The 143,302-nt window shown below is 42.7% G+C and overlaps 3 protein-coding genes, 3 long non-coding RNA genes and 1 pseudogene across 25 annotated transcripts; 4 read left to right on the plus strand and 3 right to left on the minus strand.

The window, feature by feature from the left end:
• The first annotated feature begins 10,050 nt into the window (after positions 1–10,050).
• Positions 10,051–11,270, plus strand: LOC140522785 (fatty acid-binding protein, heart-like; annotated as a pseudogene).
• A 9,097-nt stretch (positions 11,271–20,367) lies between these two features.
• Positions 20,368–23,588, minus strand: LOC140500244 (uncharacterized). 2 transcript variants are annotated; one of them, XR_011965668.1, is made up of 3 exons: positions 23,503–23,588; positions 21,898–22,796; positions 20,368–21,357 (listed from the first exon to the last, which is right to left on the minus strand). It is a non-coding gene; the product is annotated as an uncharacterized lncRNA (long non-coding RNA). The 2 variants fall into 2 exon arrangements; XR_011965667.1 differs by having other exon boundaries at positions 20,368–22,796.
• LOC140500220 (uncharacterized) lies at positions 20,374–89,212 on the plus strand. Of its 14 annotated transcripts, XR_011965663.1 has the most exons (6): positions 21,344–21,426; positions 29,981–30,375; positions 36,047–36,166; positions 71,946–72,053; positions 72,181–72,504; positions 73,856–89,212. It is a non-coding gene; the product is annotated as an uncharacterized lncRNA (long non-coding RNA). The 14 variants fall into 14 exon arrangements; XR_011965662.1 differs by having other exon boundaries at positions 71,946–72,504; XR_011965664.1 differs by lacking the exons at positions 71,946–72,053; positions 72,181–72,504 and having other exon boundaries at positions 21,308–21,426.
• Positions 48,289–65,332, minus strand: LOC140500249 (uncharacterized). The gene is made up of 3 exons (XR_011965671.1): positions 64,826–65,332; positions 64,575–64,695; positions 48,289–49,591 (listed from the first exon to the last, which is right to left on the minus strand). It is a non-coding gene; the product is annotated as an uncharacterized lncRNA (long non-coding RNA).
• Positions 89,213–98,965: 9,753 nt separating the features above from the next.
• Positions 98,966–103,707, plus strand: KREMEN2 (kringle containing transmembrane protein 2). Of its 2 annotated transcripts, XM_072602640.1 has the most exons (9): positions 98,966–99,634; positions 100,307–100,481; positions 100,640–100,731; positions 101,077–101,201; positions 101,328–101,481; positions 101,849–102,181; positions 102,320–102,439; positions 102,579–102,657; positions 102,944–103,707. In XM_072602640.1, exons 1-9 carry the CDS (start codon positions 99,544–99,546, stop codon positions 103,164–103,166), a joined length of 1,392 nt encoding a protein of 463 aa, XP_072458741.1. In that variant the 5' UTR covers positions 98,966–99,543; the 3' UTR covers positions 103,167–103,707. The 2 variants fall into 2 exon arrangements, with proteins under 2 accessions (XP_072458741.1, XP_072458730.1); XM_072602629.1 differs by lacking the exon at positions 98,966–99,634 and having other exon boundaries at positions 99,988–100,481.
• A 22,734-nt stretch (positions 103,708–126,441) lies between these two features.
• Positions 126,442–131,110, plus strand: PAQR4 (progestin and adipoQ receptor family member 4). 2 transcript variants are annotated; one of them, XM_072602692.1, is made up of 3 exons: positions 126,635–126,898; positions 128,976–129,197; positions 129,405–131,110. In XM_072602692.1, the coding sequence occupies exons 1-3, from the start codon at positions 126,733–126,735 to the stop codon at positions 129,836–129,838; spliced, it is 822 nt and encodes a 273-aa protein (XP_072458793.1). In that variant the 5' UTR covers positions 126,635–126,732; the 3' UTR covers positions 129,839–131,110. The 2 variants fall into 2 exon arrangements, with proteins under 2 accessions (XP_072458801.1, XP_072458793.1); XM_072602700.1 differs by lacking the exon at positions 128,976–129,197 and having other exon boundaries at positions 126,442–126,898.
• A 109-nt stretch (positions 131,111–131,219) lies between these two features.
• On the minus strand, positions 131,220–140,269 carry PKMYT1 (protein kinase, membrane associated tyrosine/threonine 1). 4 transcript variants are annotated; one of them, XM_072602662.1, is made up of 8 exons: positions 140,045–140,269; positions 138,036–138,403; positions 134,541–135,034; positions 133,641–133,747; positions 133,124–133,296; positions 132,871–133,028; positions 131,730–131,828; positions 131,220–131,535 (listed from the first exon to the last, which is right to left on the minus strand). In XM_072602662.1, exons 2-8 carry the CDS (start codon positions 138,384–138,386, stop codon positions 131,430–131,432), a joined length of 1,488 nt encoding a protein of 495 aa, XP_072458763.1. In that variant the 5' UTR covers positions 138,387–138,403; positions 140,045–140,269; the 3' UTR covers positions 131,220–131,429. The 4 variants fall into 4 exon arrangements, with proteins under 4 accessions (XP_072458763.1, XP_072458770.1, XP_072458756.1 ...); XM_072602669.1 differs by having other exon boundaries at positions 140,002–140,267; XM_072602655.1 differs by having other exon boundaries at positions 139,968–140,095.
• Positions 140,270–143,302: the final 3,033 nt, after the last annotated feature.

The raw sequence follows: 143,302 nt of genomic DNA on the forward strand, positions 1-143,302 counted from the left end.
GTTCAGGCCTTGCACAATTCAATAAGGCAAACTCAGGGAATAAGGCAAAAGTAGTTTATAAACACACCAAGTTAGCAAGCAACTGGGGCGCAGCGGGCCCCAGTTACAAACAGTGCAGGGCTTTTACAGACAGGAACAAACATCATCCACATAAGGGCAAAAAAAAAATGCTGATTGGTACTCATAAGGAAATGGGTTTTAAGCCACCTCAGCTTTTCCCCCTAAATACACAGGCACAAGTATACTTGTAGACCTACGCTTCCTACAGGCTGTTTAAGCAAGTACCCAAAGGTCCAGGAAGGTTTAACCAGGAAGCCCCTTACGCTAACTTTGCACACCTAGAACTTAGTTTTCTCCTGAAAAATCTCTTGTTTCCTTCCCAAAAGCTGGCTTCTCTTCTCATCTACCGTGAGGTTCAGACCAGGAGGAGGGATAAGCACTCATTGCTCCTTTCAGAATCTCTCTCTGCAACCACTTCTCTTTCTTGAAAATTCCCTCCAATGGTGAAACAAATTGCAGTTCATGACTTTTTTTTAATCTAATATTTCAGTTCATAATAAACTTAACAAACATTAACAAACACGAACATTTCAATATACAATATACGTCCAATATACAAAGAACAGAAAAAGACACATTTGAAGCTGTGAATTTCTATTAAGTAGAATTTGCTTTATTTTTAAAAGTATTAAATTTATGCTTGCCTTCTCAAGGAGGGGGAGAGGGAAAGAGAGAATTTGGAACTAAAATTTTTTAAAATGATTGTTAAATGTTTTTTCATTGGAATTGGGAAATATTTAATGACATAATAAAATACATTTTTTAAAACTCATTGAGTTAACACGGTAGTAACAATACTCCTCTTCTTGTCTGTGTCCCCTTGCGAACTTCCTTCTGTATATTTTTAATGAGTCACTTTGATGCTCTTTTGTTTTCTCTTTTCCATCATTATCAATTCTCCCAAAAATTACAGTCTTCTTCATCTCAATCCTGAACCTTCTGAACTCTTTGGCCTCCCAGGTTCCTCACACGCCTTAATTTCCTTGACTTTGGTCTCTCAAGCATTCACAAGTTTGATCACCACCTGCCCTCCTCTCCTCCTCCTACTACTGAAGTTACTACTAGCTGCTCAACTTGTATTTGGCTTAGATTCTGAAATTGTTTATTGCTCAGACCACATTCCTTTCTCATAGTCTCAAGTCAGTGAAGGTAAATTTCTAGCAGGATCATGAAGTTCTGTAAATAGAATTTGCTTTCTCTTTCCTCCAAACTTCAGCCTTTATCCTTGAATCTTAGTCCTTGACATTTATTCACAAACAAAGAGAGAGAGAAAGGTTCTAAGTCTGACAGAAGGCACTCAGTAAAAGAAGCAACAGGTTGTTTGTGAAAGCAGAGGAGAAAAAGAAGAGGGGAGACTGAACTCAGTGGAAGGAGGAAAGGGACATAGAACCAGTAAAAGCAATTTAAAGTGAAGGTACAGTTGGGCTGATACTACCTTTTGGTAGGGGAAAGAAGTCAAGATATTAGATAGGGAAGAGAGTTGGGGAGTAAAAAGTCAGCATTCCTGAGATCAAGGAAACAACAGGAACATCTGGACAGAGAGCCCTGGTCAGTGAGTTAGTGAGATGAATGCATTCTATAAGCAAAGTAAGCTAGTAGAGAGATGAATTAATGTATTTAGCCTTACAGGGTACTTGCCTACTCAGAAACAAGAGACAAGAATAGGGAACATGTTTAAAGCAAGTCGAATTTTTGGATTTACTTTTGTGAGTATGATGACCTCAGTCCCCACAGGTTAGAGGGCCACCTCTGCCTGATTTATGTTCTATCCAAGTTCTATCCTCTAATAAGAAGGGAATGCACAGCAGGGCTCCTGGGCTCAGTTCAGTTAGGATGTTGTTTGTTGACCCTCATTCTTGAAAAGGACAGTGACATCAGGGAGGGGATGCCATGATTTGCAAATGAATTGGATTTAAGTGAGGGAGGGCTGTACAAGGTTACCAGCCTCACTTTCTCCTCTGGGTCCTGTGGCAAGATATAAATCAGGATGACTGGAGATGGCACTGGGTACAATGGGAGACCTTGGCCTTTTTAATTTAAAGTCTTTCCCAGGTCTCAGTTTGACTGAGGTAACCAAAGTTAGGATAGTATAATAAGGGTTTCCCAATCTTTATGTGAGGTTTACTTATTTTCTTTCTTTTTTTGGAAGGCTTGGAAGTCAGCAGAAGAGAATCATGGAAAGGCCTCTAATGTAGCTAGGAAAAGACTAGAAGTTGTGTTCCTCCTTTCTCCTAGGAATCTTGAAGAAGGCTGTGCCAATAGCATTAATTTCTAATCACTAATAGGTTCAAATTTTCAGGTTGGGACCCCAGCTATAGAAACATCTGTCTGGAAGATAGGATACCTGGATGCTAGCTCCAGGTCTCTATTTTATTAACTGTGTAACAGTAAGCAGGTTTCTTCCTATGCTTGATTTCCTCCTTTGCAAAATGAACTAGGTCAGGAGTTAACCTTTTTGTGTCACGAACCCCTTTAGTAGATGAGAAAGCTCATGGAGCCCTTTTCAGAATAACATTTTTAATTAATTGAAGGAAATGCTAAATTTCAGTTAAGGGTTAGCGAATATAAAGATGTCATGACTTTTTGCATCCAAGTGCATAGACCCTTCGCCACTATGTGGAAGTCTATCTATAGACCTCAAGTTAAGAGCCACTTATCTAGGTGATTTCTAAGGTCTCAGAACTTCTAGTTCTAACACAGTCTAACATAGAATGTTAGATTCTATGATTTTTATCCTTATTCTGACCTCAAGACTCTGGGCCATGGATTTCCTCCATAGAGGAGATAGAGAGGAGATAATGGGGTTTGTGTGTACCAGTACATAGTTTTCCTATCTTTTCTCCAGGATAACAGAGAAACAAAATGGGGTCTTGGGGCAATTGGATATGGAGCAACCATAGCACAACAGTGGGATTTCTATTTCTGACTGCTTTTCTTATGATACAAAAGTGAAAAAAAGATTGCTATTGACTATAAGTGTATCCCCTTTAGTACTTAGTTGTTGTTGTTCATTCACTTGTGTCCAACTCTTTGTGACCCCATGGACCATAGCACACCTGGCCCTTCTGTCTTCCACTATCTCTCAAAGTCTGTGCAAATTCATGTTCCTTGTTTCCATGACACTATCTATTCATCTCATCCTCTTCCATCCCCTTTTCCTTTTGCCTTCAATCTTTCCTAACATCAGGGTCTTCTCCCATGAATTCTCATTATATAGCCAAAGTATTGAAACTTTAGGGTCAGTATTTGACCTCCCAGTTAAAAGCCTGAATGAATTTCTTTAAGTATTGACTGATTTGATCTTCTTACTGTCCAAGGGACTTTCCAAAGTCTTCTCTAGCAGTCCTTGCAGAAGGAAGGGGTTAAAAGGAGAGATTCTTGGGGGATACCTAGTGAGAGTGTTTTTCAGTGAGGATTACTTTTGTACATTTGGGTTTGGAAGCACAGAATTAAAACTTTAGATTCTGATGTTCTGACTTGTCATAAGGTTTGTCCCCAATTCTACCATTCTCATTTGGCTATCCTAGATCTACTCCCAATCTGGTGCATCTGTTCTCCCTGTGCTCAGTATAGTGACTGGTCTCTCATTTCTCAGCAACACGTTCCATCTACTGACCTTACACATTTTCACTGTCTCCCGCTTCTGGAATTCGCTGCCTCCTTATTTTGGCCTTCTGCCTTCCTTCAAGTCCCAGCTAAAACCCTACCTTCTACAAGAAGCTTTTCCCCGACCCTCTTAATACTAGTGACTTCCTTCTGCTAATTATTTCCAATTTTCCTGTATCATTCGTACACAGTTGTTTTCCTGTTGTCTCCCCCTTAGATTGTGAGCTGCTTGAGACTATTCTTTGCCTTTCTTTGTATCTCAGCACATGGTAGGTGCCTAATAAAAAATTGTTGATGGGTCTTCCCCTCTTCTGCAGTCCTCTCACCTCAATATTCCACAACGATCTGACCATCTCCTATCCTCTCATTTGATCTCACATATTTTTTTCTTCCAGAAAAAAGGACATCAACATTAGGACCAACACAGTAAGTGCAGCAGCAAAGGAAAAGCCCTTGAAAAATGTGTGTAGTATTACAGTGTAGTATTACCTCCTCTTTGTTGTGGGAATGTTTAATTCTGCTTATTAACTTACCCAATAAATTAAGGGAAACATTGAAATCTCCCCCGTGGCTCCTGGCTCTGTGAATGCACCACCTCCCCCAGGAAACTCTTCCTAACTTTCAGTTCAAAGGGATTTCTCCCATCTGAACTCCTTTATCAGTCAGGGTCTTTCTGATCCTTTGACAGTATACACAACGATCTCTTCATGTGTCTGTGTCCCCTGCCCAGGTGGATGATAAACTCTGAAGGTACCGGCGTCTTGTTCAAGCCTTACACCAGCCTGGCCCTTCCCCCTCCCCCTTCCCCCAGCTCTGTGCTTATTGAACAGGAAACTCCAAAAGGTCTCCTTCACGCCCGCTGCCAGAATGCTCCCTTGGGAGAAGTTGGGGTGTCTAACTGCGATCCCCTTAGATCCTGGCATCACCTCCCTGACGTCATGGTCCCCTTCGAGGACGAAGGACAAAAGACAACATCTTCCCGACCTGCCTCTTTCCAAACGCCCTCTGAGCCTGCATGGGACGGGTGATGGAGCAGCTAAAAAAGACTAGGGAGGAATCTGGACCCTGGGGCTCTGCGAGAGCTCACCACCGTACAGCACACGGGCGCTGGAGATGAAACTGATCTCAACAGAGCCCTGGCCAAGGCTGGGAAGTGGGGGCGGGGCGCCAGGGTCTCACGCGCCTGCGCTACCCCCCCCCCCCCCCCCCGCGGTTCGACCTCAGGCCAAGCCCCGCCCCCGCCAGATTGCTCGCACCCCTCCCCCTCCTGCGCTCCTTCCACGCAGGCGCACTAGGGAAGGCTCGCAATCCTAGCCCAGAGGCCGAGGCTCTGCAAGTCCCGGATGCTGGGGCTGCGAAGGGCGGCCTTCCGGGTCGTCTCCTGACGCTAGGGCTTCCTCAGACAGGGAAAAGTCCCTTGTTAAATATTAACTCCCAGAAAAACTACCCAGTTTCCCCCAAAAAACGTTCTTAAATTGTTCATTTTCTTGTTGTTTTATAATCCTGGATTTACCGAATATCGGACTCAGTTAGTACCATGGGCCCCCTTAACCTCTGAAGAATTATTTCTGTCTTTTTACAAGGCTGCCTTAGTCTGAATGAATCCCATAATCTCCAACATTTCCGCCGGCGGCGAGGTTACTTGGGAGTGTGAGGAGCAGGGGCCCATCCGGGGCTCGGGGCTCGTGGGGGCCGGGGAAGCAGGGAGGCCCCGAGCCCTCGGCGGGGCCTGTTGGCCTGAGGGACCGGGAAGGCCTGGGAGGAGCCTCGGGCAGCCCCGGAAAAGTCCCCGGTCCGTTTGTGTCGCGCCCCGTGCCCTCCGCTGCCTCCCCAGGGGGTAAGCTTGGCGTGGGTCCTGGGCCCAGACCATCCGTGAGCCGGAGACGCAGACCAAAGGAGCGGTTGGGAGCTGTATCTGGGACGGAGAGGAGCTTTAAAAAGGAATTCTGCAGGAAAGGAGGAGGCTCTTTGATGTCATGTTTAAAGGAAGGCCTTGTGGCTTAACCATGGCCATCCGAGGGTTGGATCACCCAGGGGGTGGCGGGGGAACAAAGGCACGAGGTCGTGGCGGCATCCGCTGCCCGAGCGGGGGCGGGAGCTGACACCTCCAAAAGTAGGGCAGCCCAGCGGCCCCTCCCTCATCTCCCACAGCCACGCGCTTCCGTGGGAGAGAAGGCAAGGGGGTGGGGGATGGGGGGATGTGCCCAGAGCACGGTGGGCACGATCGTTGCCCGGACACGGCGATGGTGTTACAAGAGCCAGCTCCCGACTCCTAGGCATCTTGACACCCAGCGACCTTGGATTCCATCCATGGGGTTCCTAGACCATCTTCAGTCCACGCCTCAAGGCATCTCAAGGAAGCCGAAGACAGCCACGCATCCAGGAGCCCACGGAGGCCGTTCTGTTTGGTTCCCCCTCCCAGCTGGCCAGGAGTGAACGATTGTCTGGGAAGATGGAAGATTCTAGTTTATAAAACTTGGGCTACAGAAGATTCAAAAATACCCAGGAGAGTTTAGGAGGACCTCCCTGGAACAGCAGGACCAAACAAAGATCAGAGACTTTTGGTGGACCAAAGTATGGGCACGTCAACCCATGCCCACTGCCCAGATTTCTAGTTTTGAGAGAAATTTGTTCTAATTCCTGTGGCAGAGACTGAGAAGAAAGAGGAAGTGGCAGTGCCTAGGTGCCTACTTCACCTGAGTCAGCAAAGAGCTCACTGAGACCTTCTTCCTGACCTCACTGTTTTCCTGCGGTCTGCCCCATTAGACTGTGAGCTCCTTGAGATAGGGACTATCCTTTGCCTTTCTTTGTATCCCCAAGGCTTAGCACCTTGTCCAGCACATAGTAGGTGCTTAATAAAAAAATTGTTGACATGTCTTGTCCCCTCTTCTGCAGTCCTCTCATCTTAATATCCCACGATGATCTGGCCATTTCCCTTCCTCTCATTTGACCTCAAATATTTTTTTCTTCCAGAAAAAAAGAACATCAGCATGATGACCAACAAAGTAAGTGTCACAGCAGAGAAAAGTCTCTGGAAAAATGTGTCAAAGGAGAGAGAGGAGGGGTTTATCAAAAGAGATCTTGTAAAGGGAGAATTATTAGGATTTGGCAACGGATTAAATAACAAGGGGTAAGAAGAGAGAGTGAGGAGTTAAGGCTGACAAGTAAGTTGAAATCCTGAGTGACTGGAAGATAATAATATAACATATAATATGTTATGTTATTATAATATATTGCTATATTATTTTATAATATGTAATATACTAATATTTTATATAACATATTATGATAATGTAATAATTTTAAAAATAAACATAGCACAGGAAGAAGGGAGGATTTGGGCAAAAAGATTATGAGTTTAATTTTAAACATTGAATTTAAGATGTCTTTTAAGAAGACATCTAGTTCAAAATGTCCAATAAGTATTTAGAAATGTGAGACTGGAGGTCAGCAGAGAGTTAGGATTGATGGATAGGTTTGAGAATCATCGGTATAGAAATGATCATTGAATCCATGAGAACTAATGGGATCAAAAAGTGAAATGGTATCAAAGAAGGGAAGAAAGCCTAGGACAGAATCCTGTGAGACACCTAAGGTTAGCAAGTGTGACTGGGATGAATATCCATCAAAGGTCAAAAGAGATGGAGAAGGAGGTAACAGACAGGGAAGAGAACTAGAGTTGAGAGCAAAGTCACAAGAACCTAGAGGGAAGAGAATACAGTGTAGACTGTGTCAAAGGCTACAGAGAAGTCAAGAAGGATGAGGAATTAGAAAAGACCATTAGTTTGGGCAATTGAAAGATCATTGGTAGCTTTGGAGAGAATAGTTTCTATTGAATAATGAGGTTAGAAGTCAAACTGTTCAGAGTTAAGAAGAAGGTGAAAGGAAAGGGAGGGAGGCACTAATTGTAGACAGTTTCAAAGAATTCAGCCGTCAAAGAGAGAAATATGAGACAATAGCTATGGAGGATATTCAGATAAAGGGAGGGTTTTTTGACAACTAGGGAGCATATTTATAGGCAATGGGAAAGTAGCCAATAAATAGGGAAAGATTAAAGGTTAGTGAGAAAATGAGGGTGACTGAGGGGGCAATCTAGTAGAGAAGAAGAGATGGTATAGGATCATTTATGTATGTAAAGGTAAAGTTTGCCTTGACAAGAGGTGAAGGATGAAATATTGGGAGAAGGTATTTTCTTCCATTTAGGAAGAAGGCAGAAGAAGGAACTCTCAGCAAATGCTAGAATTCTTTAGGAAGATTTGTCCCATATAAATTGTCTAGCATACCATAAAGCTTCTTTGCTTTTACCCCTAAAAACCAGCAGAGAAATCTTCCCTTTTCCCCCAATTTATAACTGCAGCAACGATAGCAACTAATATCTTGCAAAGAATCCTTCATATTCCCTTTGTTTAAAAACTTTGAATCAATTTGAAAACATTTCAATTTCATACTTTTATTCCCCTCAACAGATTACTGAGCTTAAAAATTGCAAAGTGCAGATCTGGAAGCAAAGGTAGCAGATAATACCTTGCTCCCCACCAATTACCATCCTGTAACTCCTGAAAAGGAAGGTGCATCTCTAACACATGTAAGAGATGGGACTCTTCCAATAGAAAAGGAAGTTGGGAAGCCATCTTCAGAATTGCTATACCATAACATCATTCTAATTTGGATGCAGATTTGAAAATTGTAAGCATCCCATTCCCATCTCCATCTAGCCATTTGAAAAAATCCTTTAATAAATCTTTTTTGGATATGTTAAATATTGAGATTTTCTTTATCGCCCTTCAATATGGACACTTAGTTATCACATAATCATTCATCTGGAGATGCATTCTTTTGCCACTAAATAAAGAAGCAGAAATGGGTAAGAGAAATTATTCGTCTCTTTTCTTATTTTTAAATTTCTAAACACAAAGCTCTCATTCCAACTGCTGCACTGAGTGGTCTAATTTAATAATTAACATGCTAGTTGTTTTCCTAATGTTGAACCACACTTGAAGTCCTGGTATAGATCCAAATTGGTCATAATGAATACATTTTTGGACTATATTGCTGTAATCTATTTTTGTCAGTCTTTAATTTTTTTTCAGTGCTCATTAGTGATTTTGGTTCATAGTTCCCTTTTTCTTTATCACTAGTTTGGGAATCAGTACCAAGCTTGTATCATAGAAAGATGTTCTTCTTTCCATATTTTTGAAAACAATTTATTTAACATGCATTTTTTTGTTCATGAAACACTAAACATAGTTTACTTATATATTCATATGTACCTAGAATCTTTTTCCATGAGAGTTCATTTATGGCTTCCTCAGTTTCTCTTTCCAAGATCATATTATTTAGCTTACCTATTTCCTATTTTGTTTACTTTGGTATTGCATATTTTTGTAAACATTCATTTCATTAAGTTTTCAGTGTTTTACCAGACAATTCAATATAGTAGCTTTTGTAAATCTTATGATTTCTCAATTTGTTGTGAATTCTCTCTTTTTTATTTTTATTCTTATTTTTCTCTCTTTTTTGATCCACTTTGCTTTGGCTTATCTACTTTGTTCATCTTTTTTAAAAAAACAACTTTGTTTATTGGTGTAATTTTAATTTTTTCACCTTGCCTTTAATTTTAAAATGATCTGTTACATTTATTTTGGGATGGGGGGGAGAAATTCCATACTGAATTCATTACTCCTATTTTAGTCTTTTATTAATCTCATTATGCTATATTATGTCATTGTCATTAATATAAATTTTGTGTTAGTTCTAAGATCTGGTCCTATTTAGAATGTTATTTCTTAGTCTCCGTTGGCTTCATCCTTTGTACATATTTTATTTGTTGACCAGAATTCTTTACTGTGTTATGGTCTGTAATTTATATACTTCATCAGTTTTTGTGTAAGTCCCACAGGAACCTGAAGAAATATGCATACTCTCTTCTGTTCCCATTCAGAAACTTCCATCTCTATCAAATTCAGTTTTTAAAGCATTTTTAATCATGATTTCCTTCTTGTGTTTCTTTCTGGTGAGTTTGCCAAATTCACCAATAAGGTTAAAGTTCCTTATAACTACTGTCTTATTTTATATAGGCTTTGATTGCTATACTGTTCAATACATTTACTACTAATATCAATATTGTTCCACTATCTAGGGTTCCTCTTGTTATCTTTAGTATGCTCAGTTTTTCAATATAGCTAACTTTGGGGTACAGGCCAATTTCCCTAACTTTTCAAGGTACCATATTTCACCTTCTTCCAATACTTGTACTCACTGAGGTATAATATATAATTCAGAAAGGTGTTTTTAAATTTTTTATTCATTTTAAACTTAAATACAAAAAGAAAAAAAGCATTTCCATGTACATAGTACAACACAAAAAGAGGATTCAATATGAAACCATGAGGCAGTGCATTCCCAGTCCAGCCCAGTCCAGCCTCACCTCCTCTAATCTAGCGCCATGGCAGATGTTTTGGTCGGCTCCTGGAAACTGGTTGACAGCAAGAACTTTGATGACTACATGAAGTCCATTGGTGTTGGCTTTGCCACAAGGCAAGTGGACAGCATGATCCAGCCTACCACCATCATCGAGGTCAGTGGGGATACCATCACTTGTCAAGACTCAGAGCATTTTCAAGAACACCAAGATCTCCTTCAATCTGGGAGCAGAATTTGATGAGACAACAGTTGAGGACAGGAAGGTCAAGTCTCTGGTCACACTGGACGGAGGCAAACTTGTCCATGTTCAGAAGTGGGACAGGCAGAAGACCACATTCGTTCGGGAGCTCCAGGATGGCAAGCTCATTCTGACATTAACCCATGGCAGCACAGTCTGCGTTAGGACCTACGAGAAGGAGATAGCTTGAAGCTGGCCCACTGTTCGCAGTCACCTACTCTGCTGGTGGCTACCACTGAACTCACCACCAGATTGCCTCATTTCTGCACCCGTCTCCCTGCCCACCCCAGTGTTTTGTACCAATTGACTCTGGTCAAGGAATCCTGCAGAAATGGAAACCATGCTGCTGTCCTGGTCCCAGTTGAAGCCCATTCTGTATCTTTTTTTTTAAACTGCCTCTGATAGCTGGTCCCAAGCGAATAAAGCAGATCCCAGTCAGTCAAAAAAAAAAAAAATGAAACTATGAATCTCTATTTCAGTTTACTTTTTAAAAAACTATGTACTAAATGCTACACTATTGTTTTCAAAACTATCCTGCTTTTTTGTGCTTCTTTCTCAGTTTTCTATTTTCTCTGCTGCGTACTTTTTATTTTTTTCTTTCCCTCCCCATCCTGCAATAGAGAAGACCATTTGACACAGGTATGTGTATGTGTGTGTGTTGCTGTGTTCGTTCAATTATTGTACCTGAAAGTACAGTTATATTTTCCACCATTTTTTGCACTGTCCATTCTCATGTCCATCTTCTTAAATCTTCCATCAGCATTATTATTGCCAATCTTATAGATGCCAGAACTTTTATATCTCTTATTGTGATTCTCAGTCACTTCTGCAGGTTCTTGCAATATGCCCTAATTTCTCTTCTACTGTAAGTGTTGTAGTCTTGTTCTTCCTTTTTTGAAGACTTTTCCTCACTTTTTTTATCCCATAATCTTTATTCATCGTATTCGGGTCTTTTTTTCTGCTTATGCACTTCAAACTCTCTGTTTATTTTTCTGTGAGATTGCTCCTTCAAGCGTTTCTTTCTTTTTCTCTCCTTGTTCAACATTGCCTTTTTTGTTTGGTTTGGTGCATTTATCACTGTTTCAAGATGGTACAGGGGAACTGAACTTAGTCAAATATTTATTTCTTATTGAACTTGTCATTCTATACCTTCTTCATTAAAAGGCAGCCTCCCTTTATAAGTGGTATTATGACGTGGACTCTATGTTTTAATCCAGCTTTCTGTTTTTGCCCCACTTCCCCCCCCCCCCAAAAAAACTCCAAACAAACAAGTAACAACACACACCTTCTGATTCATAATGGCAGCCCTGCTATGGGTTACGGCTGCCATTGTTATGGCAATTGCTGCTCAAGCTCTTGCTGCTGCCCCTACTACACTGTTGGGAAGGCTTCTAATGTTACTACTTTACATATATACATACACACACACACACACATATATATGTATATACATATATATATGTATATACATATATATATGTATATATCAATTCCATCAAAATGTATCCCTATTTTATGGTTTTGTTTCATCAGTTTATAGTTTTTTGAGATATTTTAGTTTTAAACAATTTTAAGGTGAATTCTCAGAACTAAGACACTATGATATCAATACCAAACAATACCAATATGCAGGATGAGGCCAGGCCAGGTTTAAAAAATGGAGAAAGACATCTGAGTTCTACTAAGAATCATAAATAAGCAGATCACTAAAGGAACACAATAGGAGTTTGTCAAAGAGCTGATACCGTGGGAAGGAGCAGGAATGATGAGACCAAGCTAAAGATGAAGCATGTATGAGGGGCAGAGCTAAGGCTTGTGGACTAACCATTTAAAATAGCCAACAAATATTTATTGAACTCTAGATGCATATAAAAATCTATGCTTAGGGGTACTGAGGGAGATACAAAAATGACTGAGATGGGCTCCGTGGCCTCAAGGAACTCATAGGTTTTTAAGACACATAGACATGGAGACAAATAACTACAATATAAGACAGATAGGCACCCTGAGAGGGGTATAACAAAGTACTAGGGGATTTTTCAAAGGAAAGAGAAATCACTTTTGCTTTTGTGTAACAGATCTATAGGAAATAGGAGGCATTTGAGCCGTATCTGAGAGGATGGGTAGGATATCAATGGTCTGAGTGTGTTGGGAGGACACTCTAGGAGAAGAGAATAGGATTGAGCAAAGTCCAAACAGCAGGAGAGTTTGGTTAGAACACAGAGTATATGATGGGGAGTGCTGGGGAAAGGTATATTGGGCCCAGAATGTATGATTCTAAAAAGATGAGACTTTATCCTATAGACAACAGGGTGACCCCTGAAGTTTTCTGAAAACAAGGGGGTGACATGATCTGAATTATGCTTTAGAAAAATTAATGTGGCCATAGCATACAGGATAGTTTGAAGAGGAAAGACACCAAAGGTAAGACCAGGGTGATATAGAAGAGAGAGAGGTCATATGTAGATGGCAGTGAGATTGGAAAGGGTAAGACAGATTTGAAAACTGTTTTAAAGGTAAGATTGGCAGGACTTGTTGACTGAATGTAGGATCCTAGAAGGGGTCAAAATACATGAGATTGTGTTGCCACTAAAAGAAAAAGGAAATTCAGGTAATAAGAAATTTGGGAGCAGAAAATTATGAGTTCTGTTTCAGATATGTTATTCAGGTGAACATGTCCAGCATGAAATTGGAAATGTAAATTGGGGCTCCAAACAGACATCAGTGCTGGATTATTATAGAGATTTTAGGAATCATTTAGTCCACATGAGGAAACTGAGGTTCATAGAGTTCAAAACAAGATCCAGGACTAGAGCCCAAAGATGACCCCAGACACCCTTCTAACACTGAAATCCTACAATTTCATGATAGCATGGAGTAATCTGTGTAGAGCTAAGAGCTGAAATTATGGTACAAAACAGCCAAGGAAAAATTGTGAAGAAAAGAGAAAAACTGAAGAAATGGCTCTAGGTAGGGATTACTGAAAAGTAGAAGATGGCAGAGAAGGATGAGAGAACCATGAGACTCCAGTATTGAAGAAACTGAAGGGTATGGTGGTCAAGATTATCACGCTGAGAAATGCAAACTAAAACAACTCTGAGATACCACCTCACACCTAGCAGATTGACTAATATGACAGAAAAGGCAAATGATAAGTGTTGGAAGGGATGTGAGAAAGCTGGGACACTAATGCACTATTGGTGGAGTTGTGAACTGATACACCCTTTCTGGAGAGTAATTTGGAACTATGCCCAAAGGGCTATGAAAATGTTTGTACACTTTGACCCAACAATACACCTCTAGGTCTATATCCCAAAGAGACTACAAAAAAGGGAAAAGCACTACTTGGACAAAAATATTTATTGCAGCTTTTTTTGTGTTGGCAAAGAATTGGAAATTGGGTTGACGTCTATCAATTGGAGAATGACTGAACAAGTTGTGGTATAAGGTTGTAATGGAATATTATTGTGCTATGAGAATTGATGAGCAGGATGATTTCAGGAAAACCTGGTAAGACTTACATGAACTGATACAGAGTGAAGTGAGCAGAACCAGAAGAACATTGTATGCAGGAACCACAATATTATATGATCAACTGTGAATGACTTTACTGTTCTTAGCAATACAATGATCCAAGACAATTCCAAAGAATTCATAATGAAAAAATGCTATCTAGCTTCAGAAAAAGAAGTGATGTAGTCTGAATGCAGAAAGCATACTATTTTCCATTCTTTATTTTATTAATTTTGGGGAGCTGTTTTCTTTCACAACTTGACTAATATGGGAATATGTACGTGATTGCACATCTACAACCTATACCAAGTTGCTTGTCATCTCAGGGAGGGGAAGGAAGAGGGAAAAAGGGAAAGGATTTAGAACTCAAAATTTTTTTTTAAATTAATGTAAAAATCTGTTTTTACATGCAAAATTGGTAAATAAATAAATAAATAAATATTATTCAAAAACAAAAATAAAATTGTCAGATGCCACAGAAGAGTTCATGGTGGATGAGGACTGAGAAAAAGTCACTGAATAAAGGGATTATGAAGTTGGTTGGTGATGTCAATCACTCCATTCTAATCAGTCACCATTCTCGAAGAGGACCATGACATTAGGAAGGCGATGCCATGACTTGCAAATGGATTGGATTTAAGTAAGGCAGAGCTGTGCAAAGTCACCAGCCTTACTCTTTCCTTCAGATCCATCTGGGTCCAGTGGCAAGATATAGATCAAGATGACTGGAGATGGCCCACCAAATAAAGAAGGTAGAGGAAGGACAGCCCTACTATGCAAGCAATATATGTGGATAGGAGACAACATTCCTTATTGAGAGAATGCTGTGTAACACTACATACTTGCCATAAGAGATTTTGTTATAAGTTACCAAAGCTGGTTGTTGACATGTTTCCAAAGAAGAGCTTGAGGGAGGGGAGAGAAAGAGAAAGAGAGAGAGAGAGAGAGAGAGCACTAAATTTTGAATAACAGATTGGAGCCTTCAGACTACGGACATGGATGAGAAGACAGCTCCATTAAGTCCTTTGTTCTCCAGAGCTGACAACTCTAGAAAATGCTAAGAATGTAATATCCTTGGATGATTTCTTTGTGTCTATCTCCTAATTTGAGTCAAGATTTTATCTCAATCCCAGATGAATAGTTCATTTATTCTTATGTAGTCCTTGTTATACTCTAATCTGTGTAACTTCCTTGATTTCTGTTTGCTATTCTAATTGGATAAATGAAGGCCTTTGGTGGAACCAGCATTTGCTAAAGGTTACCGTCTTCCTCTGAGGAAGTGGTTTTCATTTTGAACCCAGGCTTTTACTCTTAGACTAGAGATATTTGAGAATTGGCAGATAAATATAATTCTAGTCCGATTTCCCTGTTGAAGACTAGAGAAGAGCCTGCCCAGACTTGGTGTTCCCGGATCTTATCTGTCCCTTCCTTCCAGCTAGGCTGTGGTCAGTACCAGCACAGCCTGTCTCCTACTCTGACAGGTGGGTCAGACCTTAGATCATATCTAGTCATTCCACCTGCATGTAAATTTATATACAAGCCAACATTTATAGGTCCTACACTGCCCTCTTCACTCCCTGACCCTTCTGAACTTAGTCTTTGGTACAACTAAATGGGGACCACTACTCAGGGGAACAGATGGGACAGTCAAGGAGCTGACCTGTAGAGGAAGAGAGAAGCTGAACTTTTGCTGGGCAAATACTGAGAAGCAAAGTTGGAGAAAGAAAGAGTGACTGTGTGTATGTGTGTGTGTGTGTGTGTGTGTGTGTGTGTGTGTGTGTGTGTGGTGTGTGTGTGTGTGTGTGTGTGTGTGTGTGTGTGTGTGTGTGTGTGAATGTATGTGGGGAAAGAATGAGGAAGAGGGGACTGGGGATAATCCTAGAGAGGAACAAGGGTTGAAGTTGGGCCTGGGAGGAAAGACAATTGAAATCTAGTGAGTAGCAAAGGAAGAGCCTAGAAACAAAAATGTATGGTCCTGTTGATGGAAAAGGAAAACGAAAAGGCACCCTCACTTGCCTTATTCTACCCTTCTCTCTTTACACCTCACCATGGGCATATTTCCCTCTGTAAGCAGTATCTAGATTGGCATAAAGTAACACACATGTTCTCTTACTATAGTGCAGAGTCAGATAACCTTCTCTAAGTGGTTAGAAGTCTTCTAGTGCTGACTGAGAAGGAATCAGGGCATAGCAAGGAGTTGCACTTCTCCTACGGAGTTTTTGTTGTTCTTATTTTAGTTTTCAGTCATATTAGTTGTGTCTGACTCTTCATTCCCTATTTGGGGTTTTCTTGGCAAAGATATTGGAGTGGTTTACCATTTCCCTGTCTAGCTCATTTTATAGATGAGGAAACTGAGGAAAACAGGAAGGTAGAGGCAACCCTGGAATGTAGATACTATTATTATTCCCATTTTACAGTTGAGGAAACTGAAGTAAATACAGGTTAAGTGACTTTCCTATGGTCATGCAGCTAGTAAATGTCTGAGAATGGATTTGAACTCAGGTCCTCCGGATTCCTGGCCCAGTGTTGTATCCACTGCCCTTAGCTGTCTCTCTTCTGTGAAGTACCATGTACTTTAGAAAAAGGCAAAATTTCAGATATCATTATGTGCTGAGGAGTGAGGTCTACAATGCAGATTCCTCACATGTAAAATGAGAAGGTAGGCCCACATGATCTGTCAGTTCTCTTTAATGCTGTCATTTGATGATCTGTGGTCTAAAGTCTTATCAGCTCTAACTTCCTGTGAGTTGATTGGTTTTGAATTTTGTTAAGGCAGGTAAGTAAGCTCTGACCCTTTAAGTGCTAAACTAGGAAACTGACTCCAGCAGAGTACAAAGAGAAGAGGCCTGAAGGCAGAAGACCAGGGTTCTTTGGGTTCTCTACTTTGCTAAAAAAAAGCTTTCTGTGCAGCCTCAGGGAAGTCACTTTCCCCTCTGTCAACCTCAGTTTCCTCTTCTGTAAAATGGAATGATTCAATAAAATGATCTCCAACGTCCTTTCCAGTGTTAACATTCAAAACATTCAAAATTTAACTAGTTCAAAGAAGTCAGACTTCTGTGGCTTTTGTAAAAGAGGTAGGAAGTCAAGCAAATCTGGAACTGATGTGGTAGGAATTACGGAGCCATTGAAGGTTTTAAGCAAGGTGATTAGAGAGTCACTGAAGGCTTGGAGCATGAGAACATAATGATGAAAACAGTTTTAAGGAACATTAATGTGCTACAACACATTATTCAGCAGAAGAAACTACAGGAATATTTCCCTGTCTTAACTTTTAAGACTCTCCACCATTGATCCTTCTCCTACCTGCCTGGCCTTGTTCCCCACTCCTCAGACACTTAGCCCTTGGTCTCTGTTGTCTAACCACTTTCTAAGCCTTGGGCATTCCTGCTTCATGTAATTTCATTTAGACTGTATCCTTCAACCTAAAACAACCCTCCTCCTCTCCCATTATCTAAGCCTTCCATCTCTCAAGGCCCCACTTGTTTTACCTGTTCCATGAACCCTTCTCCAATTTCTCCAGCCCACCTGGATTTCTCCCTTCTCTGATTTCCAATTGCACTTAAAATCATGGCATGTCAGAGCTGGAAGAGACCTCAGCAGTTATCTAGTATAACTAGTCAGGAGCACTAAAGTTCTAACACCTGATCATACTCTAATGATTTGGAGTGTGGACCTTTTGTCTCCTTGACTCTTTAAATTCTTTAAAAGCAGGGGAAATATCAAAACTCTGTTCCTGGCAACCCATGGTGCTCTGGACAGTGTGTTTTGTGAGAAAATACTGATACTACTATATGGCTTGAGGGGCTGGAGAAGAGAAAGGGCTTGGGAATTTTTAAAAAACCCAAACTGGCCCTTGGACCATCAGTTTGAAGACAGTAAGGCAAATTAGCCATGTTGAGCTTTTCTCATTCTGTCCAGGATTTGAGAGCCTCGCTCCTGCTCATTACAGTCCCTTCCTCACACACCTTACACAACTCTAGTAATCCCTTTGCTCAAATAACAAATACCAGTTCTTCATTCAGATCACACATAAACACACACACACATACACATACACATGTTTTATTCAAATTGAATCTTTAGTCCCCTCTGTCCCCGCTCACATCCTGCATCATCTACATCCCCAACCTCCTCACTCTTCCCCATGACTCAGACACGTAACCAAGCTTCTAACAAAACCCAAGGCATTTTGAGTGTAGCTATATATTAAAACAAACAAACAAACAAAAAAACAGCCATGCTTCCAGATTATCAAAGAAAATGCAGACATAAATCTATGAACCTGTGTAAAGGATTTATTGAGTTTGTACCAGAGCTGCTTGAAAGAGAAACAGAGGTGGTTTCAGAGACTTAGTGGTCCTTCTTGGGTGAGAGTGGTTTGAGCTGAGACCTAATCTTACAGGCTAGGTAAAGAGTTCATTCATTCTTGTAGATGCCTTTGTATGTCCTAATTTGCATAACTTCGATTCTGTTTGAAATTTGCTTAGGTAAATAGGTTTATTATTTGTTAAGGTCTTTTATGTTTGGTGAGAAAAATATAACATGATGAGTCAGTCTAAACCAGGGGTGGGGAAACTACGGCCTTGAGGCCACATGTGGCCTTCTAGATCCTTAAGTGCAACCTTTGACTGAACCCAAATTTTACAGAACAAATTTCAGTCCCCACCCCTGATCTAAACTAAGGTCTACCTTCCCCTTTAAAAAATGATTAGGGAAGCAGCTTTCCTTCTGAACCAGTCTTGTACTTCTAGATTACTGATATCTGAGGCAGGAGATCAATATAATTCTAGTTCAATACCCCTCTTGGAAATTGGGGACAAAAGCAGCGAGCATCCAGTCATAGTTCTTCTGTTCTCTTCAAGAGGGAAATCATAGTTTCCCCCTTGGAGAGAGGTGGGTCAGAATCCAGAGATATCTAATCCACCAATGAACTGCTTCTTTATGTTTGGACACTCTAGGTAGACATACATGGATGTGCCATCTATGTTACATGAAGTATGCAAATATACATTAGCATCTTCAAATATTTTCTGACATATACACCATGGCATCCTTTCATGCTATGTTACACACACACACACACACACACACACACACACACACAGAGCACTATTTACATGGCATCATTCACTCCCTTCTTACATGGTCTGACACCTTCTATCTTCCTTTTACATCCTGTGTGTCTCACACATATACCTCTTTCACCTTATGTTTAGCTTCTCTCTTTTACTTCAAGATTTCCCTCTCCTCTCTCCCCTTGCTTTTGGTCTTGGGTGGTATTATGTACTCCTAGCTTCTAATCCTACTCTAACCACTAGATATCATTCACAGATATTATCAACATGTTTCAAACCCAGTGTGTTCTGTGCCAAGGGAAGCACCAGGGAAAGGGTACAGGCTCTGGAGTCAGAGGAAATGAGTTCAAATGTTGTTTCTGATACATAGACAATAAATAGCTATTACATGATTTATTATGTAATACATATTCCTTGTATGGGGGGGAGCTCCACCTGCATTACATGGAGAGTATACAAGTGGAGGAAAATCCCAGCTTGTAGTAGCAATAAAGGAGACTGGGGGGTTAAAAATGAGGAAAGGAGTTCTAGGTGAGGTAGCCTCCTAATGTCACTCCACATGAAGCTGAACAAATGGAAAGTTTGACTTAGAATGCTATTCTTATGAGGCTATCTATGCCCAGGATCCCATTTACTTCAAGGGGTTATCTATGTTAGTTCTAGTGCTATGTAAATGATGATTATCTGCTTAGACATTCTCCCATATATGGTAAAATTGTTTGCCATGGGGATATGATTATACCTCTCTTGCCTAGAAAATCCAAATGAGGATAATGTCTCTGACCTCTTTAAACAGCTTAAAACCTCTCCCTAAATCTTTCTCTGTGCCAGTACTATGCACATATAGCCCTGGGTAGGAGGCAGTCTGATTTTTTTTTTTTGTCCAACACATGGACATCCACAGAATTCAAGGAGAAGGAATACAATTAGAACATAGACAATGTGAATTTTGACAAACAGTCCGGAAAGCCTCCTATCTCTTCCTTCCCTACTTGTTCTTGGGTGGAGTATCATTGAATATTTACATGTGAAGAAATCTAAGAACCAGAGGTAGAAAGCATTTCGGAGAGCATTCAGGTGAAGACCACTGGAAGCAGAAGGAGGATGGACGCTGTCATGGGAATCTGAGTCCACCTAGACAGAGGAAATAGATGAGGAAACTGGAAAGCAGCTCACGGACTTTGCACACAGGCAAAGTTCTGGGAGACTTTACTTATCTGGGTATCTGATGGAATTTGCCCTCTTCCCAAAGCAGAGTATCCAATTTCTTTCGCTTTGATTATTTCCTTCTTCAAAAGGCAGAATGTCTATTCTCATCTGACCCTGACCAAAAGGAAAAACTGGTTGCTGGGGTAGAAATGACAGGAATCCTGGGGGAAGTGATCACTACTTCTTGTAGTTTGTGATAGAAAGGAGGAAAGACAGGTATAATAATCTGACACACACACTAAATTTTTGAACCATAGAGTATGGCAGGGGTAATATATAATACATAATTAATACATAATCCAAGGTAAACCAGAGAGTGGAGGGCTTTGAAAGCTAGAGAGGTTTCTCTCTTAATTGATAAGTCTTAACCACACTTCAGGAAACTCAGTTTGTCAGCAGTGTGTTGGATGAACTAGAACATGGAGGAAGAAGACCCACTGGGGGCGTTGCGGTAATCTAGGGGAGAGGTACAAAGGTTGGGATGGCAATGGCAAGATCCGCGGGGTGACGGGGAGTGAGCCGTAGGGCATGATGCCAAGGCTGGGAGCCAGGGCCATCTCCCATAGAGGACGGGGCGTCAGAAGGACTCTTCCATCGAAGTCCAGCCAGGCTCCACGGCACGAGGTCGGACCCCGGCAAGGTTGGCCCCCAGCAGCTCCACGAGGGCACGGGAGGGAGTTATGGAATCGCGAGCCTTGGCACGTGCGTGCGGACCAGTGAACACAGAGGGGCGCCGCTGCGGTCCGGCAGGAATTTGGGGGGTCAGGAGATGAATTTGGCAGGCGCGTCCAGCTCGGTCCCTGCGTTTCGGAGGCACGTTGCCCTGGTGCGCGAAGCTTCCTCCTCGTCACCCCAGGACTGGGGCGGGGGGCCGGCAAAAACCGGGGAGCTCGAGCCCTTGGGGCTCTTGATAGGCCCTCCTGCTGCCCTGCATGAACCCCGAGACTAAAGCCTAGGAGAGGGGCCTCTTTATATAAAGACACGTGCGGCAGACCCGGGTGTCTCCGCTTTTAAGGAAGTCGCTCGGTAGGGTGTGTTTAGTTTATCGATCACTACCCCGGGGGGGGCTCAAGGAATCCAAGCTTTTGTTCTAAGTAAGTAAAATGGTGAGTTCTCGGTGTTTGCGTGAATTCCCGAGAACTGGACTTAAATGTTTCTTCCCAGCATTGTCATTTTTCTTTTGGCCGCACTGTGCTAGGAGATGAACTCCCTCAATAATCTGCTTTTTAAAAACTGCAAAGGAAATAAAAGGGCGAGCCGGTCGGACGCTTAATCTGTAACCCTGGGAAGCCGAGCAGAAAGGTGGGGGAGGGGCGCGGGAGAGCCTGGCGGCCCTGAGGCGGAGAGGGAGGGGCGCCGCCTCCGGCTCAGGTTCCCCCGGCGGCGAGGCCGGGCCAGGCCGGGGAGGTAGAGCCAGGCCGGGGAGGTAGGGCCAGGCCGGGGGGGTAGGGCCAGGCCGGGGGGGTAGGGCCAGGCCGGGGAGGTAGGGCCAGGCCGGGGGGGTAGGGCCAGGCCGGGGAGGTAGGGCCAGGCCGGGGAGGTAGGGCCAGGCCGGGGAGGTAGGGCCAGGCCGGGGGGGGTAGGGCCAGGCCGGGGAGGTAGGGCCAGGCCGGGGAGGTAGGGCCAGGCCGGGGAGGTAGAGCTAGGCCCCTCTCCCGGCCTGGGCGGCGCTGCCGCCGAGAGGATCTTTAAACACGCCCACTCGTGGGGCCGCTAAACCGGACTGGGGGGAGCAGCAGAACCCAGGAGGGGGCGGGCGATCGAATTACTGACATTCTCAGGGCCCAGTCAGCAGCGTGGTAAGAGACCGCCCAGGGTGGGCCGAGCATGGGAGGGATCGGACGCGTGGCTATTTTAACTCTTTTGGCTCAGATCGGATGCTTTACGGCTGGGTTGTGGAGGGGGGAGGCAGAGAGGAGTGGGAAATATGACTACGTCCCCCGAATTCACGAAGGAAATCCTGCGGGGAGGAAAGCACGAGTGGGAGCTCCGGACTGCGTACAGACAAGCGCGACTAGGGAGCTAGAGGAGGGGGAGGGGGAAAGGCAGGAGGACTGGGGAGTTGGAAGGAGGGGCAGCAGGCAGCCAATGCCCGGCCGCCTTGGGGGTCAGGTGATGTGTTACTAGGCAGATTCTCTTTAGGCTTAGCCGTCGGAGAGCCGGTTTCCCTTCTCTTTTCTGCTTTCTTCTCCTTTCCTTTCCCAACGCCTTGATTCTCTCGGGAATGTGCGGACACTGAGCAAGGCGTGTTCCAGCGAAGCGTTTGCTCGGTGGGGGGGCCGAGGGTCGAGCCCCCAGGAACTGAAAAGCCCGGGGGGGGGCTGGTTTCCCCTAATTGCGCCTGCGCACCCGTTCGACACTCGAATGTCAGTGCCCCTGGCGAGGCTGGCACGGGCGCTTGGGCGAGGGTCCGATGGAGGGCCCTGACAACGCAGGGCTCCCCCTATCGATCCCTGGCCCAGAGTCCCTGGTCCTGTGGGCCTCCCGCGGTCCTCTCTCAAGGAGGAGGTGTCGGGAGTTGAGCGCAGTGTCCAGTTCCCGAGCCACACAAGCCAGCCCTGTCTGCCACAGGGCAGCCTTTGTCTAGGCTTCGAGCCTGCATACCTGGCTCCGGCCGCCCGCCCTCTGCTGCCTCTGGCCACAGACACATTTGTGAAGGCAGGAAGCTGAACCTTTAGACACAGAGAAAATCGACTTAGTTGGAAGTAGATTATATTTTCTCCTGGAGACAGGGTTTTTAAGTTCCATTTTTTACATTTTACAAAATGTAGAACTTAGTTTGTTGGATTTTATGTTTATAGGTAACTGTGCTGAAGATTTGTCACCAGCAGTTAAAATTTAAATCCTGGGACAATTGTCATAAAATTGGGAAAAACCCTAGAAAGACACTTAAGGCCCCAAATCGATTTTTCATATTGTAAAGGAATATGTGATGTCAGTGATTATTAGGATATAAGCCTTGGGCTCCTTGGTTCTTGGTTTATAGGGATTGCCTTGGGTTTAGTTACGCTTACAGTCTTTTTTCCTTTCATAGACTTAAAAAAATTCAAGGAGGGCCTGTTGGTCAAATTTGCAGAGCAGTAACTAAGGAGCTTTGCTACTCATAAATTGGGATCTAGTTAACAGGTTTGGTGCCCAGGCTGTTGTTTTGGGGTCCTGAAAACAGAACAAGTAAGATAGATTACTCAGGGAATCAGAATGTACCCCATCTATCAGATTCATTTCATTTGGCTCAGGTATATCACCTCTTCTTTCGTCCTTCAGAGTTCTACCCTTCCCCCAGAAGCCCTCCCTCACTCAAATCAAAGTCAGCTGCAAGTCATGCCATCATCTTGATGTCATGGTCCTCTTCGAGAATGAAAGATAAACATAACCTACCTTGGCCTTTCATCCATAAGATTTGACATTTCTTTGATTCTACCTTTAGGGTTCTAGGTTCTAGGTTTCCCTCACCAACTGCTATTTACATTATCCTCCAGGAGACACAGTGCCTCTAGAACTTGTTATAAAAGCAGTTTCCTTGGATATGATTCCTTTCTCTGCAAGAATGAAGCAACCCTAGGAGACAAATATACCACAAATACTGGACCATACAGAGTATTCCTACAGGGGCAGACTGATCTCCAAGTCTGAGTGAGTTACCATGATGGATAAGGGGCCATTGTGATGTTCCTCACATGAAGAATCTGGCAGCCAGTAGAAAACAGGAAGGAATCACTAACATGGTTCTAAGGGAACCGTTAACCAGTATCTAGAGGAGAATGGAGTTCTTGCTACAAAGTCTTTGGCCTATTTCTTACCCATACAGATGCCTAGCCCTGAAGGTTAGGAACATCCAGAGCATACAGACCAGAAACAGCTACAAGTGGCTCCAACTTTCCCAAAGGCCTACAGGAGTGTTAAGAAAAAGGAGTCAAGGAGACAGGTGAACTTTTTCTTTTCTTTAGCCACAAACGATGGATCCCATTGGACACAGAGTTGAGTGTTCCCAAGTGACAGATGGAGCCCTTCTCCATAAATAGGATAACTGAGGCTACCCTCTAATGCCATTTAAAGAGTTTTACATGGATTAGCCATAGCACAGTTGACCCTATGGACTTGTTTGCTTAACAGCATTAGGGTTATATTCCAGTATAGGCAAACAGTTGAGTCATCAGGGATACATATAAACAATTCAAAACAGCTGATCAACAAAATGAGATGTGTTTCATTTCAGTTCCATGAATAGCATTTGTTTGCTCTATGGTAACTTAAAAAAAGATAAAATTTTTGATATTTGACAAAATGTATTCTTCTGAAGGTCATGCAGGTCATACCTTAAACTTGCTTAAACTTCATATTCTGGTCATTCAGTATGACGATTCAACAAACATTGATTAAGCATCCACTTTTTATAGAGCATTGTGATACATCCTGGAAGAGAGAGAATTTGGATAAGGTCATTGCCTTCATAGACCTTACAGTTTGTCAGGAAGATATTATGCATAAACAGATAACCAAGGTGCATAGCAAAGTACCATATGAGACCTGAAAGAAAAGTAGTTCCCAACTGGGATGATTTGCTCAGGGAAGACTCCATGGAGGAAGCAGAATTGGATTTGGATTTTAAAGAATTAGTGAATGAGGGTAGGAAATTTTCACTCAAACTTGCCATCCCCTCCAGCTATCATCGTATTCATCCTTTGTACCCCTAAGTCCTTAGAAAAGTCTTTACTCTATTTTTTCACTGCCTACTCACTCTTCAGCCCCTTTAGGTTTTACTTCTGTTCTCTTCTGTCTGCTGAAATTGTCTTGTCGAAGTTCACCAGTGATCTAATGGCTGAATCTTAAAGGCTAATCTAATGACCTTTTCCTTGTGTTCATTTTCCTTGACCTTTCTGTAGTATTTGGCACCATTGATTACCCCCTCTTCATTTGGTTTCCATGACACTATTTATCTTCCTACCTCTCACTACTCCTGTCTGTTTTGCTTGATCATCATTTTCTCCTGGCCTGATAAATTTAAGTGTCTTCCAAGTCTCTGTCCTAGGTCAAAGTCTCCTCTCCTTCAGTTCTTTTTATCTTGATCTTATCAGGTCTGATGTTTTATTATTGCCTCTATACAAAAAATTCTGTTTCTATATTTCTAGCCCTAATAGTTCTCCTGAACACTAGTTTTGCATCTCATTTGCATCTCCAAATGCTTGTTTAATATGTCTACATAGATGCAGAATCTCCAATTCAACAGGTCCAAAATGGAACTAATTTTTACCCTAAACCTTCCCCTTCTCCAAATTTCTTATTTCTCTTGAAAGTACCACCTTCTTCCTAGTCACCTAGGCTTGAAACTTCTGGGATATCTTTGCCTATTTGATCTCCCCTTGCCACTAGATCCGGTCATTTCACAGTCCTGTCAGTTGTCCCTCTCCAGCATCTCTTGTGTAGGTTTCCTCTTCATCTCTCATGCTACTACCATACCTCATCATCTCTCATCTTGACTATTGTAATTGTTTCCCAATTGGTCTCCATGCTGATGGTCTCCTGTCTTTCCGACTCTTCCTTGGTACAGCTGCAAAATAATCTACACCTATATCTGACCATGACACTCCTTTGTTTAAAAACCTCCAGGGATTCTCAATACCACTTGGATAATAAGAAAACTCCTTGTCATTTATGATTCTCTGCAGCTTGATGTCAACATGCTGCCTAACCTTGTTTAGAAGTTGTTGGCCATGACCCAGATGCAACATTCTATCCCCTGCCTCCATATAGTCATCCAGGATGTAATGCAATTCTTTCTCATTTCAGAACTGTTCCCATTTCAGAAAGTCCAGTTCAGCATTTAGGTTCAACAGAAACGTATGTGCAAGACACTATAACTTGGCACTGGGATTACAGAGACAAAAATGGAATGGGTCCTGCCCTCAAAGAGGAGATAGTCTACTGGGGTCATAAGACATATACACAAATAAAAGGTAGGGAATTAGAACAAACAGCAATCTAAACAAGGTGCTTTAGGGATAATTGAGGAGGGAAAGAACTTTCAGTGGAAGGGATCAGAGAAGCCTGCCCAGAGGAGGGGTTACCTAAGCTGAGCTTTGAGGAAGGACAAGGATTGTGTTCATCCTTCATTGCTGTAGAAGACCATGCCATCAGAGAAATGATGACATGACTTACACTTGACTTTGTTTTGAGTGAGGGAGGGCCATGCAGGTCACCAGCCTCACTTCTTCTCCTGAGCCACCAGAATCCAGTGACCAGATATTCATCAGGATGACTGGAGATGACCCAGAATGCACTGGGAGATGTTGGGCCCCTTAGGCCAAGGTCTTTGCAGGTAGCTCACTTAGGGTGAGGCAGTGCGCATTCGTTGAATAAACCTGTTTAAGAAGTAGCCAGGGCATGGCCCCTTTAATTAGGCCAAGAAAAAGAAAGACATCAGGCTGGGTGGGAAACAGCAACAATTACTATTGATAATCACTCTAAAGCTAGGAGGGTCCAGAGGAGCCCTTAGGCAGGAGACCACTGGCGTCCCACCTTCTGAGTGAAGTAGGTTTAAAGTTTTGGGAGAGGACAAGACAGGACAGGACAGGGGAAAGGAAAGGAAAAGAAAGGAAAGTAAAGGAGCCAAGTCAACTGGGCATCTTTTGGCCCTCCAAATTTACCTTTCTTTGGAGAGGAGAATGACGGGGAGGGGGAGGCAGACAGGAGAGGAGGGGTTGAGTGACCCAGCTAGCTGAGTCCCCATTCAGCTAGCTGTGTCTACTCACAGGATTGTGTTCGAGAAGGACAAGGATACCAGAACGGAAAGATGAGGAAGGAAGGGATTCCTGGCATGAGAAGTGGGTTGTGTAAATGCATAAAGCAAAGAAACTGGGTGCTGATTTCAAGGAATAGCTAGTGGTCCAGTGTGCCTTGACTGTAGAGTGTATGAGGGTAAAAATATAATAAGTTTTTTATACAAATAAGTTTGGAAAGGTTAAGTTGGAGCAACAGTGGCAAGAACTTGGAATGCTAAGCTAAAAACTTTGTATTTTAACTAAGTTGGAGCTGATGAAGGAGAGTTACATGGTCACATCTATTCCTTAGGAAGATTATTTTGGCAACTATGTGAAGAAAGGATTGGACAGGGGAGATAGCAGAGCCTGGGAAGCTATTACACTTAGGAAGCTATTAGAATAATCCTGGTCAGTGATGATGATGAGAGTCTGAAATAGGGTAATAACATTGTGGGTGGAGAGGAGACCTGTTTTAAAGGTAATATCAACATGTCAGCAACTGATTGGAAATGGTAGATAAGAAAGAATAAAGAATCAGTGATGACTGAGGATTCAGATATGCGTTCCTAGAAGAACAGAAATAGGAAAGTGTGAAGGAAGGGATGTGCTGAGGATTCAAGGTAAAGAGTTCAGTATTGTACATATTGAGTTTCAGATGCTGGCAGAACTGTAGGCTCTTGGCCAGGTGGAAATGTTAAGTAGACTCTTAGACTGATGTCCAGGAAAGAGGATGCGTGTAGGGCATGTTCAAGAGACAGAGAGTGGGCCAGTTTGGCTGGAGTACCTATAGTATAGGATAAGACCAGAAAGGTCAGGTGGAATCAAATTGTAAAATGTCTAGAATACCTGGTAAAGGAATCTGAATTTTACTTAGTATTCAGGAGCCATTGAGAATTCTTTAGTGACATGAACAAATCATTGCATAAAGAAGATTAGTTTGATGATTAGTACAAAGAATAAATTAAAAAGGGAAAAGAGTAAAGGCTGTGATGTCTATTGGGGTAGTTTAGATCACTGAAGCTATGTCAGGGTGGTGGCTGTGGGAACAAAGAAGAGAAGGATGTGAGATATATTGTTGAGGTAGATTCAACAGAACTAGGTAACCCACTGGAAGGGAGAGATAAAAGAGTCAAAGATAATACTAAAAGTTCAAATATGAGAGACTGAGTGAACAGTACTACCTGTAAGTAGAATCAGAAATGAGGGAAGAGGTTTAGGGGAAAAGGTAATAAACTTTGGTTCAGATGTTGTTGTTGTTAATGTGTTGTGTTTGTCCTTCGTTCTTGAAGAGGATCATGACATCAGGAAATGATGACATGACTTGCAGTTGACTTGGATTTGAGTGAGGGAGAGCTGTGCAAGGTCACCAGCCTCACCTTCTCCTCCAGAGCTATCTGGGGCCAGTGACCACATATTCATCAGGATGACAGGAGATGGCCCAGGATGCAATGGAAGACCCTGGCCCTTTTAGGCTAAGGCCTTTTCAGGTACTCACTTTGAGTAAGTTAATGCCCATTCAGTGAATAGGCCTCTTTAAGAAGTGAGTCAAGGGATGACCCTTTTAATAAAAAAAAAAATCAAACTGGAAGGGGTGCTGGCCAAAAGAGAAACAGTTCCTACTATTTACGTTCACTCTGTGCTAGGAGGGCAGGGACTTACTGTTGTCCAATATTTGAGCTACAGAATGAATTGGGTTTAAGGCTTGGTCAGATATGTTAAGTGTGAGGTGCTGGTGGGACATTCAGATAGAAATGTCCTGTTGTCAGTTTCATTTCTGGGGCTTGAAAGGAGAGACTAAGGCTAAAGAGAGAGACTTGGGAGTCACCTATGTATTAGTGATAGTTGATATTGTGGGGGTGGATATGATTGTGAAGGGACAGAGAGAGAAGAAAAGAATGCCAAGGGCAGAACCTTGGGGAACACTCTCTTTCAGGGGTTTGGAAGAGGTCAAGGAGATGATGAAGGAACCAAAGAAGGAGCAATTAAAGATAAGATACCCAGAAGAAGAAAAAAGAGAATACTCAGGAGGAACAGATGGTAACAGTGTCATGGGTTGGACAGAAGAAGAGAAGGAGAAAACGTCATTGGATATAGTTCTGGGAAAGTAACTGGTGACCTTGAACAGGGTAGTTTCAGTAGAGTGGCGGGAATGAAACAAAATTGCAAGTGTTTTAGGAGAGAGTAAGTTATTAGGCAATGGAGACATTGGGTGCTGATAACTTTCTTAAAAGATTTGGCAGTAAAGAAAAAGGGTCTAGGGAAAGCTTTTTTTTTTTTCTAAATATATAAAAGGTACCTGAACATGTTTATAGGCAGTAAGGGAAAAATTGAAAATATGTGACACAATAGGGAGGAGAAGGGGTGAGATCAATGATGTGAATAAAAAGAACTTTAGGGAGAAGTAAAGATGTCTTATTCTGAAGGCAAGGAGAGGGTGTTTGTACTAAGAAGTTTAGGGGAGTGAAGGAGGGGAGATGAGTGAGCTCCATTTGTATGATTTGAGTCTTCTCAGTGAAGTAGGAATTATCCAGGAAATTTGGTCTGAGAATAGAAACTGTGCTGGGCAGGATACTTTTAGGGCTGAGAGTGGTTTGGATGAGAGTTTTCGATGATCCATTTGTATCTTGATCTTTAGAGGACAAGGATTGAGATTGAGATTGTGTTCAAGGATTTGGTTCTGACCTGAGAAATAGGCCAACATAATAGGTCGTATAAATGAAATAGTACAAGGAATTCCTTCAACCCTTAAAAACTTTACTGATGAAATAGAGCCTTGAAAATCCAAGTACCAGTGGATCAGTCATGCACATCTAACCTATAGCCTTTGGATCTGGATTTTGGGCATATGAAGAGTGAGCCCAGCACTGACTCTTAAACATCTCTTGCCTAGTGAATTGAAGTAGCACCAGGCACCAGGGGCACTGAGGCTCACTGTGCCTTCTCTCTTCATGGCCTGTGCCCAGGGCAGCCAGAAGAACACTATATTCATTTTTGTAGTAGGATTTTCCATCCACTCCACCCTTCCTCAGACAGGGATTTAAACACAAGTTTACCCAAGTGTTGTACATGGCTTAACATTATTTGTTTCTCTCTTATAGCCTCCATGTGTTCAGAATTCCTGAAGATTGCTTATGGGGGTAACTTCCTCATATATGACTTCTTCCTTTATAAGAAAGGAATCTGTGGGACAGAGTCTACTGGAAGTGCCTGACCATGCTTAGTATGGGTGCAGGAGCCAAGTGGTCATGGAGGACGAGGATATTTGATGAAGGGCCATTGCAATACTCCAGACATGGAGGACTTGGCATCCAGTTGGAAATGGGAAACAATTGCCAGCACACTTGGGAGGAAGTGAAGGATCTATTCAGCAGCATAAAGCATATTTTTGGCTCTTTGGATGTGAGGCACTGAAGCATGTACCAGGACTTTCTGGGGGTCAAGGAACAAGGACAAAGGAAGTTAACCACAGCCTCTGAATACCAAGCATACCAAGGTAGAGGATGCTAAGTATACTTTTTCTTAAGTCTAACCAAGAAATATGTGGTAAAACTCTGCCTCCCCAAAAATGTTATCAGTAATAGGAGGGGTTTAGATTCAAAGGCCTCTAAGATCTCTTCCAGCTCTAACCCTCCTGTGGCAATATAAATCAAAATGTGATTGAGAGTACTTTTAAAAGTGTAATATTTTCTATTACTGCCTTTTTATGGTACTTTTATGATTACAGACTCATAATATCTCTTTTGATCCTCATGACTTGTGAAGTAGGTAGTGTAAGTTTTATTACCTTCATTTTTCAAATGAGGAAACTGAGGCTTAGAGAAGTGAAGGAACTTTCCCAAGGCCACACAAATAATAATATAGCCCAGGCCCAAGTCCAGGAAGGTTTCTACTACACTGTAGGGATAACACAGTGTAAAAGGATGAAGTAACCTGAATGGAGAGCACCACATTGGGGCAGATGGTGTAGTTAGTGAGCCTCATTAGCAGAGTTCTGAAAGGCAGAGGCACAGAGATCTTTCACAGGTCCTATACTGGGCTGAAATGGAAGTAAGAAATTTGATGGCAGTCATTTTGAACCTGTGGGAATGGTGAAGATGGTAGAAAGTGCTACGAATGAAATGGTTGAGGGCCAGCTGCCTTTAGGGTATCAGCTGGCTGAGGGCTAGAGTCCCTTTATCTCCTGTATAAGCTTAGGGAGGAGTACAGTAGTTGTATTTTCTCCTTGATCTTATCATTGTTGATTGAGCAGTTCTCGGCCCTTTGTATAGTTTGCTGTGTATTTTGTTGAAGGTAGCAGCCATTAGAAGGCACTTTATTGCCTTTCTCCTCAAACTCTTACTAAGAATCTTCTTGTTTCACAGCAGGACTATTTCAGGGCCAGGTCATGACCTCTCACAAGGAAATAGTAATTCAATTCAGTGAATGTTTATTAGCACAAACTGTGCTTGTGTGCACTGTACTCCAGTTGTATGAGATCCAAAGCTTGGCTCTTACGTGGATACAGCCTTCAGGAGGACAGTGTATATGTTTGTGTGTAGGGGAAAATCGGCTTACACATACACAAATAATTTTTTGTTGGCTGTTTACTCATTTCAGTCGTGTCTGACTCTTCATGACCCCATTTGGGATTTTCTTGGCAGAGAGTCTAGAATGGTTTGCCATTTTCTTCTCCAGCTCATTTTTACAGATGAGAAACTCTGGCTCACAGAGTTAAGTGACTTGCCCAGGGTCACACAGCTAGTACATGGCTGAGGCCAGACTTGAACTCTCAAAGAGGAATCTTTCTGATTTTAAATCCAGTTCTCTATCTACTGTGCCACCTAGCTGCCTACACACAAATAACTACAATCCAATATAATACAAGACTAGAAATCCCAAGTGGCATGTGATGTCTAAGGGAATAAGGTGGTACTGACCAGAGGATGGGAAATGAGGAAGAGAGTCTGAATCAGGTGATGTTTGAGTTAGGTTTTAAAATATGGGTTGGAGTTCGACAGATGGGAAGGGGTAGGAGGGGAATTCCATTCATAAAGAGCAGTGTGAACACAGGAACAGAGGCAAGAAAGGAGGATGCGTATGGGGGAGCGTTTATCCATACCAGATATATATTGAGGGGAATGTTAGATGAAATCAGGCCAGAACGGCAGGGTGTCATCATGATATTGAGCAGAGTCTCGGATGCCAAGCTGAAGAATGTTCCTCAGAAGCTGACTTCAGATCAGCCAGTGGAGGATTTTTTGAACAGAGAAGTGACATAAATAGATGTTTGCATAATGAAGATTCATGGCATGTAGTGAAGAATGAATTGGAGGAAGAGGAAGCTAGAAAAGGGCAGACCCCTTAGGAAGTTTATTGTAGCAGATTAGTGAATTACTGGGGTGGTGGCAATAAGAATACAGAGGAGGCAGCAGATGCAAGGCATATTGTGGAAGTGGAATTAATAGGTCTTGTTAACTGATTAGTGAGAGAGAGGGAAGAGTCACAAAGAACACAGACTTCCAGCCTAGGGTAGGAGATAAGCTTAATTGGTGCCACTGAACACATCAGTGAAGTCAGGAGGAGAGAGTATGAAGAAAATGTAGGCTGTTGAGAAATCTCATGTGCATCTATAAGCAAGGTATCCCAAAAGTCTTCATATAAATTAACTTAATTTTTGAAAAGAATTTCTCTTTTAAAGCTTTAAGCTATTAGAGCTTAAAACTTCATCAAGATTTTTGGGACACACTGTATTTAAGCTACTGCCAGGTTAAACAGGAATGACTGTATATGGTAAAAAAAAAAAAAAAAAAAAAGCTTTTGGGGCAGCTAGGTGGCATGGTGAATAGAGCACCGGCTCTGGAGTCAGGAGGACCTGAGTTCAAATTTGGCCTCAGACGCTTGACACTTAATAGCTGTGTGACCTCGGGCAAGTCATTCAACCCCAATTGCATTGCTTCCCCCCTCCAAAAGAAAAAAAAAGAAGCATTCTCTGTCCACCATTCTGCTGTCTCACTTTAGCTTCTTCAATTCACCTCATACCCATCTGCAAAACTGATCTTCAAATGTCACCTTTTATCATGTTTTCCCCTTGCTCAAGAGCCATGGTCTTCCTGCCACTCAATCCAACAAATATTTATTTAGCATATACTGAATGCTAGGCACTAGAGGGGAAGGTGTGGAACAGGAGTGGGGAACCTGTGGCCTCTGCCACATGTGGCCCTCTAGGTCCTCAAGGGTAGCCCTTTGAATCCAAACTTCACATAACAAACCCCCTTAATAACAGAATTTGTTCTATAAAACTTGGACTCAGTCAAAAGGCCTCACCCAAGGACCTGGAAGGTCACATGTGGCCTTGAGGCTGCAGGTTCCCCACCCCTGGTATAGAATTTAGAGAAGACGTGTCTCTTGACTTCATGTAGCACTTAGGTGACACCTGGTACGTGCTTATATAAATGCTTGTTTCCTTCCTTCCTTTGTGTATATGTCATATCCGCTTCTAAACTATAAGCTCCTTGAGGGTTGGGACTGTGTCTGATCAAACTTTGTGTCTTCCCTGCGGTAGATACTGGATATATGTTGTGGTTGAATTGAATTGATGGGCCAAATTTTCCATAAAGCCAGCTGCATATGCCTAAAGGAGTCTTTTAACTGAGAACATTGTGGAATCTTCAGTAATAAATATAGACCAAGAGTTACCAAGAGTTGACCCTTTTTCCTTGGCCTCCTGGCACTTAGGGGCTCAATCCCTTCTGTCCACCTCTAACATATTTATAAGCTTACGAAAGAATGATGAAAACTGCTAATCAGTCTCTCAAACCTGTTTGCTTCTGCCTGGGGTTCTAAGTCCACCTGGTTGTCCCAAACACTCCTAGAGTTTCTTATTCGTTGCAACACCCTTGCCATTTGCTGAGTAGAGTCTCAGCACCTGACACATTACTACCCATTCCTTCAATATCTCTATCCTTCCTTCCCTCCATACTGAATCACAGTTTCAGAGTTGAAAGGGACTTCAAAGTGCGTTTGGTCCCACTCCAAGCCTGAACAAGAGTCCTCTCTGCCTCACTTGCAACACATGACCATCCAGCCTTTATACTCCAATGAGGAAGAACCAGCCACCTCCCAATGTAACCCCTTCTGCTTTTAGATAGCTCTAATTGTTCAGAGATTTTTCCTTACATCAAGCCTAAATTTTCATCTCTAACATTCAAACACAGTTCCCAGGTTTGCCCTTGAGGCCAACCAAAATGAGTCTGGTCCTTCTGTATAATACCCTCCCAAGTACATCGATGATCGCTACTTTGTTCCCCTGAAGCCTCCCAATCTCCCCATATCCAGGTTAAAATATCCATTTCCTTTTACTCAGGGGGCTTTTAACCTGGAATCCATAAACTTGTTTTTTATTAAATATTTTTTTTAGAGGGGTAAGTCAAAGCAATTGGGATTAAGTGATTTGCCCAAGGTCACACTGCTGGTAAGTGTCAAGTATCTGGGGTCGGATTTGAACTCAGGTACTCCTGACTCCAGGGCCCGTGCTTTATTCACGGAGCCACCTAGCTGCCCCCTATAAAATATTTTGATAAATGTTTTAATATAATTGATTTCCTGTGTAACCTTATGTATTTTATTGTATGCACTTAAAAACACTATTCTGAGAACATATCCATAGGCTTCACCAGACTATTGGAAGGATCCAAAGGATATGAGGGTTTAAGAGCTCCTGCTTTAACCCGTCTTCCAATGGCAGACCCTCTGGGCCCTTCACCAGCCTGGTTGCCTTCTTTTGGATACTTGCCAGTTTATCAGTGTCCTTAAAATGTGATGCTTAGCTCTATAAATGTTGTTAATTGTCATGACCAAGAAATGAGAATTTGGCAATGAGGGGGTTGTGCAATGAGGCACCAAACCTAACTGGATTCAGAAATGTGCTAAGGCAATAGTTTTGTGAATGTGCAATATGAGAAAACATTTCTTTTTTCTTGTCAACTTAGTAACCATCAACAAAAACAAATATTCAAAGACAAAAGCAAAATTTTAAAAATATGAAAAAAGTGTCCTGTTATTTACAGTTTTTGAAGTATGCGTTTATAATTAACGAAAAAGTCTTGTTTGTTCCTCTGTCCCATTTTGAACTTTTAAAAAAAGAGAGACCCCTTCTAACAAAAGAGAACTGAAAAGGCTGGATGCTTCTTGGCTACTTACACTGCCACAACTCAAATTTGGGTCTGACTTCTGGACTGACAGGGTTAGTCAGTGCCCTGTTTCTCCCCTTTGACCCTTCTGACATACACAGTCTAGCTTGAAGTTCATCCTGTGTTCTATCTAACTGTGCTGCTTGAGCTTTCCTTGAGACACTTCCCCATTTAAGGAATTCCCCAAGTCTTATTAGAGGGGCAGGTACAACTCCATCTACAAGAAGGAAAAGGCCATGGGGCACAAATGATGGAGAATGGGATTCAAGCTGGACCCCTAAAAGGACCCCAAAGCCCTTGAACCAAGTCTCTGGCATTTGCCTGAGGCACTTAGTCCATCCCAGTATAATCCTTTTGACTGCCCTTTCACTGTGACCCACAGTCTGCACCTGGCCCCACCCCAGGCTATTTCTCCATTCCTTAATTCCATCTAAACCTCTTCTCTGTCACCTCCCAGTCACCCCAGACTACTTTGCCACTCCTCCATCACAACCAAATCTTCCCACAGTCTTTCTGTATAAAAGGTTCTTCTTGCTTCCATTAAAGGACTCAGATTCCTTAACAACTTGGTTTGCTTGCATTAGCAATACAAAGGCTCAGATTCTTAAAACCTGGCCAATAGAGTGGATTCTTAAAGTCTTGCTTACCTCACCCCATCTATTAATAAGCCTTGTCTCTGACTGAAAGAAGGCTGGAGTCAAATTCTTTCAAGGCAGAACCCATGCCTTTTGCCCTAGAATTTCAGGGTTCCCAGCATCCCTAGACTATAACACAAAGAGTACTGGAAGTGCCATAACCATGTCCAATCCTGGTACAGGAACCAGGGGTTCATAGAGGGCAAAAGGTACTGTGTATGATGAGGGAACGTTGCCATTCTCCAGACATGGAGGACTTGGCAGCCAGGAGAAAATCACCACTTGCACAAAAAGATCCAGATACTTCTAGGACAGAGTGGAGGATCTGTTTGGGTACATTGACAATTTGTTATCTTCTCAGGTACCTTGCATTGAAGCCTTTACCAGAATCCTCCAAGGGAAATGACCAATGGACAAGGGCCTCAGCCACAGCCTCTGTCCCTGGAAAAGCATCATGTCAAATATTCCATGGTGGAGACAGGTGAGGTCACTTTTTCCCTGAATAAAGTATACAGATGGTTCCTGTTGGCCACTGACATGATTGTGCCTTGTCTTTCTTCCCTTCCCCTGTCCCCTAAGCAGAACCTCTTAGGGCGAATCAAAGTTGTTTCCATGTTAATTTAGCTGGTATAGGTGATATGATGTTGTAGGGCTGCCTCCTAGGGCCTGAATCTAGGACAGTGGAAGAACCTAAGCTACAATAGCTAATGATGGCACAGTGTTGGAGCCCCAGCTCAACTGGACTAAAAGTGGAGGACCCATACTAGTAGATGTGCCCTTTCTACAAATTTCATCTTTGGTCTCTTTCCCCATTTTTCTATTCCATTGGCATTTTTTCTTCTCTCTACCTTTTACCTTCTTCTCCATCTCCTCTCCCTTTGGACAAGAACTAAGTAAGCCCTGATGCAGCTTTCCTCATCTTCACTACAGGGTTTTGTTAGCACACAAAGGAAAGCTTTCTTTCCATTGTATTTTTAAGTAGAGTAATTTACAGAATCAGAGAACGTTACAATTTGAAGAAACATTAATGATTACCTAACCCAACCCATTCATTTTAAAGATTAGGAAGTTGAGGCTCAGAGAAGGAAAATGACTTGCTCAATTTTGTAGAGAAACAACTGGCAAAGACAGTCTTAGTCCTGCTGGTCCAGCTCTCCACTATACCATACTTCTCGAAGTATGTTGTGGTGAATTTACAAAAAGGCCATGGTCTGAAAAGGGTCCGACATCCTGCTCTGGTGGATGGCACATTAAACCAGACGCTAAGTAGTGCCACCATTGAGTTGTATGATCTTGAGCAAGTTATTTCACCCCTCTGGACAAAGCTATTCCATCTGTAAAGTAGGGGTAGTAACCTAGGGGTGTTATAAGGATGTTTATTTCAGTACTTCCAAGATATATTACTGTAATCATATAGATTCTTCCTTCATCAACACAGATCACAATCCTCTGTACCTTAGTAGGAGGTCCTCATGTTGCTTTGGCCAGAACTTAATCACCTTGGAACCAACCTGATGACTAGTTTGAACTTAGCTTAGATGGTTCTTGGATGATAGATAGACAGTCTAGTCTTTGGTCTACTGGCATAGCTGTCAACAGCCCAGGGACTCCCAGTCTACCTAGAATAAGGCCTTGGAGGACTAGTAGAGGAGGAAAAAAATTAAATGATGCAATTATTATTATCATTATAACAAGAACAACAATGATAATGCAATTTGTAGCACCTCAATTTCTTTCAAAGCCCTTTCAAATGTATTGCTTCTATGGTCCTTTCCTCACCACAACCCTGAGAAGTAGGCAGTATCCTTACCACCATGTTCCAATTTAGGAAACTGAGGGGGAGACAGGGGAAGGGAGTTGCCCCTGGCCACATAGCAAGGAATTGGCAGAGCTGGGATTCAGATCTGGCCTTTGCTTCCAAGGCTGGTATTGTGTGCATTCATCACCCTGCCAAGTAGTGGGGAGGGGAGGAAGAGCACAGAAACATACTGAACAGTAACGCTAGTAACCTTTGCCTAATGCAGTAAGGTTTACAAAGTCCTAGTGGAGAATCTATTTTGCTTGATGATGCCTATTTATGACAAAGGCTTTGTTTTTCTTTTATTCTTGTCGATGGGGGGAGAGGAAAGAGAGAAAATAAGTGCTTGTTAATTGAAAAATAAAATAAAATGAAAAAATTTACAAAGCTTCTCCTTCATATCCACCCTAGGATCTCAGCAATAAGACATAATCATGTTGGGGACAAGTGAGTATACATGGAGATAGAAAGCAAAGTGAATGGCTTATGCCAAGTTTTGTAAACTTAGGAGCTCCGGCTTCCCCTTAGCTATAATCATGCCACCTAAGTTTGCTTTAGGAGTTTTATTATCCAAAGAATTCCTGAGGATTTATTATGAAGGCAAGATCCTGGTATATGATTCCTTCCTTTATAAGAAGGAAAAAGCTGTGGGGACTAGGGTCTGTTGGAAGTGTGAAGCACATGTCCGTTATGGATGCAGGCATCAAGGCCTGTAAAGGAAGCATTACATGCTCCAGACATGGAGGACCTGGCAGCTAGGAGGAAATAGGAGTAGAACGTCAGGATGGTTCTACAGGAAGCAGCAGACAGTACCCAGAACAGAGTGGGGCCTTGCTCCAAGGTAGATACTGGGTCCTAGCTCTCTGGATGCCCAGCTCCTTGTCACTCACAAGCACTAACCAGGGGATCCAGTTGAGAGATTAAAAAAAGGAACTTCCCTTTGAAATACCAGTATATTTACTGAAGCCTCCAGCTAAGAACAAGACATGAGCTCATTCTTTTTTTTGTGATTGTTGAGGGTCAAATACAAAAATATACATATTATAGACACTTATTAAGTGCCAGCTGTGTGTTGAGTACTGTGCTAAATGCTGGAGGAAATATAAAATTTAGCTAATGATCAATCTCTACCCTAAGAAGCTTACAGCCTGGGAAGGAGATAAGACACAAAAACAGATAACTCTCATATGTAATAAAATATGATAAGTGCATTAGAGAATGACATAGTGTTCTTTGAGGCCCTGACTCTGGGTGGGGTAGTGTTAGAGAAGGATTCCCACATCTTCAGCCTCCTCATTTCACATCCCCTGCACTTCTCTTTCCACCTCAGCCACCCAAATGATGACCATACCCTGGACCTCATTATCACCTGGGAATGTTTTATCTCCATGATCCAGAACACTGAAGGGGCTATTTGGACCATGACTTGTTCCATCTTTCCCTGAGTCTCTCCCGTATGTACCTTGTCCTGACAACATCCATTCTCTCCATCCCCCATTGCTTTTCCAGACCCTAGCTCCTACTCTGGTCTCACTTTCCTCCCTTCGAATTCTTGATGCTGTGGTTGGCCAGTTTGACTTGGTCCTACTCCTTACCCTCTTTGCTCCCTAACTTTTCTCACCATTAGATTATCCTCACCACCTGAACTTGGCTGTCACTGCTTTGTGGTCCTTCTTTTATTCTCAGCTGACTGGCTCTCTATTACATGTGCCACAGAGCATCTACTCTAAATCTTCTCTCTTCAGGACACCCATGCTACCCTCCCTCTTTGCAGAAGACGTCACCTCATACTTTACTGAGAGAGCTGAGGCTGCCTCTTGGGAATTCCCTCTTCTCCTGACTTTCCACCTCAGATCCCTTCCACGTCATCCTCTGCCTTCCCTTTTGCTTTCATCTCTAAGGAAAGGGTGCTCCTTTTGCCCAAGGTACCAGCCCTTCTAATTGAGCTCTTGATCATGTTCTCTCTTCTCTTCTAAAATCTTCCCTCCAGTCACACCCTCTTTCTTTATAATTGCCATTTTCTCTTTCTTTGCTGTCTCCTTACGTGTTGCCCACAAACATGTCCATATCTCCACCATCCTTAAAAAGACTTTTACTTGAGTCTGCCAACCCCCCAAACTATTGTCCTCTCCTTCACAACCAAACTTCTAGAATAAGCTGAGATAGCCAGGTGATGAATACAAATCCTGCCTCAGACACCTAGCTATGTGATCCTTCACTTAAACTCTCTCAGCCTCAGTTTCCTCATCTATAAAATGGGGATAATAGCATCTACCTCCCAGAGTTGTTGTGAGGATCAAATGACCTAATGTGTGAAATGTTGCTTGCTTTCAGTTGCCTCCATTTCCTTACCAATCACTTACTTCTTGACCCTTTACAGATTCCACCCCTCTGCTGAAACTGCCTCTTCCAAGGGGATTAGCATTCGCTTCCACTAAATCCAAGCCTCTTCTGAGTCCTCATGTTCTTGACTACTCTGAAGTTTTTGCTGCTGTTGACGGGTCTCTGCCCTCCATTTTCTTGACACTGCTGTCCTGGTCATCCACCTCTCTGTGGAGCCTTTCTCAGTTGTCTTTGCTAGTTCATCATCAAAGTCCTGCTGGCCCTGCTCTCTTTCTCTCCTCTTTCTCCCTTTGCATTCTCTCTAGGTGACATCATCAGCTTCCATAGTTCTGATGATCATTTCTATGCAGGTGACTCCCAGATCTACATGCCCAGTTCTCTCTCTCTCTCTCTCTCTCTCTCTCTCTCTCTCTCTCTCTCTTTTACTCTCTCTCTCTTTTACTCTCTCTCTCTCTTTTACTCTCTCTCTTTCTCTCTCTCTCTCTCTCTTTTACTCTCTCTCTCTCTCTTCAGTTTCCTGTCATTTACTCCCTTGGTGTTGCATGGGCCTCTCAAACCCAATATGTCCAAAGAAAAACTCCTATCTTTCTCCCAGAACCTATCTCTTTTCCTAACTTCCTTGTTTCTGTTGAGAGAACCACAAACCTTCCAAGATCCAGGTGTGCAACTTCAGTCACCTTCTGTTTCTCACTCTCTATACTCTCCTTTAGTGCTCATGTCCTATCAAAAGTCCAGTTTTATCTATTCTAACTCCACTCCCTCTAGTACATATTCTCTCCAGTCATAGGACCATCACCCTAGATCAGGCACTCATTACCTCTTGATTGCGATAGCCTTCTAACTGGTCTACTTGCCTGAAGTCTTGAAATTCTTTTTTTAAATTATTTATTTAGTATTTTATTATTTTCCCTAATTACATGTAAAAACAATTCTTAACATTTGTCTTTTTTAAACTTTTGAGTACCACATTCTTTCCCTCCCTTCACTCCCTCATTGAAAAGGCAAGCAATTTGGAATAGGTTATACATGTACAGTCATACAAAACATTCCATATTATAAACTGGATTTCTTAAAGTATAGTTTGAATTATTTTCTCCCCTTTGCTCAAGAACATTCAGTGGTTCCCTATCTCCTTTAAGATAAAACTCCTTTATCAAAAAATAAAACATCCTTCATTACCTGGCTCCAGTCTGCCTTTCCACATTGCTACGATTCAGCGTACTTTAGTCTCCCCCACCCACTCTCCATTCTAGGCAGATTGACCTACTTGCCTATATAAAACAGTCTGTCTTCTGCCTCTGTTCTTTAGCACAGGCTGTTCCCTCACTAGAATGTATACTTTTTGAGAGATTTTTTAGATTTTTTTTGACTCTGTATTCCTGATACCTTAGCCCCTAACAGAGTTAACACTTAATTGAAGATAACGAGAAGTAAAATAACATAATACTGTAAAGTTAGAGTGGCTCCAAGTTATATGGAGCCTTGAGCACCGGGGAGAGAAGGTTGAACCTGCCAGGGAGGCCAAGGGGTGCCAACAGTTAGTTTTGAGCAATGACATGACAGGTCTTTGTAAAAGAAACAGAAACTCCTCCAGTTGGCCTCAGAGCTGAACCTCTACCCATAGCAGGAGAAGCCTCATGTTTAATATTGTAGGAAAACCTGTGACCTGGCCTTGGGGTGACCTCAGCACCTGTGCAGTAGCTCTGGGGCCTTGGCCGAGTTATTTTGAGTCTCAGGGCCTCAGTTTCCTCAGCTATAAAAGAGATAATAAACCTGTGCTGCCTGCTTGAGGAAAATGCTTTGTAAAAGTTAAGCAAGAATGGTTATGATTATTATAACAGGCAGATGCTGGGTCCCTCTCCTTGCTGTTCCATAGCAGACTTGTCCCCTAAGGCCTATTCTAGGACAGTATTATATAAGGCTGGGGCAGAAACAGTCTTGATGGCCAGGATAACAATTGTATATACAGGAACTAAAAGCAGTTTTAGGTGTAGGAAATGGGGGAGGAGTATAATTTGGTAGAGTTCCCTAGCAGTCCTCTTCATTCTGTCAGAACAGCGGGATGGTAGAAGATGAATCATGTTCAGAGCAAAGGAGGTGATCACTGTAATCTGTCCTGGTCAGATCATACATGGAGTATCGTATTCAATGTGGGGTTTCTTATATTTTTGAAAGAACTTGAAAAACTGCTGTGTGTCCAGAGAAGGACAACCAGCATAGTATGGGTACTAGTGACAGTTCCATAGGAGGATAGGTGTCAAAGGAACTAGGAATGTTTATATCTGAATGAGAGATGATGGCTATGGAAGAAAAATTAGATTTCTTTTGCCTGGGCCCTAGAGGGCAGAAGTAGGATTTAGACTTGATGTAAGGAAAAATGTCTTAGCAATTAGATTTGTCCCAAAGTAGAAGGACCTGCCTCAGGTGATAGAAAGTTCCCAGTCACTGGTGATCTTCAAGTAGCAACTGTGTGATCACTTGTTTGGGTGCAGCTTTGACAAGATGACTTCTGAGTGCCTTCTGGCTCTGAGACTCTGGGATTGAGAATGGAGGAGATGAAGATGGAAGTTAGGTTTCAGGGTGAATCTCAAGTATTATAGTCATGGTGTTCCATGAGAAGCCACTCTGGAGGTGGAAGACTCACTTCTCCTCTAGAGCCATCTGAATCCAGTGACCAGATATTCCTCAGGATGACTGGAGATGACACAGGATGAGGCAATTGGGGTTAGGTGACTTGCCTAAGGTCACACAGCTAGTGAGTGGCAAGTTTCTGAGGTGAGACTTGAACTCAGGTCCTCCTGACTCCTCCACTGGTGCTCTATCCACTGCAACACCTACCTGCCCCTGAAAGGATGTAGGGATTTTGGGAAGGAGGAGTCAAAATGTCCTTACCCTCATAGGAAGCAAGACCTCTAAGCTACTCCATGATGACAGGGAAGTGAGACTAGAATATAATACAGTGAATATCCCTTTTCTTTAGTCTAAGGGCTGGAAATCTGGTCTGACCAGTGACATAATAGTGAGCCACATGGTACCAGAGACATAGGGACAGACTAGATGAAATAAAGGATAAAATGGAAGACTCTTGAACTTGAACTAATACCAAGCTATGTTCAGGGCACAAAAATGAAACTCCATTCCCACCCTTTAATCTGGTCCACATTCCTGCTGATTCAAGCACTCCTTTCTTTCCCAGTTTGCTCCAAATAGCTCTCTGGTGAGCCTCCTTCTAGGGTCTCAGAATTCTTAGCCTGGAAGACATGACAAAGGGGAAAAACCCAGGGGGCTAAGGGGCATTTCTGTGGGGTGGAGTAGAGGAGAGAAAAATAAGGAGGGAGTTTTGAGACAGGATGTCTACATTCTGGGGGATCATGATAAGGTCAGACCAGTGGACAGGACACCTAGCTTTAAGTAAAAGGGTCAGGAATGGGAAGCAAGATTCTAGTGCATATTTAAATTGGGAGAGTCAACAAAAAATGTCAGGGGCTGTGGGAAAACAAGCATATTGGTGCACTGTTGGTGGAAAGTAGTCTGACTGTTCTGAATTTCAGTTTGGAATTATACAAAAACAGTGACAACTCATGTCTGTCCCACTACTGGGCATATATCTTAATGAATTAATGAAAAAGTATTAAGTCTTTACTATGTGACAAGCACTATATTAAGAACTAGGTGTACAAATAGAAAAGACAGTCCTTGCTTTCAAAGGGCTCATATTCTCACTGAGGGAGTAAACAAATATGGGATCAGATGGAAGGAAGTCAAGACAGAAATAAAGGTCCACTATATACCAGAATATTAATAGCACTGGTTATGTGAGCAAAGAACTGGAAATAAAGTGGTGCCCATCAGTTGGAGAGTGAATGAAAAGAGTCTGATAGTATTACTGTGCATTAACAAAGGACAAATATGAAGAAATAAGAGAAATATGGGATGGTTTATATGAATAGATATAGAGAGAAATAGAACCAAACTGAGAGAATAATAGATGCCATAGCCACCACACGGTAAATAAAGAGATCACCAAATGAAGCTGAACCCTGAATAATGGAAAAAGCCAATGAAAGGGGAAGGGAAAATAGAAAAAACTTCCTTCATGGCAGAGAGGTGGAGGACTTCTAGGACAGAATATTTTATATATTGTCAGACACTATAATGGATGGTTTTACTCATTGTTTTTCAGTCTGGGAGGTTGGGATGGGAAATGACTATGATGTAAAGACAAGAGGCATCATTCATTTAAGCTTTTCCACGTGCTTCTCTCTATTATATTCATTGTTTCTTACAGGACAGTAGACAACATTAAATGTACCATATATATGTACCTTAATATGTTTAGCCATTCCCTGATTGATGGACCCCTACTTTGTTTCCAGCTCTTTGCTACTATAAAAAATCCTGTTATAGATATTTTGGGGCCTTTCTATCATTATTCTGTGCCTATAAAAATACTATTGAAACATAAGGTGAATTTTAAAATAAAGCATACTAAATGGTTTTATTTGCAAAAATAACAGAATCAAATAGTTTCAATTTATCTGTACTTGATAATAAAAATGAAGCAAATTTTCATTGCCATGAAAGAAAAAATTAGTTTTTATTAGGAGGTGTAACACAGATTGTTCAAAAATTTGATTTGGTGAGCTTGGAACAGAGGAAGAGCTTGCCAAGACTGCATCATGTCACTTATGAAGGAATTTTGTCAGAATGAAAGCAGGAAGCCAGTAAAATTTTCTCCATGTTTGAAGGCAGAACATTACAAATTAGAAAACAAACTGATCGATTTTTAAAAATAAAAAAGGTTTGGAGGGCAATGTTAAGACAGTTCTTTAAGAGTGTTTATCGATTTGAAAATTCCTACTGAGAGCTTCTTATTTGTTTTGCTAAATGTTGTCAGTGAGGAACCGTCAAGAAATTGTTTGGTTTCTAGCCCTGTTCTGCCTCTTGAATTCCTAAAAAGCTAGTGAGAAAGAACACACACACCAGTTTAACTTCAAACTTGTATTACTGTCCCAGTGTCCTTGTACCCCAAGAAGTAGCTGGGGCCCTAAGCAAGACGTAGGGAAAGCACAGAAGGAAGGAGGGAGTTCAGGCAGTATAGTCCTTCCCCTATTAGAGGCAACGACTTTCAGAATGAAAGTGAATTGGGTGTCCCAGCTCTCAGCCCCTGCCCAGAGCAGCCCAGCCCAAACTTTCCAGAAGGCCTAAATCACAGGATTGATTGAGAAACTTCTAATCTGTACCTTCCTCTGCCCCTGGAATTTCCCCCTTATTTTGAACCCTGGCTCCTTCCATTTGTCAGATTCTAAAACACAGTTAAATTCAAACAAACAGAGACATTCCCCACCTCCCTCAAGAATATGTCTTCTAGAGCTGTATGGGGTGGGGGAGGGGAGGGGAATGGGGAAGATTATGAGAAACCTGTAATACACAACCTCTGATAATATTTCTTTCAATATAATTTCCTAATATGTCATAAAATGGGCACACTTGGGGAGGGAAGATCCCTTGTGATGCTTGAGATGCTTTAGTACTAATTTTAGTCCAAACCAGCTTGTGTGCTCCCTTCCAAAAGCCTACTGTAAGACAATATATCATTTTATTAATTAATCAACAGGGGAGTGTTACCAGTGTTACCCCTGCTCTAAGCTCAAATAGGGACATCTAGGTGGCTTAGAGTCAGGAAGACTCATGTTCCTGAGTTCAAATCTGGCCTCACACTAGCTGTGTGACCCTGGGCAAGTCACTTTGATGGAATCTTAATAAAGCTGGCCCCAGCCCCAATATTCTAACTTCCTTATAGGCCCTACTGAACCGCAGGCCCACTGCCACTACCTAGTCACTTGCCCCACCCACACTCAGTATCCTAATTTCATATGTGCCTCACTACTCACAAGAACCTGCATATTTCCCATAGAAACAGCAGGTGTGTCCATGCAATCAGCCATAGCCACATCTGTCTAGTCTCAGACAGGACCACAGTACTCAGCCAATCAGAAAGCAGTGCCACCAGGATGCCCAGGCAGGATATGGACCCCAAAACAACAGAAGAGACTTTCCCTAAGTAGGCACCTGTGCAGTAATAGCAAAAGCTGTCCTTTAGGTGTACTTCTAACTTAGAGAGCCTTATTATAATATCATTACCATACATACCCTCCCAAATGGGTTTTTCTGTATGCATTGTGGATAATCGCATGTTTGGTTCCACTGTGGCTGGGACCCCTCCTCCATTGTCTAATCCCTTAACAAACCCCTCTTGCCTTTTATATTCATAATTTCTGTTATGTAATTGCATTTTTACCCAATAAAAATCCATCTTACTTTCTCTGAAGTTGCTGGTTTCTCTTGGAACTTAGCCTGTTTCAACTCAACAAATGCCTATACTTGGATTAGAGGTGGTCTAACTCTGAATTCTTGGAGATGGTTCTTCCACAACACAACATGAAACTACAACAACTTCACCCTGTTTGTCTCAGTTCATCACCCTTAAAAATGGCAGAGCACTCTGGTACCCAGTATTAAGAACACCCTAGATGGGGCCATAAAGAGTTAGAAATGACTGAAATAACTCAACCAACAACAGCCTCAAATAATATAACTAACAAGATTCTCCATGTCCTGATATCAAGGGAGAACACTTCTTTGATTGAATTAATCAGTCAGTCAAATGTGTAAACTAGTTGTGAATGATTCCTAGACACCTTTCTTGAATCAGTTGTCCAGTCAAAAACACAACTTAAGTGCAAACAACCTAGTTAATTGAATCGGGAAGGAGTGAAGTGTTTTGAGCCTGAATAGTATCAGATGATGAAATGAATTTGGACTGGTTGAAAGAATTAGACTCACTTCCTTGCCTATGGATATCAGAGAAGAACATTCCAGCAAAGGGTGGTTGTAGAATTAAGCTGCAGTTGAGAGTTAATCTTTGGAGGAGGCAGACCCTTGTACCTGTAACCAGAGGAAGAATTGGAAGAGGAGCCCAGAGTGTGATATTCTCCCCCTCCCCACCTTGATGCCCCTCAGACTGTCATCTGAGAGCCTGGACCACTAACAATGCTTCCAGCCAGGAGCAGAGACTCACAGCAGAAGGGTCGCCTCAGGGAATGTGACCTCTTTAAGGTAGAGAGACCTCCAGCTTCAGGACTGTACAAGGACCCAGGAGAAGGCCCTGGAGGGAATAAAAGAATTTCTATCCAAACAGTATCCACTCTGCTACAAGTAGCTCATTTTAACCCTAGAAGCAGTATGATCTTTAAGATCTATGTGGCTTTTGTCCTCGTCCACTTTAGACAAAAAGTTGTGAATTCAATCCCTCAGAGTCCCCAGTTAGGAAAATTCCTGCATTTAGGTAGTTTGGGCTTTATTCCTAACTCTAAATTGATATCTATTTCTAGGTAATCTCTACCTTCTTTCTGTGCATGTGTTTTAATTTATTTTAATTTTAATTTTTTAATAAAAAATTTTGTAAAAAATAAGGCAGGTGGATATAATATCACTGTCTGAGAATAGAAGAGTGGCCAGCTTCATGGCCCCAATCTCCTCTTCATGTCTAGGCAGAAATAAAGTCTCCTTGGTAAAGGGTGGGTGAAGTTCCAGAAAAATCATTTCACTTTTACCTATCAACAAGACTGAAACAGACCCATGAGGATATAAATATAACCTACAAGGCGATAGGTGTCTCCTCCATTTCATTGCTTTATTATACCTTGTGTTTGCTGTTATTAAATACTATTTATTTACTTATTGACTGTATGCTAAGAGAAAATGTTGTATATAATATCTAAGCATACTAGTCCACTTCTGTATGAAGCTAATATCACTAGGCTACAGTCATATGATTAGGGTTCTTGAAACGGAGCTAGGCTTCTAGCTAATTCTCATTACAAATGATGTTTGCTGATGATTTTAGGTAAGTACTTTCTATCAATTTAAGAAAAAATCCATTTATACCAATGGTTTCAGGTGTTTTAATAGAAATGAGTTTTACTTTTATCAAAAGCTTTTTCTACACCTATGGATATATATTTTTTTACTTTTATTATTGTTATAATCGATTACATTAATAGTTTTCTTTATGTTAAACCATCTTTGCATTCCTGGTATAAATCCTGTTTGGCCACAACCATATGAAGGAAGATGATGTCTGCATTCAGAGAAAGAACTTAAATATATGTAAAGAATGACTTTACATACAAACACACACATACACATACATATACATATACATATACATATTTATGCCTAATGGTAGCCATCTCTAGGGTGGAGAGGAGAAGGGAAGAAAAATTTTTAAAAAGTTACATGATAATTTTATTACATATTTAAAAGGAACTGCAAGTTTTACATAACAGATTTGTAGTTTTATGTACAATCATCTTTTTTTCTATTATGATATATTATGGAAATACTTGTTTTATTTCTTAAGTTCAGAATAAAATAAATTCAACTTAAAAAATAAAATAAAATAAATAATTTTTATTCTTTTATTCATGTCTCTGTGGTTTGAGCAAAATTTAGTTTACTGGAAATGTTTGGTTAAAAAAATAAGAGATTATATCATAACCTCTGTAGATAGGCACATGGAAGGAACAACCCCTTCCTTGAAGTTCTTCTGCTTCAAGAAACCTGTAGTCCTCAGTTTCCCTTTTCTGTCACATAGCCATCCTACCTTTGCTTATCAGGAGCATGCTAAAATGCTCTCATCTAAAATGATCACCATTGCTGGAACTTCATGATTCCGGCTAACTGGATGATTTTATATAGAAATTAAAGAAATTCAGACAAAATTCCTCAGCTAATTGAAATAGACTTCCAGTCTAGTATCATCACACTTTATAAAATGTCTTTTGAAGACTTTGTTTAAGGCCTATGAGTGAGATTGATTGATTGTACATTTGATCACTTTTTTTATGTAAATGGGATTGAGTAACTCAATCACCTCATCATTACACTAATCTGATTAGCAGGGGCACTGTACCTTGAGCTACCAAGTCAGTGATTTTGCATGTCTCTCTGATGCATATACAAGAAGCCCTCTCAAACATGTGTAAAGGATCTTTCCTCCCCCAACCTCCCAGCTGCATAGCTCCTTAAGATTGGGCAAAAATTCTAGCTGAGCAGGTTCTGGATTTTAGCCTAGGGGTTGATATAAAATACTGGTCAAAACTTCAGAACTGAGAAAATCTCTTTGGTTCTTCCCCCACCCTGAATGTTAGAAATCTTCTACCTTAGTCTATGTGTTTATTACATAGTAAATCAACTTTCTGCAGCCACATAGTTTAACATATCAAAAATGCAAGGAAAAAATTTCAGCATGCCTATATGAACACTCTTCATGACCATTGAATCTCCTCTGATAGTCATGGAAAGGAAATGTACGTTGTGGGGTGTTCCTTTGACCATGGCTCAACTCAGGGTCCTAGACTTTGAGAGGAAAAGCAAGGGAGAAACAGGAAGGAATTCTAGGAGATAGATGGGTCTCCTGGACTCTCTAGCTGCTGAGATTTTCTGAAGCTGCTCTCTGGGTTTGGAATGCCTTACATGCTAGTTAACACTTAGACTGTTGGTCAGTTTCCAGGCTGGGTCTCACCTCTGCATTTCTTTGGTGTCACTGCCATCCCTAGGGTCTCAGCCTCCACAGCTCTGATCTTCAAAGTCAGTTCCAGTTCTCCCACCTCCACTTTCACTGTAGATCATAACATTAGCAAGTAGTGACTGCTGCCAAGAGGGTCCCCCCATGGTTGTCCGTCTCTCTGTTCCTTGTTTCTGAAAAGAAGGGATGAATGAATGAAAAGAATGAGAGATAAGTCTCTCAAGCACAAAGGAAGGAAGGGAAGCGCCCGTTCTCCTATTGGGTGGCTTTGTTCTGTTCTGAGCATATGTTCAATGTAGAACTGGAGAGGGGAAAAGTATGATGACTGTCATCAGCACTCTATCAGTCTTCCTTCTGTATCCCACATACCATTACTCTGTGCACTAGGGTAGAATCATAATTTGAAGGAGGGAGATAAGAGAGCAATATTGATGGGGATTTGTGTTCTCTTTCAATGATAAAAAAGAAAGAATGAAAAAATGATTTGATAAAATAATATAATGATAAAATTTTATTCTGTTTATTAAAATTTTTAATAAATGTATGCACATTTAAGGTCTGGACTTCCCACCCCACATTTCCCCAAAATACACATATATTCTATAGACCAGCAGCATGGGATGTGTGCAGAACTTGGCTTTGGGAGAGACTTGGGTAAATCTAACCTCAGTTGCTGTGGTAGGAACAATATCAAGTCAAGTCAGGCTAGTTTTTACTTCAAAGTCAAGCCATCCTTGAGATTTAATTGCCTCAGGGGACCAAGGTCTTGGACCACTGATGTCATTCTAGGTGGCTTACAGGCATAAGAATTCACCTGACTCCTTCCTTAGGCTTCTAACCAGCAGACCAGCTTGACCAACACTGGTAATGGAATTTGGGCTCAATTGAAACAATGCTGTTTCCTCCCAGAATATCCTTTCCCTGCTCTGAATATTCTGCTGCTGCTCTTAACATCCTTCTTGTGCTAGAGCTAAGTCAATATACTTTTGTAGCTGTCAGGGGTTCTTCATTTTGTTCTCATCTTGAAACTGAGATAGTAGACTGGCATGAGTCAAGCCTGCTACATAACTTCTTATCCCAAGGGAGACCCTTGAGGACTGAGAAAATGATTCATGGAGAAAGAAGTTGGAAGAGAAAATTCTAAGATCCTAGTGTGGGAAAAGGATTACCCTTCCCCATTCTGGGATCACAATGATCCTTTTTGTCACAGGATCAGAAATCGGTGGAATGGGATAAAAAGAATCATACTTGTACTTTCTGTTCTTTATTTTTTCAACCTCTCTCATCCTTTGATATGGAATTCCAAAGGGGAGATAGCCATTATCAGGGATCAAGTAAGCAATATGAGCAGCAGGCACCACCAAGTACACTGGAATGTCCGGAAATGACCCAGGCAGCAGAGTCTGATGAGAACAGTGGATGATTTCACATCTTGCTCTTGAACAAATGGTTACCAACAAGAAAACCTCAACTGCTTTGTATTCCTTCAGTTTATGAGTCTGAACCAGAGAAATACAAGACATGGAAATTTTAATTCTGTTATTAAAAAGTATGTCTACTAATGAATCGTTGGTGGAGTTGTGAATTGATCCAACAATTCTGGAGAGCAATTTGGAACAATGCCCAAAGGGCTATAAAACTGTGTATACCCTTTGATCCAGCAATACCATTTCTAGATCTGTCTCCCAAAGATATCATAAAAATGGCAAAAGGATCCATATGTGCAAAAATATTTATAGCAGCTCTTTTTGTAGTGGCCAAGAACTGGAATATGAGGGGATGCCCATTAACTGGGGAATGGTTGAACAAGTTGTAGTATATAAATGAAATAAAATACTGTTATTCCTTAAGAAGTGATGAACAGAGTTCAGAAAAACCTGGAAAGACTTGCATGAACTGATACTGAGTGAAGTGAGCAGAACCAGGAAAACATTGTACACAGTAACAGCAACATTGTTCAATGACCAACTTTGATAGACTTAGCTCTCCTCAGCAATGCAATGATCTAAGACATTTCCAAAAGACTCATGATGGAAAATGCTGTCCACATCTAGAGAAAGAACTATGGAGTCTGAATGCAGATTGAAGCATACTATTTTTCCTTTTTTTTTTTGTTTTCTTTCTCATAGTTTTCCTATTTGATTCTAATTCTTCTTTACAATATGACTAATGTGAAAATATGTTTAATATGATTTTACATGTATGGCCTATATCAGATTGCATGCCATCTTGGGGAGCGGTAAGAGGAAGGAGGGGAGAAAATTTAAAAACTCAAAATCTTATAAAAGTGAATGTCGAAAACTAAAAATAAATACACATTTTATTTAAAAAAAATCTGTGATAACAACATACTAAATACCTGAATCTATAGGTGCACTCTGTGTAGAGCCAAATACCCCTAAAGGATTATAGTAAATAATGCACCTTTGAAGTGGTAACATTATTTGAATTCATACTATTTGAAGTTATAATTCATATAGAACAGAGCTGATGATGAAATTGGCCTAATTCTCAGGAGAATAATCTCCACAGTCTTGAGCAGCACCCTGCTGAAGAGTTTACTTCTGATTAAAGTGTAAATAGAAACTAATCTAGGGAAATTCCAGTCCTAAAAACTAAAAGAAAGCATTAGGCACAAGGCCTGGAAACTTCCCCCTCCCCCCAATTTTTCAATTTGAGTGTTCTGGGTGGAGATGGATTCCTTTGTACAGATAGCTGGAGGTGGCTGAGTCTCATGATCAATTCATAGTTCTCAGCAGGAGGAGCTGAAGACTTTTGACCCACCTCCTCATTAATATGTCTACCCGCTCACTAATTGTTAACCAATCAGGGTTGATCTCTCTCTCTCTCTCTCTCTCTCTCTCTCTCTCTCTCTCTCTCTCTCTCTCTCTCAGACACCTCCTTTTCCAAAGGTATTTCAGCATTCAATGAGCTTTGGCTAGTGAGACCACTGACTATCAATTTATTGATTGATAAATTGATTTTTAATTACCCAGAAAAAAGAAGTTATAGTTCATATGTAAAATGTGGAAATAGTTGCAACAAAAAATTTTAAACATAAGTTTTTTTTAATCTCATTAGTGTAATATAATAGCAATGGATAAGAAAAATATAATTTTGATTCAAATTTGTTATGAAATAATACAGTAATATAGAAAGTAAATTTTTTTTCACTTTTTAATTTTATTTGTTTTCAGTGTTCTACAATCACTTCCATGTAACTTAGATTTTTTTCCCCTCCCTCCCCCTCCTGCCTCCCTACCTTCTCCCTCCCTCCCTCCCTGAGATGGCATACAATTTTATATAGGTTCTACACATACATTCCTATTAAATACATTTTCACCTTAGTCATGTTGCATAGAAAAATTAAAATGAATGGGAGAAATCATAAAACAAACCAAAACATAATACAAAAGAAAATGATCTGCTACATTCTGCTATCAAATTCCATAGTTTTTTCTCTGGATGTGGAAGGCATTTTGCACAGCATTTTGCCTAATTGGGAATTTTTTAAGTTCTTGCATTGCAAGTCTACCAGAAAAAATTCTCTCGCACACTGTGGTCATTGCTGTGCACAAAGTTCTCCTGGTTCTGCTCCTTTCGCTCAGCATCAGATCATACAAATCTTTCCAGGCCTCTCTGAAGTCTTCCTGTTCATTTCTTATAGCACAATAGTATTCTATTACATTCATATACCACAATGTATTCAGCCATTCCCCAATTGATGGACATCCCCTTGACTTCCAGTTTTTGGCAACTACAAAGAGAGCTGCTATAAATATTTTTGTACATGTGGGACCCTTTCCCATTTTTATGATCTCTTGGGGATACAGTCCTAGAAGCAGTATTGCTGGGTCAAAGGGCATGCACATTTTTGTAGCCTTTTGGGCATAGTTCCAAATTGCTCTCCAGAATAGCTGGATCAGCTCACAGCTCCACCAACAATAGAAAGTAAAATTTTTAAAAATTTAAAAATTATTTGATATTATAACTAAAGATGTGACCAAAACATTGTTATTATTATCATTTAAGATATTTTACCTCAGACTGAACTTTCTCCTTTTCCTTTAAATCTTTATGCATATAGGCATTGTTAGGTACACAGCACGTTATTCACACCTAGACAAATTTTCATGATCACACTCCCATACAATGAATCAGGTATAACTGGATGACCTGGCACATTATCTAAAATCAGTAATGCTTTAAATCCAATATTATTATCCTCATGTTATCTTTACATAAGTAGGCTAAAATAACTTGAAAATCAGGTTTGGGGGGGGAAACTCTAAAATCTTAATTCCTTCATGCCAAAATCTAGAAGCAATCAGTGGTTGTAGTCTCTCAGGGTGCAAGGATTTCTAGGCCAACAAACAAGCATTGCTTTTAATTTACAATCCCTTTACCTCCTAATAAAAGTGTTAGTGGACCCCTTTAAATCCAGGTTAGTTTTTTTCTTTCTTAGAAATGTAAATTCAGAAAGCTGTCCATTCTTTTCCAGAATAAACCTGTTTCTTCCACATTCAAAATTTGTTCATCCCTGTACCCACCTTCCATCATTTTCTTTAAAATATCAGGATACTTATCTGCTACATCCTCATCTCTCCACTGGCCATCTCTTTGGAAATTTCAACAGTATGTCACTGAACTCGATTTTTAACGTAATTGAAGAAACCAACATTTGCACAGAGTTTCTTCACTTTATTTTCACTATCTTTGCATTAAGTAAACTTGAATCTTTTCTCTGAATGACTACTCTGCTAATAGGAATGCACTATTACAATCTTTAGTCCATATAGTTAATTTTGTTGTTCAGCCATTTTCAGTTGTGTTCAACTCTTTGTGACTATATTTAGGGTTTTCTTGACAAAGATATGGAGTGGTGTGCCCCAGTTTTCTTCTCCAGCTCATTTTACGGATGAAGAAGTGAGGCTAACAGGGTTAAGTGAATTGCCCAGGGTTGCACAGTTAGTAAATGTCTGAGGCCACATTTTGAATTTAGGTCTTCCGGACTTCAGGCCTGGTATTCTATCCACTTCACCACCTAGCTGCCCCCATGTAGCTAAACGATACTCCATATCTATCATTGTAACATTTCTATTTCTTGTTGTTAGTAAGCCATAAAAAGCTGGTACAACTTAGTCATTTCCTTTAATTTTTCCTGCATATTTTTTAATATTCCATACCTTGGATTCAGGCATTCTAACATCTCATCCTATTTTAAGATTACTATGACCACATTCATGCCATTCAATTACATCAAGTTTTTTTCTTCCTGTAATAATAAGCCTCCTATCCCAACACCTGCAGTTGTTCATGCCCCCTGCTCCTCTAGAAATTAGTTTTGCATATGTAAGAGTTTAAATTTTGCTCACAGGGGCCCTGAGTGGCTCACGTTGCAGAGATCTATTTTGTTAAGTAACATCTGGAATCTGTTAAGCTTCACAGATTGTGATTTCTCTCTTTGGGGAGAGTATGTTACCTTTCTTTGTTGTATTTCCCCACTTATCTATGTATATTTCCTTCAAAAAGTAAGAAAAATCCTTGAGGGCAAGGCAGGTTTAGGGGTGTGTGTATGTGTGTGCATGCCTGCATGCATGTGTGCCTGCGTGCATGGGTGTGTGCTCCAGTACTCAATAGATCATTGAGCTTTCATGCTTCTGGAAGAAATGCATAACAAACCATTGAGAGTAGCCCTTGGGAAATCCAAATTACTGAGACATTATGACCCCATCCAGTCTAGTCCAGTCCCAAACTGCATGATAGACTCTGTCAATCACATGCAACTGACCACTAACCTGTGGGAGGCAGCAGCTGAACAGATCAGCAAGAGTCCAAAATCAAACAACTTTAATTTCAAGGTGAGGTAAACAAGCACATGGGAAACTGCTTTAGTGTAAGCAGATCTCAATACTTAAACCTATGGCTGCGCAGTGAGAGGTAGCCCAGAGAATGAGGGGTAACAGCAACAATGTAACAAAGTTGATTCATAGCAGGGCTTCATGACCAGAACATGGATGCAGAAGGTGTTTGTCCAAGCTCAGAAAAGACCTGGTGCTGGTCAAAGCAATATAATTATTATATGAAACAATTCTGGGATTTTGCTGCAGCTGAGTTCATTCAGAAGGTGAGCACAAAGGATTATTGTTATGCCAAACTCAGGGTACATTTTGCTTGCTGGGCCTTAGCTCTAAAAACAGGATATCTTCTAATATCTTGACAACCCAATTTCTTCTAGGAAAAGAATGCCATTTCTTTGACTGAAGAAAAAAATTAAAGGCATTCTTTTCCTGGAAGAAATGGGGTCTATCATGCAGTTTAGAACTAGACTGAACTAGATGGGGTCATTCTGTCCCGGAAATTTGGAAAAAGGTTAGAAGAGGAATAAAGAGAAGTGAAGTAGCATCCAGATTGAAGAACATTTTGAGTGGGGACTGACTGTCTTTCAGCAGCTAGCAGTTGATTCTCACAGCTCCACAGAAAATTCTGAAGAAGAAGAGGGGATTGATTTTTCCCAAGGAAAACCCAAGCTAAACTTGGGTTTAAACTAAACTAAATGAATCATCTCCTTTCTCTTCTCTGCCCCCCTTTTCTGTCCAAAATTCTAAATCTCTATTTCCTTTGCTAAGCCATTCCTTTTTGTTTTATTAGTACATCAGATTTGGTTTTCCCTAGATAAAGGAATTACAGTCATTCTTAATTTTTTTGTCAGTTTCTGTACAGAAAGAATGCAAATGGGGATAGCAGTAACTATTCAAATACATAGATTTTTACAGATCAGGGATTCTCATCTCTAGCCTGATGACTCTAGTGTGGGGGCTCTGACCTTTTATAATTTTATTAATAATCTGCATTAATAAGCTCCTGAAAATATCAGAGAAAAAAACTCACATGGATTGTAGGCAAGAAAAAAGTTACCCTAGGCTGGAAACTGTGATCATATCTTTTTATCTAAGAACACCAACTTGGGTGTTCAAAGAAGGACCCTCCTCCTTTTCTTGGTGCTAGGAAGTGGGGGAGCAATGAAAGGGAGGAAAGAGTAATGGTAAAAGGAGAGGCTGTACCCAAAGCCAGTCCCTATAGGTGAAGACAGGCATGCTTCGGGAGGAAAGGTTTGCTCCTTTCCAGAAGAGAGGAGAGAAGGATAGAAAAGAGATTGACCAGCTAGTCAATTTCATCCTCCACAGCCATGCTTTCTGATTACAAGACAGTTCACTTGAGATTATTTTTTGTCTCTGTTATTTCATTCTATATCATAGGAATTTATTAATACATATTATTAATAAGATTGTAAAATCTCAGAGACCAAAGACTAGACTGACCTTTAATCATCAGGACAGAGATTAGAATCCCTAACCTATAAAAATCTGTGTATTCAGATAGTTACTGACATTTTTCCTGGCCACTTATATTCTTTCTGTGCCAAAATAAAGACCCAAATAATTAAGAATGCTTATAGCTTTATTTAGGAAAAGCCAGATTTGAAGTAGTAATAAAATAGCAAGAAGTGGCTTAACAAAAGAAAGCAGATTTTTGGTTAAACAAAAAGTGATGTAGGAGAGAAAGGAGATGATTTATCAGGCATGTTGGGTTTTCTTTTGAAAAACTATTCCCATCTTTCCTTGGAAGGACTTTCATTAACTAAAGGGAGCTATGAATGATGCTTATCTCAATCCCCATCCAAAGTGTGTTTCACCTCAGCTGCTTTGGAGAGAGACAAGATGTGCAGATGAGAAAAGGCATGCTAGAACACAGAGCAACATGATACAATGAAAAGAGTCCCAATTGACAATCAGAAGACCTGGGTTGGAATCAGTTGGGCCATCAACTGAAAAAAGTGGCCTCAAGCAAATTATTTAATCTCTCAAAACCTCAGTTTTCTCCTCTGGTAAAATGGGGATAAAGTAATATTCATATTACCTATCTCACTGAGGTGCTGTGAGGAAAAAATGGGGTAAAGGGCTCAGTGAAGCTTAGTGCATTATGGGTCAACTGTTACTGATGCAGGGGGCAGCTAGATAGACTGCCAGCCCTGAAGTCAGGAAAACTCCTTTCCTGAGTTCAAAGCTGGACTGTGTGTGACCCTGGGCAAGTCACTTATGCCTGTTTGCCTCAATTTCCTCTTTCATAAAATGAGCTGGAGAAGAAAATGGCAAACCACTCCAGTATCTTTGCCAAGAAAACCCCAAATAGGGTCACAAAGAGTTGACCACAACTGAAAATGACTGAATAACAACATCAATTATTGATGAAAGACAAGTGAGTGGCAAGAAGAAATGCCAAAATGAGTTAGAGAAGGAGAGATCAGTTTGGGATGGCCAAAGAAGGCTTCTTAGAGGAGGTGGTATTTGAGCTGGGCCTTGTGGGGAAAACATCCCAGAGATTTAGCAAGATTTAGCAGTCTCCCCTTCCTAGAGGCGACTTAGTCATTCATTCCCCAGGCAGGCCACACAGATACCACAAACAGTCCCGCCTTCTTTGATTAGAGCCAAAGAGGGATCTGTTTCAGCCTCCCTCACAGACCTCCAATCTCTCCAAGTTGCCAGGGTTCCTCTATTATTAACGCTCACTCGATGACATGTTGATATTGCACAACAACAAGGTTTCCTAGAGCCTGATCACTGGAGTTACCAAATTCTACTTTCTTATCTCCTTCTGAACACGGCTCACTTGCCCCAGTGGATTGGTGCTGGTTCATCGTAAGGGAGGGACTGGAGGTTCCACCCAGTTCTTTGAGTCTCTGCCTATACCTGGGCAAATGTTTTGGGCTTATCTCCCTGGTGATGATGGGTAATGAGAACCTATACCTCTTTGTAATAATGGCTCACATATTAAATGTAATGTTTACAGCTTACAATGTGCTTTTCTAACAACACAGGGTCAGAATTATTATCCTTACTTTATAGCTGAGGAAACTGAGGCTCACAGAAGTAAAATAATTGGGTCATCCTAAACAGCAGATTTGGGTCTTGAGTCCAGGTCCTCTGATCCAAAGTTCACTTCAGTTTTCTTTTCACTGTCCTACAGCAGGAGGTAGAATGAGGTAGGACTGAATGGGGAGTCTCTCTTTCCTGCTACCTGTATACTGTATACTCACTGTCACAGTGCCTGAAATTCCACCATTGTAGATCCATTTCTTTTGGGAAAAAGCTTTCCTTTCCAGTTTCAATACAGATATATTCGAAGGTGGTAATACCTTAAGCCATCATTGGCTAACATGCACAAGAGGATTAGTTGGCAGCCCTTTGAGAATAATGAAGTTCAGGTCAGTGAATATTTATTAATTACCTCTAGGCATTTGGGAACATACCAAGATTCTAAAGAAATTTACAATCTGGTAGGAGATTAAGACGTGTACAATAACTAGAATATATGCTAAAAATGTTTTAAATGCTCTAAGACAGAGCAAAACAGAAAGTGGTAAGAGATTGGTGAAAAGAGATGGGGAAACTTTATGGAGGGGGTGGGTACCTCCGCAGGATTTTGAAAGAAGTGAAGAGTTCAACAAGTGGGGAGTTGGGGATCCTTTTTTAAGCATGAACGCAGACTACGTGAATTCATGGAGACCAGAGAGGTCATCCCAGTCCGTCTGCAGTCTTAGTTATTCAGAGAGGAGAGCAGATGGGAGAACAGAGTAGAAAGGTAAATTAGAGACAGATGAAGGAGAGCCATAAATGCTTGTGTAACGGGTTCGTATTTTGATCCTTTGGGGATGCCATTGGGGATTCCCTGAAGATTTTTGAGAACAGAAATGAAGTGATCAGAGCAGTCTAATTAATAGATTACTTTGGCATGGATATTAAGGGGAAATGGAGGGTGGAATACACACTGAAGGCTATGAAACTAGTTTAGGAATTGTAAACTTAGCCAAGAGGTAATAAGAGCCTGGGCCAGAGAGATAGCCCTCTGAATGGGGAGGAGATTGAACTAGAAGATATTGCTGAGGACAGAATGAGAAATGGGGAGAGGAAGAAAGGAGGGGCTATGTCAGAGTCAAAGGTGACTGTAGTTGAGAGCCTGTGTGTCTGGGAGAGAAGTGGTGATGACAGCCAGGTTTTGCTGCTACCGTTTTATTGTTGTTATTGTCCTGAGTGGGCACAGGTGATGAGGACTGGGATAAGTTCAGTTTCAATTTCTTGAGTCTGAAATGCTGTTGAGACGTCAGTGTGGAGATGGAGAGCTGGGAGCAGGAAACCTGAGACAGAAATTCTAGGGAGAATATGGATAGAGCGACAGATTTGGGAGTTATCTGCATAGATGATGATGCACAGGACTGTCCTGGGGGAGAGGAGGGAGGAGGAAAAGGCAGAGGAAGCAAACTGAGAGCAAGCCAGAGGGAGTGCTGGGACCCATTTCACCTGCTCAGCTGATTTGTCTTATGTTGACCTTGGTTACTGTGGCGAAGGACAGATCTTTCAAAGGCCTTAAAGAGTACAGTAAGGGTCATGTACAGGTACAAATTCATCTATGCAATGCCTGTGAGTCTGAATTATGATGTACCTCAGGGCCCAGGGTGATGATAATCTGAGGACTGAAAGTGCTGGCAGAGGATTGTTGACCACTGCCACACCCTTCCCCTCACTGAGTTCAGGAAAGGAATGCTCACAAGCAAGAAACTGCTTGAGAGGGGGAAAGAGAGAAGGTGGTACTGCCTCGGACAGAGGAAGCCCCAGGATTGGAGGAAGAGACTGAGGTCTAGATGTTGGTATCTTTGATTGCTTTTCTTCCATCCTTTCCCTTTGCCCTTAAGACAGGCTTTCTGCTATTGTTTAGAAGTTTGAGGCAGCCACAAGCCACTGCAGGGAAACTGAGGCTCACCACCTCTAAGAGTCGGCAGACCTTTACCTGCTCTGTTACCAGCAGCCATGTTCCAAGCATCTATCATTGCCTTGTTCCAATCCATGATACAAAGATACTAGAGTGATTTGCCATTTCCTTCTTCAGCTCCTTTTAAAGATGTAGGACTGAGGCAAACAGTGTTAAGTGACTTGCCCATGGTCACACAGCTAGTGTCTGAGGCTAGATTTGAACTGAGGGTCTCCTTAACACTAGGGTCATCAACTCTATCCACCCAGTCATCTAATTACTCTGCCACACCTCTACCTGCAGCAATAGGGACCAGTGTTGAATCCAGGGGGCAAAGCAAACCCAGACAGCAAAATGACCAGCTTATAAGTGAAACTGAACTAAAGACCAGAGACGGAAGTATACGTAAACTTCATCAGCAAGCAAGACCATGGGGGAACTTTTTCACCTCTCCTCTGTCAACCTTCAGTTGTAGTTATGATCAATCCTGAGGTCATCAAACACTCAATCCTCCCCCTCCCTTGGAATCTTCACAGGATCAGGAGATGCTAGGAATGCTTTAGAGTTCCTCCTCCTGTCACCCCAAAAGGAAAAGCTGGGATGACAAGAATAAGGAGGCAGTTAGAAGGTAGGGTACTCTAAGCAAGACAGCTAAAAACCTCTTTCCTTGCATTTTCCACAAGTTAGTTAAATAAACTGTGAGGCCATGGTCTGATTCTGGTGTCCTGTAAGTTGCAGTTGGATGGGAGGACAACATTCGAATTGAGAAAGGAAAGTCCAGATATAGGGTGGGGTTCTGAGCTGTGTGCAAACTGTGGATTTCCTATTTTAATTTTTTGAGGGATATTTCATCATCTCCTGTCTAAAGTCAGAACCCATTGAGCAAAGGGACTTTTTTCCCTTGGCCTGGCACAGCTTGGCTATGAAGGAGAATAGCTTTTGCATTTGCATACCAGTGATAAAACCACTTGGTTGATGTCTTAAGTATAGTGCCACATGGTGGACAATTCAGATATGATACTTCCTTACTGGATACTTAATATGCAGACACGCTACCTTTACGTAGGCTTAAGAAAGTAAGCATGCAAGACAATGGAGACTGCACTGAAGGACCCTAAGTGTACATGCAGATTTCACCTGTGTCATAATACAGTATCCAACCCCTCTACTAGCTTCTCTCTTTCTGTTCTTAAAATAAATTGTTTATGCCCTTTTTAAGTAAATGCCACATCCTGCTTTGTGTTATACTGATCTGTATCTTTTTGAGTTCAAATCCTAGCCCTATTATTTGCTAGCTTTGTGACCTTAGAGAAATAACCTTATCTTTTCCTGACCTATAAAATGAGGAGCTTGGACCAGGTAATCCAAAAGGGCCCTGTTATTCCCTTCTCCTCTTCCCATGTATTCATCCTCCATAGAATGTAAGTGCCTTGAAGGTAGATGCATTTAGAGGTCAAAAGAACATTTTCTCTACACTGTGCTGCTGGTACTGTGGCCATCATCCTCACCCCCCTCGCTGGAACCTTGAACTCTGCCCCCTAGACTCTGAAGGGTGAATTTTCACCTTATATTGCCTAGAACTAGGCTTTCATACCACTTCTTGGCCATTTCTACATGCTATTTTGTGCCTGATCCTCCCTCTCTACTTTTGCCTTTATTTCCTGCTGGTTTCCACCACTTAAATGAAAGTCCTTGAGAGTAGGCCTGTCTTGTTGTTTGTGTCTGAAGCCCCTAGCGCTTAGCACAGCACTCGGCTTATAGTGAGGCCTTCCTAAGTGCTCAGTCTAGCTTGCCAGCTCAAACCCTCTCATTTTATGGATGGGATAACTGAAGCCTGAAGTCAACATCTTCTTTTCCTTCCCACTGCATGTATCCCAGGGTCCTTCCTAGGATAGATGCTTAGGAAACTGAGGTCATCATTGTTGAATAATGCACTAATGACAGGCAGGGTGACTTCGGTGGTGAGGAGGGGACGGTAATAGCTGACATTTATAAAGTACTTTACATGCATTTGATCTCTGCAGCAACCCAGTGAGGTGGGTGCTATTATGGTCCCATTTTACAAATGAGGAAACCGAGGCTGGAAAGTTAAGCGACTTGTGCATGGTCACATAAATGACAAGCAGGAGAAGTAGGATTTGACCCCAGGTCTGTCCTGACTCTGAGTCTGGGGCTTGTTCTACTAGACTGGGGTTCATAGATGCCCAAGGTGTCTGAGGCCAGATTTTAACTCAGTTCTTCCTCACTCCAAGCCCAGCGCACTATTCAATGAGCCACCTAGCTGCCCCTATACATACATACATACACAAATACATACATACACATGTATACATATATACATGTGTATATATAAATTTGTTGTATAAATATTATATTTTTAGTTATATTTATAATAATTATATACAATTATATCTTATAAATTTATAATACAAATATATAATATAAAAATTATTCTGAGAAAGTTTCCATAGGCTTCATTAAACTATAAAGGGGTCTGTGACAGAGAAAAATGGTTAAGAATACCTATACCAAGGCTATGAAGAAACAAACATCTATTAAGTGCCTGCTATGGACCAGACACAGTGTTAAACATTTTACAGTATTATCTGCTCCTCACAACACCCTTGAGAGGTAGGTGCTATTATTATTCTTATTTTACAGTTGAGGAAATTGAAATCAACAGAGGTTAAATGATTTGCCCAGTCATATAGCTACTAAGTATAAGGCTGGATTTGAACCCAGTGCTTTTGGACTTACTGTCCAGTACTCTATGCCCTGGGCCATCTCTCTCCTTCATCTGTGGGATCTCAGCTCTCCTGACAGCAGTCAGGACAGACTTCATGAAGGAGGTGGAATTTTAGGAGCTGCATAAATGACTCCACCATCCAGTTCAGGACCAAGCTTTCACTCGGACTATAGCAATGACTTCTTAAACAATCTCTCTTTACCTTACTCTACTTCAGTTCATCTTGCACAAGCAGCCAGAATGATGTAATGTGCAACTCTGATCATCCCTACCTAAAAATCCTCATGGTTCCCCTCTGGCTATAGGACAAAGTCCAAGCTTTGGGTGGGGTGGAGATTTGTAACATAATAGAGATATGCTTAGCTGGGAAACTAGCCCCACTCAGAGAAGTTATGTCTCCTGCTCAGTTTCGATGAGGATGATGAAAATCTGACTTTGCACAGTTTCACATCCCCCAACTAGAATGTATGCAACCTGCATGACTACAGGAGTAGTTCTAGGTTGCCAAGACCAAGGATCACAGAGAACCTTTCAGGGATGATAAAGAGTCCTTGGGCTAGCCCATTAACAGACTTTGAGGAGAGTTCAGGCTGTTTGGGCTTCTTGTAGTCTTGAGGAAGGGACTTTAACCAAGTTTTGGGGTGTCAGATAGAGGAGATGGAGAGGCCTGAGTCATACCAAAAGAGTCTGTGGAATAGAAATCAAGAAAAGACTCATGGGGGGCAGGAATATGCTGTCACTGAGGCCAGACTGAACTGGCAGTTATGGTAGCTGATGGAGGTGAAATCTAGACAGCAGCTTCTTGCTTTCCACAGATTTTTCCAGAGCACAGTGGACATTTCTAAATCCACTTCTTAACCATAGCCACTCAGACTTCCTGAAAGAGAAGGGAGAAGGGAGAGTGGGAGAAGTGACCTGAGTTATGAGCCTTATCAAAACCTCTCCCTTGTTTGAATGTTTGTTTTTCTTTTACTTGATAGTGCTAATAAATTATACAACCAGTAATGGTGATTTTGTCTAAGGCTATAAATTGGTGGTTCAGGCTTGAGAGAGGGAAAAACCATTCCACGGGAGAGGATGAAAATTTCCCTTGTTTTACTCTCAAGGTAGAGATTGAGACAGAGAGAGTTTGCAAGTTTGGTAATTTCTGAAAATATCCCATTTCATATCCCCCTAACCTCTCTCTGAACTCAAAGTAAGAATTTTATTTTATTTTTCAATTTACAAGCATTTATTTTCTCACCCTCTTCCTTCTTTCTCTCCCTGTGCCCATCCCCCAAACATAATCCTCCTAGCAAACATGCACAGTCAAACAAAACCTGTCTAAAACGTACATCTCATTCTGAATACTGAGTCTGTCATCTCTCTTTCCGAAGCTGGGTCACATGCTTCATTACTGGCATCCTAGAATCTTGGTTGGTCATGAGATTGATCAGAGTTAAGTCTTTCAGAGTTGTTCATTTTTATAACGTTGTTACTGTATAACTTGTTCTGGTTCTATCCACTTCCCTCTGTATCCACTCATAAGTATTCCCATGTTTCTTTGAAACTGTCCCTTATGTAATTTCTTCTGGCATAATAGTATCCCTTTATTATTCACATACCATATTTTGTTTGGCCATTCTCTGTTTGGTGGGGACTCCCCCTTAGTTTCCAGTCCATTGTCACCACAAAAAGAGCTGCCCTAGGTATTTTGGTACATGGATGAGTCCTTCTTTCTGTGATCTGTTTGGAGTCAGAGAGAGAATTCATAAGAGATGGCTAGTAGTGGAGTGCAGCAGGATTTGGCATGGTTAGGTGCCCCACCACACACCAACATTCCACAGGACTTATAGTAAAAATAATTGACACTTACCTGGCACATTGCAGACCTCAACGTCCTTTACATGCATTATCTCATTGGATCCTCAAGACTCTGTGAGGTGGATATTAATATTATCTCTGTTTTACAGGAAAGAAAACTAAGGCCCTGTTGCATGACTTATGAAGGGTCATACAGCCAGAAAGAACAGAATTAAGATTGAAGCCTAGGTCTTCCTCACTCCCAAATCCAGCACTCCATCCACTAGACTGAATTGCGGCTGTCCACCCTTCCATCCCCCTCACCACATAGCACAATAGGGGCTAATGAAGACTAACCGAGTCTCTCTGGCCAGACTGGAATTATCATGCCTGTTTTACAAATGAAGAGTGAGATACAGAGGGATCCCAGGAGGGGTCCCAAGGTCACACAGAGTCAGGGGCAGAACAGGAGGAGAACCCAGGTTTCCTGGCCACCTGTCACAGCCATTCCTGAGACACAACAACATGAGGCGATGGCCTCAAGCCCCTCTCTGTGATCAGGTCCTTCCATGCCTGAATAGTCAATAGGCCAGAGATGGCTTCAGGTGTCTTTTTCTGGTTGGGAGGGGGAGGAGCTAATTTTAAATGGAGTTCACCTGGTTGGAAGTAGGGGTGGGAGGGAGCCAGGGACGACGAGCTGGAGGCTGTGATCCTCATCCTTTACCATCCATTTTTGGTCACCCTACATAGATTTTCTCCCCCACCAAGGCAGTTACACACTGTTCTCTTGTCCTAAGACCCTAGGGTGGATGCTGGGGATGCTTCCAGGGCACTCGTCTGGTGAAGGCCTGGGGGTTGGGATAGGGGAGCATGATGATCCTTTGGGGTGCATGAAGAGGAGATTCATGCAGGGGGCAAGGGGCAGGGGGTAGGGAGGCTGGACTAAAGGACTAATGAAATCCCTCCCAATTCTGAAATTTTGTGGTCCTCTAGTGTCAGGAATATTGAGCCCTGGCCACGCCCTTCCTCGAGCTCAGCCCTTTAGGACCCTGTAGCTCTGCTTGGTCCCTCCGACACTTCTCACATCACCCCCCCATCTCCCACCACCACCCTCGGTCCACTTCCGGTCCCTGTCGTGGTGACTGAGCTCTTCTCTCTGCTGACACCTTGTGGCATAAAACACGTCACCCACCGCGGACTTCCCTTCTCTCTGCAACCTGCCCCTGGGGAGCTGGACTGCAGTCCTGGAGGGGAGAGGGGAGAAGAGAGAGAGCTGTGCATCTCCTTCTAGTCAGGAGGAGGAAAGCAGGGTCCAAGGAGGGGTTTTCCCAGGTTGAATTGAGTGAATATGATGAGGGGTGCCCTGGAAGGGGAGAGGGCTAAGCAGAGGTTATCCAGAGGGGGATAAGGGGAAGAAGGGGGAGCATGGGAGAGAAGAAGCGAGATGGCAGCAGGCAGAAGGGGTGGGTGAGACTTCAGGCCAATTATGCAGACAGGCCTGCCGACTGCATTTCACAAGTTGGGAATGGTCCTCAGGAATGTCCCCTAATTCAATTCATAGAATCATAGAAATCTCATAGTTGGAAGAAATCTTGAGAGATCATTTAGCCCAATCTGAATCTGAACAGGAATCACTTCTAAGCATAGCCAGCATATAATCATCTAGCCTCCACTTGAGGATATACAAAAGTGGGGAACTCAGTCCTGTGATAAGGGACTAATGAGTGAAAGCCCAGCATAGGCGATCCCCATCATGAATGTCAGAGCATGCACATGTTATTCTATGACTTTTTCTAGTCTGCTTACCACAGGAAGAATGACTTTTCAATTACCCAAGCAAGCATACAGAAGACCTCAAAGACTTGACCTTATTCTCATTCCCTGCCTATCTGGAGGCATCATTAACTGCTGTGAACCTCTGGATGGAAAGGGCTGCAATGATCTACTCCCCACCTGGGTTGACCTGACACCATGTGCATATGACCCTGCTGTGGCTTCTGACCTTGTGTCTGTCCTCTCCTGCCTTCAGTCCTCAGCAAAACAAGCAGTAAAAATGTGCAGAAATATTTGTAGCAGCTCTTTTTGATGTTGCAATGATTGGGAAAAGGAGGGGGTGAACCAGTTATGGCATATAAATGTGATGGAAAACCATTCTGTAAGAAATGATGAAAGGGATGGTTTTTAGAGAAACCTAGGAAGATTTATATAAACCGATATAAAGTGAAGTTAGCAGAACCGGGAGAATGATGTATACAGTAACAGCGACATTGCAAAGACAATTTGACAGACTTAGGAACTTTGATTAATGCCATGACCAACCACAGTTGTAGAGAATTTATGATGAAATATGCTATCTACATCCTGATGGAAAGGTGATGAATTCAGGGAACAAACTGAGGCATGGTTTTTTTTGTTTGTTTGTTTGTTTTGGTTTTTTGGACACAGCCAGTAAATTTGTTTTCCTTAACTATACATGTTTATAACAGGGATTTTGTTTTTCTTTCTCAGTTGGGGAGAGGGGGGGATTTAAGAAGGAGAAAAGGTGGATTTTGGTTGATTGAAAAAAATTTATTTAAGAAAAAGCTAATTGATATTAAATGGTTAAAAAGAATTGGGGTGCTAATCAACGACAGCTAATAGGTGAGGGGGGTGGGAGGTGGGTAACACACCCAGAATGGAGGTTTGAGCCAATGTCTGTTGAGAAAGATACCCTAATCCTTTGGAAGTTCCTCCTGGAAAGAACCCTGAGAGGGGAGGATGTAGCCGGGTTCTAGCCTGGGGCTGGAGCTGGGTGGAAAAGAAGCATTCATTAAATAGCTACTAAGTGTCAGGGACTGTGATAAGAACTTTACAAATGTGATCTCATTTAATTCTCAGCAACCCTGTGAGGTAGGTGCTATTATTATCCTCATTTTATAGATAGGGAAACTGAGGCAGGCTGAGATAAATGACTTGACCAGAGCACAACTGGTGCCTGAGGGCAGATTTTAACTCAAATCTTCCTGACTCCAGGCCCAGAGTTCTATCTACTGTAGTACCTACCTAACCACCTTGAGCACACCAGCTATGGTAATAAATAGTGGAGCTAGAATTTGAATTCCTCTCGCTTGTCCAAACCCAGTATTCTTTCCACCATTCTGCTTCTTTTAGTTCTCCCTTCCCCCAAATCTTAAACGCTGTCAGTTCCTTCTTCCTATGACAAGTTCTTTATCCCCTGACCATCTTGGACAGTCCTCTCCTCCTGGGCACACTTTGGCTTTTTAATATTGTCTCAAAATCGTAGGATCCAGAACTGTGTACCATATCCCAGTTGTGGTCTGCCAAGGCAAAGAGGGCAAGGTGGAAGGGAATAAGTATTTATATAGCACCTACTGTGTACCAGGCAACAGAAAGCCCAGTTCCTTCCAACCCTTGGGGAGGAAGTTCACCTTGGGGTGGGGGCAGGGGGGAGATAAAACTCACCTATCTGAAAGGACTAACAAAGCAGAAACGGGAAATGAATGATAAACGCTGGAATAATGCTACATGAGATCAGAGCCAGGATACATAGCTTTGAGCAGTTTTCTGTCCCACTCTTTCCTTTCCTACTCCCACCAGCACCTCTCCAGCCAAGCCTCTTCTACTTTCCTGGCCCTTCCTGGACTGTGCCCCAGTCTACAGGCAGGGCAGTGTCTACATCTTGCTTTTTATCTGCCTATTTCTGGCTTCTGATTCCTTGTTCTTGATGACATCTATAGCCCAATTGGTCCTCTGTCATTCCAGTTATACTGGTGACAGGAGTGAGTGTTTCTTGTACCAGTCTGCCCCACCCACCTTCTGCCACCTCTCAGGCCTGAACTCTGTATTTAGGTATGGACTCCTGGTCTGTGTCTGTGTTGGCCTATGTCTATGACCATGTTGGTCCATCAGGATTCAGTGGCCATGTCTCAGGCATGGGCTCCATTCATGTCCTAGGCCCAGGTACTTGTGTTCAAATACTAATTACATTATGATAGCTTGGACTCTTATCTACATCTGTCCCTCTGGAGCTGAGTTCTGTGTCTGTTTTCCTGGACTAGGACCCTATACCTGTACCCCTGTTCCTGAGTCCTCTGTCTGGACCTGGGCTCCACGTATATCTCCTGGGCTGGAGTTCTTGTCTGTCAATCGTCCAGCAAGTGTTTATTATGTACCCATGCCAGTCATGGAATCCTTGTCTATGCTCCTTGACCTAAAATCAGTGTCTGTGTTCCAGGCATAGTCTCTGTGTGGTAGGAACAATATTTGGTATGTAGGCTAGGCTTATTAAAAAGTATTGAAATCATCCTTGAGAGTTAGTTGGCCAAGGGGACCAAGGTTTGGGCCATTGACATACAACGTACAAAAGCCAGCCTATGAAAAGGCAGGAATTACTTTCATTCTTTACCAATGCCAAAATGGCCAACCCAAAGGCCGGGAAATGAATCCATGCTGTGTCTTCACTAAGTATCCCTTCTTTGTCATGGCTAAGTAAAATGCTTTTGTTAACTTGGCCTAGGAGGGTCTCACTTTGTTCCAGTTTTGAACATGGAGAACCAGACTGCCCCTTACTAGGTCTAATATACTGTGTAACACTGTCTTTAATAGATCCGGATTCCATGTTCATTCGTCTAAGTCTAGACTCAGGGTTTATATACAGACCTTAGTTCCATATCTGTTCTCCTGGGCCTAGACTCTGTGTTTAAATTCTGTGCTCCTGGCTTTAGACAAGAAAGACCCAGGGCAAAAATCATGCTATCATAAAAGTATAATTCCATTGCTCTCCCTATTATTTCTTCCATATTGTATGTCCCTCAAATCTTCCAGTGCCCTAATGCGTCCTTTTTGTCTATCCAGAACCTCCCACTACCACACTAACTTAAACCTGTCTTTCCTAGGTTAGCCAGGGTTCAGCCTTATGGTTCTCTCAGTTCAGCTCATTTTATTGAGTTTTTACTGCATCCTCACAAGTACGTATTTGCTATAGAATCTTAATCACTGCAATAAATTGAAACTGGGACTCAGTTTCTTCCTCAATAAAATGATGAAATTGATCCCTAAGATCCTTCTTGTCTCTGATAATAAGAAATGTTGAGTGGGGGATATCTGGAAAGACACTGAAGGGAGATCCCTTTGGGCAAGATTAATTCAACAAGTTACTGCAAGATATACAAAAGTTAGCTAGGACCTGGTTCCTGCCTTCATGGAACTTATATTCTCATGAGATTAGAGCTAGGGGAGACTTCAGCTGTAATATAGTCCAACTCCTTCTTTTTACTTGAAATGTATGCTTTCCATGCAAATACAGTTTGTTTCTCTCAGGGACTGTATTGCTGGACCTGGAGGCTGTGGCTTCCAGTGGCTCCATGGGATACTCTGCCACCAGGTGGCACTGAAAGCATGAGCTACCATGCTATTTGTACATATGCCAACTGCACATGTACACGCCAATCCACTTGCTGTCACTCCTAGGGAGGTATACAGGCCTTGTTAATACCTAATGAACAGCAGAGATGTGTTCTCAACTGATAACCTAATCAAGATTTATCTTCTTGACACTTGCTTTAAATGGACTGGAATGATTTGATCAGAGCAGCAGAGCTAGAGCTTGTATCTAGGTCTCTGTGGGCTCCTGGTTTAATGTTCTTTCAACTACCCCAGACACCATGTACTGGCAAAAGAAAAGCCCTGAGTCTCTTAATCTTAGTATGTTCTATGTCAGCCTCCAAATAATGTCTGTGGGTTAAGGGGTGTTAGCAAGTTGGAGGGAAGGACAAAGGTAGATAAAGTATTATAAGGGTGTGTTGGGTTGGGAGGGGTTTTCATATATTGCAAGGACCTTGGATACGTATAGAATGTGCAGTGCTAGAGGCCCCTAATGCCAGCAACAGCAATGCCAAAGGTCTGCCTGGATGCAGCTATGGCAACCTCAACATTGTTCCAATTACAGTCTTATGTCCCTGTTAAGTCTCTCTCTGGGTTCAAAAAGGCAGTCTAGGAAATGCCCTGGAAAATTATTAAAATTCCAGAAAGTCTCTTTCTTATCTGTTCACCACCCACCCCAGGCTGGACTGAGGAAAATCTCCTCTCTTTAGGTTAGTTACCTCCACCTCAATCTTGAATTGCTAGCTTAGAGGCTTGCATTAAAATAATTGTAAATGTCATCTATTTTATTTTATTTTAGGATTTGAATTTTTTGAAAGTATAAATGCATGTGCCAAGTATAAATTTAAGCTTAAATTATATGTAAATTTATATAAGTTTATATAAAATTTCTATTAGAATATGTTTGTGTATAATTTATGTGAAATTATATAAAATTTATATAAAATCTATAAATTATAAATTACAGTTTAAATTAGAAATTTAAATATAATGAAAAATTATAAATATGAATAAAATTCTATAAAATATCTTATTTGAAAGTATAAATATGGGTGCTCTTTTAAATATTAAGGAGGTTTGATAAGAAAGAGCCTTGGGCTGTGTGTGTATCAGGACACAAGTTTTGAGCCTAGCCCTAGCACTAATAATTATAAGTAAACAAGTTTTTGCTGGCTAAATACAGCACCAGATTACTCAGGCTTTGCTGCTGAAAGATATACTTAATAAAAACAGGAATTTGATCTAGCTGGGCGAACACTAATCTTGTCTCCTTCACCTGCCTTTTAGTCTGGCTCAAATTCATTTATAGCTAAGATAGAGAGGATCTGAGAATTGCACGAGATTTTATGAACCCTAAACTAGATCTGTAACTGAAGGATTTGATCTCTGGCCCATTCATAGGGGTTATAAAGGAAAAACCTGACCTTAGTCTAGGAGCTCACAGTTTGACTTTTGTTAGCTGGCTGTGGGGGCTAACAGTTTTAATCACTTGGTCCTATAGAACTTAAACTGACATGTCTGAACTGGCCCTGAAGAGATGATCACGTTAACAAAGAGCAGGCAGTGCAATAAAATGACCAGAAAACATTAAGGGTCCTATAATGTTAGAGGTGTAAGTTATCCCTTCACATATGTTGCCACATATTCCTCATACGTTCTCATTCTTTCTACTAATGGCACATATATCTGTGCAATAGTGTACCCTCCATTTATAAAGGAAATGTTCCGTTGCATATCATCTTATTTTATTACATCTTCTGTTTCATCAAATGCCTTTTGCTTTGCACTAATTGTGTTCTCTGGGGAACTAGGAAAGAGTAGACATATCCATGGGGGCTTATGGAACCACAGAGTACCTTAAACATGGAGCAGCTATTCTGGAGATACCAGTTGTGAAAGCAAGATGCCACAGGCACTAGGTAATTGTTATTGTCTTTTGTTTTTGAAGAGGACCAGGGACATCGCAGTGATGTCTTAACTTGTGCATGAGTTGAATTGAAGTGAGGCAGAACAGCACAAAGTAATCAGCCTCACTCTGTCTTCCAGAGACATCAAAGTCCAGTGAAAAGACAAGTCGGGATGACTGGTGATGGCCTGGGGTGCAGTGAATGACCTTGGTGGCTTTGATGTCTGACCAAACTCTAAGCACTCCACATGACCTGCATCAGCTGCCTTCATGGCTATTGGAACGAATTGTTCTCATCTGCCCATTCCACCCCAGGAAGTCTTCATATGGTTGGGATAAACACATCCCCCCAACTCACAGAAGGGTTTCAGGCCTATCGCTTACCCTCAACCTGGTGTAGCCCATCTACCAAGACGGCTTACCAGGCTGGGATGCTACCATGCTACAGCTTCCTAGAGCCACAGGTGAGAATTTAGTGTCAGGTGGACACCAAAGGTGAATGAACAGGCCTTATGCTAGAGGTGCTAGTCTTCCTTGAACACCAATACACCCCTAAGTGCTAGGTAATAATAATAGCTCATTTTAAAAAAATACATTTTTATGGATAGTTTCTGTTTTTATGTCACTTATATTTATTTCATGATTTCATTATATTCCCTACCAGAAACTACCCCTTATAACAAAGAAAGAAAAGGAAGAAAAAACAATTCAGCAAAACTAACCAATACGTTAAAAGACTGAGAAGGGGGAAGTTAACCTAAAGAGAGATTTTACCCAGTTCAATCTTGGGTAGGTGGTAAATAGGTTAGAAAGAGAATTTCTGGAAATTTAATAATTTTCCTGGGCATTTCCTCCACTGCCTTTTGAACCCAGAGAGACCTAACAAGGACAATAGACTATTACTAGAGCGGTGTTGAGGTTGCCATAGTTACATACATGCACACCTTTGGCATTGTTGTTTGCTGGCATTTAGCCTTCTATGGCATCAGGAGGCTCCTAGCACTGCACATTCTATACATATCCAAGGTCCTTGCAATATGAGAACCCCTCTTCACCCCCAACCTTCCTGCCCCAACACACCCTTGTAATATTTTATCCACCTCTGTCCTTCCCTCCAATCTGATAATACCCCTTAACCCACAGACAGACATAGCACATACTCAGATTAAGAGACTCAAGGATTTTCTTTTGCCAGTACATGGTGTCTGGGTATTTGAAAGAACATTAAGCCAGGAGTCATCAGAAATATTTTGTTCTTTAGTTTCTTCCATAGAATGTATATCAGTGATGTAAGTACTGTGCCCTCCATGGGCACAGCTTCCAATCTCCCCAGTCTTTTCATCCTGTACAATTCTTAGCTGGTTCTTACCCTCCAGAGAGGAATCACTGAATATTCTAGAGAACGTCTAGCTCAGGGATTTTCAGCCTGACGTTCATGAATTTGGTTTAAAAAAAGTTTTTTATAATTCTATTTTAATGTAACTGGTTTCCTTTGTAATCTGATGAATTTTACTTTATGAATTTAAGGACATGATTTCAATAAGGGGTCCACAAATTTCTCCAAACTGCCAGAGTGCTTGTCCATGACACACACAAAAAATCAAGAACCTCTAAGTCTTTGTTACATTTCATCTGTCCCGATGGAGCACTGTGACTGACCATCTGTTATCCCTCACTCTCACAGCATGACCATCTCACCCCCTTTTTTGATCATGTTTCCTCAAAGATTTCGCTATTGCTATTTCTAGCTTGTGAGTCATCATTGGAAATGTGCGACAGAATCAGCCTAACATGCATCTTTCCATTGCCCTTTAGGTCATCAACAACTTTGATTCCTCCAAGATGGTGTTCTTAGCTGCAGAACAAAAGAGTACCCCTAGGAGAACATTGTCACTAAAAAAGATGAGTCTTTGCACTGGGGAGCAGATTAGAATTGTTAAAAGCACACAGTTTCCAAAGTATAATCCAACCTGCTCTCTTCCTCCTACTCAATTCTGGGCCAATTCATTGTGTGTCCAGAGTTACTGTCCCAAATGTATGTATTAATGCATTAAATCAATGGTCTGGACAATAAGCATTTTTCTTCTGTTTGCCTTCCCTTGTATGGACTGTTAGCCCAGTTATTGTAAGAAGAAATCAGGAGCTCAAGGTAGCTAGATGGTGCAGTGGATCTCAGAGCACTGGCTCTGGAATCAGGAGGACCTGAGTTTAAATCGGACCTCAGACATTAACTAGCTATGTGACCCTGGGCAAATTATTTAACCCCTAGTTGCCTCAAAAAAAAAAAAAAGAGAAAGAAAGGAAGGAAAAGAAAAAGAAAACAATCATGGGCTTTATTGAGAAGGCCTTGTAATATTCAGGGGCTTGATATACCCTGTTCACTATCATCTACAATGAGGAGCTTCTAGAGGACTCCTCCATTTGGACTTTACACAAGACATCTTCCCATGACATTGGCAAACACCTTTGGAAAGTATCCATCAATCTAATATTACAAATCAGAGGATTGTTGAATGGAATTATTTCTGTTGCATTTATCAAGGTGTTTTGTATGATTATAATATGTGTAAAGAGTGTATACAAACAGGGGGAGCCTGGTCAGGGTTGACAAGGTTAAAGAAGGCGTGTTTTGTTCTGGCATTGAAAATGTTTTCCTAAAGAAGGTATAAACATACCCACTGACAGCACATTTGAGACAGTTGTGGCTCTGATAACTTTTCCTTGATAGGATAGCACTTTTTCCCCAGATTCTCACTGGTGCATGGACCCAAATCATTGAGGACGATTTATTGAGTCATAACTAGTCATACAACTGAGTCAAACCTTGCAATTGGCCTCTGAACTAAGCTTCTTTCATCTAACAGTCAAGGAATGTCTGAATCATGTGGCATATAAATATGATGAGGACTTATGTGCAATGAGAAATGAGGAAAAGGATAACTTCCAAAAGTCATAGAAAGATTTCTATGAACTGATGCAGAGTGAAGGGGCCAGAATCATGATAAGAATTTATTTGTAAAATTCAATTCTATTTTATTTCAGTTCCAGATTGTCTCTCTCTCCCTCCCCTTCCTTCTTCCCCTACCTATTGGGAAGGCAAGAAATATAAAATTCATTACAAATATGAAGTCATACAAAACAAATCCAGGAGAACAATGTATAGAATGACAACAACTCTATACAAATAAAGGCTGTAAGAACTATGATTGATACAATGACCATTTGTGATTTCAGAGGATAAATGATGAAACACTATTTATTATGGAGAGGTCATGGATTTAAGGTATAGAATGAGACGAATATTTTTGCATATGCTGGTGGGAATTTGTTTTGCTTGACTATACATATTTATCATAAGAAATTTGGTTTTTTCTTTTTTATGAGTTAAGGGTGGGAAGGAAAGAAAATATATTTCTTTTCAGTTAATGTATCAATTGGTTTTGGTTAACTGGTTGTTGTTGTTACAAGGGGAGGCTCACTGAAGTTGGGGGGAAAAGAGAGGTCAGGAAGGGGTTGGAAACCAGAAATGACTGTGATATAAAATCAAAAATCAATAGAAGGGAAGGCAAGGCAAAGCAAGGCAAGGGAAGAGCCTGGAAGGGAAAGGAAGGGAAAAGAAGAGAAGAGAAGGGAAAGGAAAACAAGGAAAGAAAAAAAGGGAAGGAAAAACAAGGTAAGGGAGAGGAAAGCAAGGCAAGGAAAAGGAAACACAGAGTTGGCAGGGACACAAGGGACACAGAAGGGAAACACTCAAACTGGTTACCTTGAAGGAATTCTATGAGGCTCCATGGACTTCCCAGGAAAACATATGGTCCCAGGAGAAGAGAAACCATAGAGTTGGCAATGGAAGAATGGAGGCATTTCTGGACGTGGGCTCTTGGACATAGAGGGGGACCTCCTGGATGCTGTAGAATTCCTGGACCAAGCTTCCAGGACACAGAATTTCATGGACAATTCTTAAGTTCTGGACCAACTCGAAGAATTCTAGGACCAAGCAAGAACCAGAGACAAAGAACAGCAGACAGAGCCTGTCTGTGAAGAAACAAAATTAGACGTGGCCCTTTATTAGTGCCATGAGTTGTATGGTCTCACCTTCAGAGGCTGCACTAAGTGTGCAATCATCTGCAAACAGAAAATCATACACCAACACTCCCTCCATTTTGGTCTTGGCTTGCAGCTTTTTCAAGTTGAAGAATTTACCATCAGTGCAGTAGCTGACTATGATGCCATGTTCATCCTCAGTGAAAGCATTTGACAGCATGGCTGAAAACATTATGCTAAAAAGCCCTGTTTCACTCCATTGGTGACTAGGAAAGCACAAGAACTTCATTATCTAGAACCCAGACAAGCATGCCATCATGAAGCTGACGTACAATACTGATGAACTTCTCTGGGCAAACAAATTTTGACATAATTTTCCGTAAGCCCTCACAACTAATAGTATCAAAGGCCTTGGTCAGATCCACAAACATTGTGTACAGACCTCTCTTCTGCTCCTGGCACTTCTTCTGGAGTTCTCGGGCAGCAAACCACATATCCACTGTTCCTCAGCCCTTTCTGAAATCACTCTGGCTGTCAGGTAAATTATCATCTTCCAGGTGAAGAATCAGAGGATGAAGAGAGAAACACTCCCTTCTCTCCCCGCCATTGTCACAAGACAATCTATTTCCTTAGCCTTTATAGAGATGGACAATGGACACATCCTTAAAATTCTGGGGGATAACCTTCTCTTGCCATATAAGCTGGAAAATTTCAGTTAGCTTTTGTATGAGCTTTTCTAAACCTCAGTTGCAATAGAATCAGCACCAGGTGCTTTGCCACATGAAAGAAGCCTAATGGCACACAAAACCTTTTCTTCAGCTGGAACTTCAGCTGGGGAGGGATTGACTTCAAGTTCAGGTAAACAGTCAGTGACCTCAGCATTGATTGATGATGGTCTGTTGAGAACACTATGGAAATGTTCAGCCCACCTCTCTAGGATCATGTCTTTATTGCTAATCAATGTGGTTCCATCAGCACTGAGTAGTTGAGAAGTACCATAGGTCTTTGGCCCGTAAATAGCCTTCAGGGAATCATAAAAGCGCTTTGGATTGTTACTATTAGCCTCAGAAGCTGAGATGCAACAAAGTATGGATCAATTCTCTGATGCCTGTGCTCATTTTAGCCTAACAATTAACACCAAGAAAACACAGGTGCTCCATCAGCCACCATCACACCATCCGTACGTAGAACCATAGGTTACAACAAATGGAGAAGTTTTGAATGCTGTGGATAAATTCACTTACCATGGTAGTGTACTTTCCAGGGATGTACACGTTGACAATGAGGTTGATTCACACATTTCCAGAGCTAGCTCAGTGTTTGGGAGGCCTTGAAAGAAAGTATGGGAGAGAAGAGGTATTAGACTGACTACCAAACTGAAGGTCTACAGAGCTGTTGTGCTGACCTCATTGTCATATGCCTGTGAAACCCTGGACAGCATACCAGCACCATGCCAGGAAACGGAATCGCTTCCATTTGAATTGTCTTAGGAAGATTCTGAGGATCACCTGGCAGGATAAGGTACCAGACACTGAGGTCTTTATTTGAACTAAACTGCCAAGCATTCCAACTCCGTTTCAGAGAGCTCAACTGTCATAGGCTGGCCACATTCAAATGCAAAACATACACTTGCCAAAAAAGGTTATTTTATGGAGAACTCACACAGGTCAGGCATTCACATGGTGGTCAGAAGAAGCTATACAAGGACACTCTCAAGGTCTCTCTTAAGAACTTTGGAATTGATCGTGTGACATGTGAGACACTGGCACAAGACCACTTAGCATGGTGTGCCCTTATCAGAGAAGGTGCTATGGTCCATGAGCAAAGCAGAATTGAATAGCTCAAAAGAAATACAAGATGCACAAATTTAGAGAATCCACCCCAAGTGTTCACACAGACTATTTGTGCCAGATCTGTGGTAGAGTGTTCTGAGCTTGTATTGGTCTGATCAACCCTAGTTGAAACTTGACTCTAGCATAGAGTCAAAATAGCATATTTTTTTCGGTTCTCTTGGAGAATGAAGGACCAAAACCTTTGGACTATGGTCTAAACAGTTCTGGGGAAGGTTAACTCTCTAGTGTTCCCAGGTGCTTTCTCCTGTTGGGGTGACTTCAACCCCAAGGTAATAAGAACTGTAAGTATAGAGGACTTTATTGATCCCTTGGAGAGATTGGATTCAACAGAGAGGTAACCATTTATGGAGTCCTTTGAGTTTTTTATTTTGCCAGTAAAATAAAACTTGATGTATTGTTAGTTTGAGAATTTTCATGGGAACTGAGGGCCCTTTCACCTTTTCTAGAAACCTAAGCATAAGCCAAATTCTGATATTACCAGTGAAAGCATTGGGTGAGGGCTTTAGCCAAAGAGACTGATCTGTGAGTCCCAAAATTTAATACAATTCTTCTAAATCCTGTAGGTCTGGGCCACAGGTGTATCATTAAGGAACCACTGATAGGCCACCACAGGGGCTGGGGGCTGCTATGCTCACTCCCTATCCAATACCCCAGGCATGTGATTTGGAACAGGTTCAGTCCTGCTTCTAATGAGAGAGGTTAAAGGGCTCCCTTTCCCCACACTCTTTGGTTTGTTTATGTCCACCCCCACTCCTAATCCGGATGGTCTGAGCAGTGGTTTGAACAGCTCAGCTCCCACTGATTATTAAATTTCCAGCATGAGCATTTATGTCAGAAATTAGCAAGCACTACAAATCATGACTTGATTTGTGGTTTTGTAGATTATTTAGGCTTAAGAACGTGATAGAAAAAATGCTAATAATGCAGATTAAACTTTAAAAATGGGTCCTGTGTACATATTTTTTTTCCTGGAAAGCTAGTTGTTAAACATTATCCAATACACCCCTACCCCAACTCAAGCACCTTTGGGGGTGATTTTATTTATGGCTTGTGTCTAGGGCCTCCCTCAAAAGGAGGAATAAAAAATTCCTATATATTAATATCATATATTCATATGATATTATTATATGTGAATCTTTAATTCTTCTATTAAAATATTCATACGCCCACACACCCACACACATATATATCACTTGTAAGTCAGGTAATTTATTCCTACACACCCAAAAAAATTCCAAACATAAAAGACTCATAGACACATATTAATAAAATAGGATTTAGTGACTTAATTTACAACTACTGTTACAGGCTGCTGAGAAGCTGATCAGACGCCTCATCAAGTGGGCATTTTAACATTTCACCTCTGTTGGGTCCTATTCGAACAACTCTGGATGCTTGACTGTGGTTCCTTCTCTTATTGGGGATCATTTATTCCAACATGGAAGCTTTCCTTACTACTTACTACTTACTACTCTCCAGTAGATGTTGTCAGATTTTTTTCAACATGGTAATTAGTTTTGTTGAGTTTTTATTGTCTTCTTTTTTATTCTTTAATTTCTTTATTGTTTTTTCTCCCTACCAACTACCACAATGCTGCCCATGAGCTGATAGCCCTGCCAGTGCTTCTGTCTCTGTTAGCTTTGTTCTTTACTACATTTAGGAAGGGGAGATTAGAGAGTGTTACAACCTTGTGAACTTTGAAAGATCAGGAGAGCAAGCCGCCAGAATTCCAGAAATCAAAGTTCATACTGAGATTTGCTGGAAGCTAGGTGATAAAGAGCGAGGTACTGAGTAATAGGACTTGACCCTTATCCAGTGGCTATTGCATTTTAAAGTGAACTTGGTGGAAGCAATATTATCTAGAAATAGTGTTAGGTGTGAGTCCACTCTCCCCAGGTACTGAGATTGGTACCCCAGATATTTTGCAGCAATGTAACTTCTGTTCTTGTTTTATCTTAGCAGCAAATATCCCTTTATAAATGCTAATTAATGTCAATTAATTAAATTTGACTGAGTTATTAATCACTGGCAACTAGTGATGGGGGAAACATACCAGAATGGGGACTTGAGCCAATAGCATTAGAGAAGAAATATCTTAATCCCTCAGGGGTATCCTAAAACCCCTGAGGAAGGGAAAGATATAGGCAGCTTTGCTCTGGGAGAGTGAGTCCAGAGTTATTGCGACATTTTATTTTTTCTGTCATTTTTTTCAAACATTTTACTTTTTCCAATTACATGTGAAACTTTTTTAACGTGTTTTTTTTTTAATCTTGAGTTCCAAATTCTATCTCTCCCTTCCCTCCTCCGTCATTGAGAAAGTAATCAATTTGATATAGGTTATACATGTGCAATCATGAAAAACATATTTCCATTATGTTGTGAAAGAAAATATAGACAAAAAAACTCAAAACAAGAAAAATAAAGTTTTTTTAAAAAGCATGCTTCAATCTGCATTCAGATCCCATCAGTTCTTTTCCCGAAGGTAGATAGCATTTTTTCATTATTAGTCCTTTGAATTGTCTTGGATGATTGTACTGCTGAGAACAGCTAAGTCAATTACAGCTGATTATCATACAATATTGTTGTTACAGTATACAATATTCTCCTACACTGCTACATTTTTTAAAATTCTTTGTTATAAGAGATGATTCTTTGGGAGGGGGAAAGGGAGGGACGTGGGAAAAGTCTAGATATTAGAAAGAAAAACAAAAGCTATCTATAAAAAACTCTTTAATAAGGATATATTCTACAATAGAAAATTCTTTTCAAAAGCTCCCTGTTTCCTCCTCTTTTTTTTAATCGAGGATACCCTTGGATACAGCAGCAGATCACTGTGTAAGGATGAGAAATGAGGTGCATGTGTCCATAGTTATTGTTCATTTCTTTGGGGTGAGGGGAGAGTGATAATATTGTCCATTGTTTCTCCCCCCCGTCTTTTGATATCTTCCTCTCCTTGAGCTACCTTACACAATGATTCACCGATGCTTTCCCTGGATTGCCTCCAGCACAGATATTCTCAGTGTGTCTCTGGTCTGGGTCAGCCCCTCTTCTTGCTGTTTCAGTTTCTTTGTGTAGCACATGAGGGACTTGAGCTGTTGGGGTTCACCGGTCACTGAGGATGAAAATAGACTTTTATAGAAAAATGTGTTCCATCTTACGTCATGTGTTGGTCTCCTACTGAGATTTCTGGGGGACCTGGAGTAAAGCGGCATCTGGTGGGCAAAATCAATATTACACTCACTCACTCACTGCTTACTACGCAGATAACTAAGCCAGGGCCTCTTAACCTAAAGTTCATGAACTTGGTTTTTAAAAATATTTTGGTAACTGTACTCCAATATAGTTGACTTCTTTTGGAATCCTATGTATTATATTTTATGTGTTTTTTTAAAAAAATTATTCTAAGAAGGGATTCATAGACTTTAGGGGCTCAAGACAAGAAAAAGTTGGAGAACCTCTACTGATGAGTCCTAAACACCAGAGATCAGAGAAGAAGAAAAGGGTGCGTATGTTCCAAAATGTTAATAGCTGCTTTTTTTCTGTAATCACAAAGAACTAGAAAACATCTATTGAGAAATTATGCTGTATTAATGGAATGGAATGCTATTGTGCCATAAGAAATGGTGAAAAGCATGGGTTTAGACATACGTAAGAAGACTTGCATGAACTGGTGCAGGGTGAAGTAAGGGGAACCAGGAGAACAATTTATACAATAACAACAAACTCAGTAGAAACCGGCAACTTTGAAAGAATTGAGAAGTCTGATCAACATAATGGCCAGCCACCACGGACTGGTGATGAAGCACGTTTCTGCCTCTGACAGAGGGGCAGTGGACCCAGAATGCAGAATACCATGTGCATTTTCAGGCATAACCATTATGAGAATTTGTTTTACTCAACTGTGCATATTTTATACAAGGGGAAAAACAAAGCAATGGAATTGACATAGGAAGAAACTGCCATCCTGTAGGCTTCAGGAAGACACACATGAGCTGACACAGACTGATGGTGTTACAACAGCTTGAGTATCATATACCGGTGTCACAAATATAACTGAGACTCTATGGCATTAATATATATTTGGGGAAAAAGAGATAACCCAAGCCTGACACAAATCTAAATTATTCATTGTTTTCAAACTATACCTTTTGGAGTTACAGTATACCAATCCTCCCATCAATATGCATTATTGTAACTATCCCTGAAAACTAATCTTTTGTATCTTTGGCAACCAGTGTAATATACAAAACTGGAATATGTTAAAAGACAGTGACACCATGGTATAAAATGTGGTTGTTGCTAACACAATGATTTTGTGATTAATGTAGTGCAATGTTCAATTCCTTTTTGAATTTTTTAAACCCCTCCAAAGTATCAGGATATGTGCAGATGCTCAGGTCTTCTGTTCATTTTTCACAATGCATTCATGCATTGGGAATATTCAGATTTCCTAATCCCACGTCAGCCCTAACTCTGGTTTATAATAATTATAATTGAAATGGATTATCTAAAATCTTCAGTCTTCATCTTCCAACTGTTAGGTAAATGGCTTGAGTAAATAAGCCTGTGGGCACGAATTTTCCTGAATCGTAGGCCCCCGTACCTATAATGCTCATTAAAGTAATTGTGTATTGACTTGACTTAGAGCAGCAGTTCTTAACCAAGAGATCATGGGCTTGGTTTTTTTTTTTCTTCAATATTTTAATAACTACTTTTAAATATATTTGATTTCCTTTGTAATCTTATATATTTTATTTTATGAAATTAAGAAAATTATCCTGTGTAAGAGTCCATAACACAAACAGATTAAGAACTTTTTGCACTTTAGAGATTTTTGTCAAGTTCTTTTTTAATAGAATTTTTCTACTTATTCAACTTTTTCAGCATATGTTGGAATGTATGTTGCAATTATTTTCATTGGGGTCTTTTTTTGTGAAAATATTGTAAGAGTAGATGCTTAAAGAAACCACAAAATTCTATTTCTTGTTGCCCTTGGGTACAAGATGAAACCAACTCTTTTATTTGCTTCTTGTGATAGCATCATTATGTACCAGGGTTCCTCATTCCATGTCATGTGAGCGAGGCTAGTTTTATTTTTCCCCTAAAAGGCAACAAAACTGTTCTGAGGCAGCTTCCTGTAGTCTCTGAGCATGTTAACGTGGCTTCCTGGTTGTTTAAGTGCATAAAAGACTCATGCACATGAAGTCAGGGGTCTTTACACCTGGCAAATCTGTTAGCATCTGGGAGTCACCAGACCCTGCCCTGCTACCAGACCCATATTTTCAAGTGAGGGGACTGTATCTACCCCATCTAAATGCTGCAGTATCCTAGCTGAATATACTGTCAGGGCTAAGTAAAGCTCCTTTTGTTAACTGCTGAGTGACCTACTAGTGTCTCATTTTGTTCCAACATCTAATCTAAACTAAAAGGGGACTGGCTTGGGTCAGGCCCACTGCTTACTCTTCTCCAGGGAAAACCTATGAGCCAAACTTCCATTTACCTCTGGCTTTCTCTTACATTCTAATTTCATTTAGTTAGATATTTTTTTTAATTAAAGGGGCATCACTTCAGTAACTTAAAGAAGCCTATTCATTGAATGGATATATCTCACTCAAAGTGAGAATATGATAAGACCTTAGCCTGAAAGGACCAGGGTCTCCCATTGCATCCTGGGCCATCTCCAGTCCTGCTGATGAATATCTGGCCACTGGACCCAGATGGCTCAGGAGAACAAAGTGAAGTTGGTGACCTTGCACAGCCCTCCCTCACTCAAATGCAAGTCATATCATCATCTTGATGTCATGGTCCTCTTCGAGAATAAAGGACAGACACAACAATTGCAAGAATATCAATATTCATATGATTCAGTTCTTTCAGTACTATATCAATTTGTTCATCCCTATCAATCAGTCAATAAACAATCAATCAATCAACATTTATTTAGTGCCTATTATGTGCCTGGGCACTCTGCTAAACGCTAGTCAACAGGATCATGTTTAGAGCATTTTTAGCAAAATTAATATTTATGCACCATCTAAAAACTATTCTTTTCACCATCCTGTGCCTCTTTCCTGTTACTACTACCCCACAGTCATTTATGAAAGTGAAGCAGGGCTCATGGGACTGAAAGCAGGTTTTTAAACATTTTTTTGTTTTGTGGTGTTGCCATGCCCAAATAATTTATCACCTAATGGTCCTCTAACTACTGCTGATGAATTTCTTTCTACTTGGCTTGTTTTGGTTCTTACATATCAGACTTTGTATGTCACTAGAAAAATTAAAAAAAAAAACTGGGCATAGTGGTACACACACCTTGCTGTGGAGGCTAAGGCTGACAGGTCACGAGTTCAGGAGTTCTGACTGGGTGCTCACAAAAATTCACCTTCAGAATGAGCCTTTGGGAGCAAAAGACCACCAGGCTGTCTTTGGGGGGACAAATTGGCCCAGGATGGAAAAATGGAGGTTAAAGATTCCATACCAGTCAGTATTGGGAGGAGAGCCATGAATGGCTGCCGCACTTCCAGTCTGGTGAGACAAGAAGAAGGGGAAAGGGAAGGGGCTGGAGAAAAGGAAAGGGAAAAGAAACTTTACTGGAATCATAGAATCTTCTAGAGCTTGTGTTCTGTAAGCATAGGCTTTGAGAATTCAGTGTCATGAATCTCTAAAATGAAGCACCAGGCTGGGATTTTTAATATCTCCATTTATTTTGAGTGATACTTAATTATATGACCTACAGGCTCACAGAATTCCAAAATCTCACCATGGGAATATGAACCATCTAATCCAACCCGTATCTAAATAGTTTTCTGTGTTTGTCTGGGCTGTGCATCTGTTCTCCCTGCTGGATGCTGTATCTCCCACCAGTCCAGTAGCTCCAATGACATGACCAATAAGAGGAGTGGGGAAGGGGACAAAGGAGAAACAATTCCCTCCCCCACCTTATTACCCTCTGATTCAGCTGCTTCCAACTTCCAAATTTGAACTTAAATTCTTCCAAGAGCTAAATGACTTGTTTCTTTAATGTACAGGCCTAAGGGCTGTGACTAATTCTTTCAGCCAATCACAAAATTTTTCTTGGCCTTTATCCAATGGCCAAGCCTCTATAATCCTCTCAAGTTGAATAAGGGCTTCACATTTTGGGGAGGGTGAGAGTTGGTAGGAAAACTCCCTAACACCTGCTTCTGTGACTCCATCAGCTGTGAGAGCTCTTCTTCCTCTTACTCTCCTGCTTTTCTACCCTGAAGGCACCAAAGGAAACATAAGTGTGTGGCTTTTGTAGCTTCAGGAGATTAACATATACGGATTTGCCAAAAAGTTCATGCAATTTTGTGTTACTGCCAAGCCTTTGAAACAAAGGCACAGATGACTGCTTTGCGGGAAACACTCTAAAAGAAGCCTGGGAACAGATCCTTGGGAAGCCTTCCTGAGATAGTAGGGGGAGTGGGATTGCTACATCATGGGGTCTCAGGACCAAGATCTGCACAGGGGGGTGTCTGAATCATCAGAGAGACCCTCCAGTGACCAGAGGAATTTATGTGTTACCTAACAAGAAGAAACTAAGTGAACATTGTCTCTCCAAGAGTCAAGAAAGGAATGGCCACCTAGCAAATGGGAAGACAGTTTCCTTAGGTGGTTACTGCAGGTGCCTGTCAGCAAAAGGCCTTTGGGCAGGCCTGTCCCTCTGGCAGAAGTGAAATTGAAAACTTAGATCTTAACAGGAACTGGCTGCAACCACTGGGGAGCTGGGATTTCAGACCTTGCTGACGGTGTCAGGTTTACAGTCACTTGGGAGTTTTAGTATCATATCTTTTACTTTCAATTTCATTCAGTAAATGTATTCTGATCTATCATGCATAGCCCTTAAAGTTGGGAAGGTAATAAGAATCTTAATGGGGGGGGGGGGAGGTTTGAACCATTCCAGTAACATTATGATGGTATAAATAATATGCTTCTCCTTCCCTTTCCCAAAGTCTCCCAGAGGTTAACAAATCAATGAACCCCTAAAGAAGGTAAGAAAATGCCTTTTGATGTTCAGATCCCTAAATCCCCAAGGTTTTTCTTCTTTTGTCCATGCAGAGGCTTCTGGTCAGTCATTCATTCAGTTTGGGCACCAAAGGACAAAGAGAAATAGAAAGAGACGGAGGCAGAGACATTTTTTCCAGTCTCTTTTATACGATAAAAAGTGTGTAGCTACATAGTGTGGATTACTTGCGTAAGGTCAATTTAGAAAGTTGGTCAAATTGAAAAAAATTTCCCGGATATGGGATAAGGGCAAGTCATATGGAGATTTTCATGATTCTCATAATTCAGAGTGATTTTCCACTTTCCTTTTTCTCTAAACTAAATTTTGAATCTGGCTACCAAGAGCAAATAAACCTATATATCCATATAGTAATGTTAGAAAGGGAAAGGATCTCTTTGGTAAAAATTAGAGGTAAAAATTGTTTAAAAAATCAAAGGAATATATATATATGTGTGTGTGTGTGTGTGTGTGTGTGTGTACATACAGAGAGATATTTGACATTTATAAATTATAATAATATATCTATATGTGTGCAGATGTATATAAATGAATTGTGTATGTAACTGTGTATTGTAAGATGTATATGACTATGCAAGATACGTATGTTTATATGAATTGTCCCAAGGCATAGACACTTAGCTTGCAGGAAGGCATAGATAAATATATTCTGAGATTTGAACGGCCTCTGATGGTTGAAGGGGAGCCAGTATGATAGCTGACAGGTGGATGAGTCTCATGAATTTGAATGCTGGGCATTTTTTTCTCCATTTTCCAAGAGAAGAACTAGACTAGGATTATAAATTATATCCATAGGCCCCACTAAATGCTGTTGACCTAAGTGTCTAAGAGGTCCAACCAAAAAGCTACTTTCCTGATTGGTATCCCAAGGTACACCCACAGGCTTAACTCCTTCCCACTAAATGCTCCTTACACTAAATACCATCACAAATAGTGAATAGTCATTGAACCCTTTTATGCAAGCAAAATGCAAATAGAAATGGGAGAAGTTATACAGATGGGAGTGATTTGGGATCTCCGCTCCACCAAGAGATCTCACTAAAAGAGATAGTTCCCAAAGTCTCTAAGAAGCCAGCTAGAAATCACAGACATCCTGAAGAGCCAGGTTCCCCCACATGTCTGTGGCATCCAAAATCCCTCTCTTCAGAGAGATTGTGGAAAATATGTCCTGTTCTTCAAAGCTGTCAATCACAGTCCTCTACTCAGCTAGCCACAGAGTATGGAGTTAGCATTCTCTCCACCAGTTTGGAGACTCCCATATAAAATGCTCCAAGTTTTACTGAAAACATGGGTTATATGTATCGATTTATAACAATAATAATTAATTACATAATAAATATACAACTCAGACTTACACTGTACTTGGGTAGTTTGTTGGTTAATTGTTGTCCTTCATCTTCCAAGAGGACCAAAATGACATCACCACGATAAAGTAAAATTTCAGTGTGTCCAACTGTGGCTGATCATACCAATATGTGCTCCAAATGCTCTACCAAAGGTTGGGCACAAATAGTCCGTGTGAACATTTGGGGTGGATATCCCAAATTTGCACATCCTGCATTTACTTTGTGCTGTCTCAATTCTGCTTTGCTCAAAGAGCACAGCACCCTTTCTGATGTGGGCATGCCATGCTGAGCAGTCCTGTCTCCCACGTTTCACAGTCAAATCTAAAGTTCTTGAGAGAGACTTTGAGAGTGTCCTTGTATCGCTCCTTCTGGCCACCAAATGACCACTTGCCCCATGTGAGTTCTCCATAAAGTAGTCTTTTGGGCAAGTGTACATTTTGCATTAAAATAACGTGGCCAGTCCATCAGAGTTGCACTCTCTGAAGCATAGTATGAATACTTGGCAGTTCAGCTTGAGCAAGGACTTCAGTGTCTGGTACCTTATCTTGCCAGGTGATCCTCAGAATCTTCCTAAGACAGTTCAAATGGAAGTGATTCAGTTTCCTGGCATGGTTCTGGTAGACTGTCCATGTTTCACAAGCATGCAACAATGAGGTCAGCACAATGGCTCTGTAGACCTTCAGTTTGGTGGTCAGTCTAAAACCTCTTCTCTCCCAAACTTTTCTTTGGAGCTTCCCAAACACTGAGCTAGCTCTGGCAATGTGTGAATCAACCTTATTGTCAATGTGTACATCCCTGGAAAGTACACTACCAAGGTAAATAAACTTATCCACAGTATTCAAAACTTCTCAATTTGTTGTAACCTATGGTTCTACATATGGATAGTGTGGTAGTGGCTGTTGGAGCACCTGTGTTTTCTTGGTGTTAATTATTAGGCCAAAATGAGCACAGGCAGCAGAGAATTGATCCATCCTTTGTTGCATCTCAGCTAAAGAGGCTGTATTAGAGTGCACAATCATCTGGAAAAAGAAAATCAGGCACCAACACTCCCTCCACTTTGATCTTAGCCTTTTCAAATTGAAGAACTTGCCATCAGTACAGTAGTTGGCCTTAATGCCATGTTCATCCTCATTGAAAGCATTTGTCAGCATGGCTGAAAACAATACATATATACACCTACACATATATACCCACATGTATATGTACACACATGTATATATGCACACATATAGTATCTATGTGTATATACATGTGATCAAAACAACACATCTTTTCGTCCCTTTCCTTGCTTTTTTCTTTAGAGTCCATGCTGTTTCTCTCTGGTTGCAGCATCATTGCTGTCCAGGTTTCTCAGCTTGACTCCCTGCTGCTTTTAACTGCCAGGAATAATTCTTTCTTCAATCTCTTCTGCTTTCAGAAGTCTCACTCCTGGAAGCTGCTTTCTGTTCCTGTGTGCATTCATGGTGTGTGTGTGTGTGTGTGTGTGTGTGTGTGTGTGTGTGTGTGTGTGTATCCATAAACAGCTTTATATCTTTACCTCCCTGGTAGGTGCATCTTAACTCTGCCTCAAACTGATGAACTCTTGAACTATTAAATAGTTTGGCAGGCTTAGCTTTTTTTTTTTTGGTGAGGTAGTTGGGTTAAGTGACTTGTTCAGGGTCACACAGCTAGTGCTAAGTGTCTGAGGCTTAGCTTTTTAAAATCTTCCAAGGCATGGCTAAACTTTACCCAACAAATACCTACTTGCCTTTGCATCTCTATCAGAGAATTTCTTCCGACCCCATAAGGACATTGCAGGGAATAAACAGGTCTTTGCATTTTGTTAGCATACTAATACGTGATTATCTCTGTTATCTGGCTAGTGGAAAATGAAGAAGTGAAAACTGTACTATCCCACAGTTACATATATGTATATATATATATATAGAGAGAGAGAGAGAGAGAGAGAGATACAAAAAGGTAGGTACACATGTATAAATATGTATTTCATGTATTATACTACTACATATCACTTATTAGATAAATATACATATTTTATATATTTTATACACACATATATGTATATATATATACACATACATATGTACACTAACAACTGGTTAATTAATTTATTGAATGGCTTCCTTTCTATAGACCTGCAGGAAAACAAGCAGAATTCAAGAATCAGGTATAGGTTGCTCTTGCCACTACATCATCTCCACTGTTGCATGGATCACCCATCAAGTTCATCTAGTCTGTACGACTACCACGGTCATCTTGACATTTTCAACCTTAGACTAAACAAGATGAGATAGAACTTGAGCTGATTTCTAAAGCACTAGAAAATTGGGAACCCAGGCTGGCCTATTTCTACCAGGGATAGCAGAAGCAGAGGGGCCCCAGAAAGGGTCCTGCTATGCAAATATTATGATTAGAGAAGGGGACCTGGGAGCTAGAAGAGCTAGAGCTTAGAGAGTCACAGGGTGGCTTTTGTAGAGATGGCATGATGAGTCATTTCATCCTGCCCACTGACCTGCCCTTTCACCTCTAGTGCTCATGCAAGGCAAGTACTCTTGTGAATAAAAGGATTCTAGCAGCTTAAATCATTTTACAGATAAGAAAAATGAACCCCAGAGTGAGGAAGTGACTCTCCTAAGGTCAGGCAGTCTCAGGTGCAGAGCCAGGCTTCAGACTTAGATCTTGTTTTCAGATTCATTCCTTCTTCTTCTCACTTGGGTCCAATGCATGATTACCACTTATTAACTATATTATCGTAAGTAAATCATTCCTATTCTCTAGGCCTCATCTTCTCCATTTGTAAAATTAGAGTAATAATGCTGGCATTATCCATCTCATAGGGTGTTGTGACAGAAGCGCTAGAGCAGAGGTAGGGAACCTGTGGCCTCAAGGCCACATGTGGCCTTCTAGGTCCCAAGTGCAGCCATTTGACTGAGTACAAGTTTTACAGAACTAATTCTTTTAATAGGGGGATTTGTTCTATGAAGTTTTATTTGAAGGGCTGCACTTGAGGTCCTACAGGGCCACATGTGGCCTCGAGGTTGCAGGTTCTCCACCCCATGCACTAGAGAAATATGATATATTAGTATTTTCTGTCTGCTTATCACCAAAATTAACATCAATAAGTATGTGTGTGTTTGTGTATATATGTGTGTGTGTGTGTGTGTGTGTGTGTGTGTGTGTGTGTGTGCTGTATGCAATGCAGTAGTACTCTGGGAGATAGGAATTCAAAGAAGAAGAAAAGGCACAGACTCTCCCTTCAAAGAGCCCATAGTCTAAGGTGAAGGTGAAGGTAGGATCTAGAGAGAGATTCTGCCAAATACAATGAACACCACCACTACCCATGGCATATCTCAAATCCTGAAAAAGTTTGATGTTGACCACATATACATAATAGATACCAAGATCTAGAGTAAAGAATTAAGAAAGAAGGCAACTCCCTGTTGGGGGTTTTGTTGTTTTTGTTTGATTGCCCCTAGATTCCTTCCTCTACATGGAAAATAAAAAAGAATTTAGGGATTGAGAAAATGAGGGACCTCAGACTACGATAGCCTCTAGTAGTTGGTTGAAAGGGCAGTCCTAGTTTCAGAGGAACCTGAGAAGACCTCTATGAACTGATACAGAGTGAAGTCAGCAGAATCAGGAGAACATTTTATACAACGCCAACCACATCATAGGGAAAAACAGCTTTGAAAGACTTTCTAATGCTGATCAATGCAATAATGAACCACAATTCCAGGAGACTGAAGATGAAGCATGGTATTCATCTCCTGCCAAAGGGGTGATGGATTTAAAATGCAGCATGAGACAAGACATTTTTGGACATGGCCAATCTGGGATTTTGTTTTGCTGGACTATGCATATTTGTTGTAAAGGTTTTCTTCTTTCCTTTTTTTAAATTTTGCTAAGTTGAGAGGAGGAATTGGAAGGAGGGAAAAAATAAAATAAATTAATTACATTAAATCATTAAAAAAATTAAGCTAAAGTGAAGCAAATCAGTTTTTAAAAAAGAAAAGACAATCCTAAAAATTATTCCAAATGGGTAGAGTTTGGAGTAAATTAACAAGGAATTAACAAGCTTTAAATTAGGTAGAGGCTGGTTGAGATTAAAAAAACAAGATTTATTGCCTCTGGGCACTTCATAGAAGAATGGTTATTCTGTGCTATGCCTTGGGGGCAAGGCTCTCCTATTAGAAAGGAAAAGCCCAGCATAGCCAAGGCTTTTTGGACCAACATGTCCTTCTATGGCAAGGGAAGCAGGTAAGGGTTTTTCTTTAGCCCCTGCCTTTCTAAAATAGCCTTTTGGCTCTGAATTAAAGAAGATATGGCAGAGCCCACTCCTCTTCCTGTTATGAAGAAAAAGTAATACCTCTGCTGAGGACTTCTGCTAAAGCCAGAAGCTGGGAAGTTCATAAGATGAGACAGTTATACTTTGCAGTGACTGTGGCTATGAGAAACCAGGTCATACACATCATGCCCACATCCCCATGACATTCCTGCCAGAAGAGATGGAGAAGGGGGTCTGTGTCTAACTTTGGGAGACCAAGGCAATTGGTGTCAACGTCAGGGATTGGGACAGGGAGAATTGCAATCAGCACTGGGAACCGCGGGGATGATAAAGGGAACTGGAGCCCAGTATCAGAGCAATAAGCACACCCACACCAGCCCACAAAAAACCAGACTGACAAGCTCATAAGGAGGAGAGTGGCATCACCAGAAGAAATCGATAGCCCTGCAATAAAATGTAATAAAAATGTAGCCCTGGCTACATATTGCCAATATATATGCCTTCCATGGGTGTTCCCTAAATGTTTCCGGCCTTCCCACTGATAGTATGTGTAATTGTGAGAAAATATGCTCCAGGTTTAAGGAAGAAATGTGCTATTGTTACGTTTTTACCATGCTATTTTATTATATGCCTTTGTTTGAAACTAATTGGGTCCTCTAGCTAACTAATCAATGTATAGAGGTTAGGGAAGGTTTGTAAGCTGTGGGTATTTTGAGTGGATACCTTAAACCTGAGATAGCCTATCTGATGTTGAGAGGTGGGAGGTGAAAATGAGAGAGAAAACCCGTCCAAATGCTACATATAAACAGGTTAAAATTGATGTTGATAAATGCAAATGAGTGATCAAACAGAGAGGCTTGAGAAAGCCAAATGATGGCTGAAGAGAAAGAAGGTGAGAAGAAGGAAAGGAGATCAGAAATCTGTGCTTAGAATGGGGGTCTACTTGCTTGAATGCATGAGAGCATGAGAAGGTAAGAGGAATGGGTAGGTGCTAGGGTATATTTGAGTCTGACATGGAATTTTGTATTGGAAGGAAAACAGTGCTAAGATAAAATTGGAAATGTAGGTTGGAGTCACATTGTGGAGAGCCTTGAATATCAGGCTAAGGAGTTTATACTTCGTTCTATAGAAGGTTACTTTCTATTCTATAGGAAGCCATTGAAGGTCTTTGAGTATGGGAGTGACCTAGACAGAGCTGTATGATTAATCCAGCACCTGGTGAAAGAAGGATTAAAGGAAGGAGAGCCAAGCACCAGGATAAATGTGTAGGAGGCAAGTTGACCAATAGACTCTTTCTTTCCTTTTCTCTTTGTCTACACTGGCTAGTAATTGACGCAGCCAGTCTGTGGCCAGAAGCAAGAGTCAGGGGTGGTGGGACTAAGAGGTTGTTAAAGCTAAAGGGAGATTGTTGTTGCTGTGTTTGTCTTTCGCTCTTGAAGAGGACTATGACATCAAGATGATGACATGACTTGCAGTTGACTTCGATTTGAGTGAGGGATGGCCGTGCAAGGTTACCAACCTCACTTTCTTCTCGTAGAGAGATAGAAAGTTGAATAGACAGCCACATCAGGCTTCTTCAGAACTAATGCTGCACTTCTACCCATGTCCACCAGGTGGAAAAAGAGAGCTACCAACCACTGAGAATATTCTCAACCATGTTGCAGTTTAGTGCATTTATCATTGATCCACTATGCAAAGAAATTGAGGAAAGATGCAGTCCCTGAATTCTAGAAGCTTCACAGGGGCAACTCAATAGCACAGAGCACTGGCTCTGAAGTCAGAAGGAACTGAGTTAAAATCTGACCTCAGACACTTACTAGCTGTGTAACCCTGGGCAAGTCACTTAACCCTGATTGCCTTAAAAAAAAAAAAAGCTTTGTGGCCTAGTAGAGAGATATGACACATATACAATTAAGAATAATATAAAACAATGTGTGATTTGTGCGTTAGAAACCTGCAAACAAAGTATTATGTGAGGTCTGAAGGAAGAAAGATGTGAGGGAATTAGGAAAGTCTTCCTATATAGCAGAAGTTTTTTAAGGTTACAGGGTGTTCAAGGATGAGTTCAGTAGATGGGGGAGGGGCCTGTGTCTGCTTTTGAAAAACTAGGGCAATTGGAGTCAGGGATTAGGACAGGGAGATATGGAGTCAGTGTGAAGGACCGAGGGATGATAAGGGGGAGTAGGGGCCAATGTCAGGGCAATAACAATGAAGAACCTCCACTGTCCAGATGTCTGTTGGAGTTTTCTCTCTGATAAAAGCAGAGAAGGATAAATTCTTCATGATAAATTCAGTTTTCAGGACAGGAAACTGACCTGATTCTGGGAGGATCCAGTTGGTGATGGGAAACTAAGAAGTTCAATGACGCTCCCATCTTACAGTTTGTGATAATGAGAGAAATTATGCACATCGTTTGATGTGCACCCTAGAGAAGAGGAAAGCAAATTTGAAAGAGTTCAGAGAAAGGATAGGAAAGAGCCTGTGCTCTGAAGTTTTATGGAGGATGTTGACATAAAAAGAAGATGAAATTTTGATTATACAACGATAAAAGATTTTGCTGAGGAAAAAAGGGGGAATCTGTTAAAAAGACCAGTGTGAATGCAGAGGAAACAAATGGACAAATTTAGATCTTTAAGGTATATGTATAGAGGATGGAAGTAAGGGGAGGTAACTGAAACTAAATTCAAAGAAATGGCATAGTCCTGAAATGATATGGTCTGGAGCACTAAACTTCAGCATGACTAGAAGCTAGTGCAAAATGGCAAGGACCACCAAAAAGGGCATTTGTCAATCTTTGTTGAGTACAAATGGAAAATCAAAGAGTGTATGGGACTACTGCTGCTCAGGTGGACGGAATAATAATGACAGAAAAGAGAGAGAAGGCTGCACTACTCAACTCTTATTTTGATTTTGCTACTTTTACCAAGTAGAATTAAAATGGTTAACTTAGAGTTCAAACCCAAGATAAATGAAAAGATAGTGCAAGAATACCTCACTGCTTTCAATGAGCACAAGGCACAGACCTGAATAAACTATATCCCTAGGTTTGGAAGAATTTTTGTGATTACTGAGCTTTTTGTGATTACTATCACTTTAAAGACAAATGGAGAATTGGAGAGCTATTTTTGGACTGGGGAGGGGCAATTGTCTCACAGAATGTTGACTCCCAGAAAAAGAAAAGAGTGAATTCTTCAAACTATAAACCAACGTGCTTGATTTTGATCCCTGGCAAAATTCAAGTATGTATTAAGTGATGGTTTATGAGCATTTAGAAAAGGAAATGATGATCACTTGTTGGCACAGATTCTTTAAGAACTAACTTTATTTCCCTTTCCAACAGTACTTTTAGGTCTGGCTTGTGCTTTCATAGCCATTGGAGTACACTGAACTCTACAAAGACAATATAGGGATGAGTAAGAACCTGACAGGTACTGGGTTACTCTGTGTGGCATGGAGGGAAAGTAACCAAAAATAAGCAAAAGGGATCCCAAGAAGCTGAGAAGTAAACTGTCTTCATATGTCTTCTTTGGGCAAACCTGCTGAAGGAACACAAGAAGAAACATCCAAATGCCTCTGTGACCTCAGAATTTTCTTCAAAAAAAAAAAAGAAAAACCTTATAAAGGTGGAAGATAAAGTCAGCTAAAGAGAAAGGAAAATTTGAGGACATGGCAAAAGCTAATAAGGTTCATTATGAAAAAGAAAATAAATACTACATACCACTGAAAGGAGAAGCAAAGAACAAGGAGGAAGAGGAAGAGGAGAAAAAGAGGAAGAAGTTTGATGATTCCAATGCACCTAAGAAGCCACCTTCAACTTTATTTCTTATTCTGTTCTGAGTGTCATCCAAAAATTAAGGGGGAGCATGCTGGTCTTTCTGTATACTGGACTAAGGGGAAAACTCTGATTGTCAAAGCTGAGGAGAATAAGAAAAAAAAGGGAACATGGAGAAGATGAGGAATATGAAGATGATGATGATGAGGAAGAAGATGAGGGTAAAGACAACAATTATGAGATGACAATGATGAATAAGTTGGTTCTAGAGCAGTTTTTTCCTTGTCTTTAAATAATTTAACTCCCTTGTACACAACTTGCTCCTTTAAAAAAAAAAAGTAAAGTGTAAATAGGACTTCTACTAGGCTGGTAGGACAATGCATACCTGGATTTCAGGAAGACATTTAACAAAATGATATCCTTATTGACAAGATGGAAAGATGTGGGCTAGAAAAAATTACAATTAGGGAGATTCAAAAAAGATTGAATGTTCTAAACCAAAAGAAGTCATTAGCAGATCAGTGTTAAATGGATGGGGGTCACCAGTGTAAAGTCCCAAGGATCTGTCCTTGGTCCTGTTCAGGAATTTTTTAAAATTAGTTACTAGATTGAAAGTCTGGATGCTTGTCAAATCTGCTGATGGTGTGAAGCCAGAAGAGATACCTAACATGTTGGAACAAGAGAGTGAAGATCCAAAATTATTTTGATGGGCTAATAAGAATAACGACATTTATATGCTACTTTAAATTTTGTATACATTATCTCATTTTAGCTTCACAGGAATCCTGTGAGGTAGGTATTACCAAAATGACTATTTGGATTTTACTGGTAAGAAAACAAGGACAGAGGAGCTAAGGACAAGTGACTTGTACAGCGTCAACTGGCTAGTAAGTATCTGATGTGAACTGAAAACCTAGATCTTCTAGATTCCAGATCCAATGCTTTTCCCAATTCACCGAGCTAAGAAAAGGTTAAAACTATGGGTGCAATTTAATAAGATTACATTTATCCCCATTCAGTTTCAAGTCCTTCACTTGGGTTCAATAAATCAACTGTACAAGTTCAGGATGAAAGTAGTATAGTTGGGCCATAATTCCTATTTAAAAAAACCCTGGGAATTTTTGGGGTCTACAGACTATGAGGTGAGTCAACAGTATGACATGGCAGCTGAAAAAAGTTAATTGATCTGCATTAATAAAATTCTAATGTCCAAATGGAGGGGAAATGATCATTTCATTGCATGATGCCCTGGTCAGACTCAAGCCCCTCATTTTCTTCCCTGAACTTGAATTTCCTCCAGGCACCCTAGACTGAGATACTTTTATGTTGAATGCTAAGCCTTCCATGCCAATCCAGACCTGCTATAGCCTTGGATTGCCCTTCCTTCCCCTAACTTGCCCATCTTCAGAAATGAGGACACTAAATCTACAGTCTGGGCTCCCAAAAGGTTCCAGAAAGGAAGATGGGAGGCTATCTCCTGTACTTGTATTCCTATATCATGGCAACTCACTCTGGCCATAGTTTCCCCTCACAAGAACTTCAGGAATATTGGTTGAGTTACAGTGGGCAAAAGTCCAAAGCTAATGACCAAAAGATTCACCTTTAACTTCCACCTAGTTCCCAATCTTCCTACTGGTTGGAGCTGTCCAAAATGACCTTTAAGCAGAGGCTAGATGATTCTCACCTGTCAGGGTTATAGTAAAGATTCTTCGGGTAAGGGGTAGACTAGCTCACCACTGAGGTCCTTTCCTACTTTGACATTTGGAGATTCCCAGGATCTGTGATTCTGAGTTGGTATTAATAAGAGAATTGGGGATGGGGAGTTGAGTTAATGTCAAAAATGAACACGTGAGGCTTTGAGTGGAAGATAGGGAAAGATCAGCCTTCTGGTCATTAGCTTTGGGTTTTTGCCCATTGTAACTCAATGTCCCTGAAATTCTTGTGTGGGGAAACTGTAAGGAGTGGAAGGGAGAGGAGGATAGATGGGAGGGGAGAGGAGTTTGCTAGGACATAGGAAACCAAGTATTGGAGATGGCCTCCCATCCCCCTCCCTGGAATGCCTGGGGAGCCCAGACTGTAGATTTAGGGTTCTCATTTTTGAGATGGGGCAAGATGAGCAAGACAAGGGCAGGAGGAGTAACCTAAGGGGATGGTAGATGTGGGTTGGTGTTGGACTGGAGAAAAACTTGGCAATCAGGACAAAGTGGATTTGGGCCTCAGTCTGTGGACATTGGGGGAAGTTCAAGTTTAAGGAGCAAGAAAAAGAGACAAGAGTCTGAGGCTTTGTTCCTCCCCCATCCCCTTAGATAGCCTCTGCCTGAAATCTGCTGTCTTTCAATCCTTAGGCATCCTAACCTCCAGTATCCATTCCAACTTTAGGCATCCCACCCTTTCCCCCACCAGTCCCCACTCTGTCCCAGAATCCAGGTATCCTAACCTCCAAACTCCACTCCTTCCCATGATCCAGGTATCTTGACTCCCAAACCTGACTCTTCCCAAGGACCCAGGTGTCTTGACCCCAGCCTTCACCAAGCACAACTCTCCTCCCATCTCCACACACCTGTGCTGGCCTCGCCCCAAGCCCCAGGGGCAGCTGAGCTGAGCTGGGAGGAGTTGTGAGGAGGGCCTCAGAGATCAGAGGACTGGGGCCCCTTGGGAGAAGTGTGAGGAGGGGGCTGGGAATTTCCCCCCACACCTGTCTGGGCCTGAACTCCCCCTCCCCCTACAGAGCCAGGTGGGGGGCATTGGGGAATTCCACATCTGGGGCCTAGAATGGACCAGGGGGCCAAATGTCTGAGTCCCCCACAAAGGGTGAGGGCTAGGTATCAAGATGCAAGGACTATGGGTCAGGATACTTGGATCCTAGGAAAAAAGGGGGGGTAGGAGCCAAGAAACCTTGATCCCTGGAGAGGTTCAGGGTTTCAGACTGGGGACATAGCTGCTTCATTCTGTCAGGAACCATGTGGATTCACTTCTTAAGGTCCAGGTGCAGGGGAAACAGGGCGTGGGGAACTGAGACTCATGGAGAAAAATCTCTCCAATAACACTCCTGACCCTAAATCCTTATGCTTAGATCTGAGATCTGATTTCTCAGTCAGTGAATCCATGTAAGCTTGTCTGGGAGCACGGGAGCCCATGTGAGAGTGTGAGTCCAAGGGTGAGGAACTCAAGTGAGAGTGTGACTCGTTTGTAAACTAGCACAAGAGCCTGTCTGTGATCTCATAAGCCTGTGATCGTGCCTGTGGGAGAACCAGCATGTCTGTGAATGTTTCCACTCTACACCACGTCTATGTCTTTGCATGCCTTAGTGTTTATATCTCTGGGTCTCTGTTAGACTCTGAGTCTCTGTCTGTTCTCTCTCCTCAATCCCCCCAATCCCCCCTGGGCTTGGACCTGCTCAGACAGCTCCAGATGCCTCAGTACCATTCCCCCTCCCCCAGCCCCTGAATTGCAGGGAGGGGACAAGGACTCTCCGATCTCAGAGCAGCTGGCTAAGACTGAGAAGAGGATGCCTGGGTTGGGGGGGGGGGCAGGTTGCAACTCACATCAAGGGGGAAGAAAGGAGAAGGCAAAGGAGTGGAAAAGAGGGGGAGGTGTCTGGGCCTGTACCTCACCCTCTCAGGCGGGGCTTCCCAGGCTCCCCCCAGGGCGAGGGAGAGACCTACCCAGTGAGGGAGGGAGGGAGATCCCAGGTGGGGAGCTTGAGAGGGAGGGAATTAGAGACAGAGAATGAGAGGGAGGCCCTGGAGCCAGGCAAAGGCTGAGGCAGGAGGCATCCAGGACAGACAAGGAGAAACAGAGAAGCAGGGAGAAAGAGGGGAAGAAACTCAGAAGAGACACAAAAGATAGAGTAAGACAGATTCAGAAAGAGATGCAAGTTATGTTCATATAGGCTGAGACAGGGAGAAGGAAGAGACTCAGAAAGTGGTTGACAAAATCAGCAAAACTCAAGAGATGTGAGCAGGACTCACTCCCAAAGAAACTACTGTTCAAAAGGCTTGGTGAAGATGGAGTCTATGAGAGAGTGAGGAGAGCTGTTTGGGGCATTGAGAAAAGCAGGTGCCAAATTCTGGGAAAGGGAGGGGAGGTGAGTGAAGGGAGGGAGGCATCAGGAGTTAGAGGGCTCCATGACTCTGGTGCTAAGGATCTCCCCATAAAGGGGGCCATGGGACCTTTGGATCTCTGGAGTCTCCTGCTGTTGCTGCCGCTGCCCCCTACTCTGCCCCTGCCCCTGGGGGGGAATCTGCAGAGCCCAGGTGAGTCCTCAGAAACAACCCAATCAGCATCCTCTTTTGAGTACCAAGCATTTAGGCCCCAGCCTCCTCCTCTCCTGGGACCCAGTTTCCCACCCCCACCTGGGTAGGTCACAGGAGTCTGGCCCCATTGCCTCTCTCCTTTGTCGGAGCAGCTAAGCATTTTTGTTCCCCAGCTCCCTCCCTTCCTGAGATTCACATCTCTACTCTCCTTACCTGCTCCCCTTTTGGAATCTCATCGTACAGTCCCTTCCCAATATCTAGGTGTTGGATGCCCTGCTTCCTCTAGTCTGAGAACTCAGGCATCATCCAGGATAGTGGTCCAGGCCCTTGAAATTCCAGGACCCAAGGTATCGGGTTCCCTTTCCCCTTTCCCTCCGGGCATCCAGACCTAAAGCTTCCTAACCTCCTAGAATTCAGGTGGTCAGTCTCCCACCCCTCCCTTCCTAGGATGTCCTGACCCAATTCTCTTGGTGTAAGCCGACCCCTCCCACACCCCCAGGTCCATTTTCCTGTTTATGTCTATCTGTCCTGTGTTTGTCTGCTTGCCTGCCTGCGGACCTAGAGGTGGGGGGCGTGGCTCTGACCCCTGGAGGGGAGGGTTGAGGAGGGAGGAAGGCTCCCAAGGAGAGAGCAGCCAGTCCAGGACACCTCTAACCCTCGTCTTGCAATCAGCGCCATCCGAGTGCTACCAGGTGAATGGGGCGGACTACCGAGGCCGTCAAAACCGGACGGGGCCCCGAGGCAGTGGTCGACCCTGCCTTTTCTGGGACCAGACGCAGCAGCATAGCTACAGCAGCAGCAAGGATCCCCAGGGCCGCTGGGGACTGGGCGCTCACAACTTCTGCAGGTGCGAGCGGACCTGGGCTGGAGCAGGGCAGGGCGGCAGAGGGGCACACTTTTTCCTTCTGTGGAAGACTGGGGATAGGGATCTTTGCCAGGTCTGGGGGGAAGAAGCGGAAGATGTGAGGAAGAGATGAGGCCTGACAGGTTGTCCATCCCCTTTAGGAATCCCGACGGAGACGTACAGCCCTGGTGCTATGTAGCAGAGACAGAGGAGGGGATCTATTGGCGATACTGCGACATTCCCACATGCCACAGTGAGCCTTGGCCTGGGGAGATGGGAGAGCACCCGGATACTTATTGGGAATAAGATAGCTTGAAGGCGGGGCGGGGACAACAAGGTCCTGAGTGGTGGGACACATGGGTTTGACTTAAGGATGAAACTACCCGGTGCTTGGGGAATTTAAAATTGTGACCACTTTGTATGAACAGATGGGACCCGGGGTAAGGATGGAGGGACCTGAGGAGAAGCTAGATCAGAGTCCCAAGGCTTCCTTCTTGTGGCAGTAGGAGAATAGGAAGGGGAAGGCGCGGTGGGACTCAGGGAAGGTGGAGGTGTAGGATTGACCCAATGTCCATTCTGCTTTGCCTCCTTTGCCCAGTGCCGGGCTACTTAGGCTGTTTTGTGGATTCCGGGGCTCCCCCAGCTTTGAGTGGCCCCAGTGGCACCTCCACCAAACTCACAGTACAGGTCTGCCTGCGCTTCTGTCGCATGAAGGGATACCAGGTAACGCCGACCTGGCCTGGTTCCCTCCTCTCCCTTACTCCCCATCCTCCAGCCCTAGCCCTAAAATTGTGACAATAAGGAGGGCTGAGACACTTCCCGGGAAATGACTGACCTCTCCCCCCGCAGCTAGCTGGGGTGGAGGCCGGCTACGCTTGTTTCTGCGGCTCGGAGGGGGACCTGGCCCGGGGACGCCCAGCCCTGGCCACAGATTGTGACCAGATCTGCTTCGGCCACCCGGGACAGCTGTGCGGTGGAGACGGGAGGCTAGGCATCTATGAAGGTGAGAGTGACCAGAAAGCTGAGAAGAAACCGTTCGGAGAGTGGAGGAGTGAGGGGGCAGGGACTTTAAGATGCGGGAGGAGCCTGGCTTTTTGATGGAGTGAATTTTTTTTTAAATGAGGCGGGGCCTGAGGTGGTACTAGACTGGGAAAGGAACAACCTCCGAGGAGGAGGATGAGCTGGGCGTGAATGTAGGAGGGGCGGAGGAGGATAGAGCGGGTTTAGGAATAAAGTAACCAGGTGGGAGCCGCCTAGGGAGTCTCCCCAGAGGTGTGACCTGGATTCTTTCCACTGGGTGGGACTGTGCGGGGGCTCAGTGAGATGGGCATAAGCCATAGGATGACTGTGCCTCCTTCCCCCGCCTCTAGTGTCCGTGGGCTCCTGCCAGGGGAATTGGACTGCCCCCCAGGGTGTCATCTACTCCCCGGATTTCCCAGATGAGTACGGCCCGGACCGCAACTGCAGCTGGATTCTGGACCCGCCAGGGTCCTCCCTGGAGCTCACCTTCCGCCTCTTTGAGCTGGCAGACTCCAGAGACAGGCTGGAGCTTCGGGAGGCTGGCTCTGGCCGGCTACTGAGGGATTTCGATGGGACACGGCCACCCCCTCCTGGACCCCTGCGCCTTCCCACAGCTGCCCTCCTGCTTACCTTCCACAGTGACCCCCGAGGCCATGCCCAGGGTTTCGCCCTCACTTACCGAGGTGAGGGGCACATCCTTCCTATCTAGCAATCAACCTCTCCCCCAATACCCCACTCCAGTATATCCTAACCCCCAGCCCTCAACTTTCCAGACCAGATTGCCCAAAACTCTACCCCAAACCTGGATTTTCTCTCCTCAGGGATTTTGGATCCTCTTGAGGACATGGGATCCCCTCAAAGTTTGGCCCAGACCTTACCGGTCCCTTTGGACGGAACTAACTGCAGCACTGGGTCTGGGGATCCAGACGCTGGCATTGGGGGTGAGAGGCCAGGGACTGGGGCATGAGAGGTCTGTGTGCCATGGGAACTGGGAGGGAGGAAGCTTGCGGAGGCTCACAGCTGCCCTCCGGTATCTCTAAGTTCTTTGTTTCTTACGGTCGCTCTTCCATCCCCCTGCAGCTGGGGTCTTCTACGCCGTGACGGTGGTCTCTGTATTGCTCCTCATCGTCTTCTCCTTCTACCGCCTGCTTCGGAAACGGTGTGTGACTGGACCCTCTGAGACCCAGGAGAGACCCAGGCCAGCCCCGAGGGGAGGGGAGGGGCAGGATCGGAATCCACGGGAAAATCCTGAGGGCTGAGGGTTAGACTGCAGAGTGTTTGTGACCTTAGTTAGAATTGGGAGCTGAACTTATGGGTCCCGGGAGAGTAGGGGCTTTGTGGGAGGGGAATAATGCAGAAAACCCGGGCTCTGGGAGGGGAGAGGATGGAGATTTGGAGATAAGGAGAGGAGGCAGGACCCTGTTGATCTCCTCCCTCCCTCTCAGGAGCTGTATGCTGGCACCAGGGAAGGGGCTGATGGGGCGACTACTGGTGCTGGGGCCTGTCAGGGGAGCTGGGCGAAGCTGGGTCGTCTGGTATCGCCGGCCCCGTGGGGTAGCTGTCCCCAGTCCCACTGGAGACCCCACACCTGAGGGTCCTGCCCTGGCCTACCGGCCCCTCAGTGCTTCCAGCCAGAGCTCCCTACGATCCCTCATCTCAGCGCTCTGACCAGGACTGGCAAAACCACTCCAGCCCCGGAAGCTTAACTCCTATGGGCAAACTGCCACACATCCTCAGAAATCTGTCCATTCCAGAACAACCCAGATCTCACTGGCCCCAATCTCCCATTCCTTCCACTGATGGCCTAAAATGGAATCAGAAGTCAAAGGGGGAAAAAACCTTGGACACCTGTTTTCCCACTTTTGAGTGGAAAGGGGATGGGGGAGGGTGGAGATCAAATAGGAAGCAGTCAAACCTTCAACCTTGGTGGATCTCAGGATGATTAAGGTTCGAAAGCAATAGGAAATACTGTGGACCCTTTACTCAGCTCCCACAAGACCATGTAAAAGCAGCTGACAGTAGGTCCAAAAGTAAGAGGCAATCCCTTGATGTGACAAGATATGTTCTAAATTGGGAGTAGGTCTGAGATTATTGGAAAATGGTGCTCCTTTCAGGAATATCCATGAACTTGGAGAGCTCACAGGTCAAGAAAAAGTGGCCAAGGACCTGACTTATAGAGTTTGAATAAAGGGACATATTTTTGTACTGATCCTGGAACAGTCTGCTTCCTTGGGAAACAGTGGGGACGGGTTAAAGAAGTTATATACAGGAGAAGAAGGGAAGGACTGTTCCAAAGGGGTTGAACATGGAAGCATCTAGAATTATTATTAAAAGATAGAGGAGTTTGAGAGTATATAAAGGATGGGTCTGGGCTGTGCAGAAATTATGCAAATAAAAGAGATTGCTGGAAGGGATTTATGACAATAAGAGCAAAGAAATAGGGGAGATGAGGCAGGGCTTCAGTCAGACAGAAGGTGAACTTCCTGGCACACAGGTAATCTTTACAAGATTCAGTTGTAAACTTTCCTGCAGCAGACACCATCATTATTACTCTTCTTCCACTTCCATTGTACTTCCCTGCCCCCTTCTTTCCCATTTCTCACATTTTCCTTATTTTTCTCCTTCCTAATAGCTAATATTTGTATAGTTGCAAAGTAATGTGTATGTATGTATATGTAATGTCATTTGGTACTCACAACTCTATGATGTGGTGCTATTATTAGCACTATTTTAGAGATGAGAAAATTGAGGCTGCAGGAGGTTAAATAACTTTCCCAGAGTCACACACCAAGTAAGTGTCTGAGACAGGATCTGAACTCAGGTTTTCGTGACTCAAAGTCCAGCACCTAGCTGCCTCCCACCAAAAAAAAAGCTAACTTTTTCATAAAACTTCAAGATTCTCACAGCATTTTACAGATGGAAAGGGGTAGGCAAGATGATAATAAAGTTAGTTGGATTCACAAGTAACTGAATGTCTACACCTATAGATGGTCATTCATAATTAAATGTTAGGAAATCTCTAGGGAAGTGTTCCAAGGATGTATCTTCTGTCCTGTGCTCATTAGCATCATTATCGATGACTTAGATAAAGGAATAATTAATAATAGACACTTTTAGCCCTTTAAGTTTTGTAAGGCAATTTACCTAGATGATCTCAAAACCTCCCCACAATCCTGTGAGGGTCACTATTTTACAGATGTGGTAACTGAGGTGCAGAGAGGGCAGATGTAGACTCATAGTCCTACAGATGGTCTCTGAAGTAGTATTAAGAGCCAAGAGCTCAGGTCTTCTTGACTCTAAGTAGAGGATTCTAGCCAGTTTGGTATGGTCTTTAGGATAACATTTAAAATTTTTTTTTTTACAAGGAGAGTATATTTAAAACATTTACAGCTCAAAACCAGAAGAAATAACTAACAAAATGAATAACAGTCAGGCCCCCAATATATCTCATTAGGCAAGGACAATGGGCAGGATCCAATAAAATGACATTTAACTTTTTAACATAGATAAACGAAATAAATTTCTCAAGTACAAGATGGGGGAGGTTTGAATGTGGAGCTTGTTAGTAATCTGTAAATTCAATATGAATCAACAGTATAAAATAGTACCCCAAAAAAGTAAAAGGTAATGCATTAAGAAACGTATGGTGCCTATAATAATGTATGGTGAAATATAATTATAAAATTAGCATTTATGTAATACCTACTATATGCCAGGTATTATATTAAGCCTTTGTAAATATTATCTCATTTAATCCTTACAACAACCCTGGGAGGTAGGTACTATTATTATCCCCATTTTACAGTTGAGGAAACTGAGGCAAGTAGAAATTAAGTGGCTTGTCCAAGGTCAGGTAGCTAGTAAGTATCATAGGCTATATTTGAATTCAGGTCTTTCTCACCCTGGGTTTAGTACTTGGGTCTTTTTTGTCTGGTTGGTTTTCTGTCCTTTGTTCTCAAAGAGGACCATGACATCAGGAAGGTGGTGCCATGACTTGCAAGTGAATTGGATTGAAGTAAGTGAGGGCTTTGCAAAATCACCAGCCTTACTCTGTCCTCCAGAGCCTTCTGGGTCTAGTGGCAAGATACAGATCGGGATCATTGGAGATGCTCCCCTCCCCCCAGCCTTAGTCCTCAATTCACTGAACTGCCTTTTCAGATAAACAGGTGACAGCAGGGCAGTCTTTCTGTTACCTCCTATAATCAGATCACACCTACAGTATTATGTTCAGTTCCAGGAATCACATCTTAGGAAGCACATTAATAAGATGGAGAATGTCATGCCATATGAGGAACAGTCTGGTTCTCCAAGTTGTTGATCTTAGGACCTCTTTAAAATCTTAAAACTTATTGCTGACTCCAAAGAGTTCTGTTTATGTGGGTTATGTCTATTGACATTTAGAAATTAAAAATGAAAACAATTTTGAAATATTCATTTTAAAGTAATAATAAACCCATTATCATAACTGTCAAATTATCATTTAAAATAACTATATTTTTGAAAATAAAAAATTTAGTGAGAAAGGTGGTATTGTTTTACATATTTTTGCAAATCCCTTTAATGAATGGTTTAATAGAAGACAGGAGGATTTTCAGGTCTGCTTCTACATTCAATCTGCTGGGATATATTATTTTGGTAGAAACATATGGAGAAAATCCATCATCACACAGATTAATAGTTCGAAAAGGAGGAGTACTTTAATGGGCAAATAACATATTTATTAATATATTTTCTTTATTAATTATATTATATATAATTACATATTAATATATTTCATACATTACAAAAACTATTTTGACCCCATGTCCTCAAACCACAGTTTGAGAACTGCAGTTGAAGGAATTGGAGGAGGCTTGTTGTGTCTGGGTGAAAGCTAACTGTCACTTGGAAGAAGAATTAGATTTGTTCTACTGGGCCCCAAAGAGCAGAATTAGGAGTAATAGGGTGGAAATTGCAGAGGCAGATTGAGGATTGACATAAGAAAAACCTTTCCAACAATTAGAGTTATCAAAAAGTGAAATGAGCTCCCCTGGGAGGGAACAGCCCGCTTCATTGGAGATTTGCAAACAAAAAGACTGGGAGCCTTTCTTATAGGGGTGATTCTTGCTCAGATATGGATTAGATGCAATGATCTAGGACAATGAACTGGGAACGGGGGAGGAGAGAGATACAGAGAGACAGATGAGACAGAGAGATGGGGTGGAGGGAAGGAAAGAGAGAGAGAAAGAGGGAGGGAGGGAGGGAGGGAGGGGGAGAGAGAGGGAGAGAGAGAGAGAGAGAGAGAGAGAGAGAGAGAGAGAGAGAGAGAGAGAGAGAGAGAGAGAGAGAGAGAGAGAGGGAGAGAGAGGGAGAAACCAAAATTAACAAGTACAGAGTTAGATTTCTGGGGCAACAAGGCAACTCCTGGACAAAATCTGAAATCTCAGCTATCCTCACCTAGTCTGTGCCAGATTTTCCCTAGGCACACCCAAAGATCACATATTAAGGATTGTTCCACCCTCTCCCCAAAGCCTTTTGGTCTCAGAAGTAAAGACTGAGATTCAGTCTTTCATCTCAGCCCAACTTATTAGCTTTCCCTATATAGTTGTTGCTCTAACGGCTGCCTCTCAATGCCTTCATGGGTTATTCAATGTCCTTCTGGTCTGGTCACTGGAAGACCTATGATCTATGATCAGGTACCATCTTTTTTTCATGAAGCAAAATGACTGTCTTTTTAGACAAACCCATGTGACACCATATTTGAATGATCCAAGGTGCTCCACTTATCTTACGTGTCTTCATGCCACCTCCACACAGCATTGCCTGTACTTTCTGGCTTGCAAAGCATCCCTGAAATTTGAGGGGGAGGAGTGGGGAGCAGGCACATTATCTGTTTTCTGAATCAGAAATTGTTTCACATAGGTTCTCTAAGAAAAAGCCACCATATTTAGCAATCAAGAAATTGTTGATTACCTTGGAGAGAATAGTTTCAGTTAGGGGGTGGGGGGTGAGACTAGAATGAGTTGAGAAGTGAGTGGGAGTGGAGGAAGTAGAAATTTTAAATATTTTCTAGGATTTGGGCTGTGAAGAGGAAGAAAAATATAGGCTTATGCTTTGAGAGGATGGTACGGTCAAGTGAAGGGTTTTTAAGGTTAGACCTGAGCATTTTTATAGAAAGTAAGAAAGAAGTCATTATGCATGAGAAAAAAATGAACCTCACTGAGAGGGAAAGAAGATAATTAAAGAGATGAGCTCTTCAAGTATATGGGAGGGGACAGTGCTGTGGGTTGGGCCTCCTTCAGGTTGGACTGGTGCTCCTATTTGGGAACTGGACAGAAATGAGACACATGTCTAACAGCTAACAAAAGGAGGTTTACTTACAAATATTATCTCATTTGATCCTCCCAACAAGTATGGGAGGTAGGTGTTGCTATTGTCTCTACTTTACATTTGAGGAAACTGAGGCAAACAGAGGTTAAAGTGACTTGCCGAGGGTTACACGACTAGTACATCTTAAGTCACATTGAATTCAGATGTTCTGATTCCAGGTTCAGCACTCTATCCTCTGTACTGCTTAGTTGCTGTATCCAATTCCATAGTTCTTTCTCTGGATATGGATGGCATTTTGCCTCGAGTCCTTTGGGAATGTTTTAGGTCCTTGCATTTCTGTGAAGGGCTAAGTCTATCAGAAACAATCCTGTGTTTCTGTGGCTGTTACTGTGTATAATGTTCTCCTGTTTCTGCTCATTTCACTCAGCATCAGTTCATATAAGTCCTTCCAGGCCTCTCTGAAGTCCTCCTGTTCATTACTTCTTATAGCACAATAGTATTCCATTACATTTGTATACCACAACTTGTTCAGCCATTCCCCAGCTGATGGGCATCTCCTCAATTTCCAGTTCTTGACCACCACAAAGAGAGCTGCTATAAATATTTTTGTACATGTGAGACCTTTTCCCATTGGGGCAATGAATTTTTAAGGGTAATTTCTTTTTTCTTTTTGGTAAGTTATTTTATTTTAAACTTAAATACAAAAAGAAAAAAAGAAACTTAAATACCATGTGCACAACAGAACAAAAGAGAGAATTCAAAATATAAAGCAATAAATTTCCATTTCAAGAAAGCCTATGTAATAAATGCTACACATTGTGTTCAGAGCTGTCCATTTTTTCTTTGCTTCCTTGTAGGTTTTATAGGACAAAAAATATATATCTTTTAAGAAAAAAAGGGGGGGCGGAGCCAAGATGGCGGAGTAGAAAGACACAAATACACATAGCTCTGAACCCACAACCAATACAACATCTGTATAAAGTAACTCATGGCGAATTCTGGAGCAGTGAGGCCACAGAACAGTGGAGCAAAGGAGATTTCTGTTCCAGAGGGACCTGCAAACCTCTTGCAAAAGGTCCGTCGCGCTGCAGACGCGGAGCCCAGCCTAGACCTGCCGTGGCTTCTGCACCGAGAGGAACAGATCCGAGCAGGCTTCAGGGACGGGATCTCCAGCAGTCGCACAAGTCCCTTCACCCACAGGTGACGGGGGTCGGTGAGAGAGTCTCTTTGGCGGGTCGAGAGGGGAGTGGGGTGCCCCCATAGCTTGGGCCCCCTCGGGAGGCAGAGGCTGGGAGGCGGCGGCGGACCGGGGCTCCCCAAGCAGGCAGGAGCCTGGATCCATTGTTGAAGGTCTGTGCATAAACCTCCTGAGGGAACTGAGCCTGAGAGGTGGCCCTGCCCCAACCTCAGCACCTGAACTTAATCTCACACTGAATAGCAGCCCTGCCCCCGCTAAAAGCCCTGAGGCTGGAAGCAGCATTTGAATCTCAGACCCCAAACGCTGGCTGGGAGGATCAGGAGGCGAGGTGGGTGTGAGGAGAATATTCAGAGGTCAAGTCACTGGCTGGGAAAATGCCCAGAAAAGGGAAAAGAAATAAGACTATAGAATGTTACTTTCTTGGTGAACAGGCATTTCCTCCCTTCCTTTCTGATGAGGAAGAACAATGCTTACCATCAGGCAAAGACACAGAAGTCAAGGCTTCTGTGTCCCAGCCCACCCAATGGGCTCAGGCCATGGAAGAGCTCAAAAAGAATTTTGAAAATCAAGTTAGAGAGGTGGAGGAAAAGCTGGGAAGAGAAATGAGAGACATGAAGTCAAAGCATGAACAGCAGGTCAGCACCCTGCTAAAGGAGACCCAAAAAAATGTTGAAGAAAATAACACCCTGAAAAATAGGCTAACTCAATTGGCAAAAGAGGTTCAAGAAGCCAATGAGGAGAAGAATGCTTTCAAAAGCAGAATTAGCCAGATGGAAAAGGAGATTCAAAAGCTCACTGAAGAAAATAGTTCTTTCAAAATTAGAATGGCACAGATGGAGGCTAATGACTTTACGAGAAAGCAAGAAATCACAAAACAAAACCAAAAGAATGGAAAAATGGAAGATAATGTGAAATATCTCATTGGAAAAACAACTGACCTGGAGAATAGATCCAGGAGAGACAATTTAAAAATTATGGGACTACCTGAAAGCCATGATCAAAAAAAGAGCCTAGACATCATCTTTCATGAAATTATCAAGGAAAATTGCCCTGAGATTCTAGAACCAGAGGGCAAAATAAATATTCAAGGAATCCACTGATCACCTGCTGAAAGAGATCCAAAAAGAGAAACTCCTAGGAACATTGTGGCCAAATTCCAGAGTTCCCTGGTCAAGGAGAAAATATTGCAAGCAGCTAAAAAGAAACAATTCAAGTATTGTGGAAATACAATCAGGATAACACAAGATCTAGCAGCCTCTACATTAAGGGATCAAAGGGCATGGAATAGGATATTCCAGAAGTCAAAGGAACTAGGACTAAAACCAAGAATCACCTACCCAGCAAAACTGAGTATAATACTTCAGGGGAAAAATTGGTCTTTCAATGAAATAGAGGATTTTCAAGCATTCTTGATGAAAAGACTAGAGCTGAAAAGAAAATTTGACTTTCAAACACAAGAATGAAGAGAACCAGGAAAAGGTGAACAGCAAAGAGAAGGCATAAGGGACTTACTAAAGTTGAACTGTTTACATTCCTACATGGAAAGACAATATTTGTAACTCTTGAAACTTTTCAGTATCTGGGTACTGGGTGAGATTACACACACACACATGCACACACGCACACACACATAGAGACAGAGTGCACAGAGTGAATTGAAGAGGATGGGATCATATCTTTAAAAAAATGAAATCAAGCAGTGAGAGAGAAATATATTGGGAGGAGAAAGGGAGAAATTGAATGGGGCAAATTATCTCTCATAAAAGAGGCAAGCAAAAGACTAATTAGTGGAGGGATAAAGAGGGGAGGTGAGAGAAAAACATGAAGTCTGCTGTCATCACATTCCACTAAAGGAAAGAATAAAATGCACACTCATTTTGGTATGAAAACCTATCTTACAATACAGGAAAGTGGGGGATAAGGGGATAAGCAGGGTGGGGGGGATGACAGAAGGGAGGGCATGGGGAGGAGTGTGCAATTTGAGGTCAACACTCATGGGGAGGGATAGGATCAAAAGAGAATAGAAGTAATGGGGGACAGGATAGGATGGAGGCAAATATAGTTAGTCTTATACAACACAACTATTATGGAAGTCATTTGCAAAACTACACAGATTTGGCCTATATTGAATTGCTTGCCTTCCAAAGGGAAGGGGTGGAGAGGGAGGCAGGTAAAGAAGTTGGAACTCAAAGTGTTAGGATCAGCTGTCGAGTAATGTTCTTGCCACTAGGAAATAAGAAATACAGGTAAAGGGGTATAGAAAGCTATCTGGCCCTACAGGACAAAAGAGAAGATGGAGATAAGGGCAGAGAGGGATGATAGAAGAGAGAGCAGATTGGTCATAGGGGCAATTAGAATGCTTGGTGTTTGGTGGGGAGGGGATAAAAGGGGAGAAAATTTGTAACCCAAAATTTTGTGAAAAGTTAAATAAATAAATTTAATAAATAAATAAATAAAAGAAAAAAAAAAGCTAGCCTGTCCTTTGTGGGGTAGGGTCTTAGCATACTGCTTCTACCCCAGATGGGATAAGCATACTGAGAAGATGAGAAGGGCCATCTCTTGATTAGAAAGCAGACCAGAGGAATGAGACTGGGAGAGACTAGAATAAGATATGATGTGGAAGTAAGAGTCTTGAGTTGTATAAAAGGGCGAGAAAGGAGAGGGCTTGTGATTGATGGTATCTATTTTCTTTGTAAAGCATTAGGTATAAGGTGAGGTTGTCTTTTGAAAGACAATAGAGAATGGTAATGCAGGAGGATTAAAAGGTTTTTAATATTGCTGTGAGGCTTCCTCGAGCACCATTCAACAACACATATGTAGGTTTGGAGAAAGTGAATTGTGAGGTTAATCAAGATTTAGAGTAAAGAAAAGAATAAGTCTAGGAGAAAGTGAAATACAAGGAGGGAAGATGTAAGGATAGAAATTTTGGTCAAAAAGAGTTCTTAGCCTGTATCTTCACTCCACATTGGACACCAAAGTGTTAGGCGTAGCTTAGATCTCACCATAACCAAAACTGTGCTTTTTCCACATCTAAATTCTGACATTTTTTAATGATAAGCTGTTCCTTCTCTCCATCTGCCTCATTCCTCCTAAACCTATTCTTAGGCCTCCTTTAACCGTTCTTCTGTCCCTCCTTGTTCTCAGTCTATTACCCCTGTTCCCATCCCTGCTCTGGCCTCAGTTTCCTCTCTTTGCAGCTTTCACCCTATGGTTGACTGGTTCAACTATACACTGTTAAGTCTATCTTGATACACCCTGGAAACCCTTTCGCCCTCGTCCTTGCCATTCCTTTCCTGACAATTTCCCTCAATGTGACTGCTCCTCATCATCCCTGTTCCTGTACTACTCGATGCTGAAAACTGATTTTCATTCTAGAAAAGAGTTGCCTACACTTGCTGCCTTGTCCACCTGTCTAATTCTCAGTCTCTTCTTCTGATGGCATTGTTTTATGTAAACACAAAAGCCTGTGATCTCTTAATTACTCAGTTCAGTGACACTTGCTAAGTCCTCATCCTCCTTGACTCTCTACAGCTTTTGACTCTGTTGAACACTCTCCCTCTCCTGGATGCTCTTTCTTCCCTTGGCTTCTATGACATTTTTTTTATCCTTGCTCTTCTATCTGTCTATCATTTTCAGTCTTCTTTGGTGGTTCATCAATCATTTTCTATCCCTTACGCTTGAATATTCCCCAAATTTCCATCCTGGGCCCTTCTATTTTCTCTATATTTTCAGCTTGTTCTGATTGGCTCTTATGAATTCAGCTACCTAAAAATAGGTCATTGGATTCATTCACTGGATGCCTTCCTCTGGATACTCCTAGCTTAGCGAAATTCTTTTTAAAATATGGCACCCTAAACTGAAGACAATATTTCAGACATGATTTGATCAGGACAGTACACTATGCCTTTTTTAACACAACCTAAGAATACAATACCTTTCTTGACTGCCTCAGCCAACTATTGACTTCTCTTGATCCTGAAGTCCACTAAAACCCCCAGATCCTTTTCACATAAAATGTTAACTAGACATGACTTATTTTATTTATAACTTTTTTTAACCCAAGTATCAGATATTGTATTTACCGTTGCTAAATTTCATTGTATTGAATTCAGTCCAACATTCTGGCTCATTAAGGTTTGTTTGTTTTTTTGTATTCAGACTTTGTTATCTAGTGTGTTGGGTATTATTAAATCTGTGTTATCTTCAAATTTCATAACCTGGTTACTTGTGCTTTTATCCAAGTCATCAGTTAGAATATTAAAAAAACACAGGTTCCTGGGAAATCCTACTAAAGACCTCCTCCCAAGTTGTCATGACACTATTCACAGCTACTCTGGGTTCAGCCATTTAAACCAGATCTGAATCTACCTAACTGTCCTAGCATCTAGTCCGTATTTCTCCATCTTTCTACAAGAAGAGCATGAGAGACTTTATCTAAAGCTTCAATAACATCTGGATAAACCATATCTACAGCATTCCCTTGATCATATCCATTATGTTATTGTATAATAACTTGATCTCTCTTTATCATCACCACTTCCTTTTCTAGATGCTAACTAATCATCCCTTTACCAGAATTTTTGCCAGGAATAAAAATCAATCTCAGGCACCTATAATTTTCAGGAATCCATTCTCTTTTCCTTTTTGAAAAGTGAGACACTTGCTTTTCTTCAGTTCTGTGGTCAATATCCCATTTTCCACCATCTCCCTAAGATCACTGACAGTGGCTCAGCCATCAAATCTTCTAGTTTTTTCAGTCCTCTAGGATGTAGTTCATCTGATCTTGGCAATTTGAACTCATCAGACATTGTCAGGTGCTCTTATACTGTCTCCTTACCTATCCTGGGTGTCAACAGCCTATTAGCCATTATTTGCTCTGTCCTTTCCAGTTCAAAGCTAATGCTCTTTCACAGATAAGACAGAAGTTAATTAAGATTTAAGCAGCTCTGTCTTTTCTCTGTCACCATTTAATTTCCCAACCACCCCTTCTTTGGTGCTCCTCTTTTCCCAAATGTAATACCAATAAACCATTTTTATTATCCTTAGCTCTCATCACTATCCTCAACTCTCGAAATTGTTCTTAGAGGATCATGCGTTTTTATTCACTCTTTATAGTATCTCCCTGTTTCTATTTCTGTATGTCTTTTTTTTTTTTTTTTTTGACATATCATTGTGCTAGGCTACAGTCTTTCTGGAATTCATCTATTATCTCTTTATGCAGTATGTTCTGATGAGAGGATTGCTTCTATTTCTCTTTCCATTGATCTTTACCTAAATGTTCTCCTATCAGCTTTTATCCCTGTATTTCTTCACCTGAATATAGCATGCTACTTTGCGCCATACTTTTTTTTTTACCTCTGCTATTTTTTTTTAAATAAGCTATAGTCAAGACAAGTTTTTCATCCAACCAAATCTCATTGATCCCTATAAGAGATCAAATTTGCCTCCTTGCATTAAGCTTTCTAGTTCACCTTGATTGTTGGCCATACTCTGTGTATGTGTGTATGAACATTTGAGGTCATAGTTCATATCTTAGATTTCTGTCTCCTATGAACTTCTGAATGTCTCAGTGGCCGGTCTCCCCATATTGTAGCCAGTTTTGTGAATGTTCATGGGTTTCGTTTTAAAGTCCCTTTGATTAGATTTGCAAGCCTACAGATAAATACATCCTTAACCACCCTGGTTTAATGAATTCCCATCTCTCATCCACATCCGGTCATTCCCCTATTGTACAGAAATCACTTTCTAATACACCATCTTCTTATTCAAGGTTTATTTAATCTGCTTTTCTCTTCAGAATAACTTGAGTTTCCTTGGCAAGAGGGATGAAGATATCACCTATACCCTGAGGGCATTGTTTCTTGCCTTAGATTTTGTCATCTTTAGCCATGCTTTCTTGTTTCCTTCTGCAGTGTCATCTATGAGTATGTAGATCACCAAAAGTGAATAGTGGGCATGATGTTTGAAATACCTTACACATTTCAGATATGGCCAATGTGGAAATTTGTTTGACTTGGCTATACATATTTATGCATATTTATCACAAGGGTTTTATTCTTCTCTTCTACTGCCTCCCAGTTTGGAGGAGTAGAGGTAAGAGGGAGAGCTATCAACAGATAGCTCCCTAATGAAAGGCTTGGATTTTTTTCATAACTGTACTTCTTTGTTATGTAAAAAGGTAGATTACAGTAATTGAGACAGTGAACCAATTCTAGGGTTTTTTATGGGGGGACTAGAAATATTTCTAGAAATAACTAATATAAAAATGAAAGGCATCAATAAAACTTTTTTTTTAAGTTTGACAAGTATTAGAAAATGTGATCGCTGTTAAGTCTTGTATACTTGCCCCGGGAAGAGAACAGGTGTCTTTGTTGTTGTTACGAGGTCAACCAATAAGTTGCCTCCATATTCTTCCCTCAGCAAGAAATCACCAGCTACCACAATCTCTCCATTTTTCTTCTAGCCTTTCTCTAAAAAATTCCTCACCTGAATACACTTGTGGATCTACAGCACCACCCCCTAAAGGACCGAATCAAAGAATCCAGCTTCCCTCCCTATTGGGGAAGAACTTCAGACTTGTTTCTTACGTTTGAATGATCAGTGGTTCCGTGTGACATCATTCACAAGGCCACTATCTAGATCAGACTGTCATCACCTCCACTGGCTGCTGTAATAGCCTCCTAATTGGTCTTCCTAAATCCAATCTCTCCCCTCTCCAATCCATCTTCCACATAATCCTGGCAACATAATTCTCCCAAGGACACAGATCTGACCATGTTACTTCCCTTAAAAAAAAACCAAAAAACAAACCCAAAACTTTCAGGGTTGCCTTTATGATTCTAGGGTAAAATACAAACGCTTTAGCCTGCCATTTAAAGACCTTTACAACTTGCCTCCAGATTGCCTTTCAAGCCTTATCTCACATTACTCTTTTTCACCCAGCCTAAGCAGACTATTAGCCAGCATCCCCCAAGCCTGGAATTCACTGCTTTTCATCTCTGCCTCTCAGAATCCTTATAATAACAACTGCTGCCACCTCTCTCTCTCTCTCTCTCTCTCTCTCTCTGTATGTGTGTGTGTGTCTCTCTCTCTCAAAAGGGGCATGGAACATGCTCAGATTTGCCCTTCCTGGTGGCTTGTACAGAGTATATGCAGATATACTCTGGCTGCTTTAAGTCTCCAAAGATTGGGAGCTCTGGGATTGCTTCTGACCACAGGATAACCTGTTGTTTAAAAGACTTGGCATTTTATTATGACATGATGGACCCTAAGTGGTCCGTTGGTTCCCTGTCCCTGCTCCTACCCCACCCCCAAGGTTGGATATGCACTGGAGGCCTTATCTGTGTCCTTTTGTGTCTGTTTTTGTTGATCTTAGGCAAATAAGTATCTTAGAGTAGACCTTTGTGGTGTCTTGGACCCCTTGGGCAATATGATGATGCATAAGGACTCACAGAATGTTTTTAAGTGCATAAAACAAATATATAGAATTACAAAGAAAGTCAATTATATTGAAACATAATTACAAATTGGAAAAAAAAAACCATTCATGAATGAACAGGCGGCCTTCAGAAAATCTTGGAAAGACTTATATGAACTGATGCTGAGTGAAGTGAGCAGAACCTGGAGAACACTGTTCACAGAAACAGCCACAGTGTTTGATAACTGATTTTGATAGACTTAAACCTTCTCAGCAATGGAAGGACTTAAAACAATTTCAAAGGACTCATGATGGAAAATGCCATCCACATCCAGAGAAAGAACTACAGACTTGGAATGCAGAGTAAAGCAGACTATTTTCTTTGTTTTGTTTTCTTTCTTATGATTTCTCCCATTTATTATAATTCTTCTATATAACATGATTAATGAGAAAATATGTTTAATAGGAAAGTATGTGTAGAGCCCATATCAGATTGCATGCCATCTTGGGGAGGGAAGGGGAAAGGAACGGGAGAAAATTTAAAACAAATGCTCATACACACGTACACAGATCTTAAAAATTAAATTAAATTTAAATTTAAAAATGTAGTTGAAAACTAAAAATAAACTAATTAATAAATTAAAAAACACAAACATATTCATGGGACCAGATGAGGTGCCTCAGGCTTCTAATCCCTTCTTCTAGAGGAGGTTGAGGCTAGTAGATTGATCAAGTTTGGGAGTTCTGAGCTGTAGGAGAGCTAAGGCCTATTGTGCGTCCAAACTAAGTCTGGCACCAATATGAAGTGCTGCTGGGGGTAGAGGACCACAGAGCTGCTAAAGGAAGAGTGAATCAGCCCAGGTTAGAAAAATACAGCAGGTTAAAGCTTCCATTATGGGATTGGGCCTGTGAATAGCCACTGAACGTCCAGCCTGGGTAAGACAGGGGCACTCAAAGTCAGCAAAAAACAAAAACAAAAAATGAAAGTTCATGGACCACAAGACCCCAAGGGATGAACTCTCATCCTGGAGTGGTAAGTCCCAAACACCTTGTGAGTTTGGAAGTTCTGGCTTGGACTGGAGATGAATGTCAGCAGGGAAAGTGTTTGAGTAGCAGGAACTGATGGCAGGGGAAGCCTTTGCACCAAGAAGATTGGCCAAAGCCTGGCCCATGTTACCAGTAGATAAATGTTTTGAAGATTAGGCAGTGCTAAGCCAAGGTGAAATGTAAAATAATTAGCCAGGCTTTCCAACTGTTTTATGTTCTGTTGAATAAAGTCAAGCCAACAAGCATTATTAAGTGTTTACTATGTGCCAAGCACTGTGTTAAGCCTGGAGAATCAAAGAAAAGCAGAAAGATAATCTTTACCCTCAAGGAACTTACATTTTAATGGTGGAGACAACATGCAAACAACCAGGTAGATGTAAGATATATACAGAGTAGATGGAAGGCACTGAGATGGTACTTTAGCATGTGGGGGGACTGAGAAAGGCCTCCTGGAGTAAGCAGAAATTAGGTGAATCCTGAAGAAAGTTAAGGAAAGTAAGGGATAGAAATGAGGAAGGAGAGCATTCCAGGTATGGAGGACATCTGGTGCAAAGGCGCAAAGACCTGGGATGGAATATCAAGTTCATGGAACTTTGAGTAAAGGCCAGTGATGTGGTCAGATCTACACTTCAGAAAAATCACCTCAGCATCCAAATAGAAGACAGATTTGAGTAGGGGAAAGACTACAGACAGGGATTCCATTTAAAAGGCTACTGCTCCCATAAGAAATGATGAGCAGGCAGATTTCAGAAAAACCTAGAAAGACTTATGAGAACTGATGCTGAGTGAAGTGAGCAGAACCAGGAGAACACTGTACACAGTACCAGCCACATTGTATGATGATCAGCTTTGATAGACTTAGCTCCTGTCAGCAATGCAAGGATCTAAGACAATTCCCAAAGACTCATGATGGAAAATGCTATTCACATCCAGAGAAAGAACTATGGAGGCTGAATGCCGATTGAAGCATGCTTTGTTTTCCTCTTTTTTTTCTTTCTCATGGTTATCCCCTTTGGTTCTGACTCTTCTTTACAACATGACTAATGTAGAAATATGTTTCATATAGTCATATGTATAACCTATATCAGATTACATGCCATCTTGGGGAGGAAGAAGAGGAAGGAGGGGAAATAATTTAGAACTCAAAATCTTATAAAAGTGGGTGCTGAAAAATAAAAAGAAAGAAAACGCTATTGCAATTGTCTAGGTAAGAAGTGATGAGGGCCTGAAGTAGGGTTAGGCCTGTATGAATAGAGAGAAGGGGACATATAAGAGAGATGTAGTGAAAGGAGAAGAAACAACAGGTGGCAATGAATTGGATAATCCAATTAATTAATTAATGTGGCAATGAGGATTTGAGGATGACACTGAAGCTTCAGGCACTGGGTGGATGGGAGGATGGTGGTGCTCTTAACAGTAATAAAGAGTTTTAGAATAGATGAGGGCTTGGGGGAAAAGACGATGACACACAAGTTGGGTTTCAAAAGTCTGTGGCTAATGATCTTTCTTAAGATGGTGAAGAAAAGGCAGGAATTCACCTAAGCTCTCTCAAATTCTCCTCCAAACAGATTTAAATTAATGCCTCAAAATGAATTCTGGAGTGGCAGAATAAAAAAAAAATAGGGTGAAACAACTTTCCAGTCCAAGACAACCTGCAAGATCCGCAGGAAAAGTTTGTCAAACTGGAATGCTAGGGGAGCACAGTCTAGCATAGGCAATGCCCCAGCAAAACAGTAGCAGGTTTTGGGGGCAACTGAATTGGCAGCAGCTGCTTCTGGATCTCTCAGGCCACAGATGGTAAGGGGGTTGGACAACTAGTCAGAAGGAGATTACAGGAATCCCTTTGCTGGCACTGGGGGCAGGACTCTGTTGCATTGCCCATATGTGGATCAAGGTCACAATCCTGGGTCACAGTCCCAGGGTGAGGAAGAGCACTTGCCCAGCAAGAGTTTGTGGCTACAGGGGAACGGGAACCCTGGATACATTTCCAGGGCAAAAAAAGTGCTAGTGGTCACTCATTGACCAGAGCACAGGCCCAGGAAAGTAGTAAACACACCTCTCCTTAGATCATACCACCTTGGAAGAACTGAAAACTTACAGAACCCCTCAGAACTCTCTCTGAAAACAGTTGCACAGAAAGCCTGAAGTTTGAGATAGCACCCTCTCCACCCCAGGAGCGGAGATCAACTTTAACATCAAGTTAAAAGTCAGCCATTTCTGGATGTCCAAAAGTGATGAGGAACCATGGCTCAAGACAGAAACTAGGGCTGGATATAGATTTCTGGGAATCATATGCCTAGAGATGATAACTAAATCCATGGTTGCTGATGAAGTCACCAAATGAGAGACTATAGATTCTACATTATAGACAGAGAAGAGAGCTCAGAAAAATATCTTGGGGTTTACCTGCCATTAGTGGGCATGGCATGACTGAAGAACCAGAAAAGAATACTGGGAAGAAATAGTCTGACATTAGAAGGAAAACCAAGAGTGAGGAATGCCACAAAAACCAAGGGAGCAAAGAGGATCAATAAGGCAGTGATCAAAATGTGAAATGCTGCAGAGAGGTCAAGAAGGATTAGAACTGAGAAAAGGCCATTCGATTTCGAAAATAAGAAAAAGGAGTCAGAAGTCAGATTGCGGAGTGTCTAGAGCAGACCTAGAGGAGAGGAAGTGGAAGAACCTAGTGTAGATGGCTTTCTCAAGGTTGGTCACAAAGAAGAGAAAAGATATGACAATGATTATCAAGGATGGTCAGATAGAGGGAGGGTGTTTTTTGGTAAGAATGAAAATGACATGGACATGTTTACAAAAAGCAGTGAAGGAACCAGTAGATAGAAACTGAAGATGAGAGAGTGGTAATGATAGTGGGGACAATAATCTGGGAGGGGTGTAGTGAAGCTGACTTGGATTTATCTATAACCATAGTGAGAAAAGAGATAGAGATGAACAACCTCTGAATAATGTGAGAAGAGAATGAAAGGGAGAAGCACTCAGTAAATGACTTTAATTTTTTCTGTGCACAAGTGAGGCCTTCCATGTTAGGGTGTAGCAGGACAGGGTGCTATAGAAGGCTGGAGGAAAGACAAGGTTTGGAACAGCCGCTGTGGTGCGTGGGAGAGAGAATCAATCAAGGAAGAACAGAATGTTTGTCTTTTGGCAATGAGGTCCCAGTTGAGGTGACCTCACATGTATTTGTAGCAGACCCAATCAGCGATGTGATTTTTCTTCAGCTTTGTTCAGTAGAAAGCAAATAGGAGCAAATGAGGCAGAGGGATAACCCTACTTGGTTAGGCTTAATCAGCGACAGGACAAGGCAGCGAGGTACTGCAAACTGGATGATAGTGTAGAGTTGCATTGATTTACAAAGAGGTTGATAGGGAAGAGGGAGAAGAGTTTTACCAGTTCAGGGCTGATAGTTTAGGAAAGAAATGAGGGGTAGAAGGAATGGAAGTTACGGTAAGGATAAAGAACAAGGTTAGGGGGCCATAAGACAAATGAGGCTTGAATATTGACCTTCCAACCTATTCTAAGCATAATTACATGTTAAATTGTTGAATTCTGCTAATGTGTTAATGCACAGTATGATTCATCTATGTTCAGCATTTCTGATCAAGAATAAAGTACCTGTCCCATTCTTGATCAATATTATATATTGATTACCTCTTTTACTCTCCCTCCTTTTGGGAGCTCCTAGACTTGAGCCATAAGTAAATTGTCTGGGAGTGGGGGTGGGGGGTTGGAATGGTGGTTGCGGTGGTGGTGGTGGTGGTGGTGGTGAGGAATTTAATGAACTGAAGAATATATTATTTGGGAGCCTTATTTCCCAAACTAGTGAGGTCAGGTTGGAGAGAGAGAGAGAGACAGAGACAGAGACAGAATTCACCACTGTCATGAAGGAAATCCAAGCTGTCCAAGCTGAAGAGGGAATCCCTGTGTATTTCCCCCAGATACTTCTGTTTGCAGATGACAAAATGCTGGTTATAGCAAACTCCATAAAACTGAAGAGTCTCCTGGAAGAAATCGACAACACTTCAAAAAAGTACAGCTTAAAGATTCAAACAGGAAAAATTAAATGGATAAGAATGACTGTTATCCAGGTTCTAACATGCAACTATATAAACAACCTATAGATTAGTACTATTTATTATCTTAAAGGCACACATGGACAATGTCACGGGCCCAGAATTAAACAGGAAGAGGAACTTGGTGGAGGTTCCCTTCAAGAAACTGTAAGGTTCCTTTAACAGTCAAAGAAACAACTTAGAAAGGCTAAACAGCTTTCCTGTTGTCAGACAGCTAGTAAGTGTTGGGGCAGAATATGAACCCAGGTCACTCCTGACTCCCAAGTCCAGCCTCTTTCCACTGTATCACACTGCCAAGGCCCAGCTAAGGTGTCCCTTCCTAAATAAAGCCCTTCCTCATCCCTCCAGTTAGTAGAGTTCTCTCTTGCTTCAGATTAATCTGTATTTATCTAAATGTGTACATGCTTTATCCTGCCCTCCCACTGGAATATAAGCTCCCAGAGGGTAGGGATTTGTCTTTGTTTTCTCAGGACCTATTGTTCAGTCATTTCAGTCATGCCTGATTCTTCATGACCCCATTTGGGGCTTTCTTGGCAAAGACACTGGAGTGATTCACCATTTCCTTCTCCAACTCATTTTACAGATGAGCAAACTGAAGCAAACAGAACTAAGCGACTTGCCCAGAGTCACATAGCTCATAAGTGTCTGGGGCCAGATTTCAACTCAGGAAGATAAGTCTTCCTGACTCCAGGCCCAGGACTCTACCTTTGACACATACCTCCCTCCCTTACATGTGATAAATACTAAATAAATATTTAGTTGACTTACTGAATTAAGAGAAAGCTTTCGCCTCAAGACTTCCCTGAGGAAATAGTATAAGTTGAGTCTCAAGAGAAGGATTTTGATAGGCAGAGATGAAACCTGCATCCCAGAAACAGCCATGCATGGAAAGGAAAGATATATCAAATCTGAGGAATAGCTAGTAGTCCAGTGTGGCTGCAAGGTATGGCATATATAAGGATAATATAATATATAGCATTATGTATAGTATATATAATCAGAGAAACATAAATTGAAACAACTCTGACTCTCACCTCACACCCATCAGATTGGCAAAGTTGACAAAAAGGGAAAATGACAAATGTTAGAAGGACTGAGGGAACATAGCCACACTAATGCACTGTTGTTGGATCTGTGATCAATTGTTCCAGTCATTCTGGAGAGCCATTTGGAACTATGCCTTCAAAGTTACTAAATTGTGGATATTCTTTCACCCAGTAGTACCACTCTTAGGCCTATGCCCCAAGGAGACCAACATATGAGGAAAAGGTCCTATATGTGTAGAAACATAGCAGTTCTTTGGATGGTGGCAAAAAATTGGGAACTAAAGGATTGCTCTTCTCTAGTAAATAGCTGAATGAATTATAGTGTGTATATACATACCTCTGTGTGTATTTGTGTGTGTGTGTGTGTGTGTGTAATGGAATACAACTGTGCAAAAAGAAATGATGAAAGAGGTGGTTTCAGAAAAATCTAGGAAGACATCTATGAACGGATACATGGAGAAGTGACCAGTTTATAAGGGACAATTTTGCAAAGGCACTGTAACAACAAACTTTGAAAAACTTAAGAACTTGGATCAATACAGTGACCACGATTCCAGAGGACTGAATGTGAAGCCTGCTAACCCCCCTCCTGAAGAGAATGATGAACTCGGTACAGAATGAGAAATATATTTTTTGGGCATGACTAATTCAGGAATTTGTTTTGCTTTACTACTTTAGACAAGGCCTTTGTGGAGTTTTTTTCTGTTTTCTCCAGTGGGAGAAAGGAAGAAAGGAAGGAGAGAAAATAAGTTTTGGTTAACTGGAAAAAAAATCTTTTAAAATCATTACATGCTAGGCACTATGCTAAGGGCTTTAAAATTTTATTTTCTAACTTAACCCAATCTACAGATGAGGAAACTGAGGCAAACAGGGGTTAAGTGACTTGCCTAGGGTCCCACAGCAAGTCAACATTTGAGGCCAGATTTAAATTCAGGTCTTCTTGACTCCAGGTCTGGCACTTGTATATCTACTGCACTACCTAGGTCCGGCCCCCTTCCCTTCCCCTACTCCCTCCCCCCCCCTGGAAAAGTATGATATAATGAAAATTAGTGCAAAATAAGGCTGGAGCCCAATTGTGGAGCATGTTAAATGCCAAGGTCAGGGGTTAGATTTTATCCTACAGGCAGAGAGGAGTTATGAAAGTTTTTCAACAAGTGTTTATTAATACTGCTACACTCAAGGCACTGACTGTCCTTAGTACTGGGGATACAAATACGGTCTCGGCCTTCTGGGACCTTATATTTGTGCCAGAGTGTCCGAAGAGAGATCCAGATAGGGAGTAGAAAGGGAGGAGTCAGAGAAGGGGGAGTTAAGAAAGAAGCCACAGAAATTAAAAGTTGATGGAGCTAAAGGAACAGCAGAAGGACCCTGGCATTCAGGGTGTCAGAGGAAGTGCTGGGTTTTGTTATTTAAGTAGGCACTTAATGTTGCTGAAATGAAATAAAATGAAATCAGAGTCTCTGTCAAGGTGGGGAGTCAGGAGGGCAGGGAGAACCAAAAGAGGTTAAAAGAAGGAAGGGAGCAGGGCTGAAAAGTAGTTAATTCCAGTCCACGAGGTGTCATGAACCTGATGAATGTAGAGGGATCCAGGATGAGAAATTTCAGTCTTAGATTTAGAGCTGGAAGGAATCTTGGAGGTCACAGGGTCCAACTCCCCTCATTTTATATTTGAGGAAAATGAAATACAGAAAGGATAGGTGACTTATCCAGGGTCACACAACCTGTCAATGCATGAGGCAGGGTTTTGAATCCACACTCCTGACTTCAAGTATAGCACTTACTGTATGCACTGTCTTGCTGCCTCCCAAGCTCGGCTCTACCCACTCCCACAGTTAATTTTTAGATTCAGGGCTAATAACACTAACTCATTTGTATAATCTTGGGCAAATCATTTCCTCCCTGGGAAACTTAGATTCCTCCACTATATAATGAGCATAATTATCCTTGTGCCACCTACACCTAGGAGGCTTAACCTGAGCATCTTTAAGATCTCAGTATTTGAGTGTGAGGTTTTTTTTTTCCATTATGAAGACCTGCTCTGAATTAATTAAACCCATATCAATAAATCCTTCTCCACAAACAAGTCTGACTCATCTTCACTTCCCACACAACACCAAATAGAAAGCCTTAGCTAGGATAAGCTTTCAGGAACCTGTGGCAGATTCGCTCCTGTCCAGGAAGTTTTCCCACCTCCTCTCCAGACATTAAAATACTGCTCATTTTCCATGAAGGCCCTGGGTAAGTCCCCATCTGCTCCAGCACCCCAGACAGCACTGATTTTTCTGAGCCCTTGCTCAAAAGGATATCTGGGAATTACTAGGCCAGGGGCAAGTTCTGTCAGGAAAGCTGGGTGGAGGTGGCAGCACTGGCAAGGTCCAACTGAAGAGGTTTGGAGTGACTGGACCCGGAGAATGCCAAGGCAGAATTGCCTAGAACAAGGTCATACACTCATAGCCTCCTCTTAATCAAGTGGAAGAGTTTATTGTAGAGGAAACAGTACCTGGTGAATTTCCTTTGGGGAACTTGCCTCCCAATTGGAGTGAATCTAAAGCTTATATAGCAAAGGGGCAGGGAAAGGAATGTTAAAGATGCTCATCAGGTAATTCGAGGGGTCCAGGTGTCTTCGGGAGCTGACGTCAGTGATCTATGGATGGGAAAATTCAGGGAGTCAGCAGAAACAACTGTGCTGATACCAAACTTCGAGGGAGGACAGTTTTTGTTGTAGCTGCCAGAGGCACGGACCTTGGGGATATGGCTGGAGGGGAGGCTCCTAGGGCCAGCTCTGTGTGTGTTCTTCATCAGCTCCGTGCCCGTAACAAGGAGATAATGGGATGGGGTTTTTTATACCTGTCTCAGGGCTTTTTGCAGTCCAGGTCCCACCATCCGATCACAGCTGCAGTAAGTTCAGTAACAGCTGGTTATCCTTCAGCTAATCCAGCCCACAGCCCAGTAAGGGGTTAGGGTTGAGAGGAAAGGGAGTACGGGAGAAGGGGCATTAGGAATGACTGAACCTGGCAGTGCAGGGGGGCCCAGAGCGGTCTGCCCCCGGGCAGGACGTGTAAGGTGCGTGGGAGCCCACGCCTGTCCCGGAACCAGGATAGCTTCGCCTCTGCCGAGCTGCGGGTGTGGTCCTACCTCCCCGGTCAGGATGAGTTTGGAGGCCAGGGACCACACCTCTTCTGGCTCTTCTTCTCCCTCCCCCAAGTCTCATCTTTCGCTTTTCCCCTTTCTCACCTTCACCTCTATCCCCAGAGTCGGGGAGGCTGGCCCCGGCGGCCCGGCTGGCCCCGGCCCTGGAAGGGAGCGGGCTGGGTATCTTTGCAGAAGGCGGCCCCCAATCGGGACCAAAGTCTGGAGCACCTGCACCGTTCCCAGCGACAGCAGCCACACCCGGGGCTCCTCCTCGAGGAGTTCCGCAGGATCCGTCCTCCCCCGGCCTTCGGAGGTGGGCGGACAGCCGGGTGGGTGCGGTGGGGCGGAACTGGGGTCCTGCCCTTTGCCAGGGAGGGTGTGAATTATGTCAATAAGCGGAGGGGTAGGTTAGACACGTGTTTCTGAAAGCGTACCCACCCTCTGGGCGGGGCGTGTTTAAATGACCGTTAATAAGGACACCCCGGGCACGGCTGTCTTCGTGCTGGGTGCAGCCGTCCCGCGCAGACGTTAGGGAGTGGGGAGGACCCCCGCCGGCTCCGGGACACCGAGAGGGCCGAGGCGCCGATTGGCCTGGAGGGCCGTGATGTCAGGAGCCCAGCGCGCGAAACCGCGGAGGGATTGAGAAGTGAGAAAATGAGGGCGGGGCCTCGCTCCGGGCCCCATCCGCTGCTGCGGTAGCGGCACAGACGGCGGTGGGGACCGGCAAGCTGGCGGGAGGGTGAAAGGAGACGCTCTCGTGCGGCCGGTGCTCTGCACCCCAGCCGGCTTCGGGCTCACCGCCACTGCGGCGGGGACGCCCCCCAGACTGTTCGCGACAGGGAAGTCGCGCGTGCGCAGCACGAGAAGGGAGTGGGCTAGCGCCCGAGCCCCCAGGCCTGGGGGCGGGACGCGTGCGCAGACCGAGGCGCTGGGGGAGGGGGCCCGGTGCTGCTGAGAGCGCGCCCCCCGCGTCCCGCCTCGGACGGGGTCAGGCCGGGCCATGGCGTTCCTCTCGGGCCCGCGGCTGCTGGACTGGGCCAGCTCGCCCCCGCACCTGCAATTCAACAAGTTCGTCCTGACGGGCTACCGGCCGGCCAGCAGCGGCTCGGGCTGCCTGCGCAGCCTCTTCTACCTGCACAACGAGCTGGGCAACATCTACACCCACGGTGAGCGCGTCCCCCGGGAGGGGCAGGCCCGCCCGCGCACCCCGGCCCCGGCTCCGGCCCACTCTTCCTTAGCGACACCCCTTCGTGCCCGCGTCCTGAGCCCGGCTCGCGGATCGCCGCGTACCCCAGCCCCGCACGGCCGTTGCTCCCTGCTGCCGACGCCGAATAAGCCCCCTTTCTTGGCACGCACCCACGCCTTCGCCTATTGTCCCCATCGCCCCCGCAGCGCGTCACGCGGTCCCAGCCCGCTGCCCAGTCCGTCCCGTGCGGGCCCTGCGCGCTTTGGACCTGCCGCCGGCCCCCGGTTTGCCTGCAGCAGTGGGGACCGAGGGGACAAGCGGAGCCCCGGAGGCGGTGGGAAAGCCGGGGCTTCCCGGAGCGCAGGCTTCCTGCTTCTGGTCCCCAGCTGGGAGAAGTCGAGGAGCGGAAAGACCGGGAGACCAAGGGTTAATTAATCCCGTTAACCTAACTGCACTTGCCCCCTTCCATTCGGCTGCCCCCGGGTTATAGATCGGGATTATGCTTGGGTTGGGGAATTCAGAAAGCAGGGAGGGGATTAGGATTTGGGGGGAAGCTGGAGAGACCGGGGACAGGAGGTGTAGTTTCCGGGAAGAAACTAGGCATTGGGCAGAGATGCCCGGGTCTGGGGATGGAGAGCGGGAGGGAGAGAGGGACGAGGGCTGGGACACCAGCTTTCTGGGAGACGTTCACTCTGGCCCAGTGGGCTGGTGTGACAAAGCTCCCATTGTTTGTGACCCCAGGCTCGGCCAGTTTTTGCCCCACCCCCATCACCCTAAAAGATCTCAAGTATTCGGGGGCCCGTTGATCTCCCTTCGCCCACGGGGGTGGGGGAAGGTGGAGCTGTGTCCGAGTGGGGTGGTGACCCCAGGCTAATCCCCCTTGAGCCTGGGGGGAATTAGCCTGGTTCCTTATCAATCCCATAATCCCTTGTGTGGGGGTCCCACCGGCGGCCTGGGCATAATAGCCGGTTCTCCACAATTACTGCCAGTCCTTGCTTTCCTGAAGAGGTTGGTGGGCTGTGCGGGAGCAGGGGGCCAGGAAGGAGTCGGCCGTCAGTCCGGACCTGGGAGCTCTCTCACTGGCCCTCCTTTCCCGGTTAAAGACAAGCCGTGCCCCTTGGCGTCCCAGCGCCAGCTGCCAGCTGAGAGGCTTCTCTGCCCCACAGCTCCCCCTGGCGCTCCCAGCTGCCTGTTGCCGCCCCTTTGCCCTCTTCTCGCCCCTCCGCCTGGGTCAGGCTGAGCTGTGCTGACACAGCTGCTGAGCTCACTGGGCTTGTCCTTGAGCTGTTCCAGGGAGAGTTCCCCGGAGCTGGCCCCGACTGAGGGCCGCCTATGGACTCTGGGACCGAGAATGCTGCCCCAAGCCTCGTGCCAAAGTCAAGGATGAGGGACAAGTTACATAGAACTTTACATCTCATGCTGCTTTCCTTATTCAAGATCGAGTGTCCCACATTTTACAAATGGAGAAACAGGCTTGGGTAGTGTGCTGTACACTTCCCCCATCTCAGCCAGCTAACTCGTCTGTAAACCGAAGATGCTAATATACAGAGTTGCGAGGAGACGGTTTTGTAAACCTAAAAATGCTATAGAAATTTGAGTACTCAGTGGAAATTCAGATTCAGGTTCCTAATTTTAGGGCTAGTGTTTTTTCCACTCTGTCACAGTGGATCTCATTTCTCTCTGAACCAGGCCCTGAGTGGGAGGAGGGGGGCCTGCAGAGGGGAACTGTAGTAAAAGAGTAAGGAAGTTAGGACCAAGAAATCCAAACCTAGCTGAATCATACCCAGATTGTGTGGATCTCAGAAGCTGGAAATTTTGGAGCTGAGTAATTAGAAGAGGCTAGATGACTGGAAACGAGAATTAGCTATCTTTTTGTCTTTCCTTCCTTCTTTAGCTTGATTTCCCCCCAGCCTTTTGTAAAAGTCATTGGAAAGGCCCAAATTTCTTATCTCTCCAGACTGTACTTTGGAAGAAATTATGGGAAGAGAGCTGGATACCCCAAGCAATATGGCTGATACTGTCCCTACATCTCTCTACCTCCCCCCCCATCCCAACAGGCTTGGCCCTTCTGGGTTTCCTGGTGCTGCTGCCCCTGACCATGCCCTGGGGACAGCTGGGAGGGGGCGGCTGGCTGGGGGGAACACACTGTGTGGCCTGTCTGGCACCCCCTGCAGGCTCTGTGCTCTACCACCTCTTCATGTGCCACCGTGGGGGTAGCCCTGTCTACGCCCGGCTCCTTGCCCTCGACATGTGTGGGGTCTGCCTCGTCAACACCCTTGGTGAGCAGGGAAAGGGGGGGAAATTGGGTGCTGGGGTGGGGTTGACCTTGTCCTACCTTTTGATGAGTTAGAGCAGTAGACAATTGGCTAGGAAAAAGGGGATGGGAGGGGAAAAATGGCTTCTGGATTCTTTTTGTTGGGCTTGGGAAGGGTTTGAAATTGAAAACTTCTCACTCCTCATTTTTTGTGTTCTGTTTCTCCTTCTAGGGGCCCTGCCCATCATCCACTGTACCTTGGTGTGTCGACCTTGGCTGCGTCCAGCAGCCCTGGTGGGCTATACTCTCATATCTGGGTTGGCAGGATGGCGAGCCCTCACTGCCCCCTCAACTAGTGCCCGACTTCGGGCTTTTGGCTGGCAAGCAGGAGCACGACTGCTGGTGTTTGGGGCTCGAGGGATGGGGCTAGGAGCAGGAGCCCCAGGATCCCTGCCCTGCTATCTTCGAATGGATGCATTAGCATTGCTGGGGGGGCTAGTGAATGTAGCCCGGCTACCTGAACGTTGGGGGCCTGGTCGCTTTGACTACTGGGGTAATTCCCACCAAATCATGCATCTGCTCAGTGTTGGCTCCATCCTACAACTGCATGCTGGTGTTGTACCTGATCTGCTCTGGGCTGCCCGCCATGCGTGTCCCACGGACTGAGCTGGTTTTTTAATCTGCAAAAAAATGCTCCCATTTCTTGAAGCTGTAGAAGGTTCCTTTTTTCCTTCAAAGCCCCCCCAAAATCTACAGCCTTTTTTTCCCCCTAGGTCTCCCTTTTCAAGTCTATTGAGCTTCCTCATGTTGCCTAATCATGAGCTGTCTCTAAAGTACCAAAGGCTCTCATTTGAGTTCCCTAAATTTGTACTCTTTTTCTTCCTCAGGACTGTAGAGGGCTGTCTAACTCTATAGAATTCATTGCTTTACTCTACTACAGAATGTGTTCTCACAGCCTGTCATGTTTTCCAGTGCTATTTCTGTTGACAAGGGCTCCCCCTCAGAGACAGTCTGATGTGACTGAATGACAGCATCAGGAAAAAATGGATTATAGTCCTCCACTAATCCCGTACTGTGACCTCAGATGAGTCACGGGGCCTCGAGTCCCTTACCTGTAAAAAGAGGGGCAAGCTTTGTTTTATAATGTTTTCATCTAGGTTTCCAACTCTAGATGTTTGCATATATGCCACTCCTTCTCAGAGCCAGTAGTCAGTAACCTTACCTATTATCTAAACCCCTTTTGTTCTTCACTAAATTGAATGGGGAGCAGTGAAGGACTCTCCAGCTCCTCCTGTGTCTGGTGGCCTTAAGCACCACCTTTCAGAAAGCATTTGCACAACCAGTCTCCTTTCCTGGCATGCTAGCCCCTTATATTTAACTTTGTACAAGCTCTACCCCTGAGATTCTTCCCTTTCCTCTCTCCTCCTAAAACCTCCCACCCTCATTCCCCCACCCTCAACCATGGATTTAAGGATACCAAACACCAAGATCTCTGTTTCTTGCACAAGGCCTCTTTGCACATGGATTGGGCCAGGGTGGTCCCTGCAGAAGAAAATTCAGCTTCTCACAAAGACTTTAACAACCACTTCTAAACTGGGGCAAAAGACTAGTCCTCTGGTCCAAGAATTAAGGCTTTTTCTACTCTGCATAAGATGGATCCAGAGGGTTTTTAAATGCCCAAGCAAACTTTTAAGCCTCACCTGTGGACTGAAACTGCCCAGGTCTAAACTCCTGCACTTTTTACCTGAGGATGGTGCTCTTTAACTGTTGGACTTGTAAGACTTGGAAACCTCTCCATTCCTGACGAAGGTGCAACTCCAATCACCAGTCTTCTTGTATGAGGACCCTGGCCTTTTGGAACAGGAATGTCTCCTACCCTAGACCTTATCTTTAGGGTTGGTAGAACCAAGGATAAAATCAATAAATGGAGCAGGATGAGCTGATCAGGGAATTCTTTTGGGGGGCACTCCTTAAAGATACTATAAAGTATCTACACTATAGATAACTATGCTATAAAGTATCTAGTAGTTGCAATTACAAGAATATCCAAGATTCAAATAGTTTTTATTAGACTATGCCATCTCCAAAATTACAGAAGGGATCCTAGAAGAAAAAACTGTCCCTTCCCCACTGCCACCCCCTCCCCAACCTGTGGAAAGCATAGGCCTATATACAGAAGTGCCCCCAAAGTAAAGAGAGCTCTGGAGTGAGGAACAAGGATAAAAAGATTAAAAACAGACTAGAGTTTGGTTGGGGCTCAGTTGGGGTCAAGTGAGTCCTCAAAGAGGCTGAGGAGGTTTCGGGGCTCAAAAGAGGGACCCTGGGGCAGCTCCGGGCTGATGCCACTTAGATCCAGGGGGTCCCTGCAGGCAAGGAGGTGAAAGGAGGGAAGAAAAGAGTGAAGGCCAGACTCATTCCACAACCAGCCCCTTTGTCTCACCTTGCACCCAAGGATGCCCCACCCAGAATCTAAGGATTCAGTTCTCACTTCTCTTTTGACTACTATCTTCCAGAATAGGCTTTCCTCTTCCCCTTTTCAGACTCAGGTATTCCTCACCTTATCCTCCGTCCACCTCTGACATCAGGAGAACCATTTCGAGGGGTAGAAGTACCCCCAGGGGAGCGGGCTAGGATCATCGCTGGAGACAGTGGGGGGCTATAGGGAAGAGAAGAACTTGAACAAAATAGGGAAGGAAGTCTGGGAAGCACAATAGAGAATATTCCCTGAAAGTCCTAAGATTCTAGAAGAGAAGCACAAGGCTATGTCTGGAGCAAGGGTGCTTAACTTTTCTATCATGGAACCCCTTTAGCAGTCTGTACAGTCTATGGAACCTTTATCAAAATAACGTTTTCAAATCCATAAAATACACAGAATAACAATGAATTTCAATTATACTGAAGAGTACATTTATCAAAATAGTTTTAAAAACAAGCTTATAGACCCCAAGTTAAGTAAACTTTGTAAATTTAATATTTTTAACTGTTGACTAATAAAAATCAGGAATATATTCCTAAAGAAAAAAAAATCCCATTATTAGCTGAGAAAAGGGGTTAATGTAGCTATCCCAGGTAAACACCGTTGTATACTTGCAGATTGTGCCTACATGGAATTATTTCTCTCCAGCAGTTTACTTTGCACTTGTGGCATTTTCCCAACTAAAAGACTTCCTCATGTACCATCTGCTACTAGTCAAATAATTTAGATTTTAGGATCTTCCAGCTCCAGAAAGAGCATGAACAAATATTTGCTCCACTTTTCCTTTTGTCTAGGTATTTGGAATGTCTTAACACAGTTTTATTATATTAGACACTATTAGATATATTAGGTAACACTCTAATAGTATGTGTCAGATGAATGTAATACAACCTCAGTGTGAAAACGTCTTAAACTTGAGCCTGTAAGGTTAGGCAAAACAAATGGATTTTCTACTTGAGATTTAGTGTAACACTGTTAAACCCTGCCCCTGGATCTGTGGTTTGGGATAGGGTACGTCATCACCCCTTACACCCATCAAAGCATGTGATGGAAGCTTCACAGTAAGGGTAGAAGGTCAGAAATATTCATTCTAACTTGACCTATTCTAGACAGCAAGTATACTACTTGCCAGACATTAGAAATATAAAGGCAGAAAGTTCAGATTAGGCAGTTTCTAATGTTATAAGGCCACCCTTTTCCCCCTGAGTCTAAGTTGACTTACCCCAAGCTGTCATCTTCCCAGTCACTGGAGATGCTACTGTCTAGAAGGAGGCTAGAAAGTGGGGAGCTGGGAGGTGTGGCTGGAGGGCCCAGGGGGCGCAGCCAGCTGGCAGGGTGAACCAGGCTGTGCCATAACCAGCATAGCAGAGAAAAGAAACCCTATGGGAAAAGGTGAAATGGAGGTGAAAATTCCAAAACAACAGGAATGAGAGTACTCAAAAATGTTGGTAGGAAGAGCAATCTATGGAACTTACTTGCCATAAGGCTCGACCTCTACTCAGGACCTCATGAGCCATGCCTCCCAGGAACCCCCAATGGCTCAGCTTCCTTATGACCTCCAGGGCCAATAGGGCTTCAGCTGTGGCACGCTTCTTGGGGTCTGGTTCTAGCATCATGATGAGGACAGAGCGCAGCTCAGAGGACAGGCCTATGGATAAAAACAGGGATAAATTAGCCTACTTCTCAAGAACCTGTTCTCCCAGAACCCAAATGTGGTTATTGCAAATACCCAAGAGATTTTCCTTCAATACCTACCACAACTTAATCCCAGAACCAGAACTCAGTTATTCCATGGTCCAATTACGCAGCAGTGATAAATGAGCAGTATTTTCTTTGGCTCTTTCTTTTCCCCAATCTTCCTGATACATAAGAACCTAGGTATACCCTTTCTGTCTACCCTGGAATCTAGGTCAAATCCCTTTTTCAGAATTATGAAAGGATATTTTGCCATTTGGTGCCTCTTACCACTCTTCCTCTTCTGCCTCTACTCACCAGCAGTGAACTCAGGGGGCAGATAACCCCTCCGGAGTTGCTGCCAGCCCTCCCCACCACGGGGCAGCTCCATGTTGCAGGCGACTTCCAGAATGGTAAGGCCCAAGCTGGGGAAAAGAGCAGTATTAACCCACAGAAACTAACTTATTTGTATCCATACTTCAGGATGATGTATCCCTATTTATCCCCAAAAGCACAAGAGGAAAATGACAGCTACTTATATTACATAGAGCAACAGAGAGTCTCAACATTTTTTACAGAGAAACTTTTTTGTAGAAGCCTTAAAAAGCACTAGTAGCGAAGGGAATGGAGTGGGATTGCTGAAGTTCCTGGGAATGGACACTACTCTGGAGCCTTTCTCCAGACAACCTGACACATACCACTTCTTAACATAGCCTGGAATCAAAGGCAACTGACTCCACCTGAATTCTAATTCCCCCAGTCTTTCAGGGCTCCTTGCTGCTTTTTATCAGCAAAGTCCCTGAGCAGAATGGGGACCACATGGAGAGGTCAGGAGTCTATTTTTGGAGACTCCCATAAAGTGACATAATGCCTTCAGGCCATTCCTGAGACATACACTTGCTTACCCATTACTTATTTGCAGTAAAGTTTATTTCAGGTCTTAGCATCCTTTGGGTAACCCTATCCAAGTTTCTCAGGGATAACATTCACCTGGAGCTCAACCATCTTCAGGGTCAGAAATTCCTTCCAAAAATTCTCCTAGTAACAGAATAATATCCCTTCTCTTAGAAAATTCTAGTCTGCTCCCTAAGAATGTAATAACTATACCTGATGGGATAAAATGTCTTTGAACCTATGTCTACACAACCCCACTACTCCACTACCACCTCCCTATCCTAACTCCAAAGACTGGTTTTTCATCTTTCTTCTCCTACTCACCTGAACACATCTGCAGCTGTCCCATAGCAACCCTGCAGCAGCTCTGGAGCCATATAACGGGGGTCACCCTCTTGGGCCTCACCAGGCCCAGCTGTCCCCAGTTCCACCAGCAGTCCAAAGTCTCCCAACTTACAGCGGCCTCGGGGCTCCAGGAAAATGTTAGCTGGCTTGACATCCAAGTGGGCCAGTCCATGGCTGTGCAGGTGTGCCAAGGCCAGTAATGTGTCCCGAAGGTAACCCCAAACCTGGGCCTCAGGTAGGCCAGACCCTCGAGCCTCACAGTGCTGTTGTAGGTTGGGCCCACATAGCTCTGTCTGCAAATACAGGAGCCCACCCTCTTCCCAAGCTCTCTCCAAATGAACACAACGGGGATGCCGTCCCACTTTTTCATGGCCCCCAACTTCTGCCAACTTGAGTGCCCGATCCTGAGGACCCCGGAATGGGGAGACTGAACGTTTCACAGCATAGAGACGGCCATCTTCCTTGGAGCGAACCTAGAAACGGGGTAATAGGTAGGACACTAAAATATTGCTAACTCTGGAGGAGGAAGAGTTTACAACTGAGTATAACACCCATCTTGGTGGACATGAGTAACTTTAGGGAGGAAGGAAATAACAGTACAATACTAATATGTTGCAGATTCTGGGACAAAAAGATTAGAAATGAGGTAGCTAGGTCAGAATCTAAGGAAAACTTTGAGTGTAGCAAAAAAAACAGCCAAACCTTATGATATTAATATTTTCTAGTGGGGAAAGATTTGAGGACAATAGTAAAATCAGGAGAGTATATTCGAAAGGGATTTTCTGTTGTCAGCTTTAGGGATGACAAATCATATTAGAAGAAATAATACTGATTTTTTTTTTATGTTATGAGACTATTGTAATTTTTTTCTCGTTTGTATTTATTTGTCCCTTAAACTCAGCTGAAATCCCATCTTCTTTGTATGTACATAGCTGTTTACATGTCTCCCCTATTAGGATGTGAGTGCCTTGGGAAAAAGTGTTTTTGCCTTTCTTTTGTATCTTTTGTTAAACAGTGTTTAACATAGTGATCAGCACGTAGTAAGAGCTTAATAAATTCTTGTTGACTAACTAGGAGTCAGCAGCATGATACAATGTGTAAAGACCACTGACTCTAGAGCTTGGAGACAGCTGGAATTCAGATTCTGCCTCTGACATATACTACTGGGTAACCTTTGGTAAGCCTAACTTCTCTGGGCCTCAGTTATCTCAGCTGTAAAATGAAGAGGGAGGTTGTATTCCATGGCCTCTGAGTCCCTTCCAGGTCAAATCTATGAATAAACTGTTTTGTTGTGTTAAGTCCCTGAAATTTATTTCAGGAATAACTTGAGTAAATTATTTTAAATGCTCAAGTCTCCAGGAAATTATTGACTCAGCCTGTCATTCTTATTTATGTTTTTAAATGTAGTTCAAAATAGAATTATTCAACTGGAAAACAAAACTCTTGGAAAAATAATGGTTTGGATACCCAAAATACACAAAGAAATATTTTGTTACAAAATAGTAGTATAAACTAACAGGAGATTTAACTGCATTTTAAACTACCTAGCATAATATCATATACTAACAATGTTAATTGCACTGATGGAAAAACATTAATGTGATACATACAAACATTTTATGTAGACAATTAGTATTTATTGATGAGCATGATGTACAGTTTTTCATGACAGATATCCCATAAGATCCCTTTCAAGTCTAAATATATGATCCTATGATTTGCTACTTCAGTGATTTGAAGTAGAAAATAAGATAATTTATAGATCAGGATCACTGATTTAGAACTCTATAGGACCTTAGAAATAATCTAGTCTAATATCCTCATTTTATATTTGAGGAACTGAGACCCAGAGGTTACTTGTTTTGTCCAAGGTACCACAGCTTGTAAATGCCTGAATTGGGATCAAACCTAGATCTCTAAGCAAAAATATAGTACTCTTTCCACTGTGCCATGCTGAATAGGAGTTTAATGCTGACATGGTCTTAAAGTACATTGCCTTCTGTCAATCATCAGGTCAGAATATTGGGGCAGCTAGGTGGTGCAGTGGATAGAGCACTACTGTAGGAGTCAGGAGGACCTGAGTTCAAATCTCACCTCAGACACTTGACATTCACTACTTGTGTGACCTTGGGCAAGTCACTTAACCCCAACTGCCTCATCCTGGGTCATCTCCAGTCATTCTGAGGAATATCTGGTCACTGGATTCTGATGGCTCTGGAGGAGAAGTGAGGCTGATGACCCGCACAGCCCTCCCTTACTCAAAACAAAGTCAAGTGCAAGTCATGTCATTATTTCTCTGATGGTAAGGTCTTTTTGGGCAAAGAAGGACGAACACACACACACACAAAGGTCAAGGAAGTAAACTAAAATGATTACCTAGTAATATGAACAGAACAAAACAAGCCACCCTTATCATCTGAAGACTTACTGACTGGTTAAGAATAAATCTGGCATTGAGGAATGGTCCAATAAGTTCAATTCTTTAAGCCTAGATGAGTGACTCTGAAAACCAATTTTGTGGATTTTCTGAGACTGAACTCCCCATTTGGGGACTATGAAGAAGCAAACACTCCAGAAGAGAGTATCATGACCAAATTAGGAATATATAAACAGAACAATTTAGAGGTAAGCTAACTATCACAAAGTTAGGACAAGATTGCTGTCTTTTAGTTCAGGGCTACTTCCTCCAAGAAGCCTTCCTTATCCTTAGTTATTAGTACTCTCCCTCCTTGAATATTCCTATTTTGTCTCATTTCTCCTTTGCCCCTTTCACTCCCTATCATATTTTACTTAACTGTGTACATGTCATATCACCCTAGTAAAATGTCAGATCTTTGACGACAGAAACTGTTTGTTTTTTAATCTTTAAATCTTCAGTGCCTAGCACATTACTTTGCATACAGTATGTGTTTAATAAATGAAGTTAATTCCATATACTTCTAAGCATATTATTTCTGAATTTGAATGTTTACTTGTCCTTCTGAAATAAACCTTTAAAAAATGTGATTCTGTGTTTTGATATATGCGGAAACAGGGGAGAGAAGGGAAAAAAGGAAGTATGTGTCAGAAATGGGCACCAAAATATGGTATCAGCAGAACATCAGTAGAAGGGGAAGTGGTTTGGGGACTCTGTGTATGTAGTAGATTTTTAAATTTCCAGAGCCAAACAGGGGAAGGGATTAGGAAGTTCCAGAAACTCAGGACTAAGTTTCAATTGGAGTTGGGTCATTAGAAAATTTTTGAACATAGTAAAAGGAAAAAGCTCTGGATACAAAATCAAGAACAGTGTATCAATTTCATTTGAAAAAGCTATTTCCAAGCAGAAGACTTTGAGACCTGCAACACAAGGCTAGAACCTTTATTAGGAGATGGGGCTCTAAGTAGAGACATAACTGGCTTCCTTGAAAGAACTGATCAGAAGAAAAGAGGTGGAATTTAATTATGGGACCAAGGAATCCCCATCTCTCCACTCACCTTGAAGACTTCCCCAAAGGAACCCCGTCCCAATCGCCCAAGTCTCTGGAAACTCTGCTGAAAGAAAGACTCAGGCCGGTCTGGGTCATAGCCACGGCTCTGCAATGCTCCTGGGGGCCCACCTCGAAATGAAACTCCTCTGGGTCTGGGCTGGCTCCAGCCTGGAGTTCTAGGGGGAAAGAAGCGACTAACAGAACCACTCCCTTTGGCAGGAGGCCGTGGTGGTAGGCTTCTGTTCAGGCCCCCAGGCCTCTTAAGAGAGAAGCCAGGCTCAGCATGACGAAAGTAGGCAGGAACAGGCACAGGAGTACCACTGAGGGGTGGAGGGGTCCCTTCTGTTGGGACTGGCATGACCAGCAAAGGAGACCCTACAAAACAAAGGAAGTCAGTAACTACTAAGAGTAGGTTAAATTGTCATAAGAAATAGCTCACAAATGACAAAACTTCAGTCTTCTCATTGTTTATAGAATTAGGATTAAATTATTTTAGCCCTCAACACTTTCCACAATCTGGCACCAACTTACATTTCCAGTCATTTCTCATTATATAACCCTTCTGGCATTCTACATTCCTGGACTATTCATCATTCTTCAATATTATTATATTCAATATATTCTCCTCAGCCCATGCTGCCCTCAATCCCTCAGAATGCAACCTCTACACATCTCTACATGTGGAAATTCTTCCATTCTTTCAAGACCCAACTCAAGCGGTCCTTTTCTTCATGATAATTTCCCCCATCTCCCAGCTAGAAATGATTGCAACCTACCCTAAATCTCTCCTGTCATTCTATCTGACCCCTCCTATCCACTTAATCACATTCCAACATATAGATATCTGTGTATGTGTCTTATCCCCTGACCAGATTGCAAGCTTCTGTTGGAATGTGTCAGCCACCTTTTTTGTATCCCCAAGGACAAGGACCAATTTTTGAACATAGTAACTACTTGGAGTAAATGTTTTGCTAAATTGAAAGCAAGCAGAAGGCCTGGATCACAGGACAGGGCAGCTTGCATTGAAGAAAGAAATCCTCCCAGAACACACAGGCACAACAAAATAAGCCCAAACAGCACAGGATAACCCTCAGTTAGGCCTGCTCAGAACGGCTTCAGAACCAGTCACTCCCTCCTCTCCTCTAGGAATTACAAGTCCCAGCTCCCTGGCTACCATGTCAAAGGAGCCGGACTCCACCACACTCCTCCTGTGTCCCTTCTAGACCTTGGACATCCTGGCAAACCAAATGCTACACACGTCCAGCCAAAAGGAGGTGGCTACAGGGGACACATTCCTCAGAAAACAACAAGAGTTCACAAAACGGGCCGGGTTTGGTGCATCGGCTGCCGGGGCGGGAGGCGGGAATGCCCGTCATTCGGGGGCCCAGGGTTACTACTGGAAAGGAGTGCGGGGGCCAGGGAAGCTGCTACTGGAAACGAGGAGACTGAGTTTCGGGGTCCACGAAGGAGGAGAGTGAGAACGGAAGGGAACAGGGTGCCTGTTACCCAGGGTGGGAAAAAGGGGCTCGGGTCAAGGAAAGATCCTGGAAGGGGAAGGGCGGCCAGAGGAGGAGGAAGCAGGAGGAGGGAGGAGTGTGGGGAGGGGAGGGTAAGACCAAGGGATGGTCCGTCAGGGAGTGAAGGGCAGGGCAGGGGCCGAGTAGGAGGAGAAGGGGAGAGGCTGTCGGGCCAGGGAAGGGTTGGGGGCCCCCGAAGGAGGGCTGCTCAAGAGAGGGAAGGGAAGAGGAGGGGCCGAGGGAGGAAGAGCAGCCAGGGAGGGGCGGGGCCGGGAGACTGGGGGACGAAGAGCGATCTAGGAGGGGAAGGGGCTTGGGGGGCGGGGCAGAGGGAAGACCGGATGGCCAGGGTTGTCAGCGAGGGGACTAGGCTCTGAAGGAGGGGCTGAGGGCGGGCTCTGAGAGGGGCGAGCCCGCGGTACCTGGAGCTCGGGAGGCCAGGGCTGGGGCTGTTACCGAAGGTCAGGGGTCTCCTCAGGGTCAGGGGTCAGACGCTCACCACCAGGTGGGGCTCGGGCTCCTGCTCCGGGTGCCCCGGATGAGCCGGTTCGGCACGGGGCCAGCCTTCAGGGTCCCGCGCAGTGGGGGAGGGAGGAGGGACAAGGCAGGGGAGGGGAGGGTCCAGACGTCGGCCGGTTCCAAAGACTCCAGCGCGCGGAGGGGTCGGTGGAACTGGAAGGGTCCCATGCGCGCGCGCGGCGCCTTCTCGCGCCAAAAATTCCAAATGAGTCTCGTGGGCTCCGCCCAGGAATGCCTTTAGCCCCGCCTCCTCATGATGGATTCACCAATAAGTGGCGCCGCTTCTAGCCCGTCCCCATCACGTATCTCCACACGTAGCCGGGTGAGGCGCTAGGCCCCGCCTACTCGCTCCCTGGGCGACGTCAGTGAAGCCGCGGGGCGGGCCTTCCAGCTGAGAAGCCCCGCCCCTCCCGGCCCCACCCACCGTGGAACCAGCTCCGCAGGTACTTGGCTGGACGCTGCACGTGGCTGTCCCGCAGCCTCCCTCTCCCGGGCGAGAACTCCCGAAAGTCTGAGCCGGAAGGAATCCTGGGATGTAAAAGCTTGCTATCCAGTCCAGTCCACACGGGAAAGAGAATCTCCACAGAACCTGAGCAGTGGTCATCCGGGCTGTACTTGAAGACCTAGGATGAAGGGGAGCCAGCTGTATCCCGAGGGGAACATCTCTGTAAGCATTAAGAAGTTTGACCTGACATCAAGCTTGAATCTGGCTCTTTGCACCTTCCATCCCATTGTTCCCAGTCCCACCCTCCTGGCCAGAGGCAGCTAGGTAGGCCAGTGGATGGAGTTGGAGGAACATTCATCTTCCCGAGGTCAAGTCCGGCCTCAGACACTTACTAGCCGTGTGACCTTGGGCAAGTCACTTAACCTCTGTTTGCCTCGGTTCCCTCATCTGTAAAATGGGGACAATAATATCACCTCCCTCCCAGTAATATTTGTAAACCACTTAACTAGAGGCCTGGCATACTGTAAATGCCCTTCTAGGACCAAACAATATATCTAATCTCTGTCTTCCACATGGCAGCCTTCAAATACTTGAACACATGTATCCTTTTCTCCTGGAATTCTTCTCCAGGCTTGACATTCCTAATTCCTTCAACCAGTCTTCATAGGGCGTTGTTTCAGGCTCTGCATAGTCCCAGTGGCCCTCCTCTGGATACTTTTCAGTTTATCAATGATCTGTAATCGGTTATCTTAATGATCTAAGCCAACCGACCTCATTTTGGGAATGGGGACATTCATACTTAAAGAAGGGTCACACAGGAAGAAATGCAAAAAGATCCAGAGATGTCAATGGGACAATCAGTGATGGTAGGCTGCATTGAAAAGGAAAGACAAAGGACTTCTCTGTGGCACCCCAAGATAGGTCGGTCATTACCTGTCCTTCGCCTCTGTCTTGTCTCCTCTCGTGCCCAAGAATCACAGAAGCTCAGAATTAGAAGAGACCTCAAAAGTCATCTAATCAAACTTATGTCCAGATGACCATGCCTTCTGCAATATAACAAGCAAAAGCAGTCATCTGACCTGGCACAGTGTGTATAAAATGGGTTTAGAGTATGAGGAAGTAAGGCTTCAAATCTATCACCTCAGCTAACACTGTGTCATCATGAGCAAATTATTTACCTTTTCTAAGTACAAGTTTTCAATCTGTGAAAGGATTTAATCATGCTTGCAGTACTCACTGGGTTACTGTGAAGCTCAAATGAAATTGTATATGTGTGTATACATACATACATGCGTATGTACACACACATGTAATTTGTATACTTTAAAGATACTGTAATTGTTGAGTTGCTTTTCATTCTTGTTTGACTTCATGACCCCATTTGGGGCTTTTACGGCAAAGATAGTGGAGTGGTTTGCCATTTCCTTCTCCAGCTCATTTTACAGATGAAGAAACTGAGGCAAGCAGGGTTAAGTGACTTGCCCACAGTCGCACAGCTACTAAGGCCAGATTTTCAACTCAGGAAGCTATCTGGACTCCAGACCTTGATACTATATCCGCTTCATCACCTAGCTGCCCCAATGATATTATAAAGGGTATCCCCAAAAGTCCTCATGCAGCTTTAAGTAATTAAAGCTTTAATAGCTTATTAATTATTATTATCCAGACTCTCCTTGAAGACTTCCAGAGAGGGGGACTCCTTACTCCTCCACCCACCCTAAGGCACCCTATTTCCCATTTTGTGTAGGTTTAATTGTTAAGAAGTTTTTTTAATACCAAACTTAAATCTTCCACTCTTCAACCTCCACCCTATTGCTCCTATTTCTGCCCTTCATGTTCATATAGTTCCTGGATTTTTCTTGTCAGGTAGACTTCCAAATATTTTATATTGTCTACAGTTATTTAAATGGAATTTCTCCATCTCTTGCTGCTGGGTCATGTTGGTAATATATAGAAATGCCAGTGATTTATTTGGGTATATTTTATATCATGCAATTTTGCTAAAGTTGTTAATTATTTCAAGTAGTTTTTTAATTGATTCTCTAGGATTCTCTAAGTACACTATCATATCATCTGCAAAGAGTGCAAAGAGTGATAGCTTTGTTTCCTCATTGCCTATTTTAATTCTTTCAATTTATTTTCCTTACCTTATTGCTAAAGCTAACATTTCTAATACAATTATTGAATAACAGTGGTGATAATGGATATCCTTGTTTCACTCCTCATCTTATTGGAAATACTTCTAGCTTATCCTCATTATGTATAATGCTTGCTGCTGATGGTTTGAGATGGATGCTAATCATTTTAAGGAAAACTCCATTTATTCCTGTGCTCTCTAGTGTTTTTAATAGGAGTGGGTGCTGTTTTTTGTCAAAAGCTTTTTCTGGCATCGATTGAGATAATCATGTGATTTCTCTTAATTGTGGTATTGATATGGTCAGTTATTCTCATAGTTTTCCTAATATTGAGCCAGTCCTGCATTCCTGGCATAAATCCCACCTGGTCATAGTGTATTTATTTCTGCCCTCTGGAGCCAAGTAGAAGTCTAATCTTTGATCCCCATGAATGCCCTTTAAGTACTGGTATCTTTCATTAACAGGAAGAACTGAAAGTGACCTGGGGTTACATCTAGTCCAACTTGTACCCCAAAAAGTTTCCTCTACAAAATAAGCCAGCTAAGCTTGTTTTCTTCAACTAGCTTCATGTGTCATGGTTTCTATTCTCATCATCATTCTAGTCATCTTTCTCCAGCTTGTCAATTGCCCTTTGGGATGTTATCAATATTTACAAGGT

This window comes from Notamacropus eugenii, chromosome 1, assembly GCF_028372415.1.
Source record: "Notamacropus eugenii isolate mMacEug1 chromosome 1, mMacEug1.pri_v2, whole genome shotgun sequence".
Taxonomy (NCBI): Eukaryota; Metazoa; Chordata; class Mammalia; order Diprotodontia; family Macropodidae; genus Notamacropus; species Notamacropus eugenii.

What these genes read in the sequence shown, in the direction of transcription:
- KREMEN2 (XM_072602629.1), top strand. Translation starts at nt 100,150, where the DNA reads ATGTCTATCTGTCCTGTGTTTGTCTGCTTGCCTGCCTGCGGACCTAGA. An exon ending in TCCAGACGCTGGCATTGGGG is followed by an intron (nt 102,440 to 102,578) that starts GTGAGAGGCCAG and finishes ATCCCCCTGCAG; the next exon opens with CTGGGGTCTTCTACGCCGTG. An exon ending in TACCGCCTGCTTCGGAAACG is followed by an intron (nt 102,658 to 102,943) that starts GTGTGTGACTGG and finishes CCTCCCTCTCAG; the next exon opens with GAGCTGTATGCTGGCACCAG.
- PKMYT1 (XM_072602662.1), bottom strand. Translation starts at nt 138,386, where the DNA reads ATGCCAGTCCCAACAGAAGGGACCCCTCCACCCCTCAGTGGTACTCCT. An exon ending in CCTTTGGGGAAGTCTTCAAG is followed by an intron (nt 135,035 to 138,035) that starts GTGAGTGGAGAG and finishes CCCCGTTTCTAG; the next exon opens with GTTCGCTCCAAGGAAGATGG. An exon ending in AGAGGTGGACGGAGGATAAG is followed by an intron (nt 131,536 to 131,729) that starts GTGAGGAATACC and finishes CCTTGCCTGCAG; the next exon opens with GGACCCCCTGGATCTAAGTG.
- PAQR4 (XM_072602692.1), top strand. Translation starts at nt 126,733, where the DNA reads ATGGCGTTCCTCTCGGGCCCGCGGCTGCTGGACTGGGCCAGCTCGCCC. An exon ending in GGGCAACATCTACACCCACG is followed by an intron (nt 126,899 to 128,975) that starts GTGAGCGCGTCC and finishes CCATCCCAACAG; the next exon opens with GCTTGGCCCTTCTGGGTTTC. An exon ending in CTGCCTCGTCAACACCCTTG is followed by an intron (nt 129,198 to 129,404) that starts GTGAGCAGGGAA and finishes TTCTCCTTCTAG; the next exon opens with GGGCCCTGCCCATCATCCAC.